We start from the raw sequence: 110603 nt of genomic DNA, 5'->3' as shown, positions 1-110603 counted from the left end.
CCCTCAACTTGACGCAATATTTTTTTTTTTCAATTATTACCACTCGCGGTGTATTTATTAATATTTATAAAAGTTTGGTGTACAAAACAATTCACGAGTGTGGTTAATGGTTAATTAGCACCATTGTCGATCATAAATTGTGTGATTTTAACGAGTCCCTATAAATTAGTAATTTATGAGTTTCATTTTAAATATATATATATATATATATATATATATGTGTTCTTATATTAAACCGTATTCAAACAAAACTATAATAAATACATAAAGTAATAATAATAATAATAAATATATAATGATAATATTACATTTGAATCACCAACAATTAAAAAAATAAAGAATTCTGTAAGTATATTATCTATAAATTCTTAGCGAGTAATTCCAACTATATTATATTATATGTAGAACAAAATTCGTAAAACTGATCCAGTGTTGTTTGATTCCCTAGTCGATAGTTTACGACGATAAGTCTTTTACGATGGATAAAATTTTTTGGATGTATCCTTAGCGTGGTCCAACAGTAGTTGACATGGTTGGAAAGGTGCGCCGTAATCGTTTTGGAATGTCTGCATTTTCGCAACGAGCTTGTCGGCACCATACCAATCGACCCATCTGAATGGACCGCCCGAGAACGGCGGAAACCCTAAACCGAATACGGCTCCGATATCACCGTCGACCTAAAATAATATGTAATAAAAATATTAACGTCAATATAAAAAATATTATTCGATAATTATTAGCTATTAGCATGCATATCAATTATGAATAGTCAAACAGTATTCTATTGACAAAAGCAATACTATCGATTAACAAGTGTTGCTTATAACACTCTATGAGTTATTTTATGGTAAAAAATTTGATATTAAAACATAAGTTTAGTAACAATTTTCAGACAAGGCTGGTTGAATGTTCGCTTTTTAGTGTTTCATATTGTTATTTACCATTAGCTATTTCTTTTCTGTCATAGTGTCCCAAAAATATGAAACATCTATTTTTTCGTGTAAACTTTATAGATATTTATTTTAATTTTAAAATTTAAAATTTAGTTAAAATACAATTTACGACTAAACGGGTTAATGTTGAAATTTAAATTGCATTTAAAAAAGGTTTCATTTTTTTTTACTGATGAAAAATGTATTGGAAATTATTAATTAGATATTTGTTCAAATAAAAGTACAATAGGTTTGCTTTGTATGTCTAAGGAAAATAAAATCTAAAATAACACTTGTACTAATAATATATAATATTATAACTTTTGATAATTAAAAAAAAAAAATAATAATATCAGTAACATTTAGCAAAATCCAGTGGCAGTGTCGCGGGAAACAATGAGATGATATTATAGACTCGTCAAATTTAATTTCAACAACAAAATAATTGTATACAAATTTTGAGCGCAATATGTTAAACTTAAATCTCGTAGTTTTTGCCAATAGATGCTACTTGAAACCAACTTGTCGGTATCAATAATGAAAATTCATTATTTCAAACTAAAATAATACACGAAATTTCAATTTACAGTTTAGACACACTCGTGTCGTTTGCCACCTCGAGAAAACAGAATTCAGTTTTACACAATATAATATTATATAGTTTGTACCGGACTATTAAGGATAGATTCTTCCAGACACAGAACGGCTTCGTTGACGAATCTGGACACCATACGTAGCTGTTGATTTTCAACAGTCTGTTCGCCTTTCGGTTCCATCTTGAATTTTTCTAACAACGAGATAACTTCATCGTTTTCCGGTCTACTTTTTGAGTTGGCCTTGTACACGAAATAACCGCTTCCCGATTTACGGCCTAATAGAAATTTAGTTATTATTATTCTCAGCTGAGCCGCATAAGTAGGTTAATGAGTTTTGGAAATGAAAAAAAAAAACAAAACAATGAACTCACCCAAAAATCCTCCGTCCACCATACTTTTTACAAATTTGAGATCTCCACCGTCAAGCCGTGCACCGAAGGCTTTCGATAAATCAGTGGCAATATGGAAACCGACGTCCACTCCCACTTCATCGGTCAACGTAGCTGCACCAACCGGGAAGCCAAAACTTTTCGTAATACTATCCAATTTTTTGGGACTTACTCCTTCCTATGAAAAATGTATGTCGGTAAAACTTGTAACTCAAATTCTATGAATTGTGTATGAAATGTCTACAAATGTTTGATTTTTGGTATAATTAGACGACGTTTCAGTGTCCATCTCCAAAAAAGTCCGCTGAACAGCTAAACTGCTATGTTCACTGTCCTATTCGGTAGTTTAGACATCTGACAGTGAACAGTAGTTATTTGATAGTTCAGCAGAAGATGGACACTGGAATGTGTCATCAGATATAAACAAAAATTGTTTAATAATGATCAACTAAAAACTGTAAAAGCTTCAAACAATTGTACAAAAACAAAAACCCTATTTAACTGTGCAAGACGTAGAAGTGTTGTATGATGCAAGAAATATTATTCATGTATGCACCTGTAACAAACGTATCGCTTCTGACAACATTGTGCTCAAAATACGAGTAGTGTAAAATCCTGGGCCATCCTTGACGACGATAACAATTTTTCCTTGTTTCAAACCCAAAGAAACAGCAGCAGCTGATGTTTCTTTCGATGTCTTCTCAGTCGTTATGATTTCCAAAAGTTGCATTTTGTCTACTGGCGAGAAGTAATGCATTCCGATTACCTAAAGACGAGTTTCAATTGTATTAAAAAACAATATAGAATTTTTCTATTAATGTGTTACATTCCAATGTCTATATATATATATAAATATGTCCTATACAATATATATATACATATGTCTCATACAATATCTATATATGTATTGTTTAACTTACATTTTCAGGGCGACTACTGCCAGCGGCTATTTTGGCGATGGGAATAGCGCTAGTGTTGGTGGCTATTATACAGTGTTTGGGTACGACTTGTTCGAGTTCTTTGATCACTTGATGTTTAATGTTTATATTTTCAAATACGGCTTCAATGACGATATCTGCTTTTGAGAAAGAATCGTACGATAACGTACTCGTCAAATCGGACATGTACCTGTCTTTTTCTATCCTGTAATGAAAAAAAAAAAAAGGAATCGAAAATTTAGATGATCGATCATAGATACTATGTTTAAGTCACTCGAAAAAACACATACGCAGACATCTTCTTGCGTTTCACCGCACCCGACAGTCCTTTTTCAATTTGAGCGATACCCCTAGCCAAGCCTTTGTCGTTTGCGTCCTTGAGAACCACTTGGTAGCCTTTATCGACAGTTACGTGGGCAATACCGGCGCCCATCAAACCAGCGCCAAGAACACCGACGTTCCTGTTTGTAAAAATCATAAAGTCGTCAGAGCACAAGTCAAAAAAGACATAAATGCAAATGTGTTGGACACATCACAGTCACATTTACAGTGATTCCATACAGTTGGACCTAACAAATAGTTGGCCCCCCCGAGACGAAGAACTTACTGGATCTTTGTTTTGGGATCGCCAAATCTATTCTTTTTACATTCAGTCTGACCTTTGAACAGTCCAATTAATCCCTTACTTTGTGGCGTCATAGCCAAGTCGGCAAAGCCTTGGCTTTCGGCAGCGTACCCTTTGGTGTTCCCTTGAGAAATTCCAGTTTTAATCACGTCTAATATCTAACAATTACAACAGCGTGAGTTAATCGCGTGGAATACATTTAGCCAACAGTTAGCTCATCAATAATTACTTACTTTCAACGGAGCTGGGTATAGGCCCCTGGTCATTTTCTCGACTTTGTTTTTGGTACTTTCAAAGAATTTCTCTCGGATCCATTCGTTTTTAATGCCCAAATCAATAGCGCTATCGACCAACGTCTTGTTTTTGTTCCTTTTTATTTTTTTACTTCCCGAAACTATTTGTTTGGCCGCGTCAATAGCTACTTCTTCTAAATACTCCAGCGTTCTGCGTAAATCATAATGGACAAACAAAATAATAACAAAACACCACATACACGACAGATATAAATGCATTAAAAAAAATAAAAAAAATTTAACAAACAGACCTTTCGTTTGGTGTGTTTGTACCGGGCCCGAGAGGAGTGACGAGTTGATCGATTAAACCAACTTTCAACGCTTTATCGGCCCTGTACGATTTACCCGTCAAAGCCATGTCCAAAACGGTGGGAAGGGACACGAGTTTGGGCAAACGTTGGGTACCGCCGGCGCCAGGCAGAAGGCCTAACATTACTTCGGGCAATGCGAGTGCGGTACTTTTGCTCTTGACACCAATACGATAATGACACGCTAAAGCCACCTAAAACACGTTGGTAATTATTTACAATTTTTCAACAAAGTGTTTTTAATTAATTTAATTAAACAAACAAATTATTATATTTTCTGTAGTACTAAAATACGAAAACTGCATCAAATAGTATTTATAATGTTTATCTTCTATAAGTAGTATCAAGAACACTACTCATCATGGAATTTGTAATTATTGACCGAGTCAATAATAATACACTAAAATACATAATGTTGGGAGCATTAAAACGTTTCACGTGTAAAACATTTTCATTCAATAAGAAAAATTAATTTTATTAGATAGAACTTTTTGTTTTATCGTTTCAAGCGCTTGTTATTTAAAATTACTTGTTTGCTATTTAAATTTGTTGAAAAAAAATTACAATTTCATTTATACTTCTCGGTTACACTCTCGGTGTGGTTATTTTTATGTGTTTCAACATTTTTTACATTCTCTATATCGCGGGAAATTATCAACAAATTGAAATTAATTCAACATCCAACTTATGGGGGGGGGGGGGGAATGTTAATTTGTTTGTATCCAAAATGTGTATAAAATACACGACGAATACAAATTGCATCGAGAACCTTTTTTTTTTTACTCTAAGGGCCAGCGATTGGTACACCAAAGGTAGGTAGAGAAAAGTCTTACTTCGAGGCCTCCTCCCAAACACGAACCCATGATGGCGGCTACAATGGGTTTCGAAGATCTCTCGACTTGGAAAAGCATATTCTGACCGGCCTGAGAAATCTTGTGTACTTCTTCGGCTGTGCGGCAAGCTTGCAACATTGATATATCAGCGCCGGCGATAAAACAATTCGGTTTTCCTGATATAATAACGCTGCCTTTGATTGCCGGATCTTGAGTGGCCTTATTTAAATTGGCTTGTAATTCGTTCATTACATCCTCAGACAGTGAATTGACCTAAAATAAAATTAAAATAATAATAAAATAAAAATAACATTATAATTAAAATAATAATAACGCAATTGTGCTCGGATATATTTTTACTGTACAATTTACCTTTGAATTGGGCGTGTTCAATGTTATGACTAAAATGTTGTCAACAACTTTGGTTGAAGTATGTTGAACATTTTGGCTAAATAATCTTTGACCTGGAAAAAACAAAATTTACGCGTATTAGTGGTATTTAGTAAGTAATTTACGCAATTAAATGTTTTTATAACAATTTTTTGTCGACAAACTATTACAATGTTAACTAAACACCAAAAGGATAAACTAATATCGTTAACTAATAATTAATATAGCTAATACGTACACAATAAAGCAGTTATAAATAATTGGTGTTAAAATATATTGAATAGTTGTGTTAGTAACAGATTTATACATTTATACATTTTGTTACGTGTTTATCTACTTTAATATCTTTATCTTTTATCTTTAACGATAAAAAACTACAATTACGTTTGAAATTTTACGAAATTCTATTGGTATTGATTTTAAGACGTAAATAATTGAACAATATACATTATGATGTAACCAATTGCCAGCGGGTCAACTACATTTTACAACTAAGTTTTTTTTAACTACAAACTGAAAACAATATTGTTTTGATACAGAATCAATATGGCTTGCATGGTATAGATACCGTCTAATATACATAATAACGGGTTAACTAAATCACATTATTTACTATAGAATGGTATACAATTGTAGGATTTACCTTAGATCGAAAAAAACAATGGGTATTTTTCGACAAAAGTCGTACATTGAAAACGGTACCGTAATAGATTCCACAATCAACAGATAACAGATATTGGAAAAAAAAAAAAATCTTCAATACATCGTTAAACTTTATGAATATTTTCTTTTGCACACCTAAGAACGTTATGAAATAATTTCTTATTATTATTATTTCATTGCTACAATCGTTGACTTGAGAAACAAAAATTATTGTAAAATAAATGTTGTCTGTAATTTTGGTAAAAATGTAATATATTCAAATCGCTAGAGTAACAGCATTGGAAATTGCTACTGCAACGAGAATTGTTTAAGAGCAATCCCTATTAATTCCAATGAAAAAAACAGAATTTGCCAAAATGTTGGTTTATTTAAAAATTATACCCAATAAAGTTTTAATGGACACACACCTAATTAAACCCATATTTTTTGGGTAAAAACCAAACATTTGATGGCATTTTTCGCTAACTCTGAAAGAAAAAAAAAGATTGATAATTCAACAACGATAATTAGGTCGTATAATGTTATAGTGATTGTAACATTGAAATGTAGCCAAGATATGTCGATCATATGTCCTAGTTACATGATAAGGTTATTTACAATAACTAACAAATTATATTTCAGGGACTAGAGCAGTTACTGTTTGGTTAAAATTTAAAAATCAATATTCAAATGGAATTTGTGTGCAAAATGTTTATATATTTTTTAATACAATATTGTGAGGTATCTTCAATAACTGTTAAGTTTTTTAGTCAGACTATTACTTGTTAAAACTGTCATAAAATCACCATAATGTTGATAGTAAATAGAGGAGAACTTTATCTGTGCGCTTACAATTTTCGAAAACTTAATCGGGAAATTTTTAATAATATTTTATTTAAAAAAAAAAAAACCTGAATTTTAAAAAATCATAGAAAAAAAATTATTCAATATATCATCAAATGACCACACTTAAGCACAGATATAATATTATTCTACTGTATTTTTTTCATTTTATTGAAAGTTTAGTGAATTCGGTCCTGTCACAGCCCCTAAAGTACTGAATGCGCAATTTCCGTTTTTATATATTACAAGTTACAGGTGGGCAGGCTTAGATAATATGATATGACACACCGAAGTAATTAAAATGAAATAATTAAAAGAAAATATTTATGAGTTATAATTCGTATTATCTTTTAATTATTTCTATTATTATAAAATGATAGTATAATATTAGAAACGTGCATTTCCTGGTTAGCTATCCTTGACAACATTTATGTGAACAGAAAATTTTTCAAACACAAACAGGAATCAAATTAATTATTTAATTTATTAGTCAAGTGATTGTATAAAACATAAATTGTCAGCTCTATAAATAGATCACTACTTTTTACAGAGTTCCCAACTATATTAGTACTCAAAAAAAAAAAAAAAAGCCTATACATTTAGATTATAATAACAATTGTCCTTGCGACTTGGGTCGGTACGTTGTCGGTGCGAGACCGGCTTACGGGAAAATGTGCACAAATCAAAGCGACAACAAACAAAACAAGACGGTTTATGAGTTTACGGATAAATGGTTTTTTTGATGTTTTGTTTTCGCGGTTTCTTACCAGTGGTCAAGGCGCGTTTGATATTGGCCAAAGACATCTCGTTGGAAATGCCAACAAGTCTGCACAACGACATTGTGTGGTGCGCGCGTATCGAAACTGTAAACTATCTAAAAAAGAATATTATGCGGCCGAGTGCGCGAAATCACCTGCCCTCTGTTGAAATGAAAATTTATTAATTACCACAATGTCATACGCGGCCACAAGCGAGTGCTGTTATTGCCAAACGGAAATGCACAGACGCGGCGAACAGAAAACGAGTTCCTTGGACTTGCATTATCGAGGCTTTTTTTTTCATTACACACACGGTGATAACCGCGGATCGAGATAAACAGGTGTGTCGGCAACATGGATTAATAATTATTACTCTCTATGGACTGCAACTTGTGATAACCGATAGGTTTTCTAGGCGTCCGTTTAGCCGTTCCTTCGGTAGAAACTCGGCGGCCATATTACAACACAGATTAACAGCTGATATTGTTCTAGTAAAAATTGATAACACTAGTTGCCCACATACCTATATTCAATGTTGTCACGGAATACTGATAACAGCTGTTGCACAACTGACAACACCGTTGACCGAGTGGAATTGTTGAAAAATATTACAATATAAAATAAATATTTTAATCAATCAAAATTCAAGCAATACATATTATTATAATACATTGAAAATATCTTGTACAAAATCAACATTGCCCGGCAGTCGGCACATATTTACACATAATGTACTTGCTGTAAATTGACTGACCTTAGAAAATCTACTGGAAGTCTAAAGTACAATAATTACCTAGCTACAATAACATATTTTGATAACAAAACCTACAAAAATAATTCGTATGTATTATTATTTCCCCATAGTGGTGTTTACTACTATGTAGTATGCTGTATGGGGTACTGTCTACGGGTTTTCAGTTGCATGGACATGAATAAAACTAAATTTCGTAACCACACTGAAGAAACGTCAATAATATTATATTGCAATAATTCTAGTTAACGTAAAAATCGTTTCGATTTTCGTATTCCTAAGTAAATGAAGATTTAAACCTAATTCAAATAAACATATCTTACATATAATAACTCAATACAAATGAAGGAATTTAGGTGGTTCTTTAAACAAGCTATTTGATATGATTGTGTAAAAAATAATATGTCTCCTAATTCCATAATAAATGTTTTTTACCAGTGTTATGACCTAAAAACGGTTATTAATTATAGTAGATATTAAGTGGTACTATTATATAATCAAAATAATTTGTTTTGAACTTTTTTCACAAGATCAAAACAGCTGGTTTTATATATACGATGCAATCCTACGCTGGTATATGGTGAGTTTCTTAACAATTGTAAAAAAAAAACCAATGCAGTATTATCTTGATATACGTTGGTTGTTAAAGTAGACGATATTGAATGAGAATACGGACGATTTTTTTTATGTGTATAATACAAAGCATAAATGGTTTATACGCAGCCATTCTATGTAGGGTATTTCAAATTGAGTATTAGGTCATCGAGTGCAATAGATATGCAGTTTATTTTTAGATTTGTTAGCTGCTTAATTAATTAGTCGCTGTATTGTTATTAATAAGTGCATTTTTAATACATTTTTTGTCAAAAAAAAATACCTTTAAAGAATAATTTTCGACCTTAAGATTTGCTACACAAAGAAATCGGTTTAGCGGCTAAGGATATATCGTGGTCCAGACAAAAAAATAATAAAAAAAGTAATACATACACACAAAAAAATTATAATAACACATTGTAAAATATATGCATACATTATTTAATACAATTAAACGCGTATACAATATCTAACATCAAAAACTTAGTCTTTTTTAATTATCAAAATTAAAAATATATTTATTTTATCTATTATCATTGTATATAGATTGAAATAACAGAAAATAAATACGGTTTGTCAACATCAGCGGCATCAAACTTATACATGTTTGCTGATGTTGATTTCATGCCAGCTGATGATGCCGTCTGAGAAATATTACACGTTAATAATTAATAAATGATCATCAATTAATTACTGATAATAACATTAATAATTACAATAATACTCGTAATGTAATTATTATCACAGTTTAACTTTGGATGCTTGTACGGTCTTCTGTTCTCTATCATTGATCGGTATAACATTTATTGCCGATTTTCCTAACTTTCTTCCATCTAAAAAAAAAAAAAGGTTTATTTCCACTTAGCGAATAACAACAAGCAATAACATGATATGTTACAAAAAAACTTACAGCTTTTCAGAATAACTAAATGACAATTTTCAGTAACCGAGTCCTTTGACTGCTTGTTCGAAAGGCCCAACAGCAATCCTCTGCATCGGTAGAGTAAAGGCAAATATAAACATTTCACTTACAAATCTAATACGACCCAAAGATTACAACAATAGTCATATTACATAGAGTTAACGTTTTCCGATCAAAAGGATACAGATTTATGATGTCATGCGGATTGCGAATATCGGTCTTCACGTTGGCTCCACTCGAAACGATAATATTCTGAAATCGTATTAAAAATCAAACAAAAGGTTTATAACAAGAAAATAATCATTGATGACATATTATAAATCGTGTATTATTTACTTTTGATTTTCCCTTCATGTGCAGCATGTGAGCAAGGGTTATGGTATCTTGTCGCATGAAATAACCGTTGACCATGGGTCCGTAGCAAAGTTCAAAATGTATATTTTTGTCCACTGCAACTTTATAGCCTTTGGCAGAGATCACGCCATTTTTTACATTACACACAATTATGTCGACTAGTTGCGAAGTAATTATTTCCTGTAAAAGATGATGTCAATGTTCGAAATTATAAATATTTTTGTACCTTGGGACTGAAAGGGCCAATCACACTTTTTGTAACTTTCGGTAAATGAGCTTTTAAGTTTTTATTTTCCACGAGGCTACAGCAAATAGTATGTTTTAATTTTCATATGAAAATGAATTAACTAGTTGGCGGCAATAATTGGCATTGGCCCTTTTTAGACCCAAGTTACAGATTTGTTTATGGAACAATCATTGGCAATCATTTATGGATTAATTATTAGAACACACAAGCTATTATTTAGTATACACAATAACACTTTACTTGACAAACTTGTTCGTTAAGTGGTTCTACGGCCATTATATCGTACGATTTGAAATTTTTTGAACTCGACTAAACATTTAAAACATTATTAGTTAGTCATACGATAGATATGAGTCATAAGATAGGTAGATCATTAGTTAAACATTATTCATTTTACTTTCATTTTTAAACACCTACCACAGTAAAAATGTTTTTTTTTTTTACTTACAAGTTTTTGAAATTGTCCAGGATTTGCCAATTTTATCGTTAACCGATTAAGTATAACTAAATTTGAATCATTTTCCTAAAAAAAAACAAAAAAAAAATTATAGTAGTAGTAAGTAATATAAAAAATACTAGCACAGTATGGTCGGGGCACAATGGAGACGGAGCGTGCTGGCGATAGAAATGACACAAGTCTGTGGGAATTATTATAACTGGAAGTATTGTGTGCCAGGACATGAATGGTAGTGTTTCGGAAAATATGTCCTGCCGTAGACATACTTCAATGTGTAATCATGGCACTTGAGAAGTAATTAAGTAAATATATTAGCAAAACCTACTATGGGTTTAATGGGTGGTATACAGTCCTGTTGAGTACTATCATTGTCAGTGTTTTCGAGTTTCTTACGTTTTTTTCTATTCGATACACCACTGTCTAATGAGAACGAATCAAGCGTGGTATTCACAGCGATCATATTATAACCGACTGAAAATCAAACAATATCACTGTAAACTAAACTTACAATAATGGTTACAGCATAATAGGTACAATCATTTACTTACGTGCAACATATGCATTAATTATATCTTTGTTGATTTTTTCGACGCGTAAATCACAATAGCCTTTTGGCGGTATCATTTTGAATCGTTCTCATGTAAATATATCATAAAGTTAGAACTATTTTATTATTGATCAGTTATTACAATTGAGTAAATAAAAATAAAAAGTTTAAATAATTGAAATCAGAAATATGGTTAATGTCGTTTCGTGTGAATAGTATAAATTATAATGTCCAGTGTCCACGTGTGGCGTTATCAGTTAAGAACAGCCGCGGTCCTTTTCTTATCAACACCATAGGCCAGCTGAGTGCAACTCGATAGCTGATAAGACATTGTATTCAGTTCAGTGATATCAGCCCGTTTTACAGAAAAAATCGCCCATTGTTTGTATTTTGAAAATAGTTTTTTGCACGCACCCCGAAAATTGGGATTCTTACTTACGCTATTAATTGTAAACACCTATTAACATATTTACTGCATTTCTAATTTCAATAGTTGAGTAATTAAAAAACTAAAATTGTAAAATTGTTTTCAAGTTTTAATTATTTTTTCAATTAGGTACTAATATAAAATATATTTGTACCTGCATAAAAAAAATAATGAGTATTGAAACCATGAGTTTTTTCCGTAAACTTTTTTTAAATCGCCGTATTGTTAGTAGAAAAATAGATTTAAACAATCACGAATCAACCTGTTCAACCTTCCTTTAAAATTTGTCATACCTAGATCAACATTTTGTCAAATATTGCCTTTTAAAATTATCCATACTCGTGCGTTTAAATAAGACTATTAAAACTAATATACGATTTTATAAAACCTAATAAAGTAAAAAAAATATTTAGTTACTTATTTACGATTAATGGATATATTATATACATACTGTACAATTTACAAACAGACCAGTAATTAGGGGCAGAACCATAACAAATGGACTATTCACAAAATAACGTTATTTTAGTCATAGGTATAAAAGTCTTATAATTACTCATGTCAGATAGAATTTGCTGATGTCTGATGAGCATAAAAAAAATATAAACCATTTTTTTTTCACGAAAAGAATCAAAACTGAACGAATTGAAGTCTTATTGCAGAATGATTTTAAACAATTTTTCCCGCTCAATACTTCCATTCAGACTTATGTTCATTACATTTTTCAAGACTTAAAAAAAAAGTACCATCTATCTTTATTTGTAAAATCGGATTTTCAAAGTCCTATCAATAATGGGTGTATAGGGTAAGGAAAGAACGACAATTTGTGGTCCCGAGAGTGCCCTAAAATTAGATTAAACACAGGTAATTAGGACGGAAAACGCCTATCAGATTTAAGGCCAAAAAAAAGGATTCTTAATTTTTCCTTAGACGATTCAATCATTCATCGGAGTTCCAAAAAAAATTTACCAAAGGTTAAATCTCAAAGGCCAAAGATTATATTTAGGATTTATCCAAAGATTTATCGTTCACCTATTAATTGCATTACACGTAGCAAACACCATGTCAGTGTATCGATTGGAATGGCGCCCTTTAAGATTTTGTCAACTATTTTATATATTATATGTGACTGCGGCGTGTGCACTATTTAAAGAGACAAAACGATTTCAGATAAACCAAAAGAATTTAAACGCTCCGGAACGCCCTACCAATGTCCCTCGGCAATAGTAAACGGCAAATGTCCCTTTTGGGTAATCACTTTCTCGCCACCGTCACTAAGTCAATACAAATTGCAGTATTTTTTTTATTTCCAAATAAGCCGCATTTTATCCGCTCGACTTGGATCAGCAAAATCACCCAAATAACCGTACGCCAATTATGACGCTTTTGATTTGTCTAGAATTTCGTTTATCTACTCTAAATCTTTCATTCAATTAACAATAAACTGTTCACGATATGTAGCTTTTTGGATACACGACCGATATTTTCCAATTTCGAATACATAGACCGTCAGACGCAGTAACCAGTATGTCTTAGATAAGTTCCATCATTTGAATTTTCAGAAACACAACGAGTACAAAGACAATAAACTCAAGATGTAGCCCATAGATAAAAATACATGTATTTACATTGGTACAACAAATGTGTACTTCTATTTTCTACTTTATTATCTAAGTAATTTTTAATTCAGCTCTGATTTTAAAAAAAATTAAATACACCACTATTATTATCCGAGGAAATAACGCTATACCGTTTAATTACAGTTGCTTTCTAGAGAAGATTTTTTTTTTTTATCATGATATAGAAATTTGCTGGGCAGGACTTAGGCGGTAAGTGCGCATATATATATATATATATATATACTATTAAACAGACGTTACTACGGGGTCCTGTTTGGAAAACCAAAACGAGTGGCAGGGAAAGAGAAACGGGCGCAGAGTGTTTGGGGAAGAGGAACAGATTTTGTGCATTGTGTTGGTTTTGAAGCGTTAAAGTTTAATGGGTTTTGGCCATTCGGCAGAGGATGTACCGGCCACGCCTTCGCTACCGCAAACGATATAATATAACATATATACTGTACACAATGAATTAACGACATTATTTGGACCCATTAGTTATCCAAAATTACTTTTCTTCCAATTCCCCGTTGTGTCATTCTCAAATACACACCGCACACTTCTGCACTCTGCGCGGCCGGTTATTAGTCTGTATCGGTTCTTCTCGCTGTAATAGTATAATATAATATAATAATGCACTCTCCCGGTGGCTTCTTTTACTGTGCCACTAAAGCGAAATCAAAGTGCCGTGTTTCCGTCACACAGTTGTATGGTAACTTAACTTATCGACCATCAAAGGTCCGTATGAAAACAAAATGTGCGCATTATGCACTGTGTAATAGAATAGAATTCCACGCCTATCCATCTATTATGTACGATCGGTCACAACGAGAGTCAAGTCAGATTATTTTTTGGAAAAATTAGATTATAACTCATTTTTTATCGATATTTTTTATTCCGGAAGGATTAATTCTAACGTACCAACCTTATAAAGGACTCAAGTCAAAATCGAAAACAGTCGAGTAGGTAGTATTGTAGCACATCGAAATTGATTAAATACAAAAAAAAAAACATCATAAAAGTACTTGAAACATTGGATTTCAAAATCATCGATTGTATTTAATTATTCCAACTATAAAAAACAATAAATTAACTTATTCGAAAAAAATGTATGTAATAATGGATTTACAAAGAAATCATGAACCAATAAAATACTAATAATTTCATTTTTACAGGTTTTTAATTAGTATTTTCACTTGGTATTTTTTTTTTAGGTTATTAAATGTTTAATTTAGAATTTGTTTTTTTAACATTCCAGGTAGTCTTGTTCTTAATAACCATTTTATTGGCGAAAAAACGTGTACAGACACTTATATTCATAAACTATGCATTGTTTTGAACGACTTGATATGGTTGTTGAACGGTCGAGATAGACGTATTTATAGAGATCCATTATAATCGGTGGGGTGCATCTGTTGAGCTTTGGCCGATTCCCTTGTTACGTTGCCGCCACCGCCACCGCCGCATTGTAAGTGGCGAAGGTGTGCAAACCCGGATGCACATTTTTCCATCTGCTGATGTCTGCTCCTCACCACGAACCTGCTGACGTGCACCGGTATGGGAACGACGATTTTGCCGGCACTTCCGCCGGCTACGCACTTGGATCTCCGGGAACCGTTTGCGCCATTCCTGTGTCCGTCGTCGCCGCCGCCGCCTACGCACACCGCAGACGTCTGCATCGATGGCGCGGACAACAGACTGGCCTTTACCCTTTTCCACTTGGCCCGTCGGTTTTGGAACCAGATTTTCACCTACAATTAAAAAAACATGAGTTTACTAGACGTAAATCGTTTAAGACGTAATCGTCTCGTTTAAGTATTGCTTATTTTTTCTACTAGGTATATAGTAACTAATAATAACACCGGGAGACTTATGTGTCCTGTTCCTCAAATGGGATTCCTGTAAAAGGAGCAAAAGCGTTATGGCATAAACGTTAAAGAGTCGCATCAGGGTGTTTTCAATTAGCAGACTTCACGTTGCCACATAATTTAAAGCCTAAATATTGAACAAGTACGCTTGTAAGCCGATTGTAACAATATTATGTATACAAAGTCATATGATATACTAATAGGCAGTCGTTCATGTACAAGAATGTTTTGTAAGAACTTTAGACATGTTAGTATGGACTTTCGAAGCAGACCTTTACTATAATATAAGAATCAATATAGACTGCTATCCGATTTATGTAATAAAACAATATTGTCTTGATATAGTAAAACGTAAAATGTCGATGCCCCGCCGCCAAAAGACTATAATTCTTTTCGGAGGCGTTACTGTATATTGCTAAATCGTTTTCCCTGGGTAAAATATCACCTGTTTTTGTGTCATATTTCGGCCAGGTCTTGTGTGCTGTGCCACTAGACTCGGTCGTTTTCGTCCCTATTAACCATACACATATATACATTCAAAATAATATACATTGTCACACGCGTTGGACATTAGACAACTGTACACAGACCCTTTCCTTTTTAAAACTATTTTTGGCACAGCTCGAGTGTCAATATTGGGTTTTTAGAGGTGTAAACGTTCAGGTGCACGCTTTATATTTCCAAGACCAAGTCTATATTGGTGTAGCATAGTGATCCGATAATAGTTTATAGGAGAAGAAAAAAATGGGTGGAAATAAATAAACGTCCGGCTGCAAGTGACGCCCAATCATTGCAAACCGGTGTTTAATTGTACCGTTTCTGACGTGATACGATTGAGGAGGACACTTACAAAAACGAGTATCCAAATTAAATTTTGATGAAAATACACATCTTAATCTCGTTTGAATTCAATAAGAACTTCCTTAACGGTTGTTCGGCGACATGGACTTGCTAAACGTATGAAAAATTGAAAAATATTCTTATTTTCCTCGCCATTTTATGACCGTTTTCCACTAACCTGTTTGTCCTATAGCACTGATCAATAATTTCATTCGGTTCTTCCGAATTTGTTGTGCTAAGCGTCGCATATCAAGTATGTATACACTTTTTGAAAGCTACTCTCTCCGATTTATTTTTCTTTCGCCGTTTAATTGTCAAAGTCCGTTTCGGTGGGTTAACCATCGCCGATCACGTGCACCGTTCATAAATACCATAGGTATTGGACACATGTGCTCGGTCTTACAAAAAGAGTTTGTACCGCACAAACACCTTGCGGCGGTCGAGTGTCACTGTTGACCAATGGCATAGGCCGATCCCGATTACACAGACAATATTTATCAGAGCGTTATGGGGCTAAAACAAGATTACTCAATATAACTACGGTTCCCTAGATAAACATAATATAGGCTGAAAATCAACAAACCCGATGAAGTCACTGACACGTCACCCTATAGCAACACAAGTGGTGTGAACCACTAATTGTGTCTTTGTTGTTTTGGATATGAGAAAGCAATCACGAAAAGGGCCCACAGGGAATTAGAACTCCATTGAAGTATCTTGGACGGATTCCCGATTATTTATTATTCATTATTCCATAACGAACAGCCAATGATAAATTCGGTATTAATTTCGGTGCTCTTAAGTTTTGGACAAGGTAGTTAAGTATAACCTTTTGTTTATAGAATATTTATACTGCATGATATTGATTATTGGATTTGCACGGACCTATGGTTGAAATTACAAGCAAAAGGTAGACTTAGGTATTCTTCTGAAAAGGCAACAGATTTCATATGTTGGTCGATGGACCTCTTCACAAAAGACATTGTACCTCTAGATGATCTAGTTACACCTAATATTAGATTGTCGCGACTTCTTCAAGAGCAGAAAAGCTATGTATAGTATGAATGTTATTTCCAATTAAAATGTTTTACCTGAACTTCGCTTAGTTTCAGCGCATTGGCAATTTCTGAGCGTTCGGTCAAGCTAAGATATTTTTTGGCTTGGAATTCGCGTTCTAACTCCAAAAGTTGTACACTGGTAAACGCCGTCCTCCTTCTCCGGGACTTGTTTTCTGGAATTTGGGTGGACGCGGTTTGGTTGAATTGGAGCACTTCGGCGTCGGTCAAACAGTTTTCTGGAGATTAAAAACAAAAATAAAATAAAAATTGGTCGTACAAAACTTTGTAAAAATGGGTTTGGTGAAAAATATTATCGATGCGAAATTTAGCACGGGTTATTCCGATAACACTACAAATTAGATATACCTACAAAGGGTTTAAGTGGTGTTTTTTTCGGCAAGTTAACGTGCTCGTTTTCTCAAGTAACGTCGTTGTGCAACGATTTACACTTTGAAACCTGAGGTCTAAAAGCACCAATGTAAATTTTTGACAAAAACAGCCAACTTTTAAATTAAAACAGCATTTTTACTTGTATTGTGTAAGGCAACGCCACTCAAAAACACTTTGAGTTTTTAAATTTCAAAAATTGTGAAACAGTTAAAAAGTTATTGAACTTGAGTGGGGTATTATGTTTACACTATTTATCTCAACCTCAAGTCATGTAAATTGTGAAACATTTTGTAAAAGACTTAACACCCAGTGTTATGGAAATTATCATTTTTTTAATATTCTTTACATCATAATATTATGTCCTCAACAAACAACAGACCTATACCAGAAAATTGTAACATTGTGTCCAATTCGTGGGAAATTATGTAGATTGTTTTATACTCTGTGCATTGCTTGTACACGAGCAATTATGAACTCTTTTAAGTCACTACTAACTTTTGCGAACTCTGACAAAATAAATAGGGTCCCTTCGTTGAATACTCTAATCATTTGCTAGTTGTTAGTTTACTTCGGTAACGTCAAAATGAACACTATAAATATAATTTTTGACTCGACAATTATGACGACAATAACGTCGATAAAATTGTGCATAAATCAGTAATTTCTGTGGAATATATTTTTTCCTTGTTGACAGAGTGAGGAAAGTCGAAAGAGGGTGTGAAGCCCCAGAGACTGTACATTTTGATTTTCTCGTTGGCCCATCCCAATGTGATATTCTAATTCCGCTTATGCATTTCATAGTTCAAGTACAAAAGTTGGTATCTTGCCTATCACTGGAGGCATATCATAGTAGTAGAGGTGTCGAGTTCGAGTTACAGGCTACTTGGTGTTTCGCACCATGGACTACTTAACTTAAACATAAGATTTCTATAGGACAAACATAGGACGGGGGGAAAGGGTTGGGGAAACTACCTGCGGTTTGGTTTCCCAGTAGCAAGTCTTTGTCGTCTGCTGTGGATTTAGGTACGACTGCGCATTCGTCATCTTCGTCGACAGTGAACGAAGGGGGTCGAGAACCCCTGGCTTGAATGCGGTGCGGCTCGCCGACTTGATACCCCGGGAAAGCGTCCGACAAGTACGGCCACGGTGGCATGTACGCCGTCGGACGCTGTTGGCGGTACGCTTTGAAGACGTGGCCGAACCTAGCCGAAGTTTCCGGGTCGGATCCGTGCAACAATCCGCCGCAGTAAAACAACGCGGACAACTGGCGGTGTCGTTCGGCGGCCAAGCCGTCATCGTCGTCGTTGTCGTCCTCGTCGTCGTTGTGGACGTTGCCGCACTCGATCGGCCGCTGCGGCACATGTTGCGGCGAGCGCTCGTCGTCTGCCGGCGATCTGCTAGCGGCCGCCGATGTCGCCGGCCGGACTTCGCGCGCTCCCAACGTCATCGTGGCCGCAGACTGGCCGATTCGAGACAGCAATCGTGGCTCGCAGGCCGTGGACGGCGCGTCCCCGTTGTTCCCGATCAGGGAATCTATGGAAAACGACTGAAATCCCCGGCGGTGTTTATCCATCTTTGACGGACGTTCGTGTTCCCCCGGCGAGTTGTCTGCGGACGACGGCTGATTATCCGTGTCCATCACTTTGTCCTATATTGATGAAAACGATAATCTATTAAATTAATAATAGACCAGGCATGTGTATAATATAATTTTAAAAAAACAAGTTATTTTCTCCGCTGCACAGAAAAACATTTAACCATATATACTATTATGTTATCTCTATAATTTTTTGATTGAGATCTATTAAAAAAAAAAAAATAATGTTGTGTTTTGAATGGGGTTTTTCCGGGGTTAATCCAATTAAACTCCCCAGGTAGTATTTCATAAAAAATACCATTGGGTTTCGGGTCTTTTGTAGTTTTATTACAAAAAAAAAAAAAACCGTGTTTTTACCATCTTTGGTATATTTGGCCAACAATTAAAAAAAATCGTCTCTTCTCTTTCAAAATCGAGAAAGCACCCATATATTTTTCAACTTTAAATTACGATGCTTTATAACTTTTTTAAAAATAGTCGAATTAGTTCCAAATTTGTACTGAATATTCTTTAAACATAGTACTACCGATGAACATTGACAAACCAAAAAAAAGATGATAAACCCTCATAATTGCGGTAGATCTGTGACCTCCCCGTCTACACTAAGCCCCGAGACTTCACTGTTCTGGCTTTAGTATAGTTTCATTATTTTTTCTCTGTATATGCAACTGACGTTTAATTCGATTTGCTTATTTGATTTTCTAAATGCAAACAAATATATATTAGTCAGTGGCTGTAGACCCGTGTTTAATATTATAGGTAAATTTTGTATTATAGTATACTATTTTGAAAAAATAACCAAAATATATTATACATTTTATAGAATTTTGTTTTCGCTAAATCTGAATCTGGCCATTAGATTGTTAAATCCCCAAAAAAGTTGTAAACAACATACAAAAATCAAAATTTTCTCTTGTTTTGAAAAAACTAAAAAATTCTGACATAAGTGTAATTTAGTTTCTTGGTGACTTAAAAAAAAACATTTACTCGAAAAATATGTAGTTTTTACGCTGAATAAGAAGGGTACTTTGGTAAAATCAAATTTTGGCAACCAGACTTATTTTTAAAGTTATACAACTTAATTTAATTTATTTTTTAGGAAGTGCCATGATTTCGTAGATTAAGTTTTTTGAACACACTATTCTTTTCTTAATTATTTTACGCAAAATTTTAAATATAGTTTTTTTCAAAATGTCCAAAATACATTTCTTTTATGTAAGAATTTGAATTGAAATTTGAAATGTGAAATAAACAAATGAATATCTGTTTATGTTTGTTCCGGAAAATATATTAAACCTTGATGTACAATTTAGGTTATTTGATCCTCGTTCAAACGATCTTTGTATTTTAAATTATTTTCTCCTTCAATAATGACAATAATAAACACCAAATTAATAAAAATGTCCAGTGCGAAACTTGAAAATTAAAAATCGCCTATTTACTTTAAGCACCTACAAACTGGGTGGAAATCCAAAATTGTTTTATTAATTATAATCCGTTACCGAAAAGGTCAAACTTAAGCAGCTAGTCCCGATTTATGAACGTAAAAGTTTATAACCCTTAAAGCGCGTACCTGATACCTATTATGATCAGGTTTCTGAAAAATAGCGGAAGTGAACTTTTTTTATTTTACAAAAAACAATCCATAGAAAAATATGTACAATACATTTTTTTTAAAAATTATACTACAAAGCTTGAATAACTTAAAAAGGAAGCCACCCATCGGCAACACCACTGTATTATGTATAATTAAGTTATGCTATTAAGTTGTTTATTTTAACAAGTAGGTCTCTATTCCAGTTTATAAAGTAACCCACTGTGCCAAACTCTATCAAACGCTTGTGTGACATCAAGAAATAACCCAGTACAGTATTGTTTTCAAATGCTGAAGCGACCGTATCTGTCAGTCTATGGATTTGATGAGAAGTGAACTTAGACATAGACATGTTTAGCTCGCAGAGAGTGTTAGTCTCAAATGGGCTGTAAGACGTACAGATGAGAAAAAAAAGAAGAAAATGATATATTGACTAATGATATATCAATATAAGTAATAATAATATCTATTTGAAGTGTAGGTAAACCGTATAAATTCAACGATATACCTATAGTGTAAATAATACAAACACCTATTTGATGTGTAAACCATTTACTTTTTCATGTTACACAATACTGTGTAACATACTGTGGTGTTACCTATTATACCTGTTAAATCGAAATTTAAAGAATTCCTCGAAAAGTTGTTTATATAATAAAAACGCCTCGCGGTTGTTGCAACCGACAGCGGGAAAATTTCCTTGAATTCCGTGTTGTTTTCTTAAGTTTGACGAGCCGCAGACGGCGGCGGCGTTTTCCGTTTAAACTGCGAATTTTTTAAGTTCAATGACACACAATACCAATCGATTCGCTCGAAACGAATAATAATTATTTTACATAATAAAGCAGAAAAAATCACAATCGCTTTAGGGTGGATAAATGGATTTCTTTTTTTTTTTTTCACAGAAAATTTCTTCAAGAAAGATTCGAATTTGTATTTTAATACAAACACACACGATATACATGAATAAGTTATAAATGTTTAACTATATATCAACGGATTTTGAATTAAATATATAATTGGCTATCTTGAAAATAGGCTTTTTGTAGTTTCTCTGTGGCTGTTGATGCTTAACGACAGACATCTCACATCAATAAACTAAGGGAAAATTGCCGTTGTTGCAAAAAAAAAAATCATCCCTCTATCAACCATACTGTTAAAAAACTAAAAATGGGGCGCCTGATGCTAGCATTCTTCGTGATAACTGATTTACCATTAACCGCTTTGACCGTATCTAATGACCAAAAGTCGATTGATTTCTTAAACAACTCAAACACTCAATTGGTTACAAAAAAATATCGATATAGTGTAGGTATAAATAAACTACGAAATGTTGATTCAAGTTGTCTTATTTTCATGATATTTTTTTTCTTTTCTCTTATTTTAGTTCGGAGGATCTAAGAATCCTTCCTTATAAGTTGTATAGCAATTAGCAAAGCACCAAAAATACCAAACACCTCCACGCTGTCAACTTAAGGTATGGACATAAACAATTTTTAGGGTGCTAAGCACATCCAAGCTACCCAAATGTTGTCAATACGCTGAGTGTGTCTTCTTTACTCTCAAAAGTTTTTCTTTTTTTTATTAAGTTTTTTATAATTTGTTGTAATTAAAAACGACGAGTAAATGGCATCCAGTGACACTACTTAAATCGAAATAATTACAGCACAATTAATTATTAAGAAACACTACACATAGAGTAAGGTAAGGAAATATGATATTACGACATCCAAATGTCGTCCCAGTAAAACTACAAGCAAATACACACGGGTGTACTAACAAACTACTAATATTGTAAAACATAAAGTATTATCGTGCTTTTCAAATAGCCTAAGTATGTATGTTTGATGGTGATCTTAGTATGCCCAATATTCTACAATGCTAAATTAAAAAACAGTTTTCAGAAGGTATGTATAGCGTTCATCTATTAAACCATAGGTTAGATATGAAATTATTTTTATTTTGTAAATAGTGTATTATAATTATAAATCATACACAAAAATTCAAATAAAAGTCCATTAAATGGTTCAAATTATTTTTAAAAAATGACCCTTAAACTTTATTTGATTCGCATCATTTTAATTATAAAAAAAAAAAAAAAAACTACTTGTATGGACTTATGAACGGATTTCAATAATGAAAATTATAATCATCAATATATGTATTAAACTTCAAAAGAATACTGAGGAAGCATTTTCCCAAGATCGTTATCGGTCATAATATGAATATACTCACTTCCTTTTTGATTTACTCGGTGCGATCGGCAAGTCCGGACTCAAAAGGAAATAATACTATTTTCAAAAATCGTACTTGCCTATCCTTGATCCTTCAAATTTGATTTTGTTCTTTTAAAAAAAAAAAATCACTCCCGGCGCTTACCGTATTTGACCGATAAGTGAGCACATTCCGGCGGCGGGCAAGCGAGTACTTGGCGCGGACACGGCTGTACCGGCGTGTGCGGACACCGGCCGTCAAAAGTTTGGCTGCCGGCCGTTGCGGCCGCCGGTGGCCACGCCTCCCAAAGCACGGAGCATGGCCTCTGATTGGCTTGCGGTAATAATCCAATCATGATCAATTTGCCGCACAGCATCGGGTGAGTAGTGAGGACGCATCATTACAGGCGGCGCGCTGCGTTATGTATAATTTTGTATGATTATATTTTTTGTTGTGGGTATATATCAAGTAAATATGGATTTGATGTCCGCTAAGTGACACCCAAACAGTTTCGATTAAGTCCGCTTTTTCAGTTTTTAATTGTTTGGGGAAAGAAATAGTGCTTCTTCATTTTTTTTTGTTCACTTGCACACTTAACGACAAACCTAATTGCCCCCAATCAAACCACACCGATTATTTTGTTTGATAATATTGTTCTGTTTGATAAGTTCGAAAATGAATAATCGATAAACCGAAAAAACTTTCGTTTGACCTTTGTTTTACCCGGTAAGTGGTAACCATTAGTCAATTTTTTATCGGGAAGGGCATTAATAAGTTTAAAAAAATATTTTGCTGGAAATAATTATTCGGAATGGTGTTAAACGGGATTAATATTTGTAGAGTGAATTTTTCAAACGGTTAAAGTGCCAAGTATACAAATTTAAGTGTATAATTTTATTTGTGCCTCTTTTCTGTAGGTAACTATTTTATGAAACTATTTAATCAACGCGACAACCTAAAATCCCCATTTTTTTTAAATACATTTTTTCGTGGAATTCTTTTCGTAGAAAAATTATCTATTTTTTGGTGCAACAACCAAATAAATCTCACTAGGTGTTTTCTACAAAGATATTTCAAAGTGCGTTTTTCCTTACCGTTGAAGTTGATCGGATTAAACATTTTAATTCCAACCATTAAGAATAATTTCTCATGTTAAGTTGAAACGATGGTGATAAATTTTGAAAATGATCAAAATTGTTTTTTGTATTTTAATTGTTGCACTCAGCGTTTAATATATTTCCAAGTGATGAAATATGTTTTTTTTAACCATTCCCATTATCTTGAATAATGTAACACATTTTCCCCATATTCGTTAATGTAAAAAATAGAAATAAAATTTCATATTAGAAAAAACAACAAAATTAGTAAAAACATTATATCATAAAGTATAAAGAAATGCGTACACATAATTTAAAAAACATAAGTGACACTGACAAATACATAAGTTCCCCATTTTTTAAAGTCTGTAAAAAATTACGTCTGTATCCTTTGGTTTACTAGAACGTTTAAAACACTCGCTCTTAATTTAGATAAAACATTATTTCAAAACCAAAAGTCAAAATAACTGTTTTTTTTTTAATTGATTGAAAATAAATTAAATTTTAATTATAAATTGTTGCAATGAAATACTATACTATTGTCGATGAATTAATGGAAACATCATAACTTGATTTTTAAAGCTTCTCCCTTTATTTTATACACGTATTAATTGCAAAGGTGGTATAAATAAATATTTCCACCGCTATAACATAAAAAATTGCTGTTATATTATTTTGCGTGAATCGTCTTTCATCTAAGACTATACCTATTGGTGTTGCGAATGTAGAACCTCATTTAACTCCATTGAATGTCACCATATTTATAATGGGGTACCCGTTACATTCGACTAGTCTAATATTCGGTATTCCTTCTACAAAAGTCTTTCTCGGTCGTTATTTTAGTTATAAAAAGATAATTTAATATTAGTTACCCTAACGATATACTCCTTACTCTTATGAGTTATGGTAGTCAGCAATATTCTTTCCTCGCCTGTTAGCTAGAGTATTGTTCTTTCTTTCGGTCTAGCTAATACGAAGTGATCTGCCAATGTCTCGGTTTTGACTACTTAAAATTTGTCAGAACATTGTCTGATTGTAGTGATTGTCTTTAAACCTTTTGAGTAACTAACCTAACATTTTTATTGTTTTCAGTTCTTGAATATCTTCTTCGTAAATTAATCAAATAGATGTAGTGCCGGTAAACAGTCTTGTCTCATTATACACTATATGGACTTTACTTGAATACCAAAGCTTCTTACTAATCATTTTGGTAAAAAATAATAAATGTATATGTAACAATAATAATTATAATTATATCTATAGCCGAGTACACCGGATATTCATATTATTTCGTTCTTAAATTTTGTTTATTCTATTAATATTTGCTTTAAAAATATATAATTATTACTTGGATAATCGATGAAGATTTGTTCTAATAATAACAATATATTCATAATAAAATATTGTCTCTAAAGGATTATTCATCAAAGAATAATCATTATTTATTTTAAAATAACTAATAAAATGGATATTCAGTTAGTAATGAGTTTAAAAAAATGTTAAATACCGAGTTAGTATTTTCATTGTTAAATTTCTTTTTGAGCGTATTTTCGTAATAACGGTTTTTTTTTATAGGAAATGTGATTATTAATAATTAAAGTTCTTCTGTACATTTTTTCGTAAGTAGAATAAGTTTTTGAGATACATAGATAAAACTGAAAAACTACTCCAAATTTTAAATGTTTAACACTTTTGTGGCAAGTGTTAAGATTGACCAAGATTGGTCAAGATTGAACGAAATAACGAAATTTTAAACTCATTATTTTTTACACGCGTAAAACAAATTTGGAGGATTTGTCTTAAAATATTTAGAGAAAAAAATTGGACTTCTATTACTAAGGACGACCCTAAATTAACTATAAATACCTTATAATTGTCTGATGTTTTTATCAAACATTTATATTATCTTCAACACTTCAGACTCCTTATATCATAAGTTATCATCTCTAACGAAGACGATGAACCTGGAAAGGCGTGTCCACTGAATACTGATTGTATAGTGTATTCTATTCTATACGTCATTAAATAAAATGTGGTATACACTTAACAACAGTTTTATTATGCTGATAGCACCCCTAACCAACAGAGTCACCCCAACCGCCCTGCCTCATATTTTTATACACATAAACAATAGTATAATAAAGATATTATATTGTCTTGTCTCCGGATCGTTCGGTTTCAATTAAAGTCGTTTCGGTATCAATTAGCCGGAGTTATTATGATAATCGCATTGTGATGGCGTTATAATATTATTGCAATTACAATATATATATATACATAAATATATAATGACTGTGACAATACACAGCAATACAATACCGCACACAACACTCGGGGGACGTTTAGCAGGACTGCGATCACAAATCACTACCATATTATTATTATTATTATTACTATATTATATACACTCCGTAATACGTTTCACGTGTCAGACGGTGGGATATTATATACATTTATAGATTAATAACAATAATAATAATAATATACAGTGTTTAATGTAAATGGCGAATATCGGTATTATGCAAATGGCCCGCGCGGAGTTAATGGAGTCAAACCGCAAGTTTGACGCATTGACAAGCCGAATGTAACGCGCAACCGACCGTTAACTACAGCTGTATATACCGTTATATTAAATATATAATAATATTATCAACCATTAAATTATATAATATATATATATATATATATATTTATACACACTAACCGGCAACCGCAATAAACAGGAAGAGGAGGGCGGTGGCGATGGAGTTGGTGGCCGCGGTGGTGGCGGTGGTGTAAGTATATAATAAGAGCGGCAGTCGATCGCGGTTGACAAACATTTTAGCGATCCTCAGAGGGTGAATAACTTATAAATAAAAAGCACAGCGTCGCTTTACACGGCCCAAATAAGCCACAACGTTTATCGCATATTGCTATTATATTGTTATGACAATTTATACGATATATATATATATATATATAAATAGCCATTCCACAGGGTGTCCCACTCGTGTTGCTTTCAGTCGGTAGTATAACAGCTATTTATATCAAATATAATATATATGTTTTTATTTATAAGCAGTGCTATAATATCCGGAGGGCTAGGGGATGGGATTTGTTATAGCCACCACAGTTATAAGAAATACCGTTTTCAATGTAAAATTGATACATTACATTATACAACAGAATTGTGCATTTTATTTGCAATAAAATCCAAAATATATTTATTAAACTTTATAGATTTTTTTTACATTATGAATCCCAAGAACTTTTTATTTGATTATTTTTTTAATTTAATTAATTAAAAACATATTTCAGTGATCAAGAGTAACATTTTATTTGAACTATTCAAATAATTATATTTGTTTTAAGACAAACCCGTTATGAAAATCAGTACACATAATATTTTCATTTAACGTAAGACACTATTTTTCTGTAATTATAACTTTGTAGTTTTTCCTTTTAAAGACATTTTAGTTTATGTTATTACAATAATTAAATGTTATTATTGTTTGACAAATTCCATAGTTCTATCAACTTTTGATACTCAAGTAGTACCGTACACATTTTATAAACATTTTAAACTAAGAATATTTTACTTAACTTTTATTACTGGTTAATAACTTGATGGAATTAATGGAATAACTATTTTTAAAGTTTAAAAATTAGAACAGGGAATGTAAGATTATATTTATATTTGCACGAATTACTCAACCACACTCTACCTCACGTCTTAAATGCTGTGCAACTAAAATAACTTTGAAATGGATTATTTAAATATGGTAATTAGCCAGTCAAAACTTTCAGTAAATTATTCTTAATTTATAAAGTTTTGTACACAAAATGTAAAAATCATTGTACCAACATAAACATTTAAGTACAATTAAAATTCAACACATATATGTGTATCATAAAAGACCAAGAGGTTGTGAAGGTTATGATTGTAGTATTGCTTTATGATTTCAAAGTTTTACCCTTTGATCTGGACACACCCTGTATATATTCTTGTAGCTAAAACTCAGTCAATCATAGGGTTAAGTGCCACACGACAGTACAACTACTATTATTATTATCGATTTTAGGGTTTTTCCGATCCTTTTGCCCTCTGTTTTTGCTTTCCGGTCGTTCGCCCTTTGTCAAATTGTCATCCTGCCTTGGGCTTTTTGGCGAGGCGAAACCCCTTTTCCATATGTCATAACAATAATAATATACTCTTGGCATTTCGTTAAAAATATATTTATTATTATATTAATGGCGTTGAATTTCTAGTCAGACAAAATTTTATTCCACATGAATTTTGGCATTTGGCTATCACGTCTTGTCGTTATTGCTCTGGTTATAATACTACCTACTACCATCTGGTTTGCTATACCTAGTTGTGTTTCTATAGCATCCACAAATCATTGTTTATACTAACAATATTCTAATAATAATAACAGTAAATTTCACAATTGTCACCGTGCAATAACGTTATTTCATTTTGTTACATCTTGATTTTTTACATCTTTATAAAAAAATGAAAACCAAAAGCGTTCTTCCGCCCGAAGTTAACTTAGTTCGGTACGACAAGCCGGAATTGGTCGTCAATAAGTCTAAACCGGTTTCAGCTAAAAGTGTACGTTTTTTTTTTTAATCTATAATTACAATATAGTCTTTTTCAGTTGTTTCGTGTCTAAAAATTGGTTGTCTCGACTGTTGATTAACTTTTAGTTTTTAAAAATTACTTATAAGCTACAAAACGATACAATATTGTGTTGTATAATAATAAAGCAAAGTTACTTATTATCACCATCTTTGTGAACTGTGTATTTAAGTATTTTCGCTAGACTTCTTCTTTCTCTCGTGTCGTCGGTTCGCTGAGCTGATTTAGTAATTTAATGACACTAAAACCATTTTACTTTTAAATTATTTTCGAGCAAATAATTAGCTGTTATTGAGCTAAGGCAATTGCACTATGTCTAGTGCAGTATCCGCACCACCATTCGTAAAACGTATTGTAAGTTCAAATAAAAAAAAAAAGAGGAATTTACTTTATATAACGGGTCTCGCAGGAAAACGCGCCGTCGAAGCCAAAGGTGTGTTCTTGGGACTTGGGAGACGATGCTGACGAGGAAGTTAATTCGGCCACCGTGCTTGGCTGTATACTGCCGCCTAGGGAATGGGAAGAAAACGGCAAGTTTTGGAGACAGAAGATATCCAATCAGCCGGCTACCAAGATGGACGTGAAGAAGTTGGCCGACGATTTGGATATGTACCTGAAGCAATATCAGGCGAGGGAAGTGGGCATTTGTCCCGTAAGACGGGAACTGTACAGTCAATGCTTTAGTACGTTGTCTTCTATTAGAGAGACGTGTTTAGTCGCCGTAAAACAAAAATATAGGACCTCTTTGCTACCAAAAAGTCCCACTATATTTAGTCTTTACATAAATCCTACACCTAACTGTTAAGTGTCTGCGTGATGTTATGTTATTATTATTATTGTTATTGTCTGTACATCGTTATAGACGAGATAATCAGACAAGTGACGATGAACTGCGCTGAACGTGGTTTGATGTTAATAAACATTCGCGACGAGATCAACATGACCATCGACGCTTACCAAGAACTCTACGAGAGCTCAATAGCGTTTGGCATTCGCAAAGCATTGTTGGTAAGACGTACTCCAGTACACAGACACCGCTTGTACTTTTTACAAAAATATTATCTGAAAATAGTTTAATAAGTATACTATTATAAACAACTTAATTTGGCCGAAACCAAAAATACGTGGTAGGACAAGTGCATTTTCAAAAGTATAAACACCAACACAAGGCATGTGTGTAGAATTTTTTTTTCTCATGGTCTAAATTAAAAAAAAAAACCCCCCGCTTAAAACGTTTTAATTATTTTGCTACATTGTCAGGGTACTTTTAAAAGATCAAATTTCCTAACAGAAATATACCAACTATATTATTGATTATTCCAGGAAAATCCGGAGTGAATGAAATTTCATAGGTCTCATTGCATCACGTTTTTTAATTTTTTTACATATTTTAATACCAATTAAAACAAGCTTCTCAGATACATTTTTATTTTTTACCTCAACCAGCTCACGAGTCCAAAGGATTTTAAATTTATAACTCACCTAAAAAATTGAGTTACAATAAAAAATCTTGAAAAACATACTGAAATTATATGTTAGATTAATACTTTATTAGAAATTACAGCACACACTTTACTTTAAATAAAAAAAAAACGTTTTTTTAAAAAAAGTGTTGTTTATTAAAAATTATTTAAAAAATAAGTAAAACGTTTTGCCCATGATTTGTGAAAGATTAGAATAATACCTAATGATTGACAGAAAGAGAGTTGATTATATTTTAAATTGCTCCGGCTAACTTAAAATGCTTAAATTCTTAAAACCGTCGTTACATAGTATAATTATTTTTGCATATATTATCAGGCTTTGGGGTGGCTATTTTAATAAATCCAATTAGTAGGTGGTTGTGTGAAAAAAATATGCCCCTAATTTTTTGAAATAATCGACACAACGTGTGTGTTTGAGGTTTCATACATAAATAATATAAGGTTACCATTGGTTACTAGATGAGTGGTATATGTAAATATATTATAATATTGTGTTGAACCGCTTCTGATATAGTATTTGATTGGCGTTGTAATAATTGACACATTGACAAATTACAAATTGGTATGTTTGTCTGATGTACCCAACTGAGGTCTGGATACGTTACAGAGCGAACACAAAAAAGCGGAATTGGAGAAAAAAATCGAAAAGCTGAGAGCAGAAAATAAAGAATTGGAAGAGGAGTTGGCCGAAACTATTGCAACGACGGAGAAAGTGGAAAGAGAATCGGCCGAAGCCCGTGCCATCGAGGTGCAGCGACAAGCAGAAGAATTGAACGCATTGAAAAAAGCCAATCAATTGATTAAAGTATACATTATTCACTATTATAAAATAATAATAATATATAATTATACCCTTGATTCATATTTTATACATTTCACAAGACCAGATCTAATAGTGATTTTAGTAATTTAGTAATTTTAGTTAGGTTACACTAAATTTGGTCACTATTTGATCTGATCAGTTTTTGTGTAGCGCGTTTACTTCTTGTCAATCGCTACTATTTTTATTTAAACATTTCGGTTTTTTTATTTTTAGGCTATTCTTTATACATAGTGTTAGCTTAAAATCGTTTCCAAAATGTGTTTTAAAGGTAGATTTAAAAAAAAAATCTTGTTGAAACGAGAATACTTGGTCACAGTATTTTTTTTTGTGCAATTTAGTTTTTATTTCAAATATGGGGGCTAATTTTATAATAATTAGTTTTACTCATATGTAATTATGTTTTGTACAGCCTCTCATAATCTAAATCAAAATATCAAATTTTGTAGTTGAAAAGTTCAAGTAAACTTTTAAAGAAATAATAGTAAAAAAAAATTATACATATATACATTCTCAATTGCATTACACGCTTATTAAATTTTATCCAAAAATCACATAGGCCCATTATTTTACGCTAAAAACCAACCACAAAAATGATAATATTGAATATTATATTTGTTAATAACCTTACCTTCATATTATGTAAAATAAAAAAAAACAGGTCTAATTACCTTTAAAGTACTTTTAAATAGTAAAAAGTATAAATTATAAAAAAAATATATTTCCTAGTGTTTGATCTGTCCTCTTTTGATATTATACTACATAATATAGATTCTATAAAACATAGAATGTTCGTTATAAAAGAAAAAAAATATATATATATGTATTTTATTATTTATAAATATCCATTTTTTTCAGGTCCAATTGGAATCGATAATAGCACCAAAGAGGCATAATTAACTTACCAGAAATTTCATGGTAATATTCAAAATAAACGTGGTTGAGATATCATAAAAAATATATTACACAAAAAACACTGTCAGTTTATTATACAGAAATTCTTTAATGACTAATCTATCATAATATTAATCTGTTCTATCGATAATGTAAGTGACGAATTGTCAGTGGAATATAAACGCTAATTGCTTTATACTTGCAGAAGTCTAGTAATTGATATAATTCTTAAAATGACATTTTTGAAAAAGTAAAAACAATTTCATCAAACATAAATATTTAAAAATATGAAATATCAGTCTATAATAAAAAAAGGTAAATATCTTTTTTGTACTCTAATAATAATTAAAAAATTTAAAAAAAAATTATTTTTAAAGACTTTTTTACAATAAAAAGTTGGGACATACAATATTTAATTTTTACTTGTCAACAAATGTATGGTAATTTAAATAAGCTCAAACACTAACAAAAAACTACACACAAACTTGAAAACCTAACCAATTCATTAGTTTAATAACCATTGACCATTTCAAAAGGATATTATAAAAAAACCATACTCGCATGGTAACTATACGTTAATAGTGGACTAGCATAAAGCGAAGCTATTTTATATTTGACTTATATACTCTAGAGGAGGTATGTCCGTGAAGTTAAAAACTTCAGGGATAATGTGTTGATGTCAAGACTCCGATAATAAGCGTTGATAGTGAGGCATTATTTCTTGAATTGGTATGTGCAAGCCAAATTCCAGAGCCACCAGTACGCCAAACTCCGAGACCATCAGATCTTTTCGGTTCAAGCGAAACACTAATTCTGTTCTCTGAAATTACAAAATCAAAATGATTAACCTTTACATAGTTTTACATAAATGATCAAAACAAATGGCATCTATTATTGAAAGTATACCTCAATTAAATTAGTCAGTAATTCTCCTTTCATGTCGTTTAACTTTGCCGACAAGATGATACACGCTCCGGCACAAAGTTTTCGGTTTTCTTTGTTAATTAGTCTCTTTACCAATAGCCGTTCAAAGAACACGTACGCCTGAGCTATCGTTAGCAAATCCGATGCAACGTCCGGCTTGGTAATTTTACGCATTTCACGTTTTATACTAGAAACAAATGTACAATAATTGTTTATCAAGAAGAATCGTAAATGTTTTTACTCTTATATTTTGACTCACCTTCTCAGTTTACTTAAGGTCAAATTGATGTGGGGAAATTTATCTTGGAATTTATCGTTCAATTCTTTTTTCAGATCTGCGGGTCTTACGTAATCAATAATAGATGTCTAGAATATAAAATATAATTTTCATTAATCAGCATTAAAACAATTTTGAGTTAAATACAAGGTAATTTGCCAAACACAAACTTATTTTTTTTTAATAATTATAATAGTTTATAGGTGTTATGTTAAAATCAACTCAAAATATAACAAATACAAAAAAAAAAATTATCATTTTTAAATATTCTTGATTAGTTAGAAAAGCCAGTGCTTAACATAAACCAAATGATGGAGGTGACTCCAATGATGGTAACAGAACCAGAGTTAAGGGAAAGTTAAAAGAGTATTCTGTTAGAAGATAGAGTGGGACAATGAATAAGAAATGGAAAAAGTCACATATTACAGGTTCATCATGTAAAGTTCAGTAAGGGGAGGATTTGAGAGATAGGTGAGAAAGGAAAAGGCATGAAGAAAATTATGAACAATTTAAAGAAGGAGAAAAAGCAATAATAAGACGTCTACGAATGTCAAAAGCTCTGAACCATTGGTGAAAAGGAGTTATACCCTAGTTAAATATGTTTTGGCCAAGAGGTATAGTTTGGTGGGAGATTGGCCATTTAGATGTTTTAATTAATTCACATTTTACTCAAATGTATTACTTGTCAACAAAACATTTAGAAATTGTGCTTGGCAATAAAATAAAAAGAAATATTAACCATGTAAGACATGAAAGTCAAAAGTGTGCGATGTTTTCCGGCAAAAAATTCCGGATCGTCAAGCATGTTCGGAGAGTATATGCTTTCTTCTTGTTCGGAAGCAGCTGAAATCGAAAAAAAAATTATTTATCATATGATTTATATAAACAATAAAAGGCGAGTGAAATAATATTTACCTTTAGTTGAATCACTTTTTGGAGATGACGATGGAACTTGGACTGTACACATTTTAAATGTGCCACTGCCAATTATATTGTTGTCAGGAACGTCGGCTGAAATGCATCTGAAATTACAGAAACAACAATAAAGTAAAAATAAAGTGTCAGTAATTTTAAATTTTATACAATTTTTATTACTACTACTACTATTATTATATATATTTTTTTTTTCCTAATCTTTAGCAACTTTGGTCATAAGCTGTTGGTTAATTTATTGTTGATTGGTTTTGGTGTAGGTCTGGTAGGGACATGGCATGGGTCACCGCTAGCTGAAAATCTCGGGTGGTCAACCATCCGGGATTAAGCAGCAACGGACACAGCTTAACCTCCAGTGCCACAAGACACAACTGAGGTTCACTGGGCACACCATGCCCCTCAATTATTATTATTTGAACAGATTTTTATTTTTAATGTTTCACTTAGAAATAAAAATCACATGGCGAAAATTTGTACTGGTATTTATTTGTATCCAAAAAATAATTTATAAAAATAAACTGTTACCAATCTACATCAAGTTTAATTACCTGTTCAAGCTATGTTGCTTAACTTGTACCGGATCTACGAAATCCTCAATTGGACACTTGTGCTCTGCATTTCGAGACTGCAATAATAAGTGACTGTAAGATACTTCCTGAAAGTAGAACAATAAAACCATCATTATTTTCATACTACGAGAGTAACTTTTGACGTCAATGTCGATTGATAACAAGTTGTATTTAAGTTAAGTCATACAATTTTGTCAAATAGCATTAGTTAAATGATAACATTACATGTGTAATATTATGTGTAGTTTAAACTCGTTAATGGCTAAAAGTTGACATACCTGTCCATCTTTTCCTTTTTCCAATCCAAACAGATCGAATGCATCAATGATATCATTGACAGCCGACAAAGGTCTTGTTCCCGATGTTTGCCTTTTACGAGGAGGTTCTTTCTTCTGTTCACAACGCTCGCTATAAATGAAAATAAATTATAACAAAACTGAAAAACACTAGAAATATTGAAAAAAAAAAAATCAAACCTTTTAAACGGTATGAGTGAGTAAACGAGAAAAGGAGTTTTTTGTGGAGTGACTAACACCAAACGTTCGTTTTTAAATTTATGCAATAATGTAGGACGAATCACTCTAATATCTAACGATTGATTTGATGATTTATTGTTTTCTTGCAACATTGTATTATTTTTGAATAAGCCTAAGCCGAGGCTTTCAGAACTGCTGAAGTTATTGTTGCATTTATCTTCAGAGACTAGATTATGGGGAAGCAATTTACGGCAGTAGGCTGCCAATCGTTTATGCTCCAAAGTATTGTCACTTCCAGTTGTATTAACTCTGTAATTGAACATCATTTAACATAATATGTATCAGTTGTAAAAAAAAGTATTAAATAACTTTGTGAATAATACCTGTCTCGAAATGGTCTGGAAGAGAACCGATCGGTGTCCATATCGAAAAACTTGTCTTGTTTATCATTTGAATTTGATTTCATTGGAGTAGAAGTCAAAGATTGAGTCTTCTTTAATTTTATAGTGGTGGGAAAATCTGTATCTACACGTTCCACTATTATATCACTTTCGCTAAAAGTATCATCTTCATTTGTATCCATGTCGGGAAACGTATCAAATTGTTCTTGAGAATCACGAAAATTATAATCGTTAGTCATAAAAAGTGACTTATTCGTGTCTTTGTGCGTGCCGTCAAGAGAAATATTAGTTAAAAAGGATAACGCTGCGATTCGACGACGAGAGTTATCTCTGGTGAGAGAACTCATTTTGAACCTTATAAATCTTTCTAAAAAAAAAAAAAAAATTAGATTAATATAACAATAGATATTAAACATAAATTATGTTGATCACAATAATCAACGAGTTTAAGGTCCTCCTCTTTTGTTTACATTTTTTATTACTGTAAATATCAACACAATATATTATCACAACTACATTCTTTATGATTTCCTAAAACTGAAAGTATATTTTTTGTCTAAATAAAGAAAAAATACCCAGTTAAAAAATAATCATGACGGAGTACGCAACTAGTTTTTAGCTAATACAAAAAATATAATTTTTTTTTCTTCTGTAAAGCAATACTGAAAAAGTCTAATTGTCAAATTTTAAACAAGCAAGTCTTAACATTGTTATTTACTTATCTTAAAAGACACACATGCAGGTGGTTTACGTAATCGCTTTTACTTTTATATCTCTTCAATACTTTGAAAATAATATCTAATCAGTAGATAGACACAAGAGGGATATTTTTTTTGGTACACATATGAATGTTAAATATTGTTATTCAAAATGATTAACCAAGTGAACATACCAAACACTTGCACGTAGGTAGCTGATTTCAATAAGTCTTCTTCAGTTTTTTTGCTACGGTCTAGAACGGTTGTAGTTGTACTTGAATAGTCGAATGTCAAGCACGGTAAACATTATTATATAATGTTTGCTATTTAATCGAGTAAAACAAGTTTCACAACGTACACATTATTATCAAATTAAAACGAAACACATAATACACTGTACGCTAATCGTCTAATTAGTTTGTTCAATAGTTGTATTATTATTAATTATTATTTAATATTATTTTTCATCTCGCACAACAGAGATAAGTAGTAAACAAAACCGAATATCAATAACCAACTATGTACTGATAAGGATGTTTTTGCTTTGTGTTTATTGATAATAATGAAAATATCCTTGAACTCCTTTTATTTAGGCACGTCACACGGCAAACAGCGCGTTATTATTTAGTAGGTATTGCGCTTTTTAACTGTTAATATTTGTTGTATTCTACAAAGTAATGAAAAATACCTAGTAGGTACTGTATATTTTTATGAGAAGCCATAATATTATATATTTATGTGGGCGGATGGGCTAAGTTAATCCGATTCCTTGTTACCACCATATTATATGTCTTATTATCTCATATTTGCCATCCAGGGCTCGTTATTGTGGGCCAAGGAAAACACGAACAATTCAAATCAAAATTTATATTTTTTTATAAATAGTGTTAAAAACGTAAACTTTTTTTAATTATTAGGCGATACTTAGTTGTACTAGTAAACACTTGTTTTTGCTCTGTAGTCGTTTATGAAAATGTTCTACTTACTAGCCCACACAAATATGTATCCACATAATATATTGTGGGTACTTAATATTTTTTACTGTAGCACAAACGTACACGGGATAACAACCCGAGTAAGTTCCAAGTAGTAAAGAAACATTTTCAAAACACAAAACATTCAAAAACAGTTTTATTGTATTATTGAAATAAACAACATAAACGTTCGGTTCTTTGACAGTTTCAAAAAAAGGAAATTCAAAGATCAGTTGACAATTAGGTATTAGTTATTAAAAAGTACAAGTGTTTTTTAAGTTAAAAACATCAGTCATCAGCTGTACAGTAATAGTATGAGGTATCTAAATATTAATATTTTTTTTTCTTCGAATAAGTTAATTTATCGTACCTGTTTTTAAATTGGTATATTTTGAAGAAAAAAAATGTTAAAAATCTCATTTTTATTTATATTATATTAACCTATTACATTATATTAACGAGTTAATATGTATTTTTATTTTAAGAAAATTTAGACTAGACAGATGTTTTTCGTCGCTTAATATTAAATTTAACCAATTTAAGAATGATTATTAAATAATGACGATTAGTCATTTTGACACTAATATATAATGAACAAATTTAAATACCTTCTCAGCTATAGCATCGATGCTAAAATATATAAAAAAAATACCCAAATGAACAACTGTCAAAATGACTAATTAGAAAAATGTATTTTATGTATTTTAAATAGATAAAAGTTAATATTAATTTTAAAATATTTAAAGTAAAAAAAAAAAAATACGCTTCTGAATATTAGTGGGTTGAATTTTTTATGGAAGTAAATTATTTGCAGTAGGCACACAATAGAAGCACCGATGACCGATGTAATATAACATAATATATAAAACGTTCTGCTTTTTTAATTTATTCATAATATACAAATTAAAGAATATATTTTTAATGTTCGAACGTCTTAAAAAATATGCTCATTAACTCCATATTTACAGTATACCTATAGATATTAGCGCCGGTATTATTTCCATGGTAGGTACTTAGTATCGTCTTCTATGGTTGATACCGTGACGGCAATAATTATTGTATAGGTAGGTCCGTTATTTCAGTTACCAATAATATACAACCGGCTTGAACTTACATACCAACGTACGCGTACGGTAAATCTTAAGCACCGTGTTTACTGTATCATTAAGAAAACGCTACACTTTGTTGTAAAACAAATCTATACTTAATGTAGTCTTAGTAAACACTAAACAGTCACTACAATTTACAAATACCCAATTAATTATTTATACCTACTAATACTATTATTGCGTAGGTAATGGTAAAGTTTTTCAAAAGTTCTCAAAGTTTTTATTATTTGTTTTTATTCAAACATGGTCGGTAAGTACCCATCTATTGTTTGTACATCAAGTGCGCTTTACGAATTAGAAACAAATATATACATTTATAACAATAATAATAATAATTTCAAATTTATATCTCTCCGCTCTATTCGGGTTTTAAATCGTCGACCGGCAGATTAGGAACCGAATGGAAAGCTAAGGATTTTATAGTATTTTTTTTTTTAAGTAAATATTTAAAAATGATAATAATACGCGCGCATTCTATTATCGACTATACTTTAAAACAATAGTAGTCAATTTGGTATTATCCTACGCGTTATCAGTAAGTATATGGACATTTTTCATAGTTCACTGCACTGAGTTGTATAACATAACAAGAATTATAAAAACATTAGCATAAATAAGATAAATATTAAAAATAACATTATAAATTCCCTCGAAATGATTTATATAGTATGTATTGGTTCTCATTATTTTTTTTTTAACTATTAAAAGAATTTGGGAAAAACTAATAAAACAAATCATTAATTATTAATTGTGTCATCGCTATAAAAATAATATTTGTTTTCTGGTCTGTCTAGTTAATGAGGAGACCAAACGGCTTTAAAAACTAGTGAAATCGTTTTAATAGGTGTTTTGTAAGCCCGTTTATGAACTCTTATTATAATTTAAATAATATCCTATGCCTAAATTAGGTCATTTTTTTTAACTACCAATTATTTTTACACATCTTTTTACATCCAAATAAACTTAACATAAATGTTTGTGGCAAATAAATATACTTGACATTTTTTTCCGCCATGCATTAAACATTTTTTATTTTTATTTTTATTGAAATCTTACTATATTAGGTTAAGATACAATGCTAAATTAAGTAGGAAGTTCAGCGTTTCTCGGCTGGGTAATTCTATAAGTAAATGTGCCAATTGCCCGTCAAATTTCCCCCCACACGAGTCACGACGAGTCCTCCCAACCAACTGCTCTTTCATTAAAAAATAACTAAAACTCGCTCTATAAATTGGTTTTTATCTTTGTTTGGTGAAGAATAAAACCAGACACATGTTTTTTAATAGTAAAATACAATTGTTTACATAAAAAAACAGATAAAAGAATACACCAGGTAAACAGAATAAGCTCCTGGTTTTCATTTATCTACTTCGTATTTTGATTTTCGGCGGGTGGGTTATGTAAGAATATCCGAGTTCTTATTATCTTTTAACCGTATTGCACCTTTTTCCAGTGTAAACGCTATGTACTCGACTATGAGTATTTCTAAGATGGTCTCCATAGTTTTATTTTACATTTTTTAACTAAAGCTTATTTCAGGCCATCGAACTCCCCGGTTTGATTTTTTAAGGATTTTATTGAACTCCCCGGTTTGGTTTTTTAACAGTTTTATTGATATTTGTTACCCGTAAGAGGAAAGCTCATGCAGTGTTCAGAGCTACGGAAAATCCCCAGGACTGTACAAACAATTCTCTTATCTCTGTGCTAAATCGAGTGTGAATCCAAAAAATGCTATAGAAGGTTCGTGGAGCGTACACCAAAGCTGAATAGCATCCTGTTTTACGAGCAGCATGGCTTCCGCGACCCGGACATTTTACATTAAAATGTTATTTTGGTTTTCACTAAATACGTGACGGATGCGTTTTCAAACCATGCCCAGGTTGAAGGTATCTATTTGGACTTTTTAAAAGCCTTTAATCGGGTGAATCATAAAGTCCTGCTTAACGTTTTACATCAGACGCTCTGACATCAGTGAGCCGTCGTTAACTTGGTTTCGTTCGTACTTATCAAATAGAAAGCAATTTTTAAATGTGCATAGAGTACAGTCTTGTGTTACTGACGTACCTTCTGGCGTTCCGTATGGGGGCCCATCTCTCCCTTGCTTTGTTCGTTATTTATAAACAATGCAAAAGATGTTAACGTATGATTTGCGACAAAGCAAATTTTGGTTGTTTGCGGGTGACATAAAACTTTTTAGGAGAATCAATACAGTAGATGATTGTCAACGGCTGAACGAAGATCTCAATGTAGTTGCATTCCGGGCCTCTATGTCTCTCTTTAAATCTCGTGCACCTCTATTGTTTTTGGCTTTGATATCGGTGGAACTCAGCTCAAACGCGCGGTAAAAACGGTTTAGTGACCTAGGCATCGTTTTTGATACCAATAACTAACCTTCCATTATCATATCGAAGCATTGTGTGGCAAAGCACTTAAAGTCCTTGGTTATGTTAGACGTGTGTGTAGGCAGTTAAAGTTAGTTACGCCTATAAAGTCATTGTACCGTGCGCTCTTTTTTAACACATCTGTATTATGGGATCCATATACTATCAATTATAGTACTATATATTATAATAATGTAGGCACAGAGCGTGCACAACTTAAATTCTTGTTTTTTACTTGATATTTATTAAAAATAGACCACATACCGTATGACTATTCTCCTGTTCTTACTTCTTTAAAATTGTCCTCAATACAAACAGAAGAGTTCAAGCCGATTTAGTTTTTCTTAAAAAGTTACTATCAGGTAAAAATGGTTTTGGATGTTGTCGATAAAAAATTGTTTTTAAAAAATGAAATTAAATACCTAACAATCAATAAAAATATATGTTTGCAAAGATAAAAAAGTACTATTTTTCAAGTACAAATGAAATATTTAAAACAAATGTATATGTTTAAAAAATATGTTTTTTTTTTTACAATAATATGTCCTTGCAAATTTTGTCACAAAAATCTTATGAAACAATAAGGTAAATAATATAAACAAATATTTCTATAAGAATTTTTGGAATAGGAAATCATTTAATTATTCACAATAGATGGGTTTAGATCAATTATTTTGAACAAAATTGTCCATACATAACTCTTTGTTGATAAAATCTGGATTCATTGATAAGTTTATATAATTGATGAAGAAATTTAAATATTAACTTAATAGTGAATCTTATGACTCATGGTATTAACTCGATTTTTGTGCGGTAAGGCAATAGTAAAATATTATATTGGATTGTGCAAAATTTAATTGGTTGCATAAATCTCGATTGAACCAATCACAGTGCTGCACTAAAGGTTTATGGAACCAATAAAGTTTTGTGCAATCCGTGTTTTATGTAGAGATACATTAATTCGATTATTAACTTCACATTACGAAATAAATGTTTTATGAATCATGCTGTAAAATGAACGATAAAAGTTTTACAAATGGATGTCTGCGGTTTTGTCTAGTGGTGGGCATCTATTAATTATCCAAGATTTGCATACTCGGTTTCTTTGTCTAACAGTTTTTCTTATACCGAGTGATACGAATAGGTTAGTTGCTCTATTTTTTTTTTTTTTTTGTTAAAAAAATATAATAGTGTTAAAAGCTAGTGTCAAATAAAGAACACGGTTCTATCGGTTGTACACGTTTTATGCAAATAACATAAACGCTTCAGAGTACGTGTTGATATTATTTATTATTATTCTGTAGTTAATTAAGGCGTGGGCCATGGACAAGGAAATAGATTACTGCGGGTTTTATTTGAAATAGTTGTACGACAGTACCACTAGAAACCTCCTTGACCATTACACGTGTAACTTTCAACACGTGTACTAACGAATATACGTGAAAAAAGTATAATTTGCTATTCTATTACCTTGATTTCGAATACCAACACTATTTTTTAAAACAAAAACATAATTTTTTGTCTTTCCGTATAGTGATAATTCTGCGTTTTATTTGTGCTATTAACGTGTGTAAACAAAGAAATTTAGGGTTTGCTGAAAAGGCGAGGGATATGTACCTACAACGAGTAGGAGAATATACTACAGCGTAGACAGAGATTTAGATAGGCATACTTAACCTAACAGGTACCTACAGACGAGGTAAACGTAAAATATGTTGTTTTTTCGTTTTTTTTTCCATAGATCATGCACAGATTTTCGCCGAAATAAATTCAAATTTGAGACTTAAAATGTTTAAGAACCCCTGAACCTAAATGTGTAAAATCGTAATGCTAGCTATTGTACGCGTAGACGACGGAGCGCCTTACCTCGTATAGTCAACGCTCCATGTCGGTTTTTTTGACTCCGAATACATATTATTATTAATATTATAAGACATAATATTCACTAGTCTCCGTCAAAAACAGGTTTTCCAATAACATTATTATTATTATTTTTTTTTTAACAATATCTTCTACTGCTTTACGCTTACGGGCGAAATTAATAATAATTATTAATTTGTCATAAACACACATAGACAGACAAATTATAAGTGCCCGTCTACGTACGTCTTAAATAGTTATGGTGATAACCATAACAGTCGAGGGTCAATTAGCCGAAAATGGCAACGTCCTAAAGAAGAATTGGTTGTACTCTTGTAGCGTGTAAACATAAAACCATTGTTTAAATCGGTTAAACTAAACTTGGGTTAACCTAACCTAACCTAACCCAAGCGAATAATAAGTTATGATACGAGTATGAATTGAAGGCGGTCTTTTAAATATGACTCATATCTTCTTTTAATTTAGACCGTATACTGGACACTAAAACTATGTTACTCCTATAACGACTTGATACATCGCCGAGGCATTTAAAAACAAGGATACTGGAACTGAAGTTTTGAGAATGTTGACGTTGCGTGCTCCTGTAACGACCACATCTCATAAATACATAGATAACTTACAAAAACTATATTGGGCATTTTACCTAACTTTTATAAAAGTTAAAACCTAATGGATCAAGCGTCAGCAGTATATTTAGACATTAAGTGTACACTATTTGGTTATAAACACTATAAAACGTCATAGCGAAAATTCTCCGTTAAAAATATTTAAATTTAAACATAATTCGATTAAATTGTGTAGTTCAATATTCATTTGGAGTCTAAGTTAACACCCTTCAAGCAAATCCTCCCTATTGTTGGTTGGCCCTTTTTCATCTACAAATTTAAAACAACTTACTTTTTCGCATACCAAACCGGGATTGAGATGTAGGTAACGATGTGTATACAATGGAATCCGACAGTTTTGGCTGTTGCAGTGTTTTAACACTACAGTACATATTATTATGTAGTTCAGGTTCAGGTGTATATTTATAATGCACGGAATCGTTTTTTTGTTATGGGCAATGGACAAAGCCCGATTATGATCGGTTAAACATAAAAAAAAACGATTCCTATGTAGGTATGTGCGTATTCATTGTATACATATATACATATATATCTATATACATTTATATATATATATTTTTTTTTTTGCTATTATCGAATCGTGGCCCGTGTTCGCTTGGTGGAATGTTTCACAAAGACGAATTTCCAAGTGCACTCGCCCCTTGTTCGAGTCACGGAGATAACACCCGAGTCGTGTCTTTGCCCGTCATCGTCATTAGGTTCGTTAACTTTTGACATTAAAGTAAATAGTAATAATAATAATAAATAATATATATATTAAGTATTACAGTTAAAGCGGTCTGCGGTCGCGCGAAACCACTAGTGATGGTCACACAGATAATTCGGATTCTATCATAAAAACCATATTTATAGTAATAACTTTTAGGAAATATACTTAAACGTCATAGTATTATATTATAGTATTTGAAGAAAAAAAAAAGTTGGATTTTTTCAGCTTATATTGTATTTATTTTGTACATTTTGTTTTTAATTATAGGCCCATTTCCAATAAATCCATTATTCCCAAATTGTTTAAGGCTTTAGTTACTGGAGAGGTATCCTTTAAGCGTGTCCCCTCATATGTCATAATCAACTTGGATTTAGACCCAAAAAAGTGATCTGAACGCATTCTATTAGAAAAAAATACTCAGAAAATATCATATTGCGAAAAATAAGTACGTGGTATTACTTTTTTAGACATGAATTTTAAGCTTACGAGTCGAGAAAAATAGGTTACAGGTTAAAGGATGTCCTCTGTAAGCTGTCTTGTATAATAATTGGTCTAGAGCGTAAAAGCTCAAGTATAAATAAGTAAAAAAAAAGCAATCAAATTATTACTTTTATTTTCAAATAACAGCCGATAATAATTGTTTACAAATTGCATTAGGATAGTACAATGTGTTACATTAAAACAATAGGCCGTTGCTTTAGGTTATATTTTAATTTACCTTCTAGTATTGCTATTGTTATTGCTATTATTTTTATTATTGTTCTTATGATTTAGTGCCGTGGCTTCGATTATGGCCTAATTTTTTACTAGTACGTGAATTTTTCTGTGTCCACGTTATTTATATCACGAACAAGCTACGGTCAATTTATTAAAAAATATATAAAACATGTTATTTATTGGACGTTCAATACTTTTGTGTAACATTATTATTGTCAGGTCATTTTTCTTTTGTACCGTTTATCGTTTGGATGATATTCTATTTGGACATTTTTCTTTTGATTTCTTTCATAGTGTGACTTTTGGATCAAATTCAATGAACTAATTTCTGAACGCAATGGCCATTTTTTCTGGCCACCGACAAGTAGACAAAAGAAAAAAAACCTAAGCGTAATTTGTGGAGTATATGCGGTTTGAATAAAATATATAAATTATGAAAATACCCTTTACCTCGTTAAGACATATTTTCACTTGACATACACGCTTGGTTTTCACACGAAGCCATACTTTCTCGGAAATGCTTGTCTTAGAAGATAGACGCCTGAAGATAAATTTGGCGAAAATGTATAGCACACTTGAAGTGTGCGTGATGACTAAAATGTGTCGAGTAAATTTTAAATGGAATAATCCAAGTCTTAACTAGTAAAACAACATGCAGTGTAGTTGAAAAGATATATATTTTCAGATTTGGCAATAAACCGAATTTTTTTCGTTATATACCCTACCCAATTTAATGTTGCGTGTGTAGGATGAACTCATTAAAAACCTTGATACACCCATATTTTTGTAAATACCAAAATATTTGCCGGGTCAAAAGAAACAAATCAACTAGGTGTTTTTGGGCTTGGGTTTTTTTTTTGCGTATTTTGTATTTTAAATATGAGATCAGTTATCTCGGTACTTTTATAATTTTTAAATACTAAAAGTTAAGTATTTAGCCCATTTCTGATTATCTCTCTCTCTCTCTCTCTCTATCTATCTATGCACATTTATATATACATATACTACAATACTATATCGCGTCTGCGACTGTATTGTCTGAAAAGTTCATTCCCCCTACTCAAACTGCGCTCAGCCGCCAATGAGGAGTGTGTATAATCGCGAACGACGGTTACGGCCACGGCCACGGCGAACAACAACAGCTATACATAATATATATATATATTATATATAAGATATTATAATACCTATATACAGATACTGTGTGTGTGTGTGTTTGTGTGTGTGTGTAGGTAGGTATATCAGGTACGCCGTGTGCCACCAACCTTGATCGTGGTGGTGGCAAAGACCGCTGTCGGTGATCAGCTGACTTTCGGTCGGTTGTGTGTACTTATTATAGTCTATAATATAGCTATATATTATTAATATAGTATACGGAGACCACTTGTACGCCGGCCAGCAGCAGCAGCAGCAACGTCGACCGTGTCTATATTATTATTATTATTATGGTGGAGGAGAGCTAATGCCATCTTCCGGACACGGCGACTTGGTCGGTCATCATACACAGCACAGCCGCCGCCGCTGCTTCCTGTCAATGCTCTTGCCCAGAGCTGGTCTCTCTATTGCCGCCGGTGCGTCCGGAACAACGGGTCATTGATTCACACTGTCGCCAATATCGATCATAATAATAATAATAAATAATATATCACATTTTCATTGGACACACGAAAATTTAAAATTTAATTTATTAGTATTTAAAATTTTTTTCTATAAAACATATACAGTATTTATATTAAAATAATTAAATAAGTAATATACATTTTTAAGTATTTAGTGTATACTTTCAAACTCTCACGTTTGTAGCATTATCCTAATTAACGTTTTTTGTTTTACATTTTTTCGTGAAATTTATTAATTTTTTTTTTCCTCGAAAATTCATACGCACTCTGCACCAATCTCGTTCCCAGCTGAAGAATTATTAAAACAAAGGTAAGTGCTAGGTTGTAATTGTTTTTATATTATTGGTAAATAAATTAACTGAGAACCACAAAAGGTCAACGTATAATTTATATACAATTTTATAGGAGAGTGAAAATTATATTTTCAACGTGTCGTGTCAATTATTAGTTTTCTTCGATAATTCTATTTCAAAAATTAATTTTAAAACGGAAGTATAGAAAACGATTTCATTGACAAATGTTGTATGATCAAAAACTTTTGGTTCTCAATTTTTGTAACTTTCAATATGCAATATTACATCGACGACAATAATAATTACGAAGAACACCGCAGAGAATGGGATATAAGTTTTTTTTTTACCGACCAAAAAGGTTCATGAACAATCGTTACTTATTTACAACTCGTGAAAAATGTACCTGAAGAAAGATGTAAGTCTTCAAACGATAATCCCGAAATTGTTAATTCATCATTATTTTGTTCATATTATTCTGCATTTATTTCTAATCCTGCTTTTTTGTTGTGCTTAAATTAAATTTCAACAGCTATTTCTGTAGCTGATTATTTTACAAATAGCAGACAGGTTCTTCAGCTATAATTGTGGTTACCAACAAAATTAATCTAATTTTCTAGTGTTTTTAATGTATTCTTAAAATGTAAAAATCTCTTATATCTTATATTTCTTTAATTATTAAAAGTGTTCTTAATGTAACGACAAAATAGGCGAAGATAAATATTGCGCTCAAAGTGGCAAAAACTTAACACTTAGAGACACTCTAAAGCAAAGGTTCGGCAGGTTTTAGCTTTCGAGCGAAAAACTAATTTTCAACAAAAATAAAATATAAATACTAAAAATACAAGTATATATTTTTAGTGCTTATAGTTTAAGTAACTTCCGAAAATGTTAACTATTAGTTTGGTCTATTAACGTGTGTTTTCTTTTCAATTCTACTAAAACGCATTAGTAATCGTCTAATGTCTTTGACCCGACCTATTAATAACTTGTCTGCCACAGTACAACGCCCATTATTCAGATCAGGATTTTATTGATTTTTGTTTTTTTTACTTTACAACACAAATACCATGGTCTCAATGATCAACGTGCAACCTACACGGAATGTATAATATTAATATTTCAAAACACCGTGGACATTTTTAAAAACCACTTGTCGGCCGCGCATAATACGAGTTAAAAACATTTGTACTATTTTTTTTTTTGTGATCTATCGAAAATAATTTAGATTTCATTATAAAGTAGCCGCCGGTAATTTAATTAAAAAATGTGGTAAATTTGCATTGGGAATTTGAGTATTTTCAGCGAACTCGTCTATACTAGTTCTCGTGGACCGAATACGTATTTCCGTTCTGTAGAAGACATTTTTTACATCGTTGTCATTATAGGTCGTTGTCGCACGCGCGTTAAAGTCTTTCGAGTGTCGTTGGATTTAGCGTTAATAATTGCTCGTATATATGAGCGCGCCAAGTGCCAAGTAACGCCCACTCGACGACGTTTTCGTACACGAACAACTTGGAATATATTAATTTTCCTAGCAATTATTTATCAAGTATTTTGTATGTTCTCGACAATTGATACAGTTTTTTTTTTATATATATAAATTGCAGTTGTTGGCCGTTATCAGCCGAGAAGAACGACCCGGCCACCGAATTTCGGCGTTTCCTGTCGGCGGTTAGACGAAACCACTTTGTTTACTCGATCGGATCTAAAACACCAATGACACAGAGGAGAAAACAAAATAATTGAGCAATTCGAAGCAAATCGCATCATGCGGTGTCGGCGACAGCATCAAGAGCAACATCAACAGCAAAGTCGTCAGGTCAACAGCGAGCAGAAGACAACGCGTTTCCCGATTTCCGCTGCTCCCTCAGGACGACCGGCCGGTTCTAATTGAGCACACGCGTATAAAGCACAAGAAGGATACAAAATTAAAAACAAATAAACAAAATCCGGGAAACAAGACAATCCGGAAAAACTATACATACAAAGCGTACAGCGACTGCTAAGCCAAACACCTCAAAGTCTAGCGACTTATCCCCGCATACAGGTTAGATTTGTTTTTACAATAATTTAGTATTATGCCATAAGGGGGGTAAAATGTTGCTAGGGTCGCGACTACCGCGTTAGTAGTTAGATCAGCGTCGTCAAGTAAATTTTCAATTTATAACATTGTCCAAACAGTTTGTTTTCAATTGCCCAGGTCGAAATTTAGTTGGATATTTTTTATTTTATGTAAATAAACTTTTACTTTAATGCTACTCAGTTCTTTTGGAAAAGTAAAAAGTTTATCTAAGATTTGTGTTTTTTTTTTTGTAAAAATATCCCAAAACAACTGCGCTGTAAGAGTTGGAAACCAAATATCAAATGTTGGGTACTTGTAGTTTTTCGGTACTCGGAGTATATCAAACTAAAACCGTCGTTTTTAATAACCTTAGTTGCTATAATCATTTACACAACCTGCAAGTGAATGACCCATTCACTGTGTTTTTTTTTACCCTGCTCTGTATGCTAACACAGATTATATTCTTGATGTTGTAAAAAAAAAATGCGTTTTTAATATAAATTAGACGATTTATATGATATCAAATAGATGCGTCGTTCGACAACTTATAAAAAAGTGATTTTCATATATTAAAACCAACTGGTTTTCGATAAGTAAACAATAATAGTACATATTTGAGTCGTTCGGTGTCGACTCAAATACCTCGACACTGTCGAGGTATGGTACTTAATCCATCCCAAACATAAGATCGATTAAACAGTACAGAAAAACATACAATTATTTTAAGAATTTTTATGTACCAAGCTGTACCTTTTAAAGGCCACAGTTAATTTTAATTCAAGTTAGGATTTTGTAGAAGTCTTAAAAAAGGGTAAAATACGATTCAAAACTATTCTTACTCGATCCATGTTACTTTTTTCTCTTCACTCCGCTCTCAATAAATCACAGGTAATTTTGACTATTCCCTCGAGACCACACAAGTCCTTTGTCTCGTAAAACTTTTAAAGTCTGTAACGCCGAATTATTCATATAACTCGACAAACGATACGGTTTGCCACTTTCATTCTGTTTTTACTATTATCGAAAATGTACACACACATAATATAACGTCATTCTGTCGTTTATTTTCACAGCTCTGAACTGACCTATTGGGCTACTCGCTTGCTCTTTGCTCGTGGCCATTTTACCGTTTACCCGTTGCCTGTATTATAGTAAACAAAAACAAATCGCCAATTACTGTTACCACTTAATGCACCCATTCAAATGCAAACATTTAATTATAAAGAAATTATTGCTCGAATTCATTAATTAAATCGATAATTAACGTAATTGAGTTTTCTACAAACTCGCCTGACATACATTATATTTTGTTTCGAACGGTAGCCTTTTGGTTGGGTAAATAATATTTATACTTTTTTTGTAAAATACAGCTGTCATCTTAGAGCTGCTTTGTTCTTTAAGCAAAACGAAGTTGACGTTTTACTTACAATCTGTTAATGTTTTTCACTGTATAAAGCCTCAAAAAACAATGCAAGTCGACTTATATGTATACATAGTGTTATTAATGAAATGTGTACAACTTTAATGTGATTAAACGCTGTTTAACGGGGGCGTGTTTTAGGTTTTTCCTAAATTAATAGAACAAAAAAAAAGTTACAACTAGACAATGATTTACAAGTTGCACAGAGTTCGTATTTCGTTCACAATGACATTACAGTTTTGTATTACATCGGTTACTGTTTTTTTTTTTTCACTATTCGTTGTCCCGCTAAACGGAATTTAATTATTTTATATTTATTGCAATAAAATATGCCTTGTAATCAATTCAGTTACATGGAAAAAAAAATCCGTTAATAACTGAATAAAAGACCGGATCAAATTGGTCATGCCTCCGAAATGTACTCCAAATTGTAATCATCATCATAAAAAAAAACACCCATCAAATAGATCTTGTGACAAGTAAAAAAAAAACGGGTTGACTATAAATCATTTTTTTGGATTTTTCCTCCGTGTAAATTCAATCAGCCGTGAAACGATTCCAATAAACTATTCGAACATGTAATATTAATTGTATTAACTAAGTACTACTGTACTTTAAAACTTTTTTGATTATGAAATTTGTCGTTAACATTAATGAGCAGCATGAGCTTTGTTCTTAAACTTAATTATATTGTTAAATATAATATTTCAATAATATTATTCGTTTTTGTTGATGATAAGAACCCAAAAGAATAAAAATAAACATTTTTCCAAAAACAATTTTTTTTTTTAGTATACTGCAGTATTTGTCAATAAAACCTTTTTCTATCTGTATTTGTTCTAAACTGTTTCATTAAATTTTGAAAGACTACACATACTTATCAAAGAAAACTAATGAATATCACACGTGAGAAAATATTGAAAATATATTATCGTTACATTATATTTTTGGTGCGGATATTTTTTTTATGGTCAAATAGTTAAAACCTCATTAGAAGAATCGTAGTAATAACGATCGCAACGACCGTATAGGAGAATCGGGCGAGTCAATGAAATTTTTCTATCGCGACATCGCATAAGGAATGTGCTCCTTACTGAAACATCCGCGTTAGGTTGGGTACAGATAGTTCAACTGTCATCAAGCCAAGCTTGTGAACAATATACATATATGTATACAATAATGTTATGATAAACACTATCTGTGGCTTTATGTTTGTAAAATATTTAAGCCACCCAAATTGCCGGGCGTACAAAAGAAACCAAAAATAAAAATATAATAGTAATTATTTGACGCCAAAAATGTAATTGACCCGAGTTATTGTTTTCGAATGTTTATTGTTCACGCGAGAGAAAGAGAAAAAATGACCTAAGGCCGTTGAAAAATAAAAACGTCCTAGATTAAAAAACAATAATAACAAAAACAAAGCAGAACTTTTCGATTTTACTAGTTGTTTTTATCTGTGCACCTCGACACACTAGTGGCAACTGGAATCCTAGTGATGTCCCTAAGGATTTTTATAATGTGATGACAACATCCTTATAGAATACCCTGTAGAGCGACACAATGCGACATCTTGCAGGTTTGGAAAATAAATGTGCCAAGGTGGCCCTAGGACTCCTCCTTCGATATATTTTTTGACTTGAGTACCCCCACTGACAAATTGTATACATTTTAAGTTAAAAATACAATATTTAGGAAATTTAATTTTTGGCAGAGATTTTATTTTTTCCCGTCACATAGTAACACCGATCACAGATCATATTATACACTTCTTAGAAAATCCCGACGGCTATATACACCAACTCAAATGTTTAGGTAGTTTAACAATACTGACACTGTATCATATATTTTAAACTTGAGCCACTTCTAAAAATGCTAACCTACACGTTCATGACGTAAAAGTAAAAAAAACCGAAATAAAAAAGGAAATCCGTCGTGTCGGACGACAAACAAAGGCTCGAAAGTAGTACTACGATAAGAAAATAAGTATTAAGTAGGAATATCGAGAAAGTACTTGGAGTTACAGACAGCACAAACCGCAAAAGTGCAAAGTTCTTGTAAATGGCAGTCAGGTGACATAGTGCAGTGTTCAAAAGTCGTATCAATATGACAAAAATTATCTTGCTACCTAGTACAGATATCGTGGACATAATATCGCGGTTGTTGTATAATGAAAAAAAAAAAATCGTCAGTCGTTTGGGAATCTAGTCAAACAGGATTACACGGTAACACCGTTATACTTACTTACATATGTATAGTAATATATATATATATGTTCGTGTCCGTTATTACGCGAGGCCGTCCCGCGAGACTAGAGACACATATAGAGAAGAACATATAATACATAAATATATATACAAAAGTTAAGTACACAAACGTGCACAGGAAATCCGAGACGTCCGTACGATAATAATTATCATTATTTAGGCTGATTGTAGGAGATATTAGGTGGTTAACTTTGAACTGACTGGACTGGAGTGTTTGTAATTTTTTTCCTAGCATAGGAATCATCAGAATCGACCATTATGATTGATCATCTACGCGGCGAATCTCGGGCAAAAATATTCGGGTGTGTACTTGCCACTTGCTCCGCTCCCCTGACCCTCCCCCCCCTCGTTTCCTATGTTGTGTCGTTTCTTTGGTTAGCAATACCACGTGCGTATACTTACGGTATTTTGTTGTTTTTCTCTCTCTCTCTCTCTCTCGGTAACTCGAACGAGTACTTAAGCGTACGCTATGTGTGTATATATATATATATGTATAATATATTTTGTATAGCACGTTCTATAGGCGGTCGCGCTCCGGGAGGACCGCGACGGGCACGACCCAACGCCACAAGGTCATTGAGATTTCTTTTTGAATTGTACCGTTATGATTCATACGCCGTGCGGTCGACCATACTTACACACACACACACACAGGAATCCTCCTTCCTATATAATTTAACATAAAGTAGGTATATGTCACAGTGGAAAAAAAAAAATTATAAGTCATAAAGTGGCGGCAGCAGCTGTGTATGTATGCTAATGTACCTACAATAATATCTACCGCGCTCATACAACCGGGTTACATCTCATTACGCGACCGACAATCGGTCGGAAACTTTTTTTCGGTTTATATAAAAAAAAAAAATAATAATAAAGATGAGAAAAGAAAAGAAAGAAATATTATGCGCGCGTTATAGCGTCCTACCGCACTACCGTTAACCTTGGCCTTCTTTATAAAGCTGACGGTTATCCAACGGTCGGTGGACAATGCGCATACAATCAAAAGTAGAAATTCGTAACGCTTTTTTTTTCCATGTTATCTATGCTATCATATAAGGCCACAAAAGTATCAATTGAACCGTTAACGCGCTTTTGGGGTGATGATTTAACATATTGTTTTGATCACTGCCGATCACACTGATCGCATTGATCGCACAACTCAATAAGCTCGACCAGCTTATTCTGTATATCAGTGTAAGATAATGTACTTGTACGGAAATGGTACACTGAAAATACAGAATAACGTTTGCACATTTCGCTTGTAAAATATATACTAATTACATGGTACGGTTTAGCCCATCGGTTTCGGCTGATACTATGAACTCTAACAGCTTAATATTAAGTCCAATAACAGTGAGCTTTAATAATCGTGGAGGGGTATAATAGCCACCGCAATATTAACCAAAAGTGACCCACATGAGCTTTAGACGACCAAGAAGATATAGAACCCTAGCTCTATCTAAATTCACCCCACTGACTAATACAAAATTAAACTTTACTAACGAAAACAAGAATAATAGGTATTATTGTTAATAAAAATTGAGCTATTTCTGTGTCTTGTGACAGAAGGGCTAATCTCAATTTTCGCAAACGAGTTTTAAAGTTTTAATTTTACAAAAAAATGATAATTTGATTTATTTAAAAATACTTTATAGCTTGTATATATTTTATCGTGGAAGTGGCATTTTTAAAAAATTGTATATTTAACAATAAGTGACATTGGCTGGCCCTTCTCCGCCTAAGGCGTAGATTTATGGACAAAACAAATTTCGTTCTAAAGTTGTGGTCCATCATTCAGGTACAAAAGTAAATTACACACATATAATATATATATATATATATATATATGTGTGTAATATATAATGTAAATATACTTATTTATAAATTATGTGCTCTCGGCTCGGTTATGTAGCTTTAATATGAATATAATATACAGTTGAACAATATTGTTTCTCAATACGTCATCGGGGAAGAAAATTTGTGTGACTAATGTGTGCCAACTGGTGAAATTTGAAGCCTTTCCCTACTGTGTATGCGCACTAACCTATCATAGAGAATACATCCGGGTGACAAGTTCAACTGTATAACAACGTGATGATGATGATAGTAAAAATATTATATTGTATTACTGCATCATTGCCGTCTCATTATGTTTAAATTGTAGTTTGTTTCCTTCAAAAATCGTTGCGATGCGAGTGCGTGTATAAAATTCAGCATTGTTGTTTGTGCTTTATAGTCTTTGCGCGCGCGAAGGAGCTATCGTTTTTTGACCTGTGACCACCACAAACATAAATACTGTTAGACTCTCGCAGCGAGTAAGTCAATGATGGTTAATTTTGATTTAATTGTCGTTTGTATTGACGACAAAATCGTCAAAGCTTTTTAACGTCATTATAACTCTACAACGAACGTTATTCAACGCTTTGTCAGTGTTTGTCAGTCGCTGACCCTGTTAATTGGTCGGCTCGGACGTAACAACCGTTTTAGCCTCCTTGAAGGTAATACTAAGTAACTAGTGTATAGGCACTACTTGTTGGGCACGGTCAACGGCGCTGGTCGATCTAAGCCCCGTAATCGAACGGGGCAACTGCAAAAAAGCAAACACCGAGTAATTTAATCAACTCTTAGCCGTGCTCGATTCAAAAGGTAACGTCGTTCCCAGTTTGTTTCGTAACGCTCCATCGTCAAGTACACACATCCGCCATGATTATTCACTACATAATATTATAATAATACTTATGTTGTGTTGGCAATGTTACCTGTATACTCTCTCGGCTCTCGCGGAATCATTGTTCAGGAATCCTAAGTTCCGGCATCGCGTCATGTGTGATGTATGTAAATTAACGAAAGTCGTTTGTCGTATCTGTGTACTGGAAGACTTGATAGAAAAAAAAAACGAAAACTCCGGTCTCGCTCACAAGAGTTTTTGGCTTCTTCGCTTCTCATAAATAATCCAGACCCTAAAGCTTCACTCGTCACCACCACCACCCACTTCGGTTTGCTGTAATGACAATAAAAAAGAAAATATTATGTCTCTTCCCCGGAGCGATAGTCCCAAAGCAAAAAGTAATTCATACTTTCGCGCGCGGTTATACACAGGGCGTGAAATAACAATAATAATTATTAGAAGTAAAACTATTTCTATTAATAAGACAATAGCGATTTTCCTTGTATTCGATTGTCTACGGGCATTTTGAAAAGCGTTTTCGAGACAATGAAGATGCACAATCGCTATGCAAATGAAAACCTGTAGGTCGTTCCCATATATATTGCCTATTATTTTATTATTATTATTATTATTATTACTATTCTAGCATCACCGAAAAGAACTTTGGAATGCATAAAGACTGCTGTTGCTATTTGAAGTCCTCAACAATATATGTGTGTAAATCGTATTTACATGACCACTTACAAAATTATTGAAAACATTTCAATGTCCCGTTTGCAGCGAATGAGTTGCTTGCGTGCATAGCCCGCAAGCGAAGTAAAGTACATTCGTTATATTTGCTTATAATTATTCCACAAGTTCTTGTATTAATGAAATTCGATTTTATCTGTTACCGTTGATGATAATCAGGATAGGTTTTTTTTTACTTTCTACAATGACTAACATATCAGCAGTATACCATGAGTGTATTTGTGTCTTTTTTTTTTTTGTCCTCCGGCTGTAATCTAGTCGATCTTCTGGTGATTTTTGCAAAACAAACAAACGTGGGAAGTCGACGAAAGTACAATACACTATACTATTCTATAGACATAATATTATATAAAATGTACTGTCCGGTCGTGCATATACCGGTTGTGCAGACGGCGGCTGTTTGCTTAAGGTTCTCATAATTAATAAATAAATTTAAAGAAAAAAATAACGTCTGCGAGATGCTTATCGTTATAATTACAGACAATGTTAATAAATCTTTGTATCGCTGTATTCCGTTATTTATTCTACGTGCGTTTTAATTTATAAAAATGGCTCTTTGTTAGTTCACAAGATAATTGAGTAAGATTATACCTACCCAGTAAGGTAGCAAATAGCATATATATATTTTTAAAATAGCAAAAAAAATTTAAGTTATTCACGTAGAGTCGGTTCCAAGTGTTTAAAAAAAAAAACGAAAATGGACTGCGAAAAATGACTAATTTGACATCATTTTTTTACACGCCTAAAAAGAAACACAAACATTATGTATTTTTTCTATAAAAATAAGTAAAAACTGCAAACATGGTTCTAGTTTGTAGAGTTACTTTTTACTTAGTTTCAACATGACGATGTGGATTATAAAAATGTCAAAGGTTTTTGAAGTTACAAACTATTTTGATTGGTATAATAATATGTTCTTTCTAATTTCTAATTTAAATGAAACATAAAAAGTTTACTGATTAATTTTAATTAATTTAAAAGTTTACTCGAGTACAGGAAATGTAAAAAAAAAAACCTTACTATTTTTATTTTCTTTAAACTAAATAAATCAAGTATTTTTTAATAGCCTATAAACTAAATAATATTATTTTGCACAAAACAGTTACATGTTTTGTAACACATCACGTGTTTTTATGTTTTCTTCGTCAACAGACACATTAATTAATAGCTCTTTAATTATTTGTAAAACGCTACAGCTGATAATGTCATGATCAATTTCGCATCGGGAATTCCGAACTAGCTAAACGTTTTTTTTTTTTTTGTGTACCTTTTTTTTTTTTGCTTATCGACCTGTCGAAAACACGTCATACCGCATTTACTAGGTCATATGGGTTGAGATAATATTTATTTTGTGCACAGAATACATCAACAACAGCTGTTACTGATTTTTATACGCATCATAACGGGTGTCGGAGAAAACTATTGAAATTCCGGGTGTTCTCCAGTTGGCCGTCGTACCACGCCTCGATGGTTATAAAACAATAGGTAATTGCCATTGCGAGCCGACGGGCCGTTTGTAGGCTAATAAATTCGGAGATACCAATACTTACGCGCATGCCCAACGATTTCGGAAATGCGGGCTACAGAGGATAAAATTACATTTATATGCACAGCGATACGATATGGGCCGACGGGCCGTGCACCGTGTTAAATAAATAATGACGTTACTCGGTTCGTATAATATTATTATACTTGGACCTATACAGTAGGAACGCGAACGGCTGCCATTTTTTGCACTACCCAGTATCCGTGGCCGAGATACATTGGCGGTCTGTGTGTGTGTGTTCTTATGGAAATCGTTTGCAGGGTTACTACTAACTCTAGCTAATATATTTGTGCTTCCCAGATTCGCAGCGGGTCGTAACAAACTTGGCAAAAAGTATTGCTGCGGAAACGTTTCGAGCAATGCCAATAAACACAAAAAAGCGATAAAAAATGTGTTTATTATTATTAAAAATATACACGAAATTAGGTACTCTATATATATATGTGTGTGTGTGTTGTGTTGATATCCAATAAACAAATATATATATATATAATTATTGTACTATTGTTAATAATTAAAAAATATATGTACGGGTTCTGGGGGTACCTAGTAGTGGCTTGATTTGTATGAAACCTAACCTACCCAGGCTCTCAAAAGACAATGTAGTGGAAGTTATTTTTTTAACAACGTAATTTTATAGTAAGCACTAAACAATTTTATTCGTTAATTATCCCAGTACAGTTTAGTGGTATATCACCAGAAATTACCATTCCCGGCTCTATTGGGGGGGACGGGACGTTTTGAACGTGTTTACTCTTCAAAAATGCAATTACTCTATTTGTGTTTATTAGCAATATTCCATATTTTGTTCGATGAAATGACATTACGATTATTGTATAATATATTATTTCCCCGATAATCGTAAAACAGTTGTATTGATACACGAACAACAGACGATTTTTCAATGCGTTAACGATTTGAGTCTCGAACTCAAAATACGTTCACCAGAAATACATATACACTGTACACACATACATATAACAATAAGTCGCATGTAAATTATGCGCGCTATTCATGCGTCTCGTTGACCCACACACGGCCTTACAGTTACATTTGTTATATGGACCGGAATACATAATGTAGTATTACATATATAACTATATATGTATTGTACGGAACAAGACCTAGGCGGCAAAGCCAAGACTTTCACATTTCTCAGGACCGTGTGTCATCGCTTGTCGTGTTGTATACATTATATTTTATTGTTATTATCGGAACGACCAATCGCGGGTTAAAATTATGTTATACAGTAATATAATAATAATAATAATAATAATATAATAATAATAATAGCTGTTGTATGTGTATGATGTTCCGCGGGTTAAAATGAGCATTTTATTGGTTGTGTGTGTTATTTTCCCAATGAAGAATCACACTCTGAAATCGTGTCAAGCGTCTCGTCATTGGGCGTTTTCGGCATTTATGGTTGAAAAATCAATACTAAAATCGGACCACCCCGCCTAGTTCTTTTTGAAAACACCGTGACCGACGCGCCGCCGCGGCTTCTCGATTCCCAATAGCGCTTGGCAGTTATGAGTTCCAATTTAGGTGTCCCGGTAATCTTACAGGATGTCGAACACAACTATTCATCCAACGGTTGTACTCGGGTAGAACATAATCGGTGTCCGACGTCCGTTTAATGATAATTTTGATGAATGCATTTTTGCGGTGTTCATTTTATTCTAAATATAAATACTTGCAATTAAATTGCATCTACACAGTATTTCCATAATCTACTGTTATACCGAATAGTAATGGTTATGGGGGCACCCAAATCATTATTAAAATTATTATGTGGTGTTACAACGCCCAAACACTCAAACCGGCATTACTCCAAAGAATAATTTTGGAGTAAATGTATGATGGAAAGTGATAATTTTGTACTAGGACATTTTATTTCGACGTTAGATATCATCTCTATTCTCCAGGACGCATTTGAGGCCACATCACCAGGCACACAACAATAGTATATATATATTAGACATTCCAGTGTACATAATTTCAATGTGAAAAAGCTTTCATCGATTAAATTATTAAATTGATAATCTTCGGATGTATTCGTCCATTTCTTGCTGACGTTTCGGACTCGTTCCAGAACCTATCTTCAGAGCAATAGTCGCCGTTAGCGGAACGGTGACTATGGCGCAACTGACTAGTCTCTTTAGGATCCCCCGTGGAATCCTGGGCATTCCCAGGGACTCCGTGGAAATTTCCAGAGAGACCCTGTGCAGCTAGAGCCATCGATATGTACGGGAACGGTGTATTTAGTATTGTGTGCTCTTTACGAGAATATTGTACTACGAGGCGTTCGTACAAGGAAAACCGTTGGCACCGTTGTAATATCTGCTGGACGTCAAAAATAGGTACATAATTTGTTCTATCAATAGGTAGGACGCGCGTACTGTGCGTATATGTTATTATTATTGCCGCACTCGACCACAATCCGGACGAATGAATACACGAGTCAACAGGCTGAGACCGCGGTTATAGGTGTGCAGACCCGGTGTTTGAACTAGGTACCAACTCATCCAGTATACAACAGACCATACTATAAGTAAACGCTATAGGTGTTACGCATGATTTGTTTTATTTTTCTCCGTTCAAATCGATACCGGCAAAGATTAGAGCACAGTTTGATTCTATGGTATTTCGTACTTTTTTTCAATACTCTTTTTTTTTTTTATTTTTATGTCCGTTGTCTACGCCGTATTATTTCCGCTAAATGGCTCACGTCAGACTCGCTCGAGTATCGTTTACACCACCAAATTATCTGCAACGCGGCGACCGAAGTAGTCCGTCGTCGACATAACACACAATATTGTTGTGTGTGTATATATATATATATATACTGTACATTATACTTAACGGGGCCGCCGTTCGGTTTTGGTTTCGGGGTAGCTCCACAATGGCCGAAAATTGCACAAAGATGCAGGGGCGGGATGTCAATTCAGCCGTGATGTCTTCCGAATAATGCACCAAAGCGGTGTCAACGACCGCTACGATAAAGTGGTCGAGCCTGATCAAACAAAATATGTGATTTGATGAAATAGTCGTAGACTTTTGAGAAGCTTTGCTTCGAGGTAGTATAGAGACGCTCGGGTTCGTGTACTGTATAGTATGTGCATTACAAATGAATTTCTTCTCAATGTCCTACGCATTACAGTCTCCTGACAATTATTGACGTTCTATTTGTTTTGATCGTGTATATGCGCATTAATGACCGACTATGAGATTTTCTTTCTGATAACCACGAGAATACGTATACAAAGTAGGGCTCCCTATTTCACGTGAATCACGGCTCACGGATTCACGTGAAATTAATGACGAGTTTATAAGACCCGTGATTGGAAATTGTCCGTGAATTTAAAATTTTATTCACGTGATTCACGTGATATACGTGAATATCACGTGATATCACGTGAATTTTGTACAACGTATTCACGTGAATTAAACATACGGATTTTATATTACTTTTATTCACGTGATCACGGAACCGTGATCACGTATGTATTATTTCACGTACGAAACCGAGACCCCTAATACAAAGGTATCACATTTGGCGATGACATTGGCATGTCAATTTGCATTAAGCGTTTTCTCGTATTGCTTTGAAAGTTCATTGGCGCCGTGCTACTGTCCATTCGGTTCCTTAACCCTGAAAGTAGCGTCAAGTAAATAAAAAAAAAATGTGAAACTATTCTCACAAACAATTCGTCGTGAGCATAGAGTCTGTAATCGGTTAAGTACTAAGATAGATAGATAAGATCAGTCATGACTGGGTTTGTTCAAATTTCGTACTTAGTACAAAAAAACCAACAACGTTTAAGGTCTAAAAAAAGACCTAAAGCGTTTTGGTCTCGGTCTACAGTTCACACTACCAGGTTCCATCTACCGCCGCAGTTATTCCTGGATAGTGAATAATGGACAAAAAAAACCTAAACCGTTAGATCCTTTAGGCTATTTTAACGGTTACCGTTTGATTCACCGTGTGTTAGAATAGAAATCGAAATCCGCGTGGATCCCGGCTATTACGTTAAATTAAGTAATCCAAACTCATAACGATCACTCGTGGCGTTCCGGCAACAAAACGGTTTCGAGCGTCTGACGGTAGCTGTTATATTGAGAAACTACATAATATAGATACTAATATTAGTATTGTCTCGTACTCTGTTGGCCGTCATAGACCCGAAGTACATAATATAATATGAATATGTGTGTAAGTTGTTAAATTGGGAGCCCCCCCCCCCCCCCAAAAAAAAAAATAGACACCGATTTATCCAAATACGGTTTTGCTTTTTACAAGTTATGTATAATGTTTCACGTCTGACCTCTCCCATTATAGACTTCTCAGTGCTGGCGCCTTTGCTCAACGCCGAGGATCCGCAGACGACACGCGTTTTTTAACGATGGCCATTGGCGATTACCATCTGGATGTTTTCCCGAAAGGCACGGCTCGCAGTTTTTTTAAATATTATGTTCTTTGGTTAGCTTCGAGATCGGACGGCTCGATAACCGCGGATTTAATGGTTTTTCAAACATCTCGGTCCGAACGGGGGGAAACGCGACATGTCTTTGACGACAAACGGCCAAAACTGGTTTAAAATGTAACATATTTTTGTACCGCGTTATCGGTGGCAGGCCGAAACTGACAGCGCGTTCCAAATCCATTTACGTCCCGACTATGTCGATACGGTTCTTGTTTTTTTTCGCACAGGCAGTTCAATTCAGCCATTGCGGTTTAGCACAAACAACGAGCTGTCAGGCCAGTTCAAAAACCCTACTCACCCCCGACCGACCAGAGTTGTGTTGTATACACAACCCTAACCGTGTATAATCTACTTTGTGCTTGTAACGACTTTTCTGACCCAAATGGTTAGCAATTTTAAAACGTAACGGTCGCTCTAGAGTCGACTCTATCGCGTTATACTCCATAATTTTTCCAAAAAAAGTCTTCAACATTGAGACAGCGACTCGATAGTAGGTATATTGTAAGCGGTCGTGTGCAGCAAGCAGCCTCTGTTGGTTTGAATTTTCTGTTCTTTTGCCGTCTAATTGATTAGTCGGCAGCCGCCAATCTACGATATGTACCGAAGGTGCGATTACTTTATCGATGAAACGTCGTTTCCTGTCACGGACACGACCAGACCGGTTGGTTTGACTTGGCTCTGGTCGAGACACTTTGAGAACTCAACGCGGTACTTTACAGAATGAAACCGGTAATCTGTGTGTGTGTGTGTGTGTGATGGGAAGATTTCGAGGGAGTTCACGCCCTCCTAGGAATCGTTTCCACTATACTCGTGTGTGTGTGCGTGTAATATAGTATAACCTATTTTCCATAGCTAATCATATATTTCTTGTATAGTAAAAACACGAACGTATCCGAACGCATATTATAATTATACCGGTTGTACGACGATTGGGTGTATTCGATAAAAATAATAATAATTAACCGACCAGGCGGAAAAAACGGAATGGACCGCGGAGTATGTAATATTTTCTGCGATACTAACTGGATTGTGCTGAAAAGTTATGTTAATAAAGCTAATGAGTAACAATATACGTTTGTAATTATAATATACGTGTGTGTATGTGTTTGCAGAATGAAGAGACATGAAAATTGGTCACCAATGAAGTCATCGCGCGACAGGACGCTGTTGTTTATGACGTGCGTTACCGGACTGATCATAAGCAAGAGTTTGCACGTGAAGGCGTCGCCCACGTGGGACACGCAGAACTCGATCACAGGTAATTCCTCTTCTAAACTGACAAATACCTCAAGTGCATTTGTAACAAATATAAATATAAATTGGCCCACTAGTTGTTTAATATAGCCATCAAAGATATCATAGGTTTATACCATAACTTAACGTTGAATAGTGCGAGAATTAGGACTAAGCTTTATTATTACAATAAGTAAATAAATCATGAATACTGAGTATGTATTTGAGCAGCAATTCCTTTGTGTCTATAATGAACCATAACTGTAACTCTATTGTACTGTTTCTGGAGATGTATGTAGGAATGAGGAAATACAATATCGGGCTCGTCGTTGATTATTATACTTAACCAGGTTTTTTTTTTTTTTAAAAACCGTGTACAAATGTAATTAAACTTGAACGGTTAACCCGGTCTCGAGAAAACGGAGGAAAGGTGAAATGAAAACACGTGTCACTTACAAGAGAATAAAATTTAAAAAAAAACATAATATAATACATGATGACCATAAAAAAAACATAACTACAGTACTGTCGTACGGTCATTCCTTTATCTGAAACTACAAGGGCTGCGATAACCAAAAGCCGTATGTTTTGGAGCCTTCCAATGACAACACACTTAAAGAAAGCTGGGTTAATGAACAGACCTGATGGGAAGTATAGGCACCTCAACTGTGAAAGCGTGTCGTTAATTCACACATGATAATGTATAATATATTGTATTTTATGTATATATGACCTTCCGATCCCCGATTGTATTGATCTACAATATTTTTAAAAACTTCCATGGAAATACCACATTAAAAAACCCCACGGCGGGAAGTGTGCATGTTAAGTGGAACGTCGGACAAACGTGAGTTTTACACCGACGATGATAATAAAAAAGTATAATACAATATCGATTCCAAATTCCGTTTAACTTCCATTTCCATATCATATATCGTATAGTGTATTTCGTCGGTGACCAAATTATAATACGGCGTTTAATAACCATTACACACACACACACATAGAGGATAGGACAATGCACAAGCACAAACATTGGCGCATACATTAAAAAACTTGTTTTTCCACTATATTTTTTATACCACTTTACGGGTACGAGTTTTTTTTTTCGTGGGCACAATACCAAAGACGAGATAACCGTTAATCGAAACACACACACACAATCTACTGACCTACAAACTGCCCAGACAACTGTGAGGCGCATTGTCTATCCGGGCAAACGTTGAGTCGCCGCTTAGGTGGACGACGAAGGGGGGGGGCACATAATAATAATATATGGGTACTTACACGCCTATAATAATCATTATATGTATATATGTATATATTGCAGGTAATATATTGTGTATTAGGTACCTATAATAATATACATATCCAATTCGTCGCGGCGATCGATGTAGATATTTCCTTAATAATAATTGTTTTTACCGACATCGGACATCGCGTATAAAAGCCGTCTGAACCTTTTACTATATGAACCATTAAAAGCATTACTTTAAAAAACGATGACCTTAAAATGTACATAAGCACTTGCAAAACAGCTGTCCAGTGTCCTAAGTATTGTCAATTAATGAAAAAATAATGGTTTAAATATATTATATAAAAAAAAAAAACATTTTATTTGTGTTAAACTAAAAAAATTGAAAACATAAGCTTTAGAACCAAGTAATAATCGTTTAAATTTCATACAACGAATAATAATATGTGATAAGAAAAAATATAATTAAATTGAATGCAATAAATACAATATAATCTCTATATAATTTATATTTTTTAAGTTTTCGTGACAATAGAAAAACAACTACAAAATATTTGTCTCTCAAAGTGAAAATCCTGAGAAAAAAAATATATATATGTGTATGTGAATGTATAAATAATTCAAATAGTGGTCACTGGTGTGCCGGCCAGACATATTATGTTCCACGCCATTGCTTGCCTTGCCATCAACATTTGGGTGTTAATTTTTAAACAGGTTATAGACACACGGTTTATACACGAATATTAGTCGCTAATTCGTAATTATAGATTGATTATCGTGCAACATATGAGTGCATAATAGTCACTGGTCAGTGGGTTTTAATGGTTTTGACCCTAAATTTAATAAGTGCAAACCGCTAACCGGTAAATGTAACCTATATGTTTATATCTATTTATAATATAACCTACTATATTATTGTATTTTTTAGTCGTTATAGAACAACATAACACACTTTGTTAACACCATTATATGCAATTTGAACCTACATTACTTATATATATATATATTGTTTTGTAATTCTTTATTATGTATTTTTACCGAGCACTAATTTTGTACTTGGACTATTGGTCTACAATAAATACAAAATAAAAAGTTAATTTAGTTAATAAAACTACATTATGCAAAAAAAACTTTTTAAAAAAAATGAACGCAATGCATACTTATATGTTTACATTAATTTTATCATTGTATTAGGAACTTTAATTAGTGTAATGTATCATTGGCAACTCTAATGCGGGTATTCATTACCATACCCTAAATAATTTGACTAGATAAATTGTTATCTCTCTCGTTCTCTCTCTTCGTCTTTCTAAATATTCTATCTTTCATTACTTTTTCATGCAGTTCGAATAAATCTAATATATTTTTTCCAAATTTTATGTCAGCATACTTTATTACCCATATAATATTATGCTGGAAACCTGCAGAGCTCGTAACACAAGCGTGGTACATCTAATCAACTGTCGGTTCGTGCCAATTGTTGTTAATTGTTGTTGTGTTTTGTCGTTACAGATTTCGGACGCAACATCAGACAATTGCCTTGCGTTAGCCGGAGAACGGGCGAGACGGGAACATGCATGTTCGCTTACTCGTGCGCCAAAGTCAACGGCACGCACTTGGGCACGTGCATAGACAGGTTCTACTTCGGCAGCTGCTGCAAGACCCCGAACAACGTCGAAGTCGAAGTTAACGAGCCCGACAATTACTTGACCAACTACGATAACGACGTGGCGTCCGTGACCGGCACCGGCGTCAAACCGTTCGGCCAAACCAGCACGGACCGTATCCAAGCCAGTTCGTCGGCACCGTCGACGTCGTCTTACAAACCCACGTCGCAGTTCTCGGTGCATCCGTCGTCGTCCACGACCAGCACCAGCACGTCCAGAAACCAGTACACCCAACAGCCGTCGTCCACGGCCACGGACGGCCTGACCAAACCGGCGTACTCGTACGGCACCACGGCCAACTCGGTCGCTCCGGCGTACTCCTCGACGCAGACGGCCAAACCGTTACCGTCGTCCACCACGGCCAAACCGTCTTCGCCGACGGCCAAACCGACGAGCTCGTTCAGACCACCGTCGCCGCCGCCGATTAGAGACCAGGCGACGACGGCTCAAAAGCCTAAACCTCAAACGGCCAAGCCGACCGTGCAGTTCACGGTTCCGGGATCGACCGTCGGAACGACGAGCTACCAAACTCCGTCGTCGACGGCCGCGGTCACCCAAGAAGGCCTCAAGCCGACCAGCACGTACACGGCAGTCACGTCGATGCGGCCCCTGAACGCCACCACGGTCACGGCCACGTTTTCCACGACCAAACCCGTGGTGAAACCTTCGTCGTCGTCGTACCCGCCGTCGACGTCGTCGACCACGTACAAGTCGACCACGTCGCCTTCGTCCACGACGGTTGCCACGTCTGCGTCACCGCCGCCACAAAAGGCCAAGCCGCAGACGGCCAAACCCGTGACCGGCAAGCCCAAACCACCGACGTCCGCTAAACCGTCCACGGAACCGTCGGCGGCGCCGTATTCGGAATCCACCACCAACGGAATCCGTGCGACCGTCGAAACCGTAACCAGGCCGTCGTCGACGGTCACCGTCGGCTCGTCTTCCGCGGCCACCGGTCGTCCGGACCAGACCATCAGTTACGGGCCGACAACGGTCACGTCCACTTCGCCCACGCTGGTCACGTGGACAACACTGGACAAAGTGCCTGTGATACCGCCTGACCACACGAAACCTCCAACCGCCTCGCCGGTCCCGAGCAGTAAGTATAGTGCTCGAAGCGCATTCCCGTTTACTATAATTGTACGACGACGACAGAACTTGACTTTATAAAATAAGATAAACTGAACTTCAAGTGGCAATATTACATATTTTCTTTTTCATACGGCCTCATTTATTTATGTTTGATTTGTAGTAGAATTAGTATAGTTTTGTCGTTAGTTTAGCATACAAGTAGATGTAAAGCTCAATGTAGCTACTAACCTTAAAGAATAAGCTCACTACCTAATTACATAAACCAATACAATAACAGTAAGCTAGCTTCCCCTAAAGGAATACCTTGAAGAATTATTACCTCAAAGAATAAGCTCTTGGTTGCGATTAAGTTTATTTTCATCCCGTTCTTTATCGGCACAGTACCGAGTTGCGTTATGTTAACTTTAGCCTCTTTTTTTTTTTTCGTTTTCAGTGACGCACAAACCGACAGTACTCGACGGTTCCACGTTACCTTCGTGGGTCAAACTCCCAGTGGAAACGCACGAACCCAACACGGTCGCTACCATGCCGGTAAAGGAAAGTAGTACCAGTGGTACTAGTAGTGCTAGTAGTAGTGTTAGCTACAACTATGGTAGCAGCAGCACCGGCACCAGCAGCAGTAGCAGTACCAGCAGCAGCAGCAGCAGCAGTACTAGTACAGACTCGTATTCACCGACCACTCTCGTGTCCAAACCCAACACGGTGCAGAGCATATCCGACAACGAGCTTATCGTCACTTCCAGCGGTATCAACAATAACAATTACAGCAGCACGACCTATCCTTCGACGAGCATTGGCATTGGCAGCAGCAGCAGCACCAGCACCAGCAGCACGTCACCGATGATGTCGAGCACCGTGGTCGACCCGACGGATTCCAACGAGGCCGGCAGCGCGCCTCTCAACATGTCCAACTACAAAGACGGTCAGTATAAGTATATTATATCGTCGTTATATAATAGCGTCGTTAGTTGGCCGATGGTTAAAACGACACGGTATAGATTGTTGTTACGAATGATAATAATAATAATTGTTTTTTTTTTCTCTATCGTTTATATGTTCGATCAGTGTGTGGCAGAAGACTGTTCCCGACCGCTAGGATCGTAGGCGGCGAAAAGGTGTCGTTCGGCAAGTGGCCCTGGCAGGTGAGTAATTATTGTAATAGCGATTTGACAAAACACAATATAACGCTCATCGGACGGTTGTTACAGATCTCGCTAAGACAATGGAGGACGTCCACGTACTTGCACAAATGCGGAGCGGCTTTGTTCAACGAAAATTGGGCCGTCACAGCCGCGCATTGTGTCGAAAAGTAAAATCAAAATTATTACTACATTCATGGGCTTAACTATTTTTCACAAACAGTAACCGTGGGTAGATAATATCGTAGATAGGCACCTCTAAAACGTCTGTGGTAACCACCACCCCTGAGGATTGGCGGCGTTAAACGTTTTGGGTATCTGAATCTTCTGGGATAGAGAAGCTATCGTGTCAATATTAATAAGCATATTATCATGCTTCCTATTCAGTACAACCGAAATATTGCGAATTCAAATAAGAGGGTATTTAAAAAAAAACCCGACCATCCGGGGATCGCTTAACAGTTATCGATACGTGTCTGTGAATAGCTACGCCTCTGAATCTTATTACTGGGTACACATATATACATATATTAATGTCGGGTATTTTTTTTTTCTTCTATCCTCTCAGCGTTCCGCCGAGCGACTTGCTGTTGAGACTGGGCGAACACGACCTGTCCATTGAAGAAGAACCGTACGGTTACGAAGAGAGGCGCATACAGATCGTGGCTTCCCATCCGCAGTTCGACCCGAGGACCTTCGAGTACGACTTGGCTCTGTTGCGGTTCTACGAGCCCGTCAAATTCCAACCGAACATCGTGCCCGTGTGCGTGCCCGAGGACGATGCCAATTTCGTGGGTACCTCGGCCTACGTGACCGGATGGGGAAGACTGTACGAAGGTAAGCGCCGACGACGACGACGTGGAAAAGAACCTTTTAAACGAAAAAAAAAATCTCTCATAGCAAGACGTTTTGGGTGAACCATAAACCGTTGCTAGTACTCGAGCGACCGGAACACCGGGTTTTAAACCAAACTACAAAACATAGCGCTTCAATTGTAAAAAAAAAAATCCTGACTACAGCGTCTACCCACCCACTCGTCTGACGTTGACTGGAGTCTTTAGATGTTGTACGAAAACCTCAAATTTTATACTATCGTATCCTTATCACTTATAACGTCAACGGGCAAAAACATTTTACCAAAATTCCCGTGTGTATAGTTAACATTAACATTAACCTACCCTAACTGGCCTGCTCCCTGACCAGGCTGACCCTGTACCCTAAACCCTGTAGGCTGTACCCTCCCGACTATGTTTTTTTAATTCCGGAATTTATATAATATTATGATTGCTATTGTTTGACTAAAACTTGTGTGTGATTTCTTTTTTTTTTTTAGACGGTCCTTTGCCCAGCGTACTGCAAGAAGTCACCGTACCCGTGATCAACAATTCGGTGTGCGAGACAATGTACAGAGCGGCCGGTTACATCGAACACATCCCGGACATATTCATCTGTGCCGGCTGGAAGAAAGGCGGTTTCGATTCGTGCGAGGTGCGATTACATATTATTTTAAACCTATTTCGACTGTTGAATGAAAAGTGTCGAGCGAACGATAGAGAAGAAGAAGGAACACACAATGTGTATAACAAATTTTAGTAAAGAAAACCAAGTAGTAGAATTTAGATTTAGAGAAATTATATAGATTTCCGAGGAGGTGGATGTAGTGCAAGCGAAAATCATGAGGATGGAAGCTATTGAAGCTTGGAAGCTAGAGAGAGAGAGGTGAGAGAGAGAGAGAGAGAGAGAGAGAGAGACTATAGAGACTAACTATTGAGAGACAATATACTTTGGAATTATTGTTTTGAAAATGAATAAAACCGTTGTTATTTTTCAGGGCGATTCCGGTGGTCCAATGGTCATCCAGAGGCCGGACAAGAGATGGCTGCTGGCCGGCATCATATCCTGGGGAATTGGATGCGCCGAACCCAATCAGCCCGGCGTGTACACGAGAATATCGAAGTTCAAAGACTGGATCAATCAAATATTGCAATTTTAAACGAAACACACGACGATCCGTCCAAAATAACGAAATACTACTTGAACCAAAAAAAAAAAAATACAAATAGAAAAATCTGCAACGAAGCCATCGGCATTTTCAACAATTTAATATCGTATAGCTGCACAAAGACCGATTCTTGTTAAAAAAATTGTTCCTAAGTTCTATAGAGTAGGTCTGTGTCGCTAATATACAACAATGTGCACCAGCGCACAAGCTCTTACAATAGATGTACATAATATTATTATTATTTTCATCGATACACTTTTTTTCTTTTTCGGTATTTGTTTCGACAAAATTTGGCTTAGGCACACTGGTCACTCTATCCAATATGTGCCGACGAAATATATTAGGTATTATTTGTTTTGTAGTTTTTTTTTTTTTTTACCAATTCTGTTTTTTAATATTTGCATCGTTGATAATCATCTACTGGTATTTCATTATTTATTCCAGCTCGATAGATAGTGTTTAAAAAATAAAAATAAATTGAAAAGTTTATTGCAATAACAATAAGAGTAATATAATATTATCTTTAAATATATACTGTATGTATAAACAGTGTATACATATATAAGTATTTATATATATATAATATTTGTGAGCAAAACCAAAGGATGTTTTTTTAATTTTTTGCAACCCAAAGAAAGAAAGAAACACACCCAAAATTCAGGAATATTAATATTAACTGCAATTGATCAGTATTATTATTATTATTATTATTACAAGACATTTTTTTAATGGGCTTAATTGTAAATTTATATTTAAATGGCTTGCCCTCTTTAAATAACAAATTGTGTATATACTAGATACGACAAATTATTTATTTATTGTTAATATATTTTATTGTATCCAAAATTGATTAAATAATATTATTTTATTCGCCTATTAGAAATAATGGTTTTCTTCTCGGACAAATTTTAAATAAGTAGATCTAAAAAATTATTTCAAATGTCATTTTAACAAATTTTTAGTATTTTATTTTATTAGTATTGTGTTTTTTTTTTTTTTTATACAACATAATATATGTTAAAGGTTACGGAGTTTGTGCTCAAATAATAATAATTGTTTGATGGGTAATTTTTTTTTTACAGAGATTTTTTATCGGGCACTTGAAATGTTATAGTAATTTATTTCTTCTAGTTGTAATTACGCATACCCGCAGTTTAATTTGTTGTTAATATATTTCATATTTTTTTTTTTTCTTAAATTTAAGTTACTCCTACGTATTGTGATATAACTTAATGGTAATAATATTTACACATAAATTATAAATATAGTTATTACTACATTCTCAATCATAGTTTACACGCTTAAACGTTTAGCAAGCTAAACTACCTTATCCTTTTAGATTAACAACAATAATGTGTAATTATTTTGTACGCTATACATTAGGTTTCAACAATGTATATTATTTATATCAACAAATTTTATAATTGTTTTATTATTATTATTATTATATTATTATTGAAATTATTAGGTATTAGTTGTAGTAAAATTTAATAATTTATTACGGATAAAATAGATATTACATTTTTCAGTATACTGGTTGCTTTATTTATATATAATATGATGTATCATAAAATTCCCACAATTTCAATTCTTTCACAGCGACGCGAAAGTTTTGCAACAAACAATATTTTGGTTTAATACCCGTGTATAGTTGAATCACACAAAAGGTCGTGTAAGTTTGCTCATAAATCTATTTTGGTACTTGTATAATTTGTATTTAGATAAATCTTAATTACATCTAAATCTCAATTTAGATAAATAGAAGAATGAAAAATATTTCGTATAGATTTCTGAATTCAGTAAGTGAATAAAAAAAAAAAAAAAATGACAAAGTATGAATGAAATATACCTATAAAAAAAAAAAAAATACTACTACAACTACTACTTTTTTATAGTAAAGTTAAATATATCACTTCGTGTTAATGTCTTGGTTTGCTACATTCGTGTAATTATTATTTTTAATTCAAATGATCTCATGTCCTTTAGTCATTTACAAAAAAAAACAAATTTAACGTTACACCGGTTGTCTGATAATTTCAAATTTCAATAAGTAGTTTAATGTTTTTCTAAATACCTAGCTAGGTTCCTCGGTACCTATTGTGTACCACAGACCAGACTACAATATCATTCAAATACAGTATGTGTATATTGTATTATTTTCGTATAGTCTGCGATTGTGCTTGGCCCGCTTGCTTATTCGTTTTTAACTAGTAAAAGCAGGGTTTTAACCTCGAGACACATTGAAAATATGTTAAACATAATAGACAATAACAATATTATCACGTCTAACGTCAATGATTTTCATCGCTGTCGTGGTGAAACATGAATATTCTTATACTTAAATAAAACGATAAATTTATCACTCTGTTGTTAATATTAATGTCATTTGTTTTGTATTGCTTACCGTGATAACAGTCGTAACGGGTGATAACACTATTGCGGTTTACGCTGTTACCGCGGTATAACCGCGAATCGGTTGTACTGTTTACCTCCAGCAAACCACGAGTAACAACGGGACACAATGTCCCCGGAGTCCGGACTAAAACGCCCCACAGCGTTATTATACTTACTACACAATAATACGTCTATCGAGTAGCTAGTTTAAATGTTTAAAGAACTTAAGAACACTGAAATATTAAATAAACTTGGGTGTGTGAAATAAGTAATAGAAAAATTTGTCATGCTAAAGGCAAACACTAAGGTTAAAGGCGTGTGTGCGAGTTTTTTTTTTTTAATAAACGACCATATTATACTGTTATGTAGTTAACTATATTATTATAATAGTGCGTTTACGATAAAACGTGTTGTATAACTCGTTTTGCCAACCAGAACCCTATTTTTAGGGTAACCCTTTACCTTTTCAAATCTACACAGCGACCCATAGAATCGAATTTATATAGGTACGTATTTACCGTGCACATTTACATTACAATTTACCTAGGTTTAATGGGATTCGAGATACCCGAATTAGATTATAGTTCATTATATTTTAATAAATAACCGACGCATAATATGTAAATATATATATATATAGATAGTAATTATAGTAGTTATATTCACAGACTAATGCACGTTGTATACTTATAATATATATAATCACAAAATGTACGTAAATAAAGTAAAAAAAAAACACAATATTGCATACATATCTACAACTATTGCGGTCGTGTTGCACGGATGTGTCTTATAGGACAGTCGAAAATAATTGATTAGGTATTTTATGGTCATTAAATTATTGTTTGTAATCGAATTTTCGGTAAAGTTGAAAACGCGTTGAAAAAAAAATTACTAAATCGGTGCGTTCGGATTTGCCTCTACCTTTTTAAAAAAAAAAAAACTGAACCGAGCTCCTGTCTATGTTAAACAAATGATATTACTTATTAGTAAACATTTCACTATTGAAAATACAATATACATGTTTTATATTTGATAAAATATTGTAATTTGATAACTAAATCGGTACCACGCAAATAATAATTTACTGGGCTTTTATCGACAAGACACTTAAGTTGTTAAGTACTTTTATTTTAGTTAAACAAATAATCTCTTCTCATTTTTTTGACCTTTCAAAATGGAGTAACGATTATATTATTATTAGCTCCCCACCTTGTACAATGCCCATGTTATTTGTGAAGAATTTTATTTCGAGTGACGATAAGTTTCAATGTCGCAGTTGACATATTATTATATTAACAAGTAGGCATATCGTACACCGTATAATATGTATTATGTATTATTGTTATAATTTTATATGTATATATTATGTTTATAAGAATATCAAATTCTTTTATTTGAATATCGGTCTGTTCCTACTACTATTACACCGTTCGGATGACACTGTATACACTACGTACATTAGATAATAATAATATATAATAGTATATCATTACACTCTATACCGTAAGTATTATATTATACAATGATACATGATACATAATACAAAAAACCGGGCAAGTAAAAAAAAAAAAAAAAAATTAAGAAATGATCTCGCATCGTTATGATAATATTATTGCGCACACCGTCGTCGGCTGTTGCGCGTACGACGGTGCGCAACGTAACGTCACGGCGCTACGACCGTCGAAATCGAATACCTACCAGCAGCAGCAGCAGCCGCCGCCGCCGCAATGTTTAATATTGTATTATACACACACGCACACACACACACACAGACAATACAAACGGTGTATATACATCTATATAACGACCGTGTGTGCCACAACAGATGATTGGCTCGACGACCCGCAGCAGACAGCAGCGCCTAGCCAACAGCAGCAGCAGCTTTGCAAACGCGGAACGCCGCAGTCGACGAAACAATATTATTGTACCTACTCTACAGCTCCACTATAACTGTCTGCTGATAACTCTGCCTCCGTCGGTGTTGCGTGTGTGTGTGTGTGTGTTTTTGTTGTTGTTGTGTGTCATAAACGTATGCGCTCGGATTTCGTGCCGTCCTATCTGCGATCGAGCGCTCGTCGCGTTAACGTATCCGCCGTCGTCGGGACCGTGTACCGCCGCCGCCGTTGTGCTGATCCGGAGAGTGCACATCGTATTGCGTGTTCGCCGCGCCACCGCGTTTGTCGTCGCTCGCCGTAAAAGCGGTCAAGCGTTTTTCCTGTACATTGTTGTACGTCGTTGTACGGTCTTGTTGCGCGTTGACGGCGATCGCGCGCGCCGTTAACGATCCGGTCATTTTGCGCTCTCGGGGCTCGGCCGCCGCGCCAACCCCATATTGGACATGACCGCGGCCTTACCGTGAAAACGCCGCTCGCTCGCAAATATTGCCCCCGCACACCACTTATGGTCGACAATTTTGGATTTCGGCAGGTTCGCGCGCCCGCAGACCGCCGCGGATGTGATGCCCATCGTCCGCACCTCGATCGACGCCAACGGACGATACGACAGCTGTGACCGCCGCAGTCGATACGTTAACCGTAAGTGACGAATACAATATTTACCCTTACGTACGAACGTGAGTGGTATAAATTTTGGTGTTTAAATTTTGGTTGACGTTTTGGCCTGCGTCATTAAGGTTTTTCCTCGTATTATTATATCCACGACGTTTAAGATTGCCGCTATATAGCGAAGAGTTGTATTGGCCAGACGCGTCCAAACGCGACTTACGATGACTTTGTTGTAAATTTAATTAACGATATCTTTGGACCTTCTGCTATTTGCCATTGTTAGAAATTACGATTACGACTAGAAATCGCTATACGATTAGAACGACGTGGTAATTGTGGTAAAAAAAAAAAAAACCAATGTTCGAAACAGACGCAACCGCACACTATTAGTGTAATTGTTTAATTTACCATTGAAAATATAATGATGAGACGAATGCTACTAATATCACTGTAATCACAATTCCGGGATTACATAAAGGTTAATTAATAGGTAAAATCGATACTTATGGTATCTATTAATTTAACCGTTATTGTTAAAAAAAAAAAAAACCTTAAAACTTTTGTACTGTTAAATTGAATGCGGGATTAGACGGTGATACATTAAAACTATACACAATTAGGTCATACTAATGAATAGATAAGTATGTATGCCTATGTAATAATATGCAAGTTTAAAATATAATGTTAAAACAATATAAATTATTAGATAATAGATAAGACGCTCATTTTGTTCTTGAATTAATTTTGTAATTTTTCTTTTTCAAGCCATTTTTGTTTATATGCTATTTAAAAATACGTTACAAAATGATATAGGTACAATTAAATATATATTTTACGCTGACTTTAACTCTAACTGAATATTTCCGTATTTTTACTGTTTTCCAGAACTTTATCGACTTTTGAAACTTTTATAAATTAAATTAGGTTAAATTAAGAATAATCGGCTGATCATTTCGACTGGTCGATAACCAGTTTAGGATAATTAATTTTATTAAGTTATTTAACTTAATAAACTTATAAAGTTATTTTTAAGTTATTTGAGTTTAAAAATTATGACTGGAGGGGGGGCAGTGCAGTTGAGTAATGCGCACAGATAAGGATAATACTTTATTCAACCTTTCAGTGATATATACCTAATTAAAGTAATAGATATGTCCCCAAAAAGAAAAACTATAAAATTACAAAATTATTCCATGAGAAAATTAGTGTATCTCGGATATCACCTTGTGTAATAATAATTTTAATACCCATTTTGATCGTGCGTAGGTAAGTTTATCCTAAGGTCGAGTAACCCCATAAAAACAGGAAAAAACCTATTAAATTTACCTTTCTCTTCAAGATCCAAGATCGAGTTGATTATGTGTTTTATGAAACCCAAAGTGGGAATTTATGTGGGTGGACAGAGCCATAATTTATTATGCATGTAGTACCTTCTAATGGTGTATTTTTGTTTTTGTTAGTTTAAAATACAATTTATTTGTTGAAACATAGATTGTATAATAAAGAATGTATTATCAACAATTATTGTATTTGAAATTTCTTCACAAAATCACAGCAGCTAGTTTGAATTATACGACGTGTACCCATGTAGTAGGGTTGTGCAGGATTCATTACGGAAAACCAATGTTTCAAAGTTGAATAACTTTATGTATATGCGTTGGTTATTAAAACGGGCGATATTGAATGTAAATACGGGCTTTTTTTTATGCATAAACTGTGTTTAAATCATTAATGGTTTATACGCAGCCATCCTACGCTAGGTGTAGGTATTTCAAATTAGGTTGTATAATAACATAATATGTGTAATAACGCTTATTAAGTCTGAATTCAATTGACCGATAAGTTTTTGAGAAATTGTGGTCACATATAACACAGAGTTTGACAATATCTGTTGTAACCAATTGAAATTTTCAGTAAATATTTTATATATTAATACATAAATACATACAATTTTATAATCAATTTTTTCTTTTATTGTTCAACTGTAGTGATGACTTTTTATGTGTAAACTTATTACCTAACATATATACCTAGTAATAAATATTTAAAAAATGTTACTATAAAAATGGTAATTTTGTTATTAATTCCTAATGGTTTCTAAACAATTTTTTTTAATACAATAACATAATTTTACACGTTTTATTGGTATTATCAAAAATAAAATAACATGTTATTAATTAGCTTTGATGTGCAGTGTTGCTGTTTTACAAAAGTTTGACAAACATAGTTTAAATACAAAAATAATAATAATAATGATAATAGGAGCCAGTAATATTTTTATTATTCTAAAAATGTTGTTCGGTAACTTAAAAAAGAAAAACCTAAAATCCTATGGCTTCAATTCGGTTTTTCAAAGGAGAAGATCCCTTGGCTCGATAATTACTTTCAACAATAAGTTTTATTTCAATAAAAAAAAAAAAAACATTAAATAAATTCAAATCAAAAAAAACCATTGACATTTAATATCGCGGTTGAAACTGTTAAGATGATAATTATTGTTGTAGGAATTCTCAGAAAATCATTGGGGGAATGTTATTTCAAATTCAGAAAAAGAAAAATTATTATAAATACCGTCACTTTGATTTTGATTAGGACTTTTCCCTAAGTTTTTAGCAGGTTCAAACAAGAGTCATATTGAAATTGTAAATTGTCGATAAGTTCAAGGAAGGTATTTAAATAGTGACAATTGTAATTAAAGCAAAGACTAGTGCGAGCTCCTGCAATTTAAATGTTTTTACTTTTTGAATGTATTTTTATTATTTTCACGGGACGTTTCATATAACAGTTTCACCATAACTTTGATGGTGACAAGACAAAAGGGTCTAAGCGGCACTTTGGGTTTAAGCGACAAGGCTTATTGTATTAGTTAGAAAAAAAAATAGTAAAATCACGTTTAGTGGCTATCCTGAAAACTATAAAATATGTCGCTTAGACCCTTTTGCCGTGTCGATATTATGATGTGCCATAGTTTTTAAACAGTAGCGGGTGAAAAAAAAAAATGTAAAATTTGCGTCTTGGTTGTGTAAAACAAAAATGAATGTACATTCAAAACTTGATTGTAATGTTTAATTCAGTTAATAAAAATTGCTCAAACCCCTGGTATACTAATGTTGAAATTACTAAAAAAAAACAATAAGAACGCATATGGATCTCAAAACACAACATTGCACTTCAGACTAGTGATCGTCTTGTAATGTTATTTAAAAGTATTTGTTCAGAATACCTTATACGTACAAAATATAACATACAATCGTGCAAGAACAAAATTTATTCTATATATTTTAATGTAGTTGCATCGACAGAGCTTCAAGCGTGTCTTTTATTGGTATTTGATGATTTTCAAATATCGATTGATTGCAAACCTAATAAATCCTTAGATCCTTGCCACAAACATTGGTTATCATTTGTGGTCGGAATATTATTCTTCGGCATATTTTTTTTTTTCTCTTTTGATTCTATGCAGCCAGGCGGGGTTTGAAATTATACGATTTGTGAAACGTTCAAATCGATGGCAACATTTTTTTTTTTTTCTGCATACTTTAATAATTCAAGATAAAAGAATATTTCGTGTATAATGATGAATTTTAGAGAATATATCTGTTGTTATTATTGACGAAAATACAAACGCAATAACGATAACGACGTCTCACAAGTCGAGTACTCTAGAAATTGGGAAAACACTTAAAAAATATTTCCAATCGTTTGTGTATCGAGTGTATAGTTGTTAACTGTTTTCCAAAAGGAGAACTTTCTCAATTAAACAACGTCATTAATGTAATTCAATAAAATAAAATATACAGTAATTGTATTAATTGACATTATATTTTATTACATATAATTATAATATATTTGATTATTATTTTGTAAAATTTTCAACTTTTTGGCAAGTAAATGAAAAAAATTATTTTATTAAATTATTAAATTTTATCATATTGAGTAACCTTTAAACATCAGTTGTAATACCTCTGAGGTGTCTAAACATTTTATTTTATTTGTTTTGCATATTTTACTACAATTTTTAAAGAATGTTTTCAACTTTTCAAGATAATATTAGAGAATGTTATTTTGGCTATTTTAAGAGAACATTATCCCGACCTCTCGTTATCATTTACATTTTGTATTAGACGTCGTGTGTGGACCACTATGGGCCGCATTCGAGCTGTACTTGTATGGAAAAAACTCAATTGACAACAAAGCGCTTGACATATTTGCATTGCTTAGTGTCCCTTTGATTTAGAATTGTACTTGAATTTCCTTGAATTTGTTTTGCCAATAATAATTGCTTTAAAATATGTAACAATGCGTTTGACACGTTCAAAACACAAAATCAAAAAATTGATATCAAAATGTAAATCGCATACAAGACATTGTTAGAATTAAAGGCAAAAAAATGTTACACCATAAAATGGTTTTTCGCAAGTTACTATAGAAATCTGATTGTGTAAAAATGTATTTAGGAAAAAGCTTTGCTTGAAAACAATTTTTTTTAGTTTCCACAATGCAAATAATGTAATAAAATATTTTTAATGGCTTCAATAAAAAAAATAATAATAATAATAATAAAAATGGTTTATTTAGCTCCTTTGTAAAATTTACAATTAGTCGCTTACCTTTTTTTATATCTTTTCTCCAGTGATATCTGGATGGAACCTCAAAGACTTACATAAATACAGTTGAAATGTATATATTTTTTTTTTATTGTAATAAAATGCTTTGACTACTGGGGTGTGAGGTCATTGGCCAATAGGTTTTTACACTTTGGTTATATTGAGAATAGCTTATAGTAAAATAGAATAAACTAAAAAAAAAAAATAGACAAGTCATAATTTAAATTTTGTCTTCAAGTTACGTTAGATAATGCATTTGATGATATTATGATTGTATATTGTAAGGTTGGTTTCCGGGGGCTGCTTGTAAACTATTTGGGTTCATTGCTTTTTTTGGTTGCATTTGCGACATTCTAGAATAATATGTTTAGAGCGGAGTTCGCTGTGCTACTGGTTGTATAAGATTGGGGTAGATTTTCTTTGCATTAGGTGGTTGTAGGTATACCGATTGTGTACAATTCTTAGACGGGTAAGAATCGCGTCCTCTCTTCTGTTTATGTTAGTTACTGGTTTTTCCATTTTTTTATTTCTCTCAAGTTTGTGTCACTCGATACGATCCACTGCGATTGTCATTCGTCGTTTATTTTTGAGCTGATTTTTTTTTTATTGCAATAGTCCTTGCTGTGTATTTTTAAAAGTTCTATGGCGGTGTCGCTAAAATAATAATTGTAGGGTTGTGTAAAAGTCAGAGCTATCTAATAGAGCGTTAATCTTTGGGCATAAACATTTACCATTTTGCTATTGTTTTACAGGTATATAATAAAATGAATTAACAATAATATGGACGAAAAGAAAAAATCTGCCGTTGGTGTTTCAAACACCGCACTAACTACAGTCAAACTACAAAAAGTCAAAGGTAATTGATTTGTCAACTTTTAAAATTGATATAAAATATGTCTACTAATATTTTGTATCTATTGTGTAATTAAATTAATATATATAATAATTGTTATAAAAAAAAAATATCACACAAAACTCTATTACCTTTTATCTATATTGTGCATTATGTTATTCAAAAATAGAGAGCGGTGATCGCAAACAAAAGAATGATAATGTTTGGAGCATTTCGAAAGTAACGAGAGGCGCTGCCAAAAATGCAAACGCAAAAAAAGTCGCAAAGCACGCATTGCGGCAACAAGCGAAACGCCGACGTAAAAACACTACCATCGCTGCCGGAAATGTAGCGCCGCTGCCGAGGATAATTATTCCTCCTAGTCAAACTAGTGGTATTACATTTTTTTTCTTTCTTTATGATATTTCAATATAATATGAATTCATTTTTTATCATCTTTGTTAGGTTGTTTATATGGGGAAATTATATTTTATTTCATTAATTTAATTTTTTTTTTTTTTTTGTAGCCGACGAAGGAGAATCTAGAGTTCCGACCATGTTGGAAGTGTTATCTTCCATTCCGGGATTTAGTTTGGTGAAACCGCGTAAACGTCCTGGCTCAAAAAAACTGTCGGCCGCCGCCCAATTAGAACAAGCCAAAGTCGAAGGTTGCGTCGATTTGGAAACACCGGATTCCGTACTCGCGCAAATCAATTTGAGATCTCTGCTAAATAAACAAACGTTTTCCATGCTGCCGCGTCTCTATCAACACAAACTTGTCCAGTTGTTACCACACGTTGATCGAGAAAATATCGCCGAGGCACAATCTGATTTCAGGTTTGTACAATTGTTATTGTTGTTGTCGACAAATTTGATTTCATTTTGTGACAATTTTTTTTTTTTTTTTTATGCTCATTACATTTGATTTTCACCGACCGAATTTCAAATTTCAATCGTATGTGTGCTTATGGTTTTATTATTTATTTATTTTTTTAGACCCTTTTTGAATGCATCAGTTTTGAATAATGAGTTTTTCGCCCAAGCCTGTCTCGAATGGACGGAGAGACTGGCCGAGGGTGAGTTCACTCCCGAGAATCAGCAAAAAATGAAAATGGACATTGATCGTGAAAAAAGCAAATTAGATCCGTGGAAGGTGAGTAACGGTATAAATGCTTTTGTGAAAACCCGTAAGCTTGGACAATTTTTTTGTAAATTTCTATTAATTCAAATTTTAGTATTTCTATCTATGTGTAATTGGTTCACCTTTGTGAATTTTCAATAGTATTGAATTCAGATTTTGTCACTCATGAGTGAATGGAAAAAAAACACACAAATGTGTGAATCAGAGTTAGTGCTAGTTTGGTGGTAGTTAATATATAGAATAGTATAATTTTATTTAGTAAGCTGCGTAACGTATCACTGTATTTTGTTTTTATTTTTACATTTAACATTAATGTACGTTTTCAAAGTATTAGTAAATTTTATAGTTTAAAAAAAATGTCACTCGTTCACAAACAAAAAAGAGAAAGGATATAACCATCTAGCAATATAGTTATTGCGCAGTGGCCCCCCGTTAACAATTATCTTCTAATTTTAACACAACGTTGTTAACTTCACGTAACAGGTAAGAGTAGCAAAATCTGACTGTACTGTTAAAATTAACACAGATAAACCCTTAAAAAAAAAAAGATGACAAACTGTATAGTCTATTGGACCCTTGATATATTCATCTGGACCCTTAGTATAATATCTGTTTGGACCTTTAGTATAATATCTATTTGGACCCTTTACAATATTTATAAACAAACAAATTTTTTTTTTTAATATACATTTTTAACGTCTTAAAAACTGTTTACATTTTTTTTTTCAGTTAAAAAACTTTGAGCCGATATGGGGTGAAAATAAACTCGCAAATTTTAACACACCTCCTTCAAATTTGATGACCAGCCCAAAAGCGACTAAAAGAAAGATGGTCAGTAGTCCGCCTGTACAGTCTCCGACTTCGACAATTAGCGTTGCACCGTGCATATCGTCGGACGATAGTAAAAACAGCAGTGCTCTGTTCGAGACGATTTGGGATTCTGTGGATTCCACGACGGACTGTGTTGCCGAAGAAGAACTCGTCGAAGAAGTCACCATGGAAAATGTAATTTTTATACTTAAACTTGTATTATTTTATAATTTATAGTTTATTATATATTTGTATAGATAATTTATAATTTATAGTTTATTATATTTATATAGTTAATTTATAATTTATATTTAATTTGTAAACTTATATGATTTACACTACTTACCAGGCTGACGACATGGAGGTGGTCGAGGAGGAGACGTCCCCGGCCGAAGTAATAGACATCACAGAAGACGAAGTTGTTATGAGTAACAACGACATGTTGGATGATAAGTGCTCAGTGGAAAATTGGCCAATTACCGAAATTAGTAATCAATTGGAAGCAACTATTCCCGATTATGATTGTGTTTCGGCGTCAAATGACAGAGAAATGGAAGCCAGCGAAATACAATTGGAATTGGAAGGTATGTTATTTCTCATTGTAAATACAGCTATCCCAAAACTAACCTAAAATTAATATATAATAATAATAATAATAGAATATAATAATAATAGAAAATAAATCTAAATTTTTATGATTAGAGACTCGGTAATTTTGAAAATTTAAAAAGTAATAAAGACATGTTTATAACTTAACATAACATAAGATGACATAACTAATACATATTATATAGGTAGTTGGGCCGAGTCTTTAAAAAATTCAAACAAAATAATTTTTCCTTCTGTATTTCTCTAATTTTATTTTCAATTACTACAACAGATACGTATTATTCCTAACAAAACTAGTATACGTGTTATACGTACATTATTCCAAATCATATCAGCTAATCTGTGAAACCCAGAAGTAGTCTTTAAGCATAATATAATTAACATAAAAATTAATAACAATAATAATAATATAAATATACGACCCGTAATTAAATAACTAACTAACTGTACTAATAATTTCTAAATCACTCACAGCAAATAACAACGATAATAAAGATTAAAAATCATTATATTAATGTCTTTTCCCCTTTTTTTTTTTATCAAGTTACTTTAACCCAAAAAATTGAAAATGTGAATTCAGCCGCTCTGTCAACAGCTGCTAAACTAAAAAAAGAAGAGTTAATTAGCAAACATTCTGAAATCATCGTGGAGCCAACGATTAATTCGCTACTTACAATTGATGAACCTGATCAAGTCGTTGCCGCTCACTGTTCGCCGCCATTATCAAAAACGTCGATTCTTTCTTCTGCCAGCTTGTCCACCACTTCATTGCTGAAAATAACCACGAGTCCTAGCGTGCTGAACAAGCTGTCATTCGTGAGTCCAGTTTCACACACAGTCACTACGACTAGTGGAAACAAAATTAACGCAATGGTTTCTTCGTCTAAACCTCAAATATTGGTAAGAGATTTATTTGGTGGTCAGTCAGTGTCATCAAGTGTGTGTGTGTGTGTGTGTGTGTTTATTTGTATAGCCACAATTAAACATAATTTTAACATAAATAAAAAAAAAAAAATTAACAACAATAATAATGTATCCTTTTAACAACCTTACCTCTAGGTAAGCTCAAACAATAACGGGACATCCAGATCTAATAGAACGGCAACATCGAAACAACCGCCGGGTGCTGTTAATTTAGAAAGAAGTTACCAAATATGTCAAGCTGTCATACAAAACAGTCCGAACCGTAATCAATTAAGGTGCCAATTGAAACCGCCTCCGTCGATGCTCGTGGGAAAGCAAACTTTGTAAGCTACCGATAAGGACAATATGAAAAAAAATAAATAAACGGCTTAATAAAAAAAATAATTGCCAAATCGATGATAAACATACTTTTTGATTTTAGCATGCGAAACTTACCTCCTACGAAATCCATACGCAGTATGAATGTGCCTAACGTTCCACAACCCGTAGTTGTTAAACACGTGTTTGCATCGTCTCGCGGCATTCCAGTTACCATGTCGGTTTTACCGTCGTACGCATCGGGTGTAAGTTGACCAAATACTATTGTAATCTTATATGTAGTCGAAACAAAAGTATTTGTACGCAAATGATTGTCACAAACGGCAGACAAATGTTCAGACGGCAAAAAGCTAATGATTTACATATGCCAAATTAAATTAAATAGTACCAGTATGGAAAAATATTCCGTCTTTTTTAATTATTAGAGATAATATTATTCTTCATATGTTGAGTTTTCCCTACCTGTTAATATTTAATCTATTAAATTAAAGCATTTTTTTTTTTGGTCTTCTGAAAACTATTAAAAATGTACTTTACGCATAACGGCCTTTAAACAATCATTATAGTAAATTAGCATTAACATTTCAATTTCGGAATAGTCGAGTTGATAAACTTAAAAAGTTAAAATAAATTGATTACAGTTTTTTCTATAAAGTTAAAAACAAATTCCAAAATTTTGTTCAACAACTAATTGTTGTTATTATATATTTTTTTTCTAGCAACAAAAACAACAAATTCAACAACACCAGAGACTACACCAACAGCAGCAGCACCAGCGTCTCACCGAAAAACAAATGGGACAATACGTGCTGGTGCAGCGATCGGGAGGTATAACCGGAATACGTCGTTCGTCCAGCGCGCCGCCGATCAACAACAAAATGCCACATATCATAAACGGCGGCCGGCCGGCGAGTGTGGGCATACAAGTATCGACTTATCCGACGTCGCAACAAAAAACCGATTGTTCTTGTAGCCTCAACGCCATGGTGGAGTGTAAAAAATGTGGAGCGTTCTGCCATGACGATTGTATAGGGCCACCCCATGTCTGCGTAACATGTCTTATCCGATAGGTCGAGTCAGGTTGTATGTGTTCACAAACGCACAATTAATTATAATATTATCATTTACGTATGATATGTATCAGTCAACGAGTCTTAGTGTTTTATTATGTTTAATTCGATATACATATGTATATATATATATATATATATATATATATATATATATATATATGTGTGTGTGTGTGTGTCTATTACTACTAGCTACTCGGTTGAAGTATCAATTTTATCTAAAGAAACCAATTTTTAATTTTTTTTTCTTTTTTCGGTCAACGTTCACTGACATAAGTGCTGTTTCGTGTAAAGTAACCCTCATTGTACGAAATCTCTAAGCTATTCAATTTCAATTTTAATTAACAAATATTATGTGCCCTACTTTATTGTTACTTTTTGTCTCTTATTTTTCACTTTCCATAATATAAAAAATATACACTTGTTTCTATCCTGTTATTTATTATTTATTTTTCAAGTTTCCGCACATCAATAATATTAATAGAAATTTAACAAAATATTTGACCTGTATACAAAATATGTAAAAAAAAGCAAAAAAAAAAAAAATGCTATTTTATGTGAAAAAAACTTTTTAAATCACATTACAATCTCATTAGCATTTTTCAATTTATAAATTGTTGTTTTTAATTTATTCATACTTTAATTACTAGGTATTAAATACTCAATTATTTAAACAGACAATTAATGTTATGCTCTTAATTATTTGAGTTGTCTTCGATATTCTGAAATTAGCGATTTGATAAATAATATACATAACTTAATAATCGTTATGATTTATTTTCGTTTCGAAAAAAAACTTTTTACCTCGTTACTATTATATTTTAATTCGCCATACTTGTATAACTATAATGTTGACCTCGATATTGAAACCTTTATTGTTTAGGTTATTTTAAAAGTATTGTAATACAAATTGTTTAGTAATAAGTTTTTTTATTTTATTTAAACAACTAATGAAATTCACGCGCATTTGGCAAATGCGTCTTTCGATATTCAATAATTTTAAGATAACAATATTAATGCTTTTACAATTTATGTGTTTAAAACAAAACTCTTTTTCAGTATACCTCTTTTCGAATAAATAATCTTTTATGTGTAATCGTTTTGAAAACAAAGTATAGTAGTCTTACATTTTTATATGGAAAAAACCCTGTTAATAAAATATTACTTTTACTTACATTTAGTTTGATTAAAATAAATATAATAATATATTATATTATTAATATATTACAATAATATATTATACTGTATACATAAATAATTACATGTTATACTACACAATATATTGTACATTGTAGAATTGTATAATATGTAAAAACTATAAAACGATTTGTGGTATTTGCACAAGTATCGTATTATTTGAATCGATATTTTTTAATACGTTAAGATTTACAAACTCAAAGGTCACGGACGGACTTTTCTACGACTTGTCTAAATTTTACAATGCAATGCAATTTTGAATAAATAATGTAGTAATTACAATTACACGAAATCAATAAAATGTTGTATGTATAAATCAAATGTTCTTATGAAATTGTAAACGTTTTACGACGATAACCAGTTGTACGAAACAAAAATCATTACTCTTTCGAGTACACACGAGTAATGCATTTCGGTTTCTGCGCGGGCGTTGTTTTTTCTTGTGAAACCGAGTACAACTTTTTAAAAGATCAATCCCAAAATGTAGAATAGTTTATATTTATAAAACAAAAATAGTACGTCATTAGTTGTTGCGTCGGCTAAATTTATCCCAAATTAAATTATTTGTTTCGCAGGCTAACACTAATAATTTGCTTACACTAGTTATTATTTGCCCTTAATAGTCCCTTAATTTTTCGTCGATAATGTTTCTATACAATTATTTATTCAACTAAATGATTATTGTACCTGCTTTGGAAAAAAAACATCACTGTCGTAATTAATAAACACAATTCATAGACTTAAGTTGTTTGTTAAACTAAAACTCTACTTTAAGTAAGATTAATCCTATTATTTGTGTTAACAACTGTGTAATAATTTTTTTTTTTTTCCCTAAGCTATTTTCGGTGGTGGAGTTTTGTAATCTTACCATTCTGTTTAAACATGATTTCCACTATTCGAAGCTTACTCTTAATTAAAACTTTCTTTTTTCTTAAATAACCCTATTTACTTATTGCGAGCACGTTGTATATTATAATAATATTAAAGATAACGATTTGCAGAAAAAATTTTTTTTTTTTGTTAAATCTTTTCCAAAATGTACGAAGACTTAAATTATTACAAAACGATTTGTTTTTTTTTTAATTTTATTATTATCATGTGTAATATGGTGATAACAGTTATACATTAGTTGTGTAATTTATATATTTTGCTTTACTTTCGTTAAGTTTAATTTTTCCAAACATTATTTTTATAATTTTTTTTTTTTTTTTATTTATCCTGTATTTTTAAAGTTCAATAAACACTATTATTGACTAAAACAATGAAATTCGTTTACTTATCCCTATTTGCCCGGTATAAAATGCAAACAGTTCTGGATTATTTATTATTAAAATTAATCGGACAAATCCGGGTTTCTAATTTTTGTTATTAATCCTAAACGCCAAACAGTAAGATTGAAACGATCACGACTGAAACCTGGGAGAGTTTCTATTTTTATTTTGTTATGCTTAAATTTATTATGCTTTCGAGAAAATAATATGTATGTGGTAGGTACACCTATTATTAGTTAAGCGTACAAAACACAATAATTGGCTTAATAACTGAAATATAATTCATTTTTAATCATTTTTGCTATAGTTATATATACAATATACGTATATTATATATTAGTGAATATTTGACATATTACCCTTTTAATCGATAGTAACCTATTCAAATAAGAAACCCCTAGGTCAACTTGTATACCTATATACTTCCTGACGAGTTGTGTTTTTGCATTTGATTAACCCCCAAGCGCAAAGTCACATTTCAGCTTTAAGATACATTTTTTTATACAATCAATTTATTTAATCTTAAAGTTAAATTATTTTAATGAACAATCAAAATGTACCGTGTTAATAAAATACAAAAAAACAAATTCACGAGGAAGTACTTGGGGTTGAGTTGGGAATCTGAAATTTTTAGGGATCTATTCTTATTGTCAACAGGCTACTGAGTACTATTGTTGATAAATCTCCAACTTTGCCCCCGAGCTTAAAACATTCCTCGGGACAACTCAAGTAAGTCCTGAAAATTTCAGCTTGATCTGTTGATGCACTATCCCTATTCCTATAGCAAGTTATGGATATATGTACAACAAATAAACAAACATTCATATATATAGACCTATAAAGATTTCTTTATAGGTCTTTGTGTTTACTACGACATTTTGACGTATAATTCCAGACCCACGTGTGTATATTTAGAAACACATTTACTAATGTTAATATTATTACAATCGATGGTGCACACCGATCACGGACGGCATAAAAACCTATCTTATCTAGATTCTCAGACACCGTTCATTGTCAATAAACGCGAATACATCTATTATTAGTTAGTAAAAATTAAATTTTTAAATGTCATATTATTTAATTAAATATGTGTAAATATAAATAAAATATTTTTTCTGTATCCTAATTTAAATATGATAAAATTATGGGGGCCCCTAGGCTGCAGCCCACTCAGCCCTCCCCTAAATCCGGTCCTGATATAGATATATTAATATTATGTAGAATACATTATAACATACACAATGTTATGTATTCCGTGGTTGTTATTGTGATTGACGTAAAATCTATACCAGGGTCTCATGGCCGTTTTTGTCATTGCTCGTTCGCCTTTGCAGATTCGGCCAGCAAACGCTACTCGGCTTATGCGTTCCTGGTATACGAGGAATCTCAAAAGCGGCATTTTCGACGCAGCCAACGAAACGGACGCGGCATTTTTGCCGTACAACCGAAAAGGGGAACGGTACCCTTAAACCGTCGACGCTCGAGGTACCAGGGGCGCATAGGATCGATATCGTCGTCGCAAAGGCTCGCCGGCATAGGTAATACCTACCGTTTTTCTCTTTCCTATATTTTCACCTTTAGATATTTTTATATAGTTAATAACGTTGACTGTTGTACAAATAGATAAAAAACAGGCAAGACTGCCAGGCGCCTCTTCGGTGTGTTACTGTTCTGGACACCTAGCAAGATTTGAGTGCAAAAAAAAATTTTTTCAGCCCAACCGAGGAAGTCTATACATTGGTTTTTTACAACAATTTAGTAATTTTATTTTCAACTGAAACCCAATTTATGAGGCCGAAAAATAAAAAAAGTTCTACGAATCACAGTGATTAATGTTTTGAACCAAACTTAAAAAATCTCCAACTATTGTGGCTACACCTTTTAGTATAATCTGTTTATAAGGACAAAGACGTATACATACTATTATTAGCACTTTTGTCAGGCAACAAAAATTAATTAATTTTTTTTTTTTTTAGGTGTGGGTATTGCTGATTCCCTGATGAAGTTGATTATCTGCATTTCGTGAAGTTTGTGGTTGATCAAAATGTTATATAGACCATACAACGTACATCTAATATATAAAATTATTAATAAAACAACAGCATATTCATGTGTTTGATAAGGTAGAGAATAGGTATTATATCGTGTTCTATTGTAAAAAGTATTTTTTTAACAAAACTATAAACCTACCCGAATTTCGATAAATAATTTTATTTAAAAATACGTCGTTACATTAAGTTAACCGGTATTACGGTAGTTATAATATTATTTCTGGTTAATATTTATTGTTTGTATTTATTATTTTTGAAATCCCTTAATTTTTTTTATCCACAATATGTTTAGTTAAACAAATAACTCGAATAAAAACACAATTAGAAAAAACTAATAACTAATAACCGAAGTAACTAAAAACGAGATAAAAGAGATTCTATCAACCGTGGTATAGTGTAAAATAAATTTGCTCAGCTAGTACGATACTTAGTATCTAGACTTGGCTATCGAGATAAAATAGTCATCTCACTTATCGGCGTGAAAAACAAAAAGTAACACAATATTTTTTTAATTTACAACCTTAATGTAAACAAAACAATTAATATACTTTATAAAAACTGCCATTATATTAATAAAATACTCTCAATTCAGAAAATGATTTTTTAAAAAGTACCTATTTAATATAGAATATTTGAAGAAAAAAAAAAATTAAAATGTATTCAAATACATTTTGACTATAAAGTGTATTTAAAATATGTATATTGTATTCGATACTTGCAAAATGATTTGAGTACCAATACCGTTTTTTAAATAATTTGGACAATACAATCGATAATTAGTCTAATAATTATTATTAGGAAATCTAGTAAAATTACACAAAAACTTTAACAAATATCTGCTGCTAATAGCTTCCCCATAAACGAATTCTTCTTATTGTTCTTATAATAAGAATCAAATCAAGAGAAAACCTAAAGAATAAAGCTTGCCAAGTTAACACAGCCTAAATAAAATACTTTGTTTCTGATCAAGATGTTATAAGATAAATTAAAATGATAATAAAAACAATAATAGTCAAAATAAGGAACTTCGTTCCAATAACTTCAAATTTCAATAATTTATTACCCAAAAGGGCCGGAATGTTTAAAACATATTTAGTTTTGTCAACTGCATAAACTGTACAAAGTTTAAATAGTGTTAAAGTTCAATAGATCCCGAAAAAATCCTTTCTTCACCACAAAATAAGGGGTTCAAGATTTATAGCATATTGAAATCAAGTGAATCTTTTTGGGACACTGTATATTAAATTATACTTGGCACGTCATGTGTTACAGCTTACAACGTCTTTAATTTTAAACAATAGGGATGTGAAGTCCCCTTTTTTATGGGTATACAAGTTGTATGATATCCCTCCCCTTTTATAATTAAGCTGAAGGTAAGCGTTAATCGTTTATCCAAAAATTAAATATTAACTTCAATGCGGTACAATCGTCAATAGGCATAAGACGACAGAATTATTATTTAAATAATAACAAATATAACTAAAAAATTTGTATAAAAATAGAAATTATACTAAAATGATTTTGGCTAAATGCAAATTGTACAAAATATTTTTTTACAACAGCAGCTTTTGTATGAGATTATTATTTAGCCAGCTTGTAACGGCCACCAGTAAACAAAAGTTTATGCTCTTTGACTTTGTCGTCTAAGAAAATTCGCAGTTGAGTCAGACTGCAGTCGACGCCAGTTCCTTGAGTAGCAAACATCTTTAACATTTGGTGTATTCTGTCGAGCGGTAAAGAGTCCAAGTTTGTTAGCATGCCCACAATGTACGACCAAAACACCTATAACGGTAAAATAAAATATTTCAGTTTTATAATAATAATAATAAAAAAAAGAGCAATTACTTGTAATTCTTCTTCTCTTTGGTCTTGTGCAGAAGCCATGGCGCTTTCCATTTCGTCGTCCTCACAACACGCAAATTCTGAACCACGACCTCCCATGCTGTTCCTATTTCCTTTTCCCGATAAACTCGTAGTCGGAATGCCGTCTTCCACGAGAATAAATGTATCAACCGATTTTTCCCTCAGTAAACCCTAAAAACAAAAAATTAAAAAAAAAACATTTATTCGATATTGAACAATAAATGTTTTGATCGGTTTCAATTGCATTCGTCGTATGAACTGAACCTGATTTTGCCAAAAGCCAATCCGTCGTCTCAGATTCGTAGCGGGAACACGCATTTCCATACTAAGCTCATCAATTGTCCATTCCTCTGGAAACATAAAAATACAAATAAATTCATTGCAAAATATAATATGTATAAGATAGTATATACCATATATAGTATAGTATTATAATAATAATAATAATAATAATAAGTAGTAATTGTATAACTAGAGATACACCTTTATCTTGGAAATGCCATAATATGGTTGCGTGAATGGGTGAGACTGATAGTTTTAACTTCCTATTGTTTATTTCGATATCAATGTCAATAATGCCAAGGTGTGTTTTCCAATTTAAAGTACGGTTACCCTGGGGAAAAAAAAATTAAGTAAATTTCATTAAGGACACAGTTGCAAATATTAAAATTATCAACAAATTTCACTAACTTTAAAAGCTTCGAACGCTTTAGTGTAATTGTCCATATGCTTTTTAATAACCGCAGGCAGTTCTAGATTAATATCGTCCTTAAAGGTCGGCCAAAATTGAGCCGACACAATTATGGCAGTCACTGGAAATTCTTGTTCACTATTTGTACTGTTTGTGGACAGATTTGATGTTGGATCCGAATACAAATGGTGGTTGATTCGTTTCGAATCGTACACGTCTTTCAGCATGACAGAGCACGAATGTAACAACGATTCACCAAATCTAAACAAATTGTAGTGTTTTAAGTGTATACAACAATTTACACAACAGTATCAGCCATTTAGCTGATTTAGTCATTTAGCATTTACTATTTTTATTAACCTCAATTTCAGTAATTCCAAATATCTGATTTCTTTGTCGATATTCTCTGTAAATTGTGTAAGCAGCCGATCTGCGAGTAATGTTCTGTATTCGTTGACGAATAATTCTCGCGTACCGTAAATGTCCACCAACATTGATACAATATCGGAGTTACGGAATCGTTTAGAAGCTGGTGCTAAAACAAAAAAATACCAATCGGTTTATTACCGATATACATTTATGATACAATGTAGTCTTATCGTCAACGACAAAGTTACTATTTTTACTATTAATACTATGAGGCCAACTTAATGTCCTCACAGAATGCACATTTAATTTCGTATAATTCATTTACATGGATTTGCGTCCACTGGATCCGGTTTCCAATTCATCCAGTCCGCCATACTTTCGTCTTCGTAAACGTCTTCGTCGTCTAGCATGTTCTCACCTCTCACTAGTTCATCAGTCAAATAGTTACCCTCTTCCGTAAGTGTAGTCATAACGCAACGTACTGTGTCTTCACGACTTCGCAAATACACTCTATGGAAAATGTATAAAAATTACTTCTGTAAAAAAAAAAACCTTAACGGAATTAAAAAATTATACTACCTAATAGGTTGAGTGACTTCTTGTAAAAGCGCACCACTGGCATCAATTTTTCTCAAGACTTTAATTGCCGACGTGTAAGCTGTCAATATGTCAATGGTGTTAACAGCTGGGTGGAGTAGTCTATTCTGTAACGCGATTTGCAACTTTCGACATAACACTGATTTCAAATCAGTTTTTTTAAGCGTGGCTGATAAATCCATAACAGCCGGTTCAGAGTCCGGATATTCTATAATGAATAAATAACAATGTATTAACGAAAAAAATTACTCGTGAAATTTAGTTTTTACTTTGTGTACTTTATATACTGTACAGTAGTACAGATTAAATAGAAATAAATGAAAACGACGATATCAATAGTGTTAAAATAGTATTTGACATTAAAAGTGAATTTTTTTTTATGTTATGTTTCTGAACTGTTAATACTTAAGCCAATAGAATACAAACATGTTGGATAAACCATTTTCGTTCTACTGGAAACTATAAAAAAATGTCGCTTAAGCCAAATGGAAAAAGAACTTTTAATTATCTATATTATCAAACAATACAAATTTCATAGTTTTAACGTGAAGATGTTTAATGGTTGGCGGTCAGATAAAAATTAGCATAACACTTTACAGCAAAATTAAAATCTTTCCTAAACTACGTGTGTATTATTGTTTCTACCTTTTTTATTTTATCAATATACATTCTTTAAATAAAAAAAGCCGATAACCTTTTTTTATCTTTTGGTTTACTATTGTAAACTATCAATTTATAAATATTATCTCAAAACCAGACTATGGGATTTTTTCGATAATGGGTGTTTGAGTGTTTTTAAACATTAAACAACAATTAATACATTTCTATAAAGTTTGCTAATTATTCTACTGTATCAGTACCAACCAATAATTATGTTGAACAATTGATCGATTCTAGTTTTGGTGTAAGACTCGTAAAGTAAATGCTTCAGCTTCCTCATGAATACTTCCAAACTCTTATCGTCTATTATCACCACGTTACTACATTTTGGTTTGTATATATGCCTCATCCAATCGTAAACGACAGTATCTATCCACTATAATAAAATGTAACGGGTCATAAATTTTGTTTCAATAAATATATTTTAAAGAAAAAACTGTTACAATTACCTTTTCTAAAAGTGATACTTGATATTCTCCAAAATTTTCTTTTGTTATGTCTTGAACCTCAGTTTCGATCCTATTACGAATCAAGTCTATAATAACATCACCTGCCAACGGTTCTAACAAACCGATATCGATTAGTTGCCTATTTCAAAAAACGTTAATATTTTTAATTATTAGGATAGACAAAAAAAAAAAAAAATAATAGAGCAGTTCGATTAAATTCACAACTAATAACTAACTTAACATTTATACTCTCAACTAATTTAACATTTAAAAGGTAAACATTTTATTATATATTTTTTCTTACCAGTTAGTCAAATGAAAAGACTCCAAAATATGTTCACATTTACAATCCACAACTTCAAAAGCACAACCATTGCAACGGAACACGCCGTCTCTCGAAGTATTTTTTTTATCTACAATAACAAATAAGGTATTTATTATAGTAAATTATAAAAAAAAAATCAATTTTTACAACTCACCTCCAATACCGTCGTCTTTGGTAAAAACTTTTAAAGCGACTCGATAAAACTGGTAAATGATCGTGTTGTATTCGGCGGGAAGAGTGGAATGAAGAATTGCACAGATTTGCAAGAGGAAATTCTTTCTTAAATTTGTTTTTTCCGAATCAAATAACAGTTGAAGACGTTTGATTGTTTCCGTATACGTCAGGATTATACCGTACAATTCACATGTGGCCGTTTTAAATTTTTCAAAACCGCTATAGTCATCAGGCATTAGATCTTGGTCTTTAAGAAAACTACAATCGACAACATTATCAGACATAAAGTACAACCAAAATTCGTTCAGTATTTTAGATTTGATCTCTTCACGAACACGAATGTTAACCATCTCGTAAACAAAATTCGAGAATTTATTGGTTTTAATCATTTCTTGTATTGATTGAAATTGTACATCATCACATGGTTCGGCATCCTGTAAATTAGAACTAACTTGTACCCTTTTGGTTCTCATCACTTTATAGTGTAAATAACGTGTAGTAATATTAGAAAAAAATTTGTTTTTAAAGTAGCAGAAAAATGTCTTTAATTCATTACCGATTACACGCTTAAGATATCCTTCTTAAAAATGAATTAAACCATTATCAGAAGAAAAAAACTATCGTTACTAAAAAACATAATAATGTTAAGAATTGTATACGTGTATGACATGAGTGAAGCATCTAATGAAAAAAACAAAGACTAAACAATATTGCATAGGTACCTAGTATGTAAAAATATTAAACAAGTTATTAATTGTTTTACCTAGGTATTTAGAAAATTATATCATATATTATTATTATATTATATTATATTATATTGGTTGGAGTCAGTAAATGCTATCTAACGATACAACCCCAAATTAGTTATGCGTTAAATTACATAATATTAGTTGATGGAAAAATGTTGGCTTTAGGCAATGACTTCAAGAATACAAAAGATGTGTAACAAAATTAGTAATAAAAAAAAATAAAAGGAAAAAGTATTTATAAATATTCATTCGGTTGAAAATAATATATATATATATATATATATATATATTGTAAATAATTGTGGTATAATAGTAATGAATATTATGTAGTTTTTTTTTTTTTTATATAGTATACAAATGACAAAAAAACCACATACAAACCTTATTGTCAGACAAAATCGGAAAAGCCGTTGTAATATCTTTCCAATATTGAGATATTAGTTGTGAATCCATTATGGTCAGTATCGGGTAAAGCAGATCATAGACATACTACATTGATTCTATAAATCGCGTACATAGTAATTGTATACAGTCGCCGGTAAACTACAAAATATACGTTTAATTTGCCGGAGTGAACGCAAAACAAAACGGAATTGTTATCACAGACAACTGGCATGAACGTTATCATTGTTTTGGTTACAAGCGCTGTTATCATTCTGTTGGATGGTTAAGATAACAGACCGGTTCCATGGAAATATTCGTGGTTCATGGTGGTAAGTCAAGTGGTGTTGTCCCGGCAGAGCAGCGGTTGCAGAATGACAACCATTGACGTAATGATGACAACTGACAAGTAGCAATGTCTAAATAAAAGTGATTCACATTTTTATGGTTTTGCGTTTAGGGTTATTATCGGAAATGATTTTTCCACCGGATTTCTGGCCGGCTATGAGATCCTCTTAGTTTTTAACGGGGTAAAGAAATTCGAATTTTGTACCTACTTTCCGTGGGCCATAAATTCGTCGGTAGGTGAATAAAATTGTACATTGCAAAATAGGTAGGCACTATAGGTATTAATCTGGATGTTTGTTAAAGCACTATAGTTAAAATATAATTAATTAACCGGGAATTGCCTTCCATATTTTGTAATTAAAAATCATTCACATACAACTTGCTCCTCGCATTAATATAATAATATATAAGTATGTTATTCCTATATTTAACATAAATCGTACATACATCCAACTATCTACGGTCTACCTATAAAGTATAATACGTACCTATTAGTTGTTAATAATAATATGAAATTTTGTTTTTCTCGTTTTAATTTGGTTTTTATTATTTTTGTGTATTACTAAGCATGTGTTATCGTTTTGCCTGTCTGTATGTACTCACGAGTTTACTTTGATATCAATTTTTTTTTTTTGTGTTACCTTCAACTATTACAAATAAATTATGATTTTTTTTTTTTAGCATATGAATGTGTACTTTATTTACAAGACTATCATAATTTATTATTTGTATTAAATTTCTAATTAATATGTTTGTCAGCGGACTAAAAGGGGTCAAATAAATCCTAAACAGCCACACAACATAATCAAATAATGGTTGCATTCTTGGCTACGTCTTGTCTGCTCCAAATTTCCATTGAATATTGATCTTTGTCAATATATCCATTTTTTTTTTACAGGTACCAGTTATGTAAAATATATATTACCTATGTAATGCGTATGGAATATTTTGTAAAATCCTTTTTTTCACGACGTTACGTATAACCGTATAAAGTACTAAAAAAAAATCTATTAAATCCGACGTATAAAATTAGTAATTGAATAAACCAAATAGGCGTACAATATGAACTGCAACGACAAAGAAATAATTTATATTGGCATTAATATAATCGAAATGGTAAAATATATCAAATTTTTTTTGTTATTGTGTCGCTGACGATTTAGCTTTTTCAGAGCTGTCACTTTGTTCGTCGCCATTGTTTAATTCTGAGATATTTTTTTCGTAGATCACTTGTTGGTACTTGCACGTTTCCATAAACCACAACACTTCAATACCTATGCAATTTGTGAAAATTCATCATTAGTAATGCTACTCGCATTAGTGGGTGTTAATAGAACCATTTTTGAACTATTGTTTCCTATTAGAATATAGGAAACTAAACAAAACTAAATGGAATTCAATTCCTATTAGTTGTGTGTTTACAGTTAATGTTTTGCGATTGAATTGTAACGGTTACCTTATCTAATTAAATTATTACAAAACCTACACATTTAGAGTAATATTATGTGCTTGGTTGTGGCATAATAATATGTATTATTAATTATTACTATTTGTAAGGTACGTCGGTGCCGGGCAAGCAATAATAATTAATATTGTTCCTAAGAATATTGTGTTTGTTTGGAGAACTTGTCGTCTTAGTAAATACTTACTCGCCGATAACCATTTTACTGACGGTAACCGTTTAATTTTTATTTTACCATTTACTTACTCGGATAATAATTTGTTGACGAATTTAGTTTAAACTTAATTTGGATAATTATTATAAGGGTCACCTTACTATAGTGATACTCGCGTGTATCGCGGTTGTTAATATATTTTTACTACATCACAGTGTATATGGTCGGCACGTACACGAAAAAAATATGCTCCAAAGAAAAAATGCGATTCGACGAAACAGTAATTCTTCTATACTGTAAATATATCTAGAATAATACAGATATACGTATCTATTAGTATACATTTATCTACTGTAAAAATTGCCGAGCACAAAAAATGTCGTCCCCAAAGGAAAGCTGGGTTTACACGAGGAGTGAACCACGAGAGTGGTTTCAAAAAGTGTCACACGAAACGTGAAGATGTTGTTTACACGGGAACACAATTTTCGTTAAAATTATTATCAACAAATACATAATATTATAGTACACCACGATTGTGCTTTTACGACTGAAATATCCAACAAGGTTTGATTTTGTACGAACCAGTCGTGACAGGACTGTGGTGCACTCCTCGTGTAAAACCAGCTTACAACGGTGAAAACAATTATTATTATTTTCGTGGACATTTTTCTATTTGGAAACGTTTACCTTATATATGCCGTATACATATTGCATTGGACTTACGCGGTGTATAATTTCGATATTGCTATGTCGTAAATAACGAATTTCTGTAAGCACAAAAACTCTATGAATAATAGATGTCTGATTATGAAACACAGTTCAAAACACTCGCCAAATTCGTCGCCGTCGTTTGAAGTTTCCGTGTGCTGAGAAAATGAACAAAAAAAAAAACAACCTTTCGTTTAAGAATGAAATTACATTAAATAATAGTCAATACTAAGAACTAATGGTTTTTCAGCGACTTGTGATATTATTTTTCAACTTTTTCGTTCCGTCAGCCGTAAAAATGTACACATTGGCACAATATAGAAACGACGATTTCCACGAATACAAGTTCAAATAGAAATCTGAAAGAATGAGATTCTAACCCTATTTCCACGAATAGGTAAATGGAAGTAAAGCATTTATTTTCCCTGCTTCAATAAACGCACATAGTGTGTGTAGGTACACGAAAATGAGATTGCAATGTAAACGTTTCGTTTCAAAATGTGATTTTTTTTTTGTTTACTACGAAAACAAGAATTATAAAACAACAAACGGAACGAAAAACAATTTTTATTCTTCAGATTCAACACTCATTTGTTGTTCAGTGACCTAAATAATTATTAATCAAAAATGGCGAAAAGATGTATGTATTTGCATAGTTCACCACAAGCACGTTATCAGCCTCCATCTTTTAGTTTTGCAAAATGTAGGAATTCAATTATTTTTAATTAAATAATAAGGTAAACATAAATATTATGATAATTTTTTTAATTATGAATTCTCGCGGCGAACGGTTTGATTAAGTGTTGAAAAAATAAATTTCAAAAGTATTCAATTACAAAATATACACAATTTAAATTGCTTTCAAAATTACTAAGAAAAAAATATTTTATCACAAAGGCAGATAGTTTTTGAAAATATAAACTCTAACTATTAAAAAATGTTAATATAAAAATCTGAACCCCTAAAATTCTATCAATAACATTTTAATTTAATTATAAAATACCTTCACCAATTCTAAAAAACGACAATGTCACAGAATTTTTAAAATAAAAAAGTAATTATCAAAATACATACCTACTTCTTTCCAATTGTAAAATGTATGTTTAAAAATGTTTGCTTAATGTTAAGTTTTAGCAAAAAAATGCCTATACAATGCTTCCATAATGTCCTACACTAGATTTCTCTTAAAGTAATTGTAATTTATTTGTTTTTGTTATTGAAAAAAAATGTTTGTCTACAATATTATAAAACTACCAAATATTTTTCTTTTTTTATTACTTTCCAGACCTTCATTGATTTTTGAAACTCAAATGGTAACGTATATAATTAATTGACTTTTCAAATTAAGAACGAAACGCTTACTTCTTCGAACACGAAAACAAAGGTCGCCAAGTTGGTGATCAGCAAGTAAGCCATGATGTACAGCAAATAATAAAAACCTGGATCTGTGAGGCCAATAATGATATTATTATTTCTAAACTGGTGCGTACATTATGTGTTCGCAGTATTATATAAATTATAATAATGTGAATTATTGAGATTTATGTTTAGTGTATATTTTACCGTTAAAATCACTTGGCCAGGGTCGAGTGAACATTATAGCAATGAAAAATATAATTCCTTGGACCTGCGGGTGAATATAATAAATTATTGGAAAATAAACGGAAAAGGTGTTTTTCCATAAATACATTTATGTATTGGCTTTGCTGTGAGTTATGACTTAAGACGCCGAAACTGTAGTTTTACAGTGACAAATATTAAGGTAATGTTGGGTACTTTGGAGTTTTCAAATATGCAAATCTTTTCAAAAATCAGATAAAAATGAATCAGTGAGTGGTATGTTGTAAAACATATATTTAAATCAAAGTCATTTGTGTTTTTTTTTTATACTTTGGAACCCCTGACAGCAGTATTGACTTACAAATGATATTTTCGAGTATGCATAAATTGAATTTTTGATTTTTTGAAATGGCTTCGATCTTCTTGGTATAAGATAGCAGTAATACATTTTGACGAAAAATCTAAATAACTATATGTTATCCACTGTTGATTTTCTTCGAGTTACTTTAGTAACCTTGCGCGGCGAACGTAAAAAACATTATATTTTTTCATTAATGTTCATCTAAAATACAAACTTTTTTTTAGTAATTTATTATTGAATTATACACACTATGTATTTTTTGTTGTTAATTTATTGATTTACAGCTGTGTAGACAATAGGCCCGCATTCAAAATTTATAATTTTCTAAACGCACATTCGCTTTATCCCAGTTTTCCTTAACAACATAACAATAGGTATGATATTATTTGTAACTATAGTATTTGTACAAAGCCGTATCGATTTCAGTGTACAAATTAAAACACAATTGCCTCGGACCAGTGGGTGTTGTTCCGTGCTTGTACGGTGACGTTTCGAAAGTCGAAACCAATACTTGCTACAGGCTGATTGTTTCGCGATAATTGGGTTTGATTTGGGTATGATTGTTATTGCCGTTTGTTCTGCAACGGATTAAGAAAAGGCTCTACGACCGATTGTGTTCCTTAATTTGCCACCGAACGCACTTGTCCCGGCAATTTATCCGCTATATAAGCTGTTAATAACAGCGGATATATTTGGGGTCAGAAAACTTCTCAAAGGTGTTTACTGTGTGCAGTAAGATGACAACACAAAGTACAAATTATTGTATCCGGCCTCTATATGATAATACCATAAAAATATGATAATGTATTGGTATTGACTGGACACGCATTGCCGTCTCGGTCTTAAGTTTGCAATATGTAATTGACCTAGTACAAGAAGTGCTTGTCGTGAATATCGCTTACAAATGATGGTAAATTAACCGCCATGTTCTCATTTTAATTAATCTATTATATTATATATTTTCAAATGTATAATTATACACATTGTATAATAGAGCTAAATTATAACGCAGAAACGTCCAAATTTAATGCTACAGCAAACACATTATCTGCTGATTTTTCATGTTCGTTAGATGTAATTGATAAATACAATAATTTAACATTTTACGAGTCGTCGAAATGCTTTAAATATTAAATTTAATTCAATCGACAAATGTCTATTGGTTTTAAATAGTAACTGTTAATAAAAATTACATATATAATTTATATATTATACAAAATATATAATACGGTCAAATTAAATACAATATTGAATTGACATTTGAAGAGAACTTAAATTCCGACAAAAATAAATATTTTATTATTGAATTATTCGCCTTTGGTGCTATTTTCAGAAAGCTGTCGAAAAAATGATTAATACGAATTAAAAAATGGAGAATTCTTACTTATTCTGTGGTATGAAATTTGCCTCTCTCCTATGCTTTAGTTTAGCCTTTTAACGATAGATTTTTTTTTCTTTTTTAATAGCCTCTATTAGACAACATGGTGGCTCATCCTAACACAATTATATACGCGTGCACTAAAATCACATCCGTCACAAACAATAAACGCCAGCAACGTACATCGCCTTTTAAGTTCAAATATTACTAAGAAAAACCACTGTGGGCTAACCGCTAAAGCCGATTTTCGTTGAACTCGTATCCTTTAATGAGATACATTTGTTTCAACACACAGCCACACTTAGATCTCTTTTTCGCTTTCATGCACGACCTCTGGTTTATTTGTGTATTTAAAATCTCGGAAATCCGCTTTTCATTCTCAAACCTTTCTGTAATATCAAGGAATGACGTTCTGCCATGACTGGGCTTTTCTAAGTCTGCAAAAGTTAAAACCCACACTTAACAGTCAGTTTCCTCCACAACATTTTTCAGTAGCTTCACACAAAATGTTGGCACCATTTATTCACTCGTTTACACACCTCAATCTGCCTCGCGGCGTGTCGCCTCTGCGGGGAGCACAAGGCAATTGGGGTGAAGTATAGGCACCATTTTTATCCGACAATATAATATTTTATAGGCAACACTGTAACAACCCTAATAACCTTGTAAATTGCAATTATATAATAACACCTTTCCGCAAAACGCGTTAACCTTTTCATGGTTTTATCATTAACTAACTTCACAACTACACGTTTTCGACGCTGATTGCAGCCGGGGTAAGTGCTGCGGTTGTTTTAAGTGTCGAGCTGGGGCTAATAACGGTGTACAATGTGTTTATTGGGGTAAGTGAAGATATCGTTTTTGTGGCAATAAAACAACTACTATCGTCGCCAAGGCATTGACAAACGATAGCTTAAAATCTGTAATCTACCAAAGCCTCTTCAGATCACGAGGGAATTTATTGTTTTTGAAAATATTTTTAGCAGTTGGGTAAAACTAATAAATTTGTAATGCACAAAAATGCAGTTTACTGTCTAGCATAATTATTATAGGTATTAAGGTAACACAAAAAGAAAAAATGATATCTTATTCTTATTAACGTACTTTCCATGAAATATTGGACTACCAACTGATATTTATACTAGTTTTAAGTATTTAATGAAACATATAGATATGTCAGATTAATACCTAGTTTTAACCACTTCATTAACAAAAGTTATATATTTATAATTCATAATTTGTTACAAAAAAAACTATATTGGTATATATTTTGTCAATGAAAACGCATTTTAAGAAAAAATAACGAAGATTTCTGCCAGATAAAGCAAACCATTTAAGTAGTATATTAAATATTTCAAGGGGAAAATTTCGAAGGATGTATATAAAAATATTTTTATAATTACTACGGTGGTAGCCAGTGGATGACAATCATCAAGACCCATGGCGCATACTCCAGAGGCAAAGTATTTCGATCATTACTTCACATAATATCTGAGAACATCATTTTTCAACTTCAAGGACTCTAGTTCAAAATATTACATAGCACCGATAAAATACCTCTGGCATAATATAATTGTCTTAAAAAAAAATCTATAAAAATTCAATATCCTTATGATATTAAATATCAGAATAATTATTGTTGAATAAACCATCCTCTCGAGAATAATAATGAAAGATGGTTGACGTCGAATTTCTCTCTTACTTTTTTCCGGTAAGATTTCTTTTTGTGGAACATTTTTTTTATCTTTCTAATAGCGTTTTTTGTTGTCATATCAGATAACAGTTTAAGTACAAATGTATTCAAGTCGTAATTTCTGTTCACGCAATACTTGACCTTTTGAAATTCTATTTGTTTCGTCTAAACTGTGCTCATTGATTTCGATTATGCTTTAAAATTACTATTTTAATCAAATATTTTTGTCAGTCATAAATTCATTTTGCTCGTAAAACATAATTGAAATCACCTTAGACTACCGTGTTTTTCGTACAACAATGTAAAACGGGATTACGGCAAAATTAAAATTCCAAAAACCATACTGGCCCTTGGAAAATTTAATATTTTTTTTTCCCAGAAAAAAGTAATAAAATGGGGAAATAAATAATAATACTGTTAAACATTTGCATGGTGCAAAAAAACATTTTTTTCCTACTCCATTTTACCGGGTCGCCGTGGCCTTAAACTTAAATTAAAAAATAAAGCCAAGCGGGGAAAGCCAAAACCCGCACCTTGATCCTCGTCCGCTAACAAATAATAGCACAGGCAAAACATTATTTCTCATTCCTGTCATACTCCTGCCACGAGAAAAAAATAATATTTGTATGTATTTATTACTTTTCCTCGTATCGATTTGATAATAATTCAACCGAGTTATTATTATCATAAAAATTATTATGTACCGCAAGTCTCGTTTCTTACGGCAAACAAAAAGCAATTTCGAGTAATTACTGATTTGGATTTTTTCTCAGAACGGCCGTACGCTTTTAAAGTGAAGCAAAAAAAAAACCTATTGCACCCTTATTTGAGCGATTGGGGTGTTTGAATGGCACGCGCTCTTACATCACACAATATGTGATCCGACAGGGGGACGGTATTGTAGAATGGACAGAAAATGAGAGAAATCGGTTTTTTTTTATAAAAAAAAAATCAAAATCTGACCAAAAGCAATCTATCTACACCCTCTTTTATAAAACGACCAAACGATTTTATTTCTCTATCTCTCCCTCTCTTTTTTTCCGGCAATGCAGACACACGTTATGACTCAGTTTGGTTTAGTTTTCGACTCATAAAAATATATATTAATATAATAACGTGCATGTTTATTATATAATGTATAACATGTACACGGTTCCAGCAGATGTTTTGGGAGTTTTTTTTTACCCAGTAAAATTTACATTAATATAAATATAAAAATTGCATGTTTAGATGGCCATCAATACGACATACAAAGATCGAAAATGACAAATTTAAAATCTGCACTCAATACCGTTATTTTTGATAATTATTGAGATATATTCGCCTGGTCGATTTGTAGAAAAAATATGATTATTTTTTATTAGTATTGGTATAATTTTAGTATTTAATTGCCCACCTCTGTTTTTTTAAATATTTATTGTGTACTAATAGGTACACAACATATTAATCAATAATCGTAAAGAAAAACAATTTGATTTATAATTATTTTAAAAAGGAACTGGTTTATGTAAAATTTGTAAAAAGTATCTGTAATGTTTATACCTATCGACGAGTAATAAATAAACGCCAATAACAAACATAGTCGGGTTAATAAAATTAATTATTCAATGTTTGAGCCCAATATATTGTAAAAAACCTTTTTTCGCTTCACAGAAATAAGGACATTTTTAGTAAATTACGGATCTTTGTGTTCTTATCACTATAGCTTAAGCCTATCCACCGAGGTAATTAAAAGTTTTTGTTAATTAAGTTTTTTCAAAAGGGCTATTTATTTTTTTAAACGTTTACTTATAAATTTGATGAGGCTCAGGCAGAACCGTCTCAGAAGTCGCTTAAAATTCTATAATAGGTTTTTCTTTGTTGAGAAATAAAATAACAGAATAATTCGATTTTTAACATATTTATTGCCTTATTATATACATTTACATTTATATTTAATACTACTATGTATTATTATCATGAAGTTTCGCATTAACGTTATTTTTAAAGTGATTAAATATTTAACGCTTGCAACTGTGCTATAATTTAGGAAAATTATTTAATTGTTCAGCTCTTTTTCCCTGTATTTTACATTTTTGAGTTTGTAAATTATTAATTTTCAATAAACTTAACGTTAATTTGTTGTAGTTTATGTGTAATTTGTTTAACTATGAGATTTTTCAAAAAATGTACAATTAATAAGACGTTGCGCAGGTAAGTCAAAGAGTATTAAAGAGTTTTTTGAAAATTATCTTTTAAGTTGTATTGTCCTGTATAGGCTCTGTATTCGTTTTTTTTTTTTACAAAATCTTTCTCAAATTTGTATTTTTTAAGTCTTATTTTTATAACATAATATAACGGGTATATTTAATTTACACTTTTAGCCGTTTAGCCAAATTTGACTCCCTTTTGTCCGCACGTATGGTCCAATTTCAAGTTAATAACTTTCATAAACTAAATAAATTTTCATTATTTGTTTTACTTCTATTGCTTTTAGTTTCGAATTGGGGGGCATCGGTATATTATATTAATAATAACGTATTGTACATTTCGTTTACCCATCAAAAACACACCTAATATCAATACTGCAACCGCCTTTGAAAAGCCGTTTGTTTCAAGGAACGTTTGAAGCATAATTATTACACTAATAATAATAATAACAACAGTATACATTTGCTGTACCAATGCACGGTTAGCTAACATGATAATATTTCGCAGAAGCCAAAATAAATTTTAATTGCTTTTCCGCCAGAATATACCATACGTCATTTTCGATTCTCTACTCATAAACAACATCTACCGAAAGTGCTTCGATACATATTACATTAAAGTTTAATACTAGGTATTAATATATTATATATCAAAACAACGTTGTATAAAGACGCCTTTTGAGCGTTTATGTAAAATACATATATACGCTCTTATCAACAGTAATATGAATTCAACGGAAGCGTACCGCGTACTAAAGTGTAAGTACTTAATTGGAAAAACAATTTTTGTAATATAAAAAAAAAAAACAATAGACTATCAATTTTATCCTCGAGTGCGCATATCTATTGTATCCGAAACGGTATTTTTCAAGGATATCCCCGCACAACTTATACCGGCGACTAGTGCACCTAGGATCACTTTCAACTTTTGAGGTTATGTTACTTGCGTTCAGAACAAGTAAACATGATTACATTTTTTTTTTGTTCTGTTGGTTTGTCATTGCTTTGACGTGTTATTGATTTTCTTCATTTCGGCCGATAACGATAATAATATATAGTACGGCCAATAGGGCGTGTAACAGTATAAACAAGGGTACGTCGTATTTTCTATTTTAGATTAATATATATACATACATATATATATACCGACGATGTTGACAGTCGAAGCTCGGATGACAGATTAAAAAAAAAAACTGTATCGACAATTTGATAATATGATAATGATTAAGCCCTATTTATGACGTGGCGATAAGTCAATAGCTATTAGTGGTTTTGCGCCATGCAATCGCAACGATATAACGTTACTAATGGGTTACTCTATTCGAGTCTACACTTAAAAGTTCATTTGATGATTAACAAATTTAAAGTACACTTTTACAAAAAGTACACTTTTAATAATAATTAATTAGCTGTCATTTAAAAATAAAATTATTCATGATCGAAAATTCAACATTTAGTTTTTTTTTAGGTGGTTTAAACTTTTTCAATTTACCAAAATACTACAAATTAAAGTGATTTTTATATTGCATATAATCATTTCGGAGCGTGGAAGAAACATTTATTTTTAATCACTGAGGCAAGATATTAATATTTTGTATCGTCTAAACGACTCTCATCAAAGCGTTTGTTTTAAAATTAATTTTATCATTTCAGTGTCCCCTGCATAGGTAAGTCCGCAAGGAACCTTAAGAACTCGATTTTTTTAAATAAACATTCTAAAAGTGTTATATACATAGGTACTAAATTTATAAACAATTAATTGATATATTTTATCTACTATCTACCATCTATATTATAAATTACAAGTTATTTAAAAGTCAAAACTGAATGAGAAATTTGACAAAATTAAGGATAAATTTTATAGATTTTTTTCTTTTAGTGTTGTTTAAAAAAAAATGCTCGTGCAAACAATTTATATTTTGATATTTTCTTGTATAATATTTCTAAGTATGGAATTTTTAGGGATCACATTCCTAATTTCTACAGACCTCTAAGTTGTGCCCTCCACTCCATACCTCGTCCGTCCTCTCTCCTCATTGTACACGATTTTGTTTATTATCTATGATTTAGTAATTCTTGTGTAGTTCGTATGTTTTGAAAAAGTAATTTGTAATTGAAAATATTATAAATAACAAATTTAATACGTTTAAATGACTATTAAATTGAAAACTACAATTAATGACATTTAAATGACTAATAAATTGTAAACTAAGAATTACTCAAGTAATTCAAAAAATTTCCTTTCCCGGTGTTGAAGGATAAGGAAGGTTTAATTAAAGACATAGATTTTATACAATTTAAGTAGTTTATCTCTTAGTATATATTCCATTTAGTAATATCCTAAGTATATATTGACCACCTGATAAAAACATTATATATACTAAATTTCAGCCAAGGCAAGTTGCGGTAAACATTTATTTTTCTTAGGTTTTACGGCTTTTTCTTTTCTTTTATTCTAATAAAAATGATAATTTTTTTAAAATTTAAATAGTGATAATAACATAAAATTAATAATTCAAAAACAATCTTGCACTGTGATATTATAAGATAACGGATTCATAAATAACGGATTTATAATATTATTGTTGCCGTTTCAATAATATCACACGGGTAAACTTGACAATGTAGAACTGATGGCTCACCTTAGCAGATTACTTCCTAGTATAATATACACGTGTGACAACTTTTTCTTGAAAGTAACCTTATGTTTTATCGATCGACGTTTCCATTTTTTTGGGGGACATTTTAATTGTTTTACAATTTGATAAAAAATGGTTGCATAAAATATATAGTATACTATTGTGTACTTATGCGTGTGGATTGAGTTAAAAAACAAATATACATTATTATATTGCCCGGAATATAATTGATAAGAGTAGACGACAGGGCCCATATATCTAACTAGACGGTGGCTTAAGTGGGATTAGGCTTACAGACATTTGATAGTTAACAATCTAATTTTTTATACATATATATTATACTTGATGTTCTCAGTGCCTCCTAGTTATCAACTTATTGGCGCCAAATACAAAACAACACAACCGGTAATATTATTGTAAAATTGACTTTTTTAAAAGGTACAACCTAAACCAATCGTCTGTAAAATACATGCCAAAAATATTAACTGAGTCACAGCCTCGACACCCCCCCCCCTATCTGCCCCGCTCTGATATCTTTAATTTTCATACATTTATTCGTGGAATAAAATTAAATTTCTTTGGCCGTCTCTAATGAATGTTTTTCAGTCGCATTCATTCAGTGCCAAACCTTCGATGACTGCAAAGTCATTTCGAAATTTTCAGAATACCAAAGCGTGGTATTTTTCGAGTTTCTTATAAATTCTGGCATATTTTGTTTATTGTATATTTTAGTAGAAAATGGAAAATTGTCGCAGTGTCGAGTAATTAAACGAAACAACATTTCACAAAGAAACTTCTATGAAATGTCATTATACTATATTGCATTACTTTTTGCTAAGGAATTTCTTAAATATTTTATAAGCAAAATATTTGTCTTCAGCCCTAGTTCGTTACCGGTAGAAAATAATATAATTAATGTACCGAAAAAGCCTCATTAGTGACTTATGGTTATAGTACCTTATATGTTTGGTACAACGTATAACAATAATATTGGTTGAAAATACAAATTTTCCAAAGAAAGACATAAAATGTATTATTGTATAAAGCGGTCACTTCTTCCCTGTACAGAATTTTCATTAAACCGTGACATTGTTTATTATTTGTTATTTTATGCGTTAACTCGTCGTTTATTATAGTTTGTGGTGGTTTACATTACCTGTGTAATTATAAATAACAATATCTAGACAGCCGTTATGTCTGTACTACACTTGAGACCAATAAATTAAGCAACAAGTCCTTTGTATAGAACTTCTATTGTTTTAACAATACTTGAATGTGGAGTACGGCGATTTTGGCCGTATTCCCCGGTCTCATTATTTCTTAAGATCCACATAAATACTGTGTTTGTACAATATGTTGGTCTTAAACGACCCTTATGACAATTTCCGTCTACCCTTGTTATCTCGATAAGGGTGACCGTATGACCGTAGTCCACTGCATCATTATTTCCGTTAATAATTGATGTGTCTTTACGGATAACTTAGTGTATTTTCTTTGTAGTTCACAATAATTACGGGAAAAGAAATAGTTTTCTTAGAAAAAAATTAAATAATTAATTCAGGAATATCGATTTTGTAAGTCCGATATTTGTCCTATATGTCCTAATTTGAATACAAATATTTATGTTTTTTTGGTATTATATTTGTCGCGAAGATAAAATATATTAACGTGGTGTTGATTTGATGTTTTTTTTTGTTGTTGTCTGTACGCATTTTATTTCATCAAATCTTCCAAGTGCAGCTCATGCTCTCAAAATTAAGAACGCTTTAAACAATACTAAATTCCACTTGTTATCAACTTGTAAGTGCAAAAAAAATTCTATTTAATTTGTTTTTGATGTTTTATACAATTTTATAATTTTTAAAAACACCTTTAAACTTTTCTCTTCTGAATACGAAACAGAGTAAAAAAATACTTTGTCTTTTATTTATCTTAAATTTATGTTATTATTTTGTTTTTGCGTGCGAGAGTACGTTTAATGACCTTTACGTAACCTAACCTCACT

General features: G+C 32.6%; 8 protein-coding genes across 11 annotated transcripts; 3 read left to right on the top strand and 5 right to left on the bottom strand.

Annotated features, from left to right (window-relative positions):
* Window positions 1-270: 270 nt before the first annotated feature.
* Window positions 271-7812, bottom strand: LOC126836556 (trifunctional enzyme subunit alpha, mitochondrial). The gene is made up of 12 exons (XM_050570082.1): window positions 7557-7812; window positions 5287-5378; window positions 4915-5187; window positions 4025-4275; window positions 3714-3924; window positions 3463-3638; window positions 3146-3316; window positions 2838-3060; window positions 2474-2683; window positions 1900-2095; window positions 1601-1803; window positions 271-677 (listed from the first exon to the last, which is right to left on the bottom strand). Exons 1-12 carry the CDS (start codon window positions 7627-7629, stop codon window positions 474-476), a joined length of 2283 nt encoding a protein of 760 aa, XP_050426039.1. The 5' UTR covers window positions 7630-7812; the 3' UTR covers window positions 271-473.
* A 1466-nt stretch (window positions 7813-9278) lies between these two features.
* On the bottom strand, window positions 9279-11662 carry LOC126836618 (ribonuclease P protein subunit p30). 2 transcript variants are annotated; one of them, XM_050570186.1, is made up of 9 exons: window positions 11421-11662; window positions 11198-11343; window positions 10864-10938; window positions 10656-10724; window positions 10151-10348; window positions 9999-10066; window positions 9803-9882; window positions 9609-9725; window positions 9279-9536 (listed from the first exon to the last, which is right to left on the bottom strand). In XM_050570186.1, exons 1-8 carry the CDS (start codon window positions 11494-11496, stop codon window positions 9634-9636), a joined length of 804 nt encoding a protein of 267 aa, XP_050426143.1. In that variant the 5' UTR covers window positions 11497-11662; the 3' UTR covers window positions 9279-9536; window positions 9609-9633. The 2 variants fall into 2 exon arrangements, with proteins under 2 accessions (XP_050426143.1, XP_050426141.1); XM_050570184.1 differs by having other exon boundaries at window positions 9279-9725.
* Window positions 11663-14841: 3179 nt separating this feature from the next.
* On the bottom strand, window positions 14842-19257 carry LOC126837039 (uncharacterized). Its single transcript, XM_050570760.1, has 3 exons — window positions 18591-19257; window positions 17262-17464; window positions 14842-15213 (listed from the first exon to the last, which is right to left on the bottom strand). The coding sequence occupies exons 1-3, from the start codon at window positions 19255-19257 to the stop codon at window positions 14842-14844; spliced, it is 1242 nt and encodes a 413-aa protein (XP_050426717.1).
* A 9358-nt stretch (window positions 19258-28615) lies between these two features.
* Window positions 28616-31982, top strand: LOC126837038 (axonemal dynein light intermediate polypeptide 1-like). Its single transcript, XM_050570759.1, has 5 exons — window positions 28616-28714; window positions 29151-29424; window positions 29604-29749; window positions 30833-31030; window positions 31904-31982. The coding sequence occupies exons 1-5, from the start codon at window positions 28616-28618 to the stop codon at window positions 31943-31945; spliced, it is 759 nt and encodes a 252-aa protein (XP_050426716.1). The 3' UTR covers window positions 31946-31982.
* Window positions 31983-32061: 79 nt separating this feature from the next.
* On the bottom strand, window positions 32062-36710 carry LOC126836521 (CDK5 and ABL1 enzyme substrate 2). Its single transcript, XM_050570019.1, has 10 exons — window positions 36412-36710; window positions 35502-35886; window positions 35119-35427; window positions 34921-35050; window positions 34622-34728; window positions 34056-34162; window positions 33880-33983; window positions 33123-33229; window positions 32846-33050; window positions 32062-32759 (listed from the first exon to the last, which is right to left on the bottom strand). Exons 2-10 carry the CDS (start codon window positions 35864-35866, stop codon window positions 32619-32621), a joined length of 1575 nt encoding a protein of 524 aa, XP_050425976.1. The 5' UTR covers window positions 35867-35886; window positions 36412-36710; the 3' UTR covers window positions 32062-32618.
* Window positions 36711-46001: 9291 nt separating this feature from the next.
* On the top strand, window positions 46002-70201 carry LOC126836570 (serine proteinase stubble). The gene is made up of 10 exons (XM_050570106.1): window positions 46002-46543; window positions 48134-48573; window positions 62839-62984; window positions 65727-66980; window positions 67407-67895; window positions 68039-68115; window positions 68182-68282; window positions 68681-68949; window positions 69446-69600; window positions 69944-70201. The coding sequence occupies exons 3-10, from the start codon at window positions 62840-62842 to the stop codon at window positions 70103-70105; spliced, it is 2652 nt and encodes an 883-aa protein (XP_050426063.1). The 5' UTR covers window positions 46002-46543; window positions 48134-48573; window position 62839; the 3' UTR covers window positions 70106-70201.
* Window positions 70202-74353: 4152 nt separating this feature from the next.
* LOC126836804 (putative Polycomb group protein ASXL3) lies at window positions 74354-85754 on the top strand. Of its 3 annotated transcripts, none has more exons than XM_050570451.1 (11): window positions 74354-75045; window positions 80375-80478; window positions 80645-80848; window positions 80982-81291; window positions 81451-81607; window positions 82325-82600; window positions 82755-82989; window positions 83610-83914; window positions 84074-84261; window positions 84360-84501; window positions 84976-85754. In XM_050570451.1, the coding sequence occupies exons 2-11, from the start codon at window positions 80403-80405 to the stop codon at window positions 85324-85326; spliced, it is 2244 nt and encodes a 747-aa protein (XP_050426408.1). In that variant the 5' UTR covers window positions 74354-75045; window positions 80375-80402; the 3' UTR covers window positions 85327-85754. The 3 variants fall into 3 exon arrangements, with proteins under 3 accessions (XP_050426408.1, XP_050426407.1, XP_050426406.1); XM_050570450.1 differs by having other exon boundaries at window positions 83595-83914; XM_050570449.1 differs by having other exon boundaries at window positions 74355-75045; window positions 83559-83914.
* A 5316-nt stretch (window positions 85755-91070) lies between these two features.
* Window positions 91071-96333, bottom strand: LOC126836461 (anaphase-promoting complex subunit 2). The gene is made up of 13 exons (XM_050569910.1): window positions 96107-96333; window positions 94957-95410; window positions 94782-94890; window positions 94478-94616; window positions 94233-94404; window positions 93351-93576; window positions 93097-93281; window positions 92763-92937; window positions 92402-92663; window positions 92195-92324; window positions 91976-92061; window positions 91694-91882; window positions 91071-91630 (listed from the first exon to the last, which is right to left on the bottom strand). Exons 1-13 carry the CDS (start codon window positions 96176-96178, stop codon window positions 91430-91432), a joined length of 2400 nt encoding a protein of 799 aa, XP_050425867.1. The 5' UTR covers window positions 96179-96333; the 3' UTR covers window positions 91071-91429.
* Between the last annotated feature and the right edge of the window lie 14270 nt (window positions 96334-110603).

Source organism: Adelges cooleyi, unplaced genomic scaffold (genome assembly GCF_023614345.1).
Source record: "Adelges cooleyi isolate 19-005CV unplaced genomic scaffold, UGA_ACOO_1.1 ACOO_flye_CR_arks_rails_tigmint_CR_PRNA_247, whole genome shotgun sequence".
Lineage (NCBI taxonomy): Eukaryota > Metazoa > Arthropoda > Insecta > Hemiptera > Adelgidae > Adelges > Adelges cooleyi.
Note: the sequence above shows the minus strand (reverse complement) of the source record. Positions and strands in the feature narration are given on the sequence as shown.

Excerpts from the sequence above, each read along its gene's own strand:
- LOC126836556 (XM_050570082.1), bottom strand. The coding sequence starts at position 7,629 with ATGTCGTTGTGCAGACTTGTTGGCATTTCCAACGAGATGTCTTTGGCC. Across the intron at positions 3,317-3,462 it reads GATCCCAAAACAAAGATCCA|GAACGTCGGTGTTCTTGGCG; the intron begins GTAAGTTCTTCG and ends TTTTACAAACAG. Across the intron at positions 2,096-2,473 it reads AAGCGATACGTTTGTTACAG|GAAGGAGTAAGTCCCAAAAA; the intron begins GTGCATACATGA and ends CATTTTTCATAG.
- LOC126836618 (XM_050570184.1), bottom strand. The coding sequence starts at position 11,496 with ATGATACCGCCAAAAGGCTATTGTGATTTACGCGTCGAAAAAATCAAC. Across the intron at positions 10,939-11,197 it reads TACCACCCATTAAACCCATA|GAAAATGATTCAAATTTAGT; the intron begins GTAGGTTTTGCT and ends GTTTTTTTTTAG. Across the intron at positions 10,067-10,150 it reads ACATGAAGGGAAAATCAAAA|AATATTATCGTTTCGAGTGG; the intron begins GTAAATAATACA and ends ATACGATTTCAG.
- LOC126837039 (XM_050570760.1), bottom strand. The coding sequence starts at position 19,257 with ATGGACACGGATAATCAGCCGTCGTCCGCAGACAACTCGCCGGGGGAA. Across the intron at positions 17,465-18,590 it reads ACTGGGAAACCAAACCGCAG|AAAACTGTTTGACCGACGCC; the intron begins GTAGTTTCCCCA and ends TTTAATCTCCAG. Across the intron at positions 15,214-17,261 it reads TGAAACTAAGCGAAGTTCAG|GTGAAAATCTGGTTCCAAAA; the intron begins GTAAAACATTTT and ends TTTTAATTGTAG.
- LOC126837038 (XM_050570759.1), top strand. The coding sequence starts at position 28,616 with ATGAAAACCAAAAGCGTTCTTCCGCCCGAAGTTAACTTAGTTCGGTAC. Across the intron at positions 28,715-29,150 it reads AACCGGTTTCAGCTAAAAGT|GAAAACGCGCCGTCGAAGCC; the intron begins GTACGTTTTTTT and ends CGGGTCTCGCAG. Across the intron at positions 29,750-30,832 it reads GCATTCGCAAAGCATTGTTG|AGCGAACACAAAAAAGCGGA; the intron begins GTAAGACGTACT and ends GATACGTTACAG.
- LOC126836521 (XM_050570019.1), bottom strand. The coding sequence starts at position 35,866 with ATGAGTTCTCTCACCAGAGATAACTCTCGTCGTCGAATCGCAGCGTTA. Across the intron at positions 35,051-35,118 it reads TCACTCATACCGTTTAAAAG|CGAGCGTTGTGAACAGAAGA; the intron begins GTTTGATTTTTT and ends TTTCATTTATAG. Across the intron at positions 33,984-34,055 it reads AAAAAGTGATTCAACTAAAG|CTGCTTCCGAACAAGAAGAA; the intron begins GTAAATATTATT and ends TTTCGATTTCAG.
- LOC126836570 (XM_050570106.1), top strand. The coding sequence starts at position 62,840 with ATGAAGAGACATGAAAATTGGTCACCAATGAAGTCATCGCGCGACAGG. Across the intron at positions 66,981-67,406 it reads CGCCTCGCCGGTCCCGAGCA|TGACGCACAAACCGACAGTA; the intron begins GTAAGTATAGTG and ends TTTCGTTTTCAG. Across the intron at positions 67,896-68,038 it reads CATGTCCAACTACAAAGACG|TGTGTGGCAGAAGACTGTTC; the intron begins GTCAGTATAAGT and ends ATGTTCGATCAG.
- LOC126836804 (XM_050570449.1), top strand. The coding sequence starts at position 80,403 with ATGGACGAAAAGAAAAAATCTGCCGTTGGTGTTTCAAACACCGCACTA. Across the intron at positions 80,479-80,644 it reads CAAACTACAAAAAGTCAAAG|AGAGCGGTGATCGCAAACAA; the intron begins GTAATTGATTTG and ends ATTCAAAAATAG. Across the intron at positions 84,502-84,975 it reads TACCGTCGTACGCATCGGGT|CAACAAAAACAACAAATTCA; the intron begins GTAAGTTGACCA and ends TTTTTTTTCTAG.
- LOC126836461 (XM_050569910.1), bottom strand. The coding sequence starts at position 96,178 with ATGGATTCACAACTAATATCTCAATATTGGAAAGATATTACAACGGCT. Across the intron at positions 93,282-93,350 it reads GAAGTCACTCAACCTATTAG|AGTGTATTTGCGAAGTCGTG; the intron begins GTAGTATAATTT and ends CATTTTCCATAG. Across the intron at positions 91,883-91,975 it reads TTGGCTTTTGGCAAAATCAG|GGTTTACTGAGGGAAAAATC; the intron begins GTTCAGTTCATA and ends TTTTGTTTTTAG.